Below are 121,896 nucleotides of genomic sequence, written 5' to 3'. Positions count from 1 at the left end.
TTTAATCTATTCTCCCATATATCATCTTATTATTTCTTCTGAAAAACTGTTGATGTTAATGTTATAGGAAACAATTCTCTTTATATCTCTGTATATTTGCTTCAATATTGTATTTAATAACAATTCATTGTCATTTTGTTTCACTTTTTATATTTCCTCTTATCCTAAGGGTTAAGCCTGCTTTAGCTTTAATTGCAGAGCTCATAAACATCTCAAAAACTAAGACGCTCATACGCTTGGCATGCCCTATGAAAAATAAATGTAAAAACTGATTTTGTTATAGGATGAGGAAGCACATAGTTTATTACTGCATAAAGAGTTAAACACGAGCACACACATGCTCTCCCTGCGCTAAAGTGATCCATTCGTGGGACTCTTCTTCAGTGTGGGAGGCGGTGCGCTCGACTCGGACCTGCAACCCTCTCCCCTCCCTCCTCTTTGCCTCACTCCTTGCTTTCCCTCCATCACTTGTAGCAGGGCAGGCGGTGTGAGAGCATACTCCTCCTCCCCACTGGGTACCGGCCGGCCCCTCCACTGTGGCAGCAGGGCTACTGCAGCGCAGCGCGCCGGAGCGGAGCCGGAGGAGAGGGTAGAAGCGAACAGGAGAAACGAAGGAGAAAGACAGAAAGACCGTGTCGCCAACGACTGATAGGATTATAATCTATAGCATCCCGTAGCTTCAACATGTTTTTGGGGTACAAAAGAGTATTTGGGATTACTGCGCTGCTCGCCTGGCTGCTGCTCGGCTCCTGTGGGACAGGTAGAGAAGGTAAGGGGCTCTGCGCGCTGTATGCGAGACAGCTGACTGTTGAGTGCGCTGTTAGTGTTGTTAAAATCGACAAAACATGGGTTGTTTTTGCCCTAGATCGGACGTTTCTAATGAGTTGGGTTATACTATATTTGGCAGGTTTGTGAGATTTGGCTGTTGACCGTGAAAGAAAAATAACTAAGTTTTATTATATCCCCCCTATAGTACCTAATGGCAGAATGGACAATGGTCAATCATGATAAGTACTCTTTTCACAATGATGACTCCAAATAACTGAAATCTTGTATTTCTATAAAGATAATCTAAACTCTGATAACAAATGCTTCCTTTAAGGATTTATTTTGTTATCATTGCTAAATCTAATTATTTTCATGATTGTTCAATTATTTATGCAATTTATAAAATGTTGATTAAGACCCAAAGCTTTAAAGTTTATTACATTCATGTGAATTAGAGAAAAGTAGCAAAGCCTCACATTGGGGGAGCTGCCACTTTGTTAATTCAAATTGAAAATGACTCATGTTGATGAAAACAGTTCATCAAATGATTTAATTGGCTAATTGTTTGCATTTCTAGCCTATTCGTCAGAAAATCATAACATCTGCCTGCATTATTTAAGAGTTCTCACTTATTTTTTTTGTTAAAGCAGCTGATCTGTGCTTTGACATGTTTCTCCAGTTTGGAAAGAAGTACTGTGGCTCCTTCAGTTTATTCTGTGCATTTTGTGAATCAAACCGTTTGCTGGGTCTGATCTGACCACTGGGGTGGGGGGGCTTGTGGTTGAAAGCTCATATCTTCTGGGGATTTACAGCTGTCAAGTTTTAAGAGACAGCAAGTCCCACAATTGTTGTTCTTATTTCAGCTATTCCTGCATTTAATCTTTCCTCATGAGAGAATGATAGGAACGACTGTGTTTTTTTTGTGGATGTACTGAGCTGCACAGGAGGAGGATGTGAATTCTTTGACTCCAGTTTTATACTTGACACGTTTCAGAAAAAGACCCTAGAAAGTGGGTCTTGGGTAAAGATGATTTCAGAAGTGAAGGCATAAAAAGAGCTGCTGATTTCATGTCTGCTGGAGAAAACAGATGCGAAGGAATGTGGCAATTCACCTTGCAACAAGTGTCAGATAGCTATACATCTTATTCCCCACCATTAACTCTGCATATGAGCTGTTATTCTCTTGGGATGTTTTAATGAATAGTTTCAGTCGCTGCACTCTTGAAGTAGCACCCCTATGAAATCCGATGAACCTTCCCCTCACTGTAATTATATCGCATTCTCTTTGAATGATGTTTTAAATAGGGGCAGCTTTTAATGTGACATTCCTGTGGGCAGATCGACAAAAAAAACCCCACTAATGAGCCTTTTCACACACAGGTTCGTGCTGGGTGTGGAGAGGTGAGAATAGGGATGTATGCATTAATGGGCATTGTGGCTTCTCGACTGTATTGATCGTGTGTAAAAAGGGCTATTGACAGTTTTGAAAGAAATGGACCCAAATCTGTATGTAATTGGTTCATTGTGTGTTGGCTCGGAGCCTTAGACACAGCAATTTCCAAGAGACAAATCGGAAAAGCTGAGATTTTACTGCATCACTTCACTGTCTATCAGCCAGATCCTTTATCATCCACTTAATTACCTGTCTTCGGTCAAGATTATGCCTCCTAAGCAATAAGCAGGTTACAGCTCAGTAAAGAAATATCATATCATCTATCAAGTTTATACATGAAGGACAGGAGGTTTCTGTCATCGTCACATTATTCTTCCTCAGTGATACTCTCTCTGTCTTTCTCTGTTAATATTAATGTCTCACTCACTCACTCACTCACTCACTCACTCACTCACTCACTCACTCACTCACTCACTCACTCACTCACTCACTCACTCTCTCATACACACATACACACACACACACACACACACACACACACACACACACACACACACACCGTAGTTATCATCAGAAGTTAATAGTTGAACAGCTTTTGATACCTGACAGCTGACAATTTCAGTTAATTTATCAATCTGTCTACTGACAACCTTTAAGCCAACCTCATTCAACAATTCTGAGTGGAGGTCAGAGAGGACACTGTTTTGTTCTTGTGTTACCACTATTATTGACAAGTTTTTGTCAGTGCCTTCCAAGTCTCTTGCACCTCTTAAGTTTTAGTGAAGTTCCATCCATCATCCATCTTCTCCCGCTTTTCCGTCAGGGTCGCGGAGGTAACAGCTCCAGCAGAGAGCCCCAAACTTTCCTTTCCCTGGCCACATCAACCAGCTCTGACTGGGGGATTCCAAGGCGCTCCCAGGCCAGCGAAGAGATATAATCCCTCCACCTGGTCCTAGGTCTACCCCTCGGTCTCTTCCCAGCTGGACGTGCCTAGAACACCTCCCTAGGGAGGCGCCCAGGTGGCATCCTCACTAGGTGCCCGAACCACCTCAACTGGCTCCTTTCAACGCGAAGGAGCAGCGGTTCTACTCCGAGTCCCTCCCGGATGACTGAACTTCTCACCTTATCCCTAAGGGAGATGCCAGCCACCCTGCGGATAAATCCCATTTCGGCCGCTTGTATCCGCGATCTCGTTCTTTCGGTCATGACCCATCCTTCATGACCATAGGTGAGGGTAGGAACGAAGATGGCCCGGTAGACAGAGAGCTTTGCCTTCTGGCTCAGCTCTCTTTTCGTCATAACGGTGCGGTAAAGCGACTGCAGTACCGCTCCCGCTGCTCCGATTCTCCGGCCCATCTCACGCTACATTGTTCCCTCACTCGAGAACAAGACCCCGAGATACTTGAACTCCTTCACTTGGGGTAAGACTTCATTCCCTACCTGGAGTGGACAATCCATCGGTTTCCTGCTGAGAACCATGGCCTCAGATTTGGAGGTGCTGATCCTCATCCCAGCCGCTTCACACTCGGCCGCGAACCGATCCAGTGAGTGCTGAAGGTCACAGACCGATGAAGCCATTAGGACCACATCATCTGCAAAAAGCAGTGGTGCAATACTTAGCCCACTGAACTGCAAACCCCCTCCCCCACGACTACGCCTCGAAATCCTTTCCATGAATATCACCAACAGGATTGGTGACAAAGCGCAGCCCTGGCGGAGGCCAACCCTCACCGGAAATCGGTCCGACGTGCTACCGAGGACCCGGACACAGCTCTCGCTTTGAGAGTACAGAGATTGGATGGCCCTGAGCAGAGACCCCCTCCCCCCATACTCCCGCAGCACCTCCCACAGTATCTCCCTGGGAACCCAGTCATACGCCTTCTCCAAATCCACAAAGCACATGTAGACCAGATGAGCGTACTCCCAGGCCCCGTCCAGGATCCTTGCGAGAGTGAAAAGCTGGTCCGTCGTTCCACGACCAGGACGAAATCCGCATTGTTCCTCTCAATCTGAGGTTCAACAATCGGCCGGACCCTCCTTTCCAGCACCTTAGGGTAAACTTTCCCGGGGAGGCTGAGTAATGTGATGCCTCTGTAATTGGCACACACCCTCTGATCCCCCTTTTTAAAGAGAGGAACCACCACCCCGGTCTGCCACTCCTTCGGTACTGTTTCCGACTTCCACGCAATGTTGATGAGACGTGTCAACCATGACAGTCCCTCAACACCCAGAGCCTTCAGCATTTCTGGGCGGATCTCATCCACCCCCGGGGCTTTGCCACTGTGGAGCTGTTTAACTACCTCAGTGACTTCCCCCCGTGAGATTGGAATTGATCCCCCTTCATACTCCAGCTCCGCCTCTAACATAGAGTGCGGAGTTGTCGGATTCAGGAGTTCCTCAAAGTGTTCCTTCCACCGCCCTAACACACTATCAGTTGAGGTCAACAGCGCCCCATCCTTACTGTACACAGCTTGGATGGTACCATGCTTCCCCATCCTGAGGTGTCGGACGGTTTTCCAGAACAACTTTGGTGCCGACCGAAAGTTCTTCTCCATGGCTTCTCCGAACTTCTCCCACACCCGCTGCTTTGCCTCGGCCACGGCTGAGGCTGCTGCCCTTCGGGCCTGTCGATACCTTGCAACTGCGTCACGAGTACCCATGGATAACATATCCCGGAAGGCCTCCTTCTTCAGTCGGACGGCTTCCCTGACCACCGGTGTCCACCACGAGGTTCGAGGGTTACCGCCCCTTGAGGCACCTAAGACCTTGAGACCACAGCTCCCTGCCGCAGCTTCGGCAATAGAGGCTTTGAACACCGCCCACTCTGGTTCAATGTCCCCAGCCTCCACAGGGATGCCTGAAAAGCTCCGCCGGAGGTGTGAGTTGAAGGCCTCCTGGACATGGGACTCCTCCAGACGTTCCCAGTTCACCCGCACTACACGTTTGGGCTTACCAGGTCTGTCCAGAGGCTTCCCCCGCCACTCGACCCAACTCACCACCAGATGGTGATCAGTTGACAACTCCGCCCCTCTCTTCACCCGAGTGTCCAAAACATGCGGCCTCAGGTCCGATGATACGATAACAAAATCGATCATGGACCTTCTGCCTAGGGTACTCTGGTACCACGTACACTTATGAGCATCCTTATGTTTGAACATGGTGTTTGTTATGGCCAATCCATGACTAGCACAGAAGTCCAGTAGCAAACCACCACTCCGGTTCAGATCAGGGGGGCCGTTCCTCCCAATCACGCCCCTCCAAGTGTCTCCATCATTGCCCACGTGTGCGTTGAAGTCTCCCAGCAAGACTAAGGAGTCCCCTTCAGGAGCCCCATACAGGACTTCTTTCAGGGTCTCCAAGAAGGCCGAATACTCTGAACTGCTGTTTGGTGCATAAGCACACACAATAGTCAGAGTTTCCCCCCCCATGACCCGCAGGCGTAGGGAGGCGACCCTCTCGTCCACTGGGGTAAACTCCAACAAAGCGGCACTCAACCGGGGGCTTGTGAGTATCCCCACACCCGCTCGGCGCCTCACACCTTGGGCAACTCCGGAGAAGAATAGAGTCCAACCCTTATCCAGAAGTAAGGTTCCAGAGCCGACGCTGTGCGTAGAGGTGAGCCCCACCAGATCCAACTGGTAACGCTCCACCTCCCGCACAAGCTCCGGCTCCTTCCCCCCCAGAGAGGTGACATTCCACGTCCCCAAAGCCAACTTCTGTCGAGTCTGGTCCGTCGAGACCCTCTGCTTTCACTGCCACCCTTTTGGCAGCGCACCCGACCCCATCGTTGTTTCCCGTAGGTGGTGGGCCCGCGGGACGGAGAAGCGGCGGTGTTGCCCACGTTGCTTTTTCGGGCTGTGCCCGGCCGGGCTCCGTGGCAAGCCCGGCCACCAGACGCTCGCTGACGAGTCCTCCTTCTGGGCCTGGCTCCAGAAGGGGACCCCGGGCTTCCTCCGGGCCGGGTATGCTCGCTTCCAATTGTGTTATTCATGGAGTCTTTTTGAACCAATCTTAGTCTGGCCCCTTACCTGAGACCAATTTGCCATGCGAGACCCTACCAGGAACACAAGGTTCCAGACAACACAGCCCCCAGGTTCATCGGGGCACACAAACCTCTCCACCACGATAAGGTGCTGGTTCTGAAGTTTGGGAAACTAAAACGTTAAAAAGGTTAAAGGAAATCAATTCTTCATGGTTAAAAGAATCCAGGGATGGAAGTAGGTCCTGGATATCATGTGATCTGAATGCCTTTCACTTTGACCTCTTTCTAAGTAGTTTTGTGATGGTATAGTGAGAAAGTAATTGTAACAAGAAAGTAACAAGTCTTTTTAAGCATTTGAGCAAATGACTTATGCTCTCATTATTTTCATGGGAATTGTCAATTATTCAACATCATTCAATCATCTTTTCCATCAGCATTTCTATGAATGACAATGTCTCTCGATAGCATCCTTCTTTCTCCCTTCAACTTCACCTTCATTCATAAAATTAAACTGGATTTTGTCTTCCATACCCTCATATTGTCATCCTTAGTTTTGTTTCATTTTGCAGTAAGCTTAGTCCCCACTTCACCACCAACTTACAGACAGACTTAATTCTTTAGCATTTCTCTAAATCCCAATTTGAACTCTGTCTCCGTTTTGAATATTGCACCAGTGGAAGCGAGAGGTTGTTCAGGGTCGTTTCATCTCAGATCTATGAGACCGTAGGAGGGTGGTGAGCACTGGGGTTCTGTTATTTTCTCAGACTGCTAGAAATTCATCTCCTCCAGACCACCAAGACACAGTAAAAGTTGATAAAAAATAGTCTGCGAGAGAAGTTGATTTGAATTTTAAGCCTAGCTCTCTGTTTCATATGCAAACAGCCCTGTCTCATCAGAATGTATTACTTTCCAATGAGCTGGTGGTATGCATTGAGAGAACATAAACCTCAGAATAAAATCAATTTAGTGTGAATGTGTGAGACATTTTCTCTGTGAAACCCTGCTGTCCTTTATGCTTCATGACACGCAGGAGTCTTGAGAAACACTGTGAGGATAGAGCAAAGTAGTGGAGGATAAATTGTACCTTACTTTTTTGTTATGGGGTCATTTATGAAAATGTGTTTAGTAGAAGTGGAGTCATGAAGAGGTTTTGATTAAGTCAAGGCTATAAAAAGGTGGCAGTGGCTAGGGGTGTGAGCCTGGAGCTGCCAGTCATGAATCTAGATTTATTAATCCAGGGACATGTAGTTAAGCGATAAAAGTGACAGAGAGCTGCAGTTCATCCATCTGCCTTTGTGACCTGAGGGATTTTGTGTTTGCCCAAGGCTTACTCCTCAGTGTATGCCTGCCTCCCTTAAAACAGAGCCATTCATCAGACGACCCTGTCATTATCTCAGACTTTTGTTATTGGTCCAAGAAGCAGCCACTTTCTGCTGAGCTCACTATTCTCTGTCACTCTCTGAGGCAGGAGGAAAGTAAAGGCATCAGCTTTTAGCAAACACAAGCTGTGTTAATGATTGACTTGTTTATGTACCGTTAATCATCACTTTTTCTGACAGCCTACCGGGAATTGACATGGCCAAAAAAATGCAGTGACAATTATAAAGATTCAAAGGCTTTATTGTAATATGCACATTAGCTACAGTATAGATATGGCAATGAAATTATGAGACTTAAGTCCCAGGCTCCTCCAACAATGCAACATAATATATAAATAAAACCAATACAAATAATGAAAGAAATAGCGCAATAGAAATAAAATAGTGCAGATGATTAGTGGCCATAGGTAATTTCCATCCATTCATCCATCCATCTTCTCCCGCTTATCCGTCAGGGTCGCGGAGGTAACAGCTCCAGCAGAGAGCCCCAAACTTCTCTTTCCCTGGCCACATCAGCCAGCTCTGACTGGGGGATTCCAAGGCGCTCCCAGGCCAGCGAAGAGATATAATCCCTCCACCTGGTCCTAGGTCTACCCCTCGGTCTCTTCCCAGCTGGACGTGCCTGGAACACCTCCCTAGGGAGGCGCCCAGGTGGAATCCTCACTAGGTGCCCGAACCACCTCAACTGGCTCCTTTCAACGCGAAGGAGCAGCGGTTCTACTCTGAGTCCCTCCCGGATGACTGAACTTCTCACCTTATCCCTAAGGGAGATGCCAGCCACCCTGCGGAGAAATCCCATTTCGGCCGCTTGTATCCACGATCTCGTTCTTTCGGTCATGACCCATCCTTCATGACCATAGGTGAGGGTAGGAACGAAGATGGCCCGGTAGACAGAGAGCTTTGCCTTCTGGCTCAGCTCTCTTTTCGTCACAACGGTGCGGTAAAGTGACTGCAGTACTGCTCCTGCTGCTCCGATTCTCCGGCACATTTCACACTCCATTGTTCCCTCACTCGAGAACAAGACCTCGAGATACTTGAACTCCTTCACTTGGGGTAAGGCTTCATTCCCTACCTGGAGTGGACAGTCCATCGGTTTCCTGCTGAGAACCATGGCCTCAGATTTGGAGGTGCTGATCCTCATCCCAGTCGCTTTACACTCGGCTGCGAACCGATCCAGTGAGTGCTGAAGGTCACAGACCGATGAAGCCATTGGGACCACATCATCTGCAAAAAGCAGTGATGCAATCCTTAGCCCACCGAACTGCAAACCCCCTCCCCCACGACTAAGCCACAAAATCCTGTCCATGAATATCACAAACAGGATTGGTGACAAAGCGCAGCCCTGGCGTAGGCCAACCCTCACCGGAAATCGGTCCGACGTTCTACCGAGGACCCGGACACAGCTCTCGCTTTGGGAGTACAGAGATTGGATGGCCCTGAGTAGAGACCTCCTCACCCCATACTCCCGCAGCACCTCCCACAGTATCTCCCTGAGAAGCCGGTCATACGCCTTCTCCAAATCCACAAAGCACATGTAGACCAGATGAGCGTACTCCCAGGCCCCCTACAGGATCCTTGCAAGAGTAAAAAGCTGCTCCGTCGTTCCACGACCAGGACGAAATCCGCATTGTTCCTCCTCAATCTGAGGTTCAACAATCGACTGGACCCTCCTTTCCAGCACCTTGGAGTAAACTTTCCGGGGGAGGCTGAGTAATGTGATGCCTCTGTAATTGGCACACACCCTCTGATCCCCCTTTTTAAAAAGGGGACCACCACCCTGGTCTGCCACTCCTTCGGTACTGTTTCCGACTTCCACGCAATGTTATTGAGACGTGTCAACCATGACAGTCCCTCAACACCCAGAGCCTTCAGCATTTCTGGGCGGATCTCATCCACCCCCGGGCTTTGCCACTGTGGAGTTGTTTGACTACATCAGTGACTTCCCCCTGTGAGATTGGAGTTGATCCCCCTTCATACTCCAGCTCCACCTCTAACATAGAGGAAATTTCTCTCAGGAAAAAGCCCTATGCTGTAAGACTAAAATATCAGTGGTGGAGGAAGTATTGAGTGTTGTCAGTGATACATTATTTTATGTTGAAAAGGATTTATTGCATCAACGTTGTCTTGATTTCAAACCAACAATCATTTTCTAAATGTGTGTTTTTGCTAGTTCCGGTTAGTAGGTTGTAAGCAGACGTAGGCCTAAATAATGGAGGGGCTGTCGGTGTGATGGAGGGCAGTTGTCTTTAAATCTGAAGGTTGAGGGTTCGATTCCAGCCCCTGCAGCAACATGTCTCTGTATTCTTGGGTAATATACGGAGTGTCTTGGGGGGTGAAAGCGGGGGGGTGACACAGGGAAAGAGAACATTCTCGACACACTGTTCATTGACTGGAGGTTACTTCCCTTTGTGGGGCCTAATGGCTTTTTTCTTGATTCCGAAAAATAACCAAACACAATGAAAGAGAAAAATATAAAAAGAGGCCTGAAGGGTCTTTGTAGATATATACACCAACACACACTTATGGGTCCTTACAGTGATTGAGTGGGATTATTAATGATGAGTCCAAAAACTGCTTTAGGGAAATTCCTTCATATTATGAAGTGGGCGACTGCGAGGACGTGCGGCAGTCTTTCAACCAGAAGGTTCTGGGTTCGATCCCAATCCAAGCAGTCATGTTGATATATACTTGGGCAAGATACAAACAACGGAGTTTCTCCTGATGGCATGGCCAGCAGTGTATGAAAATTAGTTCCCTAGAGCACGGTGTACTACTCTGTATGAATGGGTGAATGACTTGTAGTACGTAAAGCGATTTGAGGGGTCGGAAAGACTGGATTATACACTGTCTGGCCAAAAAAAAGGTCACACACTCTAATATTTTGTTGGACCGCCTTTAGCTTTGATTAGGGCACACATTCGCTGTGGCATCGTTTCCACAAGCTTCTGGAATGTCACAACATTTATTTCTGTCCAGAGTTGCATTAATCCCTAGCAAACTGAAGCAGTTTGTTCCGATTAGCCTCACCGAGTTCCCTTTGCATTGTGCGTGTGGAAATACTCTTACTTTCACTATTAAACATAGCCGTTAGTTCTGGTGTTTTTCTACGATTTGATTTCACCAAACGTTTAAGTGATCGCCGTTCACGATGACTTTCAGACCACATTCCTTCCTGGAAGATGACGTTTCCCCACTGTCCTTCCAGTTTTTATAATGCGTTGGACAGTTCTTAACCCGATTTTAATAGTTTCAGTAATCTCCTTAGATCAGTGGTTCCCAAAGTGTGGGTCGCGCCCCCTAGGGGGTCGCGGAGGTATTGCAGGGGGGTCGCGGGGGAGGGGTACGGTTTGCGTGAACTGCAGAACCGCGTCTGTTGTTAAGGTGGCACGTAATACAGTTGTTTAGTCTACATGCCACCATGAGCCTATACCACCTTAACTAACGGACCACTCACCCTGGGGTGCGTTTCCCAAAAACTTTTTGATAACAGTAGCCATGCGTGAGTCTGAGAACTGAACATTTTAAAATGGAAAAGTTTTTAACAGCGGGTCCAATCAAGCGTAAGCCTACTTTACAGTACGAGCCATCAAGCACTCCGACTCAGAAAAAGACGAGGAGATATGACGAGGTGTACATCGGGCTGGGCTTCACTAGTACGCTGGTAGGTGGTGAGGAAAGACCGCAGTGTGTTCTATGTTTAAGAGTGCTAGCCGCTGACAGTCTAAAACCCAGCAAGCTTAAACGTCCCCTGGAGACCACACACCGTGAGCATAAAGACAAGCCGGCTGATTTCTTTCAGAGAAAATTAAATAACTGTCGTATCCAACAGACTAGTTTCGTAAAATCTGCGTCTGTCCCTGCCAATGCTCAGCTTGCCTCCTATAAAGTGGCCTACCGTGTCGCACAGTGCAAAAAAACCACACTCAATAGCTGAGGAACTGATACTGCCCTGTGCTATCGATATGGTTGCCACTATGATTGACGAGGCAACAGCAAACAAGTTAAAAGTGATTCCTCTCTCTAACAACACTGTTGGGAGACGCATACGTCATGTGACATAGCGGAGCAGGTCAACGATATGGTGCGTGCAAGCACCCGGTTTGCTCTGCAGGTGGATGAAGCCACCGACAGCAACAAGGACTGTTTATTAATCACATACGTCCGATTCATTGCTGCAGGGGACATGAAAGAGGACCTGTTGTTCTGCAAAAAACTTAAAACGCGAGCCACTGCTGATGAACTTTTCAAAGTAATTGACACTTACTTGCAAGAGGCCAATCTGAAGTGGGAGGGTTGTGTTGGGGTGTGTACAGATGGGGCTCAGGCAATGGCTGGGAAGCACAACGGGCTCCAAGCGCTCATAAAGCGTGTGTCGCCCAACGTTCATTGGACTCACTGTATGATCCATCGAGAAGCGTTGGCTTCTAAACAGCTGAGTCCCGAATTGAACGAGGTGATGACGGACGTCATTGCCACAATGAACTACATCAAAACGCGCCCTGTTAACCCTCGTCTTGTGTTAGTTCCCTGTTACCATCTCTTATGTTAACGGGTCGGTTTTGACCCGTGTTTTAATTTAGTTGTAAAATACACTAAAAACAATGATCTATCATCCAATTTGTTTCTCATCCCTTGGTTACCTTGTTAGGCTTCCTTATGCATAAAAATATTGGTTTTAATATTTTTGGTGTGGGCCCCTGGACCTTTTTTTTGTCAGTATACCCCTCGATTTCAATAACAAAAACATGTAAAATGAACCTCAAGAGAATCATATAAATAAATAAAAGGTTGTTATGTCACCTGACTATTACTGAGGGGATTTAGAACACATCTCTTAAATAAATTAGTTTTATTTATTTTTTCATTTTAATATTATTAACTATAGTAACATCTATGGTGTTACGGGTCAGTTTCGACCCGTATATATTTACTTCAAGAAAAAGGCAAAAAAGTCTCTTTTTTCAGCAATAAAACTTTAGTACAAACACAAAATGAAAAGCAGAACAAATATATATATATAACAAAATATAGATTTTCAAGGTCAAACAAACAACAACCAATCAAGCAAATCAAACCAATAGAAATCAATTACTAGTTCCAACACTAATAAAAATAAAAATCAGAGTAAAAGTCTCTGTGTGCAAGAACATGCATGTGTATGTGTGTGTGTGTGGCAAAAAGTGACACACAGGTGGCCTGAGTGGGGTTGTGATTGTGGCTGTTGTGGATGATGTTGAGGCAGGGCTGTCTGAGGAGGATGCTGGTGTGGACGGAGTTCTAGGTGAGCTCTGCAGCTGTCTGACCAAGGTTGCAGCATCTGGGTCTCGGGGCACCCGTTCCCTTCGCTCAATGTGTGGCTTGACAAGGGAATTTCCCAGCTCCTCAAGAAACATTCTCCGCTTGTTTTTTTTTGGTTGAGTTCCATCCTTGGTGGATGTGGGTCCACAACCAAATGCATTACATGCAGACACATCAAGGATGTTGTAAAACACAACCATTGGCCATCTCCTGGTCATTCGCTGGGTTGAACATCAGTGGAAGGAGCTGCACCCATCTCTCCCAGACATCCCTGATGGGGGCAAGCTTGTCAGATCTTGCTCTGGTATCTCTGTTGTCAAATCTGAGGACTCTTGATATCATGTGAAAGGTCTGAAGTGACATTGTTGCCCGGAAAATATTTCTGCCTGTCGATGCGTCCCACAGACTATCAGTGGCCTCATTGCAGGATCTGTAGCCTACACTCCAGCAAGAAGAAGAACACCAATATAAGCATCCAGGTATTCCTCATCAATGTCTTTCCACATGCTGCCATGGACTTTTTTCCCTTCAAGGTTTGTCATAGCAATGATGACTCTTTTTAGTGACAATGGCATAAATAGCTCAAAACATGTCTTGATGTCGCTGACTCTCATCACAGCAAACCTTGTGATTCCAGGGGTCATTTTGATGACATTTGCAGCAGCTGCCCTGCCATGTACATCAGGAGGTACTGAGCTCCAACAGATCTTACCATTTGTGGACTTGAATCTTTCAGCGGGAGCAGCTTCAGCACCGGTGACCTCCTCATCAGACTCATCAGATGTGTCTGTGTCTTCTGGATCATACTCCACATTGTCTTCCTCCTCAGAAACCTGCTCATCCGAATAACTATGCTGCTCTGTGTCCTCTCCCTCATTTTCACCAAAAATATTATCCAGAACTTGGCTCACTGAAAATCTTCTTCTCATTTTTGCATGCTACAAATTGGAGATGTGCACTCTGCAAGTCACCAATTCTATACTGAATTGGCCTCACATGTCTGGACATGCCAGTCTTTGTTTGTTTTGTTTTTGTGCAGGTATACTGGAAAACAAGGCAAAATGAGAATCCCCTAAAGCTCACATGATTGGGAGAGGAGCTGGCTGTCAGTGTGTTGGCTGACAGTGAACTTGTGATTTCAGTTTTGGCTCTAATTATTGCTTTATAATCTTATTTTTATAACTGGGTCGAAACCGACCCTAACAACACAAAGGTATCAATTTCAACTAGAGCATTTTATAATTTAGTGAAAACAATTTTTTTTGTTTTATTTTGTTGAAATAGAGGTTCCTGACAAAGTCATAAAGCCTTGATGCAATAAACAAATTTATATGGTTATTTTATGCATTTAAAACCTCAAAACGGGTCGGTGCCGACCCTAACACAAGACGAAGGTTAAGGCCCGACTTTTCTCTGCGCTATGCGAGGAAATGGGATCCAATCACACAGCTGTTTTGTTTCACAGCGAAGCGCGATGGTTGTCACGTGGGAAGGTTCTGTCCAGGGTATTTGAGCTGCGGGAGGAAATTTGGATTTTTTTGGAGGAGGAGGGTCATGACCTCGCGGTTAATTACAGTGATGAAAATTTTCTTACGAAAGTTGCCTACCTCAGTGACATGTTCCAGAAATTAAATGAACTAAATCTGCAGATGCAAGGAACCAACACCCACCTTCCGCATCTTGCAGATAAAATAAAATCATTTTCAAGGAAATTGGAAATGTGGGAGCGGAAAATTGGGGAGGGAAACATAGACTCATTTCAGAACCTTCATGCTTTTCTTGAATCCAACAACATTCAGAACACAATCGTGCCTTGTATGAGAGCACACATCTCTGCCCTACAACAACATTTTCAGAGGTATTTTTCAGTGAAGGATTCAGCACAATATGACTGGATCCTAGACCCCTTCACTGCAGCCGCACCTACTGACTTCAGCACTGCTGAAGAGGAGCAGTTCATTGATATCACATCAGACTCCACACTGAAACTGCAGTTTCAGGCCAAGTTACTGACTGCATTTTGGATTGGGGTGGAGGAGGACTACCCACTATTGGGTGGAAAGGCAATGGCAGTATTACTCCCTTTTGCCACGTCTTATCTTTGTGAGGTGGGCTTTTCTGCAGTGGCCTCCATAAAGACCAAATACAGGTCAAAGCTGGACATTGAGAATGAACTGAGGGTGGCCATCTCACAGTTGCCACCACGATTTGAAAAGATCTGCAGTTCAAAGCAAGCCCACACTAGTCACTGGGATGTATGAAATATTTTATGAAAAAACAAATCTGGGGTATTTTTTCAAATTCAGTGCAGATGTTAAAAAGATGAAATAGGTTCAAATTTGTACAATTTAAAAGTAAATGTAAGTTACTTTTTTGTTATTTTGTCAAGAAGAGAAGTTGCAGTTGCAAAGTTGTTGAAACAGTGCTGTTGCACACAAAACACATGAATAAATGTTATTTTGAAGTGTCTTGTAATGGTGATTATGCCCTTATTGTTTATTTGTACTGTTTGCGTGAATTTCAAAATACATTTTCAAGAAACTAAAAGTTTCGGTGTTTAGGGGGGGCTCCAAAATATGTTTAGGTCTTAAAGGGGGTCCCAGCAGAAAAAGTTTGGGAACCACTGCCTTAGATGTTTTCTCTGCTTGATGCATGCCAATAGTTTGACCCTTCTGAAACAGATTAACATCTTTTCCATGACCACAGGATATGTCTTTTGACATGACTGTTTAACCAATGAGAAGTTACTCACTGCATCAGTTAGGGTTAAATAACTTGTTGCCAGCTGAAACATAATCACCCATGCAGTAATTATCCAATGGGAGGCTCTTACCTATTTGAGTAGTTAAGTCTAGGTGGTGATCTTTTTCTTGGCCGGGCAGTGTATAAAGACAGTCCATTTACCATCAAACCCTTTTGAAATGTTCAAATGAAGGTCATATGACATAAAGTTTTACATAAGTAAAAACAAACCAATTAAATGTATTCCTTTTTTAAATGCTTCCCAAGTTCTTAGACAGGCCATATTTCTCCTTAAGAACAAAGAAAGCCTGCATTGATTATTATGCAATATCCAACTGGTTTTGAAAAGTGGTATACCAAAAGGTTTTAGGAAAGTTACGTTCATAATCAGGGACAGCATTTGTTAGAGTGGAGAAAGCTGAGCTTAAACAACATTTTTGAAGTAAAACAGAGAGAGTATATAAAGGGCTAATATTTATGTTAGTGTGATAACAAAAGGAGAAAAAGAAATGGGCACAAAAAGACGTGGAGGAGTTTGGATTAGTGTCCTGTGTGGACATTCATTGTAGTTTAAGCCAAGCAGTGACACTCCCAACTCCTTCTCTCATTTCACCCATCAGTGGGTTTTCTTTTTCTTTTTCTTTTGGATGTGTGTGATGTCAGATTAATTTGCCAGACTCCCCGCTCACCTTCACACAGCTGCAGCTCTGCAGTGAACAGAAACACGAGTTGCAGCAATAAGGTCCTGTTCTTCTGTATCAGGATCTCCCTTTCCTGCCAGCGGGGTCATTATTATTGAATGCTTTTCAATGCAGTTACCTTTTTCTTTGAAGAAAGCCCTGCTGCTCTTTTAATAATGGTCAAGTGCTGTGTTTGAAGATCTTTTCATTTTCACCATTACAGCAGAACATTTTAATGGACGTCATGTGTAAAAGACTTTGTCACATTTTTTGCCACTTAATGTTTTTACACATTTTCTGGGATTGAGATTCAAATCATGGAGCGTATTGTAAAGAATAATAGTTTTTTAAATGTATCTTTTTCATAATCGTTTTTTGGGGTTAATATGACTAGTTTAATCATCCAGCCCGGCGATGTGTAGTTTCTATCAACAAGGTCTCTTAACCTCAAATTGCATAAATAAGACCCGAGTTGAAATTACCTTGAATTGAATTTACTTGTAAAGTATTATGTATACTATAACTGCAAGCATTGTGCTACTTAAAGTGCTTTTCCTATTGCATATCTCCGCATACTGCCTCATTGCCACTCCCCTTCCAATCCATTATACTGCAAATTACCATCACATTAGTCATAAAGTTAATAATAACCCAACCTGCTACTTTGACCTGCCTCCATTCCGATTTAATGACAGGTTTTATATTTGTTGGTTGTTGGTTTGAAGTGGAGTGGCACAGTGGGAGCAGGATATGTACATGCTTCTTAAAAATTATAACCATCATTTAATCTTGTGCTGACTCTGTTCTGAACTCCTGTCTTTGTGAAATAGTTTTAGTGTATGTAACGACGCTAAACTTCGCCTCACCCCAAACCAAAGACCATCAAGTTAATACTTCTGGATGAGAGTTGCTGAAGAGGCCTTGGGGAGATGAGTCATTTTTTTAGTTGAAGGATCTCACCCGAGGAAACTCTAACCTTGCTCACGGATCAGAAAATACAAGTGCTGCAGAGTCAGTATTTCAATGTAAAAAACCTTACGTCGGTACACAAAACATATTATTTTAAAACATTGAATCAGTGTTTAGGTTCTTTCATTAGCCTACTGATGGCATACTTATTCATTCAACAGCAGGACAAACATCCTCAGTTGTGCAGTTGTTTTTAGAAGTCACATAATGAGTACTATTAAAATCACCTGTGTGCAACACCTGGGTTAATTAGTAGAAACCGATTGCACCTGCATTTGGTGAGTCGGACAAAAACCTTCACCACGAAGGCCCAATTATAAACCACACTCTACCCACTCCCACTCTGTGACAGAGTGAACTCCATCTGTAGTGACACTCGCAGCTTAACGAGGCTCCCTTCTTTCAGGTGGAGGGTGTAAAAGCAGCGGCAATCTTTGGGATGATCTCAAATCAAATCAGCATCACTTGGACAAAAAATAAAATAACAACTAAAATAAAACTCCAAAAATCATGAATGGCGTTTCTTTTTGCAAATCCCTTTTGGTTTTAAAATATGTTTATAAGCTGCTTGGTTTTTGCAACAATCCCTGAAAATATACAATACTTTAGTTCACTAGTTAACCGTTTTCTACATTAGACATGGGTATATATTCCTAAGTAAAAAAAAACACGAGTTAACATGTAGTTGTTAACATCTGAATGACAATATTTAATGTCTATCTTGTTTGACGCAGTTTACCAGTAGCCTAAATTTTGCAGGAGCTGTTTGTAAACATGACGGACACACAGAGTTTTGTCCATTCAGGTAATGCAGCAGGGGAAGTCAGACACTTCAAGCAACTCAAGGAAAAGGTCATTTAGAAAGCCCACCCTTTTATAGTTACTTTATGGTGTTATGGTGTTACTCTATGGTCCAACCCAGTTACAAACAGATTACCAGGAATATCGGGTTCGTATTGTTATATGTGTGAAGTACATAACAAACTCATAGTTTAACATGCTTTGTTTGTTGCTTAATGTTTTTATTCAGCTACTTAAATACATCCTCTGTTGAAACCACAAAGGCTTAAACCAGTTTAAAGATGTAGAAGGGAAATGTCTCAAAAGTATCCAAAATCAAATGTTATTAAGCAGCTTAATCACAGTTCATAAGAGTACTCTTTTCAATTACTGAAGGTGGAAATATCATTATTTGGTTATAATGCCAAAACATATCCACAGAGGAGATTGGGAAAAATGGAAAGGTCAAAAAACACTAAAACAACAAACATATTGCTGATGGCTGCTTCTTCCGCACAAACAGTTGATGACAAAAGTGCATAAAAAGTATTTGTTTTAATGCCACTATGTGTTTTCCTCCAGGGTAAGCAAAGCCTAACTGCTGGAGGCAAACGAGAAAGAAAGAAGTGCATAATAATTGGATTATGTTTTTTTTTTTAACAGAATGGCTTAATGTCCTCTCATTGAAGTAAAGAATGCCTCCAATTTTTTGTTTTAAAATGCAAATATGATCCATTAAGATGCCCGTCACACTCCCAACATTTACCCTGGGTCCATTAGTGAAAGTGATGTAACCGGAAGCAATTTTTCCAAATCTCCATAAACTGAAATGTTTTATTTTAGGGATTTTTGAATCTTATTTTCATTACTGATGAGTTTCACATTCATTTTTTGTTGCTTGTCTCAGCACTCAGCATTGTGTACTAATGTCATGAAGGTTAACCTCACATAATCCAGATAAATGCTTTAATTGCGGCTTTTTGCAGTTGAGCTTTCTTATGATAATTTGATTATGCTGACTAGGTCTGCCTCACATGGAGCCACATATTAATGCAGTCAGCATGGAAAAAAATGACAGCATCGTTTTCAGTAGGTCCATCATTCAGGTAATGTGACTTTCTACCAAGGCTTAGATGGGAAGAGTCAGCAGGATATCAGGTCTGCCTTGAGTGTCACCAACAGACAAGGGAAATGCAGGACATTAAGATCAACTATTTATCTCATTGTTAACAGTCAGCCTGGTAGCAGAGCATCTCAAGGTGTCAGGCTCCAGTCTGCAGGACTCACATCAATCTCAACCAAACTTTACCAGACTCAACAAATTACTTTTGTGAGCTTTTTAGTTTATGGTATTGTTTTATTAAAGCACACTATCACACCTTGTATTATGCAGGAAAAACCTTGTCTGTAGGCACCTCCTTGGTTAAGAGTGAGATGTTTGTAAAGACAAAAACAAACAAGCACAGCTGTTTACCACTAGGGTATTGCTCTTAAATCCTGCCTGCTCTGAGAGAGAGACATCATGCTGATCAACAAGTCAACACTGAGTGTGTGGCACACTTTCATTCAGCTCTGAACTCTTTTACCTTTAGTTTGTTGCAATGATGGATGGTTCTCATCAGTATTGAGCATCTCTAGATCTGTTGCTGTCTCACTTCACTGAAATAGTAAACTGGATGATATACTGCAGATAGGCTTTCTGTCTCTGCTTCTGTCTCTCTTGCTCCTGGAACACTGTGCCTCAAAACAAAACACACCAGCCAGATCCCATCGAACACTTGACAACCCTCCTTAAATGTTTTAGGAGACACCCAATGTTCATATTTACTCTCCTGGGGTCACCATTCCTCCGTATTTCTCACATTTTATGAAATATATTCATACCTCTTTTTTGATATGACAACCCGTTTCTGTTACTGTACAGTGTGTGTTTCCACCCCTGAGTGAGTGAATGAGAGACTGAGAGAAATACAAGTGGTAAAAGAAAACAATCCTCAAATTTACGATTACTTGGAAAGAAGAATTCCGGTTTCAGAGGGAAATGTTTTAAATTGGCCAAGTCCATTTTTCTATCAAGCACAGACATCACACTAACGCTAATGACATTCGAGAGTTCAGGTGCGTGCACTCCCCAAGGGAAAGGACCAACCAAATCTGTACAAGAATATTGGATTATGCCAGAGATTCACACAAATGTTCCCCAGAGGGATTAATGAATCTGTAATCATTCATCAAAAGTCACAAGAATGCAGGAAATAGTCTCTAAAAACTCCCATTTCTCTGGGGGATGAACTCCACACCACCTGCCGTGGTTTCAAAATCCTCTTTATTTCTTAAAAGTGTCAAGATTGGCAAATATGTCTCAGTGTTGTTACCTGACTCGCATCAGTTGATGCTTCAAAAAAACTAAAGAACAAGCGGAGTTACAGTGGCTGAGACTTGCTGATTGAGGGAGGGAAAAACAATGCTGCATTTTGACATACTAAGTTTCCACTGATTCAGTCGTTATTGCAATTGTATTCATTCAGTTGTCAGTCTTTCTGTCTTGCTACTGTCAAGGATTTTGTTAAGAAACCACCTTTTTTTAAAGTTCTGTGTATCAGTGTCTGAGTTTTACCTTCAATTTCTTCTAATCTGTATATGTGCTTTACCGGTAACCTTTTTAAATGTCGCTACTCCTACGAGGAAAATCTGCCTCGCCTGTTGAAACACCTCTGCTTCTCCTAACCAGCTTTTCTTGCCAAGGCCGTGCTCTCACGACAATATACCACTGAGGTTTTACAATGCTCAGTTCACCCCTCTACAATATTTCTACTGTATTTTGCAGCCTGTGCTCTGCTATATTCAATGGCTTTCTCTGTGCTTCAGGTACTAGATGGAAACAAAGGTGTAATGTTACTTAAACATCTGATAAGGTTCTCTTTAATATGTTCAGGAGTAATAACTTTGATAACATTTAAAAAATGTTCATGCAAATATATCAGATCATGTGTTGTTCAGCCTCAAATATGGGCATGTCTGTTTTTTTTTGTTGTTGTTTTAAATCATATTAAACTCAATATCTTTGTGTTGTAGACAAACAAAACCCCATCCTAACCATACCACTAAAAGCGACACATTTCCAGCAGATATTTCTCTCTGAAGATGCTGCATTTACCTGAACTTGAATGAACTGACAAACTCCTGAAGTGTGTGCACAGTGGAGAGGAGTTACACTGGGAAGTCTTAGGTGGATATGACAGGCTATTCAAAACTGTCAACAGCTTGTTATTTTTTAGTGCCACGTAATGAAAATCCCTCTGTGCTCGAAATGAAGTACAACAATGTTGACGAAGTAATCTCATCTGAAGCCTTGTTGTCAGAGGAGGGAGACCGACCTGGCACTTCTGAATGGGTTGTGAATAATTTGAACTGGCTCTCTTCCCCGTTGGGGAAAACATCATCCTTTGAAAAGTAGAGATTTTAGATTACTCTTGCCAGTAATCATGGAAAGTGAACATATGATAATTAGTTTCCCCATGAATAATTTACAAATCAAGTCGCCGCTCCTGTTTCATAACTGCTTTTGTCAGCTGCAAAACAACATCCCTCAAAGTAGTTTCTTTCTCATCAGCAGACTGGCTGACACACAGATTCAATCTGTGTCTGCCACTGGGCAAGTGGCCCTCCAGTTATTGTTAACAGCATATAGTAAACTGTATGGTTCCTTCTCTGTATTTCTGCAGTTTTCCATGTACTATTTGGAAGCGACCCTTACAACATAATGTAAAGCTACACATTAGCAAAGGCATATCACTCTGATAATCAGGAAAGTGTGTTTGTGTCTGTGAAAAAAGGGACATGTATTTAAATATTAGAGAGAGAAACAAATGTAGCTGAAAGGCACTTAAAGGTCAATTCAAGCAAGTCAGATACAAATGAAGTTTAAAATGTGTCGTGTTTACCATATTATGATGATGATGATGATGACGATGATGATGAAAACAGGCAACCAATTTACACTCTTTTTTCCTTTTCTTATACTGTATGTCAGTGCTTGCAATTTGCTGTCAGGAAATTCCATGTGTCCCCAAGGAAGGATTGTTTCCCATGGCGTTGTTTTGTTTCTGCATCACTATTCCTAGTCATATACTTACTCTTAATAGGTCATTAATTCAGGGTCAATTTGTTCTCTACTTATACTTCCAAATCTTCATTTGTACACTTGTAAAGATCAAAGTAATCAGGCTTGATAAGGTCGCCACTGACCTTGCTCTCACGCTGAAGAACACTTTCTTTATGTTTCTGCTCTGTGATGCATTATCAGCTCGAACCTATGTTTATCTGTCATATATACTATATAAACTTATACTAAGTTTTTATTATAAGAAACCTTCCTTCAGTCAGTGTTAAAATGACGGATAACTTGCTGTAACAAATTGATCCATACGTTTGATGAAACATTGTCTTTTCTGCTTTGTGATTGGTTAACAGAGGTATGTGACAGCCCGCTGGTGGCCAATCTGCCGCCGTCATCATTCAGAAGCTCCTCCCAGCTAACCAGCAGCCATGGGCCGGTGTTTGCAAAGGTCAACAGGAGAGAAGGTGAGGAATCATTCATTGTTATGTACAGCAGGAAGTGTATTCATTGTCATAAATAATGCCTGAGATAATTCAGGCATTGACCATGGCATGTACTGTACTTGGTGCACTTCAGTTCCTTTTCTCTTAGAGGTTTCGGAAATGTATGATCAAAAAGTGCTGAGAACAAGAAGGCTACTGTTCAGGGTGCAAGCAATCCGTAAAAACTATAGCTTTGTGCAGTTTAAAACTTTGTGCAAAGTCTTTGACATCAGCTGTCAAGATCTATTCAGTCTAGTAAAATGTTGGTAGCTGATAGAGAAAATGCAAAGCCCATTAAATGAATCTCCCGCTTTTCACGGAAAGGTGTTCAGTACAGTTCCGTGGGCTGCAGTGATGCATTTCCACCTCAGTGCAGGGGACAGTCTCTGCAGGACGCACAGCACCAAACATCAAAGCCAGACCTCAAATGGATTCACAGTCTGAGAGATACCTCTGTGGAGGCAAAGTGTAGGTAGAAGGAAGGAGGGATGAATACGAAGATAGGACTCCAGTTACTGCCAACAATCTGTAACGTGTATATAAAAACTCAATGGAATTATATTACGAGTACATCAAATAGCCCCGCAGGACCACCTCCTCACAGAAAGTGTATCAATCAAAGTTGTCATTCTCCCAACACAATGAAAGTCCAAGAGGGAGTGCTTTACTGGATGCTGATGCAGGGTTTTTGGAGGGGATACCATGGCTGTGTTTAGAGCTTTTGGGAGAGAATGGTTCACTGATTTCTCCATTTACAGAGCTCAGATGCTGACTGTGTTGCCAGAATAGAGAATCATGTTTTGTCTTTTACTTGTATATTAGGTATAAGTTTACCAATTTGAAGACAAATTGAAGCTAAACCAGCAGGGGTGTCATTGTGAAGGCTGCAACATTTTTTTCTTCTGTAAACACATTCCAACACATTATAGGAAATTGATAAGAGGGAAATGGTTGAGCTCATTTCCTGGGTCTGTAGGCACTGCTGATACATAAAGCCAATCATACAGCTGGACCTTTTCCAACATCCCCCCCCCCCCCAACACAGTCTGAGACAACTGAATCGGAGTCCAACAACAGTACCATAATCCGACTGAACACTCCTTGACGAACAACAAGTGGCTGCTTGTGGCAGAGCGAAGTCACTCCAGTTGCACATTTTATTAATGTATGTTTGGTTTAAATGAACGTAAAGACAGAACACTCCTAATCTAAAATAACACCTGCAGGTTGCCACTTAGTTCATTAAAAATGTACAGTTACATTTTTGTCATTCTGCAGAGCAGCTTTTGACTTTAAGTGTTAGAGATTTGAGAATGGTTCTAAACTATTAAACTTAAGTCAAATATTTAGGCATATCTGTACATTATGTGCACGTTATATTGGTTATGTATGTTATAGATATTGTTTTGGTTGCTGGCCACTAGAATAAAGTATCAGCATATGGTGTGTCTTTGTACAGTGTATGATTTGTTTGCTGGGACCAGATGCATGCCATCTTTGCATGTGTTTGTGGGACTGATTGTGTGTTCCATTGTGCGGTCATTTATTCCCAGAGCTGCCTCCACTTACTTACACAACGCAGGGGCAACAGCAACAGAGGTAAGCAAAAAGTCCTGCAGAGACATTTACTCCTACATCTCCCAGGTGAATAACCAAGTGCAAAGTGGACAATTAGCATGCCATGAGGTGGAAGAGTGACAAGAGATAGGAGCTATGATACAGTGCTCTGCAGGGTTCCTCTAACAGATGGCTCTGGTTTAGAGGCTAAGGAGGCGTACGATCAAAGCTGTTCATTATGTTCAGGAGACTTTTTGTAACCAACGTGGAAAAGAAACTGTATGGCTAGTCCAAGCTGAGCATTACATAAGAATAACAGGTCAGCTAATGTTGACCCATGTGACTTCCATCTGCAGGCTTTTACATCACATAAATGCCATAGTGGATATTCAAGGCAAAAATAAACTGTGCATTCAGAGGGAGGATTAAAAGAAAAAGAAAATTCTCAAGACTTGAAGAGATAAGGGAGATACAGGGAGCTCATTTACAGGCACACGTGTGCCACAGAGTCCAGACACCAACATTTCAGTATAGTACAAATACACAGAACTCTTGCTGACTGCAAAGTCGTAATTAGTAATGTCTGGCTTGGTTGGTCAAGGCATGATTGTAATGGATGTTCATTTATATCCAAAAGTCTTTCACTCCAGCTTTAACTGTTCCTTTCCTTACAGTGGCAAGCTGTTTTCCAAAAATAAAATAGGTTAATTGATTAGCTGCAAGTGCTGTTTATACAAGCTGATCAGTGCCTCTGCAAGCCTTCAGTATTTTTGCACCATGGAATCTTCCTTCTTGATGTTTCACAAGGCAAAACAGAAGTGGTAGGACTGAGATGGGTGAAAGACGGCCTATTCAATACGCAAAAGGAGAAAGCAGTTGCAGGTAGCACTGGAAATATTTGTGCTGCAGTTTCTTTTAAAGTCTCCACTTTGGGTTTGAATGTCTGCACCTGTGGCAATGTGCTCTGTGCAAAGACACTTGATGTATTCGTGATGCACCTGATGATCAAATGTAGAATAAATCAATAAGCAATCTAATCTTTGCCTGTTTTGGAAATGAAGAAAGGAAAGCATTTCCCACATGGTTGATCCTAATTGGCTGCATGCGTATGTGCAAATGTCACCATTCATAAATGAGTAACAACTCAGCAATGAATCTGACAATAAGTAGGGGCCTTTACAGTGGATTGACTGCATGTGGACTTGTTGGAAGTTTTACTCTCCCTGGTTTGGTCAATCAATTTGCTGCTCAAGTGTTCCCATCTTTACACATTCTTTCTGTGTTTGTCTCACCGTTCCCCACGTTTCACTGTCTCCTTTTCTTTCTTAACCCTTCCCTGCCGAATCCTGCCTTGTCACTCTCTTGTTGAACTCTTGTAGAGTACCATTTTAACTGCCAAGAAAACATTGAGATAACTTCATTCCATATTATAGCCAAATGTTAACGATAGCATTTAACATTTACAGGCAAATGTTAATGGCAGTATTTAACATCCAAACGGCCCCATTTTTTTCCAGCAGGCCATACTGATAATTGCACATTAGAACCACTGTAATTAGGCTGAAATAGGGTGGGACACTTCATCAATCCCCAGTAATCTTTCTCTGGAAGAACTCATTTAGATTTGAACAGGAGATTTGAACATTAGCAGGGGGTGACAGGTTAAATTAAATATGTGGATGGGAACAATAACACGAGGCATTGATCTTTGTGTAACGTTTATGTGCCACCTCTGCAGGTGTCCATTTAATACTGCTCTTAAATACCACTGTTGCTCCGCGCCAATCCTCCTAATCGGAAATAGTTACTCTCCTAGTAAATCTAATTATATGCACACATTTTGCTTCATCCGTGACAAAACGCCACTAACTGCCACTCATCTTATTTTATATAGCTTCTACATCCCTCACCCAATTAACACCTGAGTCAATTCGAGTCACACAGTAAGAGGCCTTTTCCTGTGTTAGCCACATAAAGAACATTTTACTGCCAGAGAAGCAGGTGTAACACGTCATGCTCACCTTTTCTTTACATATGATTATTTTGGGAGACACAAGTTCTCCATTTTCCAATCGTTTAACTAAAATGGCTTATTGATTTGTTCTCCTTTATAAACTCCATGTTAGTTTTAGTCCCATTACTTGCAATCATGTATCTTTGTTTTCCAACTGCCTACCACATTTCTTTAAAATCCCCAAAGGCACTGTCTCCAGGGTGTGGACTTAATTATATGTCTGCATCAAGAACACTAACACTGTTTTCATTGCTGTATCTGTTTCAGAATCTTTACAAGGGACCTTATCCTAAAGATATGTTTCAATGGCCTGCTAACAAAAATCTTCCTGTTTTATTTCACACTTTGTTGTTTTGCTCCCCCATATCAGGTAATATGGCTTTGTTTTTGTCTGGTGCTGAGTCATTCTCTGTAAACAGCAGCATATTATTTCCCAGGTTGTCAGAAAATCCCCTTAACCTCCACCTTAAATCCATTGCAGCTCTATGACTCTCCAATTGGTTTAAGACAGTCTGAAATCCCCCCAGGTCCACATACATATAATTAGACATTTTGACCTGGTAGTACTGTCTGTCTCTCTGCTTGGCTGTGTCGTACCTCTTGAAACTCTCTTGCTTTAGGGGATTCTTATTCTTCTGTAATGGCATGTATCCTTTTCCCCCCCATCTGTCCTGTTTTGGTTCTGAGCTTTTTTCACCCATTACTAGGTGGAATAGTACATCAGTTCTAACCAAACATTGCTTTTATTTAGTGGTACTACACATCCACTTCCTCACGTGAAGCCATTGCCCTGTCATGAGTTTTTACAGCCTCTATTTCCCACGTGAATGCAATCCACCCACTCAGTGGAGATTGCAATTACAACCAAACTGATATAAATAATGTGCCCTGTGTTGTGTTCTACTGTTTTATTAGAGAGACAAGGGCTGAAGTTAATTTTCTTTGCAGAGATGGCTTTGGGGACAGCTGAGAAAGTGGTGTTTCAGGAGCTGTCTTGGTGTCTCTCTGTGGTCCAGCCTCCATTACTTACAGATCAGTCTGTTTTTGGTTTTTTTGTGATCAAATGTTTTTATTCAGAATAATCACACAGGCTGGCAGAGCACCATCACATGAGCGCTCTTTCAAATTACAAACTATATGCTGAGACAAAAAGAGGTGTTCCAGGACCAAAAAACACACAGGGAGGGAAGAAGGAAAGGGGAGGGAGACATAATAAAACACAACAGTAAGAATGATGTCTGCAGCTTACTAATAAGACATATAGAAACAGACATACACAAGTACACACATAAACAAACAAACAAACAAATAACATTGACGGAGGAACAGACATATAATAAGACATAAGGGACCAACCATATGTGCAAATAGAAGTAAGAAGGCTATAGCACACATCTACAGCATATTTTCAAAGACTGCAATGTTGAGCCAAGTGCCCAAAGTCTTTTCTGATGCTCCATTTATACGAGCTGTAGAAATCTCCATATATATGACATCCAAAAAGGAAAGGGTCCATGTTCGAATAGACAAGTCATGAGGTGGTTTCCAACGGGTTGCAATCATTCTCTTAGCGGCTGTAAGTCCGGCAAATGTAGCACGCTTTTGAATTTTAGAGAGCTGAAGCACTGACAAATCATTTAGAATCGAGACACTGATAGTTACAGGTACTGTAGAAAAGGTTATGGACTTTAAGGTTTACAAGTGGTTTTCCCTGTTTATTTAATGCACTTCCTGAGTTCAGCCTAATGACTCTTATTTTGACATGGTAGTTTCAGGATGGGACATCACGTATTCCTCCATCATTGTTAGTTCAGATGCCATGATTCAGAGTTACCTGACTTCAGAAAGTTTCCTTCATCCAAAGTAATCCTGGTGTTTGTGTGCATAAATGACCAACGTAAGTGACCAAATATTGTAGTTTTGGTTGAGTCAAGTGAATATTGATGCATATTTTGGTGTATTTTGTATTATCCTGTAGTTATTTGGTAGATTGTGTCAAACCTGCCTAGCTCACATGCTGCCAATGTAATGCTAGTTTAACTACCTCAGATGTGTATAAGTGATAAGTATAGTGCTGCTCAGTGTGGTGTGAATTGTGTAGTAATGCCACAGACAGCAGTTGATTTATTGTACTTTATTTCCTTTGTTTACAATCACGCAAACATGCGAACAAACCTGTGCCTATGAATATACTGAAGTTTAATAGAAGAAAGTCAAGTTTAATCCACCCGTCTGGCGTCATCCTTTCCAACCAAACTCCCCCCCATTCAACATCTTCAGGGCTTAAGTAGTGCTCTGGCCGGCACTCCTTGATTGTGTTCGATGGAAACTGAACGGCGCAACCTATCAGTTTAATATACAGTCCAACCACCTGCTATCTCCCCTACAGGTACAGTATCATTAATCAAGGCAGATAACTTGGATGCAATATTGTTCCAAAACTGACAAACAGGAGAGCTTTCCCAGAACATGTGAAGATATGTACCTTGAGCTTTTAGTGGACAGAAAGTGCATAATGGACTGGTAATTACTTTCATGTGATGCATTTTCACAGGCGTGAGATATGTCCTATGAATGAAATTGTAGTGAATCTGCTGATGGTCTGGATTGCGTGATATTTCTGGAATGTTAGACCATACATCATGCCAGTCGAGATCAATGTCCAGGTCTGGGCAATCGCGTTCCCAGATCCTCTCAATAGGAAGGCTGAAGCGGCCAGGTATCACCAAAAACTGATAAAGCTTGGATACCATACCGCTGGTTTTTTGCTGCATTGTAAATAATTTCCGGATAGGATGGATGGGCAAAGATCTCTGCCAGGGGGACACCATATGCCTTGAGTGCTGATCTTAATTGAAGGTAAAAGAAAAATGAGGAACGTGGTAGACTGAATGAATTTTGTAAGTCGGAAAAAGGTAACAAGCCAGTCACGCTAAAAATGTCTTTTAGATAATGAACCCCCCTCTGTTCCCAATGTGGCGCTGTTATAGGCCTCCCACCAATCAGGAGTGCTTTATTGTTGAATAGTGGAGAAAGTGTATGCCAATTGCATGGTATATGGCAATATGTTTCAACCAATCTCAAGTTTTGATAAGATGAGAGATAATGGGGCCAAAGCGCAGCTGGCACTGTTTATTAGAGATATTGGCAAAAAGAACGTCATGGAGTGACCATGGTTCTGTCATAGCACTTTCTAAAGCACGGCAGCACACAGAGGTATCTGGGTCGAACCATGTAAGGAGAGGCCTTAACGCAAAGGACCAAAAATAAAGTTTGAAATTGGGAACTGAAAGACCACCATCCTCTTTCCTCCTCTGCAGAGTAGACTTTTTAAGTCTCGGCCGTTTGCCATTCCAAATAAATTTAGATACTGCTGATAGACTAGACGGGATGTACCCAAAAAGTGAATGTAAGGAGCATTTATGGGTACAAGTTGGGAACCGGCCTACTTTACATATTTCAAGGGTGCTGAATCCAAAAAAACCGGTACCCGAGCGAAATTTTGAGTTTTTGACCTTCTAATTTGCATATCAAAATGGCCGCCAAACTCCCTATCTTGCTCAGTCGTTGGACCATTTTCCCCAAGTTTTTTTGTAAGTAGGCAATCAAAGATGATGAATTAAGTGTCTAGATCTATAGTCTGGGGTCAGAGCAAGGATATAGTGGAGGCTCAGTGCCTTTTTTATGTATATATATATGCAAAATACCAACTTTTAAGGTGAAATTAAGCATTATTTGTGTCATTTTTTAAGGCCGACATAAATATTCAGTCAATATCACTCTTAAATGTTCCCAGTGTATATATGATATGTGATGTATTCCATATTACATAATAACTAAGAAAAACACCATTGCAAGTTGTCTGAGAATTCATTTTTTTATGCAAACAAAGCATAATGCTCTTAATTCAAACATCGAAAAACCCAAGTGAATAGGGAAAAAAAAAACATGAAACTTCCCTTGAACAGTTCTACAGATCACATCTTGTTTCTGTATATTTTCTTTCATGTTTCTAGCTGAATTGCTTTGCTTTCATCTGTCTTCTGTAAGTTCCATAGGTCACTTGTTTTGGTAAATTGTTTTTATACCTTTCTAGTTTGCTTGTGTGCCATTTGTCTTTGGAATTTCATTTTGATTAGTATTTCTTTCTGCAGTCCTTTTCCAAGTTCTTTGGTTACCCATTGCCTTGGTATGCTTGAGGACTACAACTCCACATTTAAACAAGGACATTGGTCATCACTCTGACATGTACACATTGCAGTGCATAACAGCCCCGATTTTCGGCATTTGCACTGGCGTGTTGTGCATTGTTTTTTACAGGCACACCTGATCATTTCCAGGCAACTTTCAGGTATTGGGTTCTGTGACATAAGAATGGGCTGTAGTCCTGAATCACCATCTTTCCATCCCATGTCCAAGGGTGAAGGAAGCTCAGGTGTGGCATAGTGAGCATTTCTCCAAACCATTGCCTGGTAGTGTACTCTCAGCAGATGGAAGTGGAGCGCATCGCTTGTAGGCGGCATTGCTTCTGGTTTACCTGTCCTGGAGAAAAGTATATGCCTTGCTGCATCAACAGAGTCTGTTTTATGCACATCATATATTCTGCAGACAAAAGCCTCTGAAGATCTTTGAGTCTCCTCCGTGAGATCACCAATTCCGAGGTTGCTGAGCAATTGATGGTGCATTTTCCAGACTTTCCATGATGTACTTTTGGTGTGACTTGCAATGTATGATGTGGTATCACAACCAGTTAGTGCATGAAATGCTACAAGGCTTGGTGCTGAATCCTTTGGCAGTTTGTTAAAAACAGCATCAATTGGTATATATTGTGGCTTCCTTGTGGTACCAGACAACAGCCAGAGTTTTTTACATGCTACGTGTGGGAAATGGGAAACGAGAATCACAAGTACATCAGTGTCTCTAGATGACACGACTACTGTGTCTGACTGGCAGTGCACTGCATGTAATACCAATCGGGTATCTGCCTCTTCGTGTGTGGCTCTCAGATGAGTCAGGTTGGTTGTTGCTTTTGATGACCTAACCTCCGTCTCTTCGTCTCTGAACCCACCAGCAACTACTATCTCTTTATCATCCGGTGCCTGAGCACATAGTTCTTCAGAGAGTAGATTGGCAAGATCAGCTTTGTTGTCAGGGAGGGACAGGAAATTGGTCCAGTTTTTTGGAAGAGGCACATCACGACCCTCAACAAGTCGTCTGATTGGTTGAGCTGCTTTTGTGCGTCGTGTCCTGGTAGCACCCTTGATGGTCTCTTCTCTGTATCTGTCAAACACAACGTCTATCCTTTTATAGTAACATCCTGCTTTCAACACTGCTCTGACAAATGTGTCGGCCAGATCCCCAAATGTTACTGCTTTGTCTGGCTTTCCAAGGGCAACCACAAGTGCCTGTCCATCTATGATGAGACAAGATGACATGTCGGGAAGTTCAATAGCCTCAGGACAGACTATGTCTTCAGTTAACTTATTTACTAATACAGACTTGTTTCCAGTGCGAAGTGTCCCATTCATTTCAGCAAGGGATATGGGAACTGGCAGAAGCTCGTGTTTTAGGACAGCTGGTAAGTCAACTGGACGACCTGCCTCATAGGCCGTAACAAGGCGTTTGAGAATGTTTCGGTCAGCCTTTATGACAGTTCTGTTGTCTTTGATTTTAGGATTTTTGGCCACTTCATACAGAGATGCAAATGTTTTAGCTTTGCTCTTATGTAGGGTTGCATGGATTGGGACCTCTGGTTTATCTTTGTCCTCAGGAACAATCATCCTTTTCTCAATGAATGAATTCACTTTTTCTTGTCCTAGGTCTTTGGCAGAAAGTAATGAGCTTTGGATAGCCTCTGTGGCAACGTCTTTCGTGGCGAGATTTTGCAATGAGCCTGAGGAGACTGAATCAAACACCTTGAACCCTTTGAAGACTAAAACCAATGCCATTTCGTCTCTGTTGTCTCTCTTTTCACGGGATTTGGTAGCTTCATTGTGGACGTAGGTTTTCTCAGGTGTGTTGCTGAACATCAAATGTGTCTCTTCTGCTACATGGGACCTCATGTTGTAGGAGAGTGTCCATCTGGAAAGGGCTGAAGGTGTCTTAGTAATGCCAATGATCCCCCCTCCTTTTTTCCCTGTTCCGTTGATCCACTCCATTGCTTGGTCTGGATCGACCTGGTTGAATCGTTGATCGGACCGCTTCACAACAAAGTTGCCTCTTTGGAACTCAGATAGTACAGGTTCTGGGAGTTGGTGCATCTCAGCAATATACACTGGCCCCCATCTTGCATAGTTCAGGTGGTCATATCGCATGAAGTACGGCAACATCCAGCTGAAGGAGTGAAGATGAAGCTCCCAGAGTCCATCACGCTGAGCTCGTGTAAACTGCAACAGTGTTGAGACCATATCCATGTAGTTCCACCAGAAGACAAAGTTGACATCTTCAGATTTACTTGCGATGAAATCTTTGAGGAGACTGTCAAACTGTTCCTGCTTCAGATATGTTATCAACTGAGGAATCATTTCAGGATTTTCATCAGCAGCCATAGCAGAGATCTCATCATGGCATTCCTTGTTTGATTCTGCAGCAAACGCGAGGAATGTTGGCAACAAAAGCTGCCATAGGGCCTGCAAGGTCAGTTTGTGAGCTCTCATACCCTTGTTGTATGCTTTCCCTGACATGACAAGCATGACAGCACCCTCCCCCAGCAATCCACTCTCCAGCCACACTTCAGCTAGACCAGACCCAGCCATGTGATCTCCGATAGTCTTTAGGAAGTTCATTGCAATATGAAGTCCACCAAGCCGAGGGATTAACTTGCCCTGATATTCCTCAACACACCACTTCAGTTCCATGAGCTTGCAGTAAAGAGCTTGGTCCACTGTTATGACTGTATGCTCCTGGCCAAAATGTGATGATATTGCCATGCACCTCTTCACAACTGTATTGAGCGTATCATACTCATGAGCTGGAGCAAGGACTATTGGCAAATATCCTACTGCTGTCTGCTCTGGTTCCTTTGACGAGACTGACTGATTGAAAACGGTCCAAGAAGGTTTGGGTTCAGAATCCTGACGTCGCAGGAAGAAAGCCATGTCTGTTGCTTGTGCTTGTTTCACACACTCACTGTCTCCTTTAGGTCTGGTAAACCAGGTCTTGTTAACATGTGATGTGAATACTGGCTTGCTTGTGGCAGAATGTACATTGACGTGGTGCAGGTTCTCCAGGACATCTGGCACAACCAGTGTACGGCTAGTGGAGGGCTTCAGCATGTCAAGTTCTATATCTTTTTTTCCCCGTTGCCAGGCTGCCATTTGGGTTGCATGAAAGGTGTTCTTTCCATCTAAGGACTCATCAAGGATGTCAATGTTGTCAGCAGTGAAGTGGATGAATCGATTTGCTACCATGTTTGGTGGAATAATGGCACCGGTTGCTGGGTCCATAGATTTTAAGGTACTCTCAGCTAAGGCATTGTCTACCTTCATCACCTGCTCATAGTTCAAACAGTGGCCGGCCTTGTTGAATAACTCTACCAGCTGTTTTGATCGTGTAGCCTGATGTAGTGTAGTAGCCAGTCCGATATGTTTAGGTGTCCATTTTCTGCCGCGACTGACACAGTAGATCAGGTCCTGTGCTATGCTCAGCACTTTTCTACGGAGAAGGTCTTCATTCTTTTCAGAATTGTCATTTTCAAATGCCTCTTGACCACCAACGATTAGTCTCAGTAGCATATATAAACTATCTGGGACACATGCAATAGCGTCATCCTCACTTACAGAGAAACCTTTATGGCCTGGGGTTTCTATCAACTCTTGATGAATTTTCAGCGCTACATGTACAAGTGATAAGAAACTGTCATCTGTAGGCACATACTGAGGCAATGTTTTCTCACTCTCATCCTCATCCATCATTTCCAACACTGCTGTATTTGCCACCGTATTTGCGTACTTTGTCGGAATTAGTATGGTTTTTCGCTCGGATGGACACCTATCAAGAGGTTGAAAAAAGTTGAAGATGTCACCCAGCTGTGACTGCAACTTTTCACGAAATGTTGCCCTTCTACTGCAGTAAGAGAGTGGAATTGTGGTTGATGATTTTTCACTGAGTACCTTATACCGTTCCCAGACATCATCGAGAAGAAGTACATGTCCTTTATCTGCTGCCCCTTGCAGCTCTTTGCATAGCCATGTCATCGCAAGGTCTGGGTAGTCTGAGTTTCCAGAGTGTTCTTGTATTGCCTGCTTTGTCTTGTCCGTAGATCTGATGAATGCTCTTAAACATGGTAAGTGATATTTTGCCTCAGCTGCAATTAGATCAATCACTCCAGCCAGCCGAACATAAATGTTATGGTCTAAAGAAGAAGCTTGAATAATTTGATCACTCAGTTTTGTTGTCATTACTGATCTCAATGGTTTCTTCAAAACATCTGTTTGGCAGAACAGGCATAAACTCCAATCTACTGGATCCATTTGCATTCGCAGTGAACGCCTGCTACTGCAAGGCTGTGCTTCTGCCGTTTGTCTGCTGCTACCTGCACGTTCAGAGTCATGTGCTTGTGCTGTTTGTCTGCTGTTACCTGCAAGTTCAGAGGCATGTTCTTGTGCAGTTTGTCTGCTGCTACCTGCATGTTCAGAACCCACTGTCTTTTGCAAACGTTCTAATTTGCTTTTATCAGTGAAGTGGGAATAGCACATTTTATGCCATACAACACTCTGGGCTGCAGTGGAGTCCAATACATCTTCAACACGATCAATCAAAACACTGTTCTTTGAGTCATTTAGATTTCTCCTGGTTCTGGCAGCATGCCTAGCTTTTGCCAATCCTTGGTCAGATGCATTACTAAGACTCCCCTTGTTGCTTAAACAAAAAAGGCAGACATCTTCTGTTCCCAGGTTTGTTATTGGATCCATTTGAAGCTGAAAAGCAAAATCAAAGAAAAATAACTTTAAATTTACTTTAGAAGATCTAAATTAAAATGTTAAAGAAAATGTGTTCTCTTAAAGACAATAAAAGTCACAGCTTACACTCCCAATGCTTCAGACATGTGAAAGCCTCCTTTTGAATGGCTCCATCCCAGCTGTAGATTGGAAAATGAAGAAATGTTACATAGGGCTGGGACGATATGCTTTTCTCCCGATTCGATTCTTCTACGATTTTTTTGGATGGCGATTCGATTTAAATTACGATTCTACGATATTGCCGATTCTCTCGATTTTTAGTCTGCATTTTTAACATTTATCTGCACACAAATACTGTAGGAGCCAAATTAACATACTCCATTATAAAGTGAACTTAAACCCTTTTCAAAACCTGTACTCTCTGTATGTAAAAAAGGCGAACAAATGCACATTGCACAATAAAGAAGAAAAAGATCTATTTAAAAATCGTCAAAAAAGATATCGTGATGTATATGTGAATCGATTTTTTCTCCCACCCCTAATGTTACATGAATGTTTCATAACTGGTATGGCCCTTTGAGGATATACCACCTCTGTTGACACATGTATTTTTGATAATTCCTCCCCCCAAATCTAGCCCTGTCACAGCAGTCACTCCCCAGCATCCATTGCCCTATGATAGCTTGTTAGCTAGCTAGCTAGCTAGAAAGTAGGGGGATTTATGCTGCCACAGGGCTATGTTTGGGTTGGAATTATAAGAAATAAACTTGTATCAACAGAGGTGGTCATCTTTAGGGCACAACTGGAAGAAAAAAAAACTAGCTAGCTGTTTTTTTCCCCTCCAAAACTGTTAGCTAACTGTTAGCTAGTTTTCTCCCAGTTGCTAGCCATCTCAATATCATTGAAATACACAATTTTGACCCACTATGGTTGAAAAAGTATCATTTTGGATAAATAGGGTTAACAAGCTCAATCAATAACTAAGGAATATTGACATTTTTTGTCTAAAAAAATCAAAAAGCAGGAAACTTACCAAAGCGTGTGAAACTGTTACGATCCTCTTTGCTGTTAATTCACCTCAGGCAAAGGGTCCTCAGCGATGGGACTGACCATGCTATGTACTGATCTAAATATTCAACTTGGTACGTTTCATGGTGGTCTCTTTTTGAATATTTTTCCCTATTCACCTGGGTTTTTCCCGTCTTAGAATTTAGAGAACAAATGCTTAATTTGCAAAAAAAAAACAAAAAAAAAACATGAAATCTCAGACAACTTGCAATGGATTTTTTTCTTTGTTATCATATAATATGGTGTACATCATATGTCATATCAACAGGGAAAATTTCAGAGTAACTTTTATTTAATATTTATGTCGGCCTTAAAAAATGACACAAATAATGCTTAATTTCACCTTAAAAGTTGGTATTTTGCATATATATATACATAAAAAAGGCACTGAGCCTCCACTATATCCTTGTTTGACCCTTGACTATCGATCTAGAAACTTAATTTCCTCATCTTGATTGCCTACTTACAAAAAAAACTAGGAGGAAATGGTCCAATAACTGTGCAAGATGGGCAATTTGGCGGCCATTTTAATATGCAAATTAGAAGGTCAAAACCTCAAAATTTCACCCGGGTACCGGTTTTTTTGGACTCAGCACCCTTGAAATATGTAAGGTAGGCCGGTTCCCGACTTGTACCCATAAATGCTCCTTACTTCTTATAAAAGGCCTTTTTTCTGAAATCCGTCTAGACTATGACTCTAAAGCATAGAGCTCACAAAATTAATCCTGGGTAAAACGTTCATTTTAACCACAGAGATACGGGCTTGAATAGACATGGGGAGACTCATCCATTTTTCCATATCTTTCAATATGTTGTTCAGAGCAACAGAATAATTATGCTTAATAATCTGGTTTAAACAAGGAAAAACCTCAGTACCTAAGTATTTCAACTGTTTAACAATGGGGATGTTAGCAGGGATGATTGAATTGCAAGCAGAATCGTTTAGATGGAGTAATGCAGACTTAGACCAGTTAATTTTGAAGCCTGATAGGCTTCCATATTCCCCGCATAAGGATAAAAGGTGAGGGAGAGACTGAGAGGCGTTTTCTAAAAAGACCATAACATCATCCGCAAACAATGAGAGGTGATGCTGCGTATTTCGAATGCGTATTGGTGACACCACAGAGGACTGGCGAATGGCTTGAGCCAGAGGCTCAAGAGAAAGGACAAATAATTAGGGATGCACCGAAAATTCGGCCACCGAAAATTTTCGGCCGAAAACAGAAAATGCACTTTTGGGCCATTTTCGGCCGAAAATTTTCGGTGACGGAAAACACTTTTGTCACCGAAACAACAAGGCCGAAACAGAATGTTGTGATGATGACGCAAGCAAAAAACCGCGAACAGCACTCGGGCCAACATGTCTGCGGTGTGGACGCAATTCACTGTGTCTGAAAAAGAACAACGAATAGCAATTTGCAATACGTGTAAAGCCGAAATTTCTAGAGGGGGTATATCTGCAAAGAGTTTTTCCACGTCGGGTTTAATTCATCATCTTAAATCAAAACATCCCGATCACTATTCTGAATTTGAGAAAAACGCGGCACAGAAAAGGAAAGCCATTCCGAGCACACCGACTCCGTCTGTGGCAGACGTTTTTGAAAAGGCCAAAAAGTTTCCCAGTGATGGTGCCAAGGCTAAGGGCATTACACAAAAAATGATGGAATTCATTGCCTTAGATGATCAGCCGTTCTCTGTTGTAGAGGACGTGGGATTTCGTAGGCTGATAGAGCACATTAAGCCCCGTTATGCCATACCGAGCAGACGACATTTCTCAGACGTATGTTTACCTGAGCTGTTCAATGTTGTTGCAACTCACGTCCATGAGCTTATGGCATCTGATATTTCAGCAATCAGTTTCACGACCGATATATGGAGCTCAGACGTCAGCATCACGAGTATGCTCAGTCTAACTGCACAGTGGATCGACACAGATTTCAAGCTGCAAAAGATTCTGCTTAATTCACAAGAGTTTCGAGGATCACATACAGCAGCAGCCATTTCTGATGCATTCGCCAATATGTTCGACACCTGGCATATCGACCGATCTAAAGTGCATGCCATAGTCAGTGACAACGCAAGAAATATGACAAAAGCGATAGAAGAAAGTCAGCTGAAAGGAATACGGTGCATGGCCCACACACTACATCTGGCTGTGAATGAGGGAGTGTTGTCTCAGCGGAGCGTAAAAGACGTATTGGCTATAGGCAGAAGAATTGTTGGCCACTTTAAACATTCTCAGCTGGCCTATTCCCGCTTGCAGTCTATGCAAGATCAGTTAGGAACAACAAAAAAACGGTTCCAACAAGACGTGAGTACACGGTGGAACAGCACATATTACATGCTCGAAAGCCTCTTTGCGCAAAAGCGTGTCTTGGCTGCATACAGCGCAGATCACGAGCTCCCCGCGACATTCACTTCACACCAGTGGGTCTTAATAGAGAACATTCTCTCTCTTCTTGCCCCCTTTGAGCAGCTAACTAAAGAGATCAGCTCCTCTGATGCATGTGCAGCAGACGTTATTCCTTTAATTGCAGCGCTAAAGCGTCTTCTAAGCAAAGAGGTTGAGACGGACCACGGAGTGAAAACAATGAAAAGTACACTCTTAGAGTCTGTCAGCACACGTTTCACTGAGATCTATTCGGATCCTCTGCACTTCATTGCGACTGTACTTGATCCGCATTATAAAGATCATTACTTTGATGTGGGAACGAGGCAGCGCGCACGAGAAATGATCCAAGCCGCGATGGATGCGGAGAACCCGCTTGGAGACGGAGAAGCGCACAGCGCAGAAGAAGGAGAGCAGAGCGCAGAAAAAAGGACTCGTCTCTCTGCACCAGATGAGAGGCATGCACCCTCATTGTCTGATATGTTCAATGAGATCCTGCAAGAGAGTGCCCCAAATAATAGGTAGGGTATTATTTTCTTATATACTTATACTTACTATATATGTGATTATCAGATGATTTTATTTTTCTGCTAGATATTTTTTTGTTGCTATTTGAGAATAATGTTTATTTATGCACTGGCCCTATTTATCTTTCTCAAATGTCAGGCAGATGACAAGCTCAACCGCTCAACAGTTAGATGGTTATCTGTCTGAAGTCACCATCCCCAGAAGTGGTAACCCTCTTGCCCACTGGAAAAATAACCAAGGCCGCTTCCCTGACCTGGCAAAGATGGCACGCAAGTACTTGTCTGCTCCGTGCACAAGCGTTGACAGCGAGAGACTGTTCAGTGCTGCAGCTCATGTTCTCGATGAGAAGAGGAACAGACTTCACTGTGATAAAGCAGAGAAGCTACTCTTCATCAAGAAAAACCTGCCAGTTTACCTCAAGAAGTAGAATGGGCTTGTGTCAAGTGTTTAAATATTTGTTTTCCACTTCTACATTTGTTGTTGTTAAAGGCCTAAGTTTAACATATGGGCTATGGCAATCTTTGTTTTGATATACTATTATGTTGTAGGCCTACAGAGAAAATTGGCTATTGTTATCTTTCAGCAGTTGCACTTGTTCTGAATGCACTTTGTTTTTTTATGAGAGAACATATTTAATTTTACAATATTTCAGCAGGCCAGTCAGTTTACAGGCCTGTACATTATTATTTCATGTAGGCTACACATGTGTGGTCAAGTTAAACATTTAATTTTATTTTATATTGTGCATAATGTCAGTTCTAAATAAATATTTTCATAATTTCGTGATTTATTTATTCTTTGAATTGCAACGCCTTGATTTTTAGTAAGGTTAGCACACAGTCATAGCCATAAATGCAATGGTACTAATAATTGGAATAATAATTTATTTCGGTGTTTCGGTTTTCGGCCTTGGTTTCCTCATTTTCGGTTTTCGGTTTCGGCCAAGAATTTTCATTTCGGTGCATCCCTACAAATAATGCAGGACTCCGGGGGCAACCTTGGCGTGAAGATCTAGAAACGGGAAATAAAGAGGAGAAGGTGCGTCCTGTTAAGACTCGGGCTGAAGGGTTAGAATACATAACTTAAATCATGCCAATGAAAGTGTTACCAAAGCTCATCACCTCTAAGACTGAACATAGGAATGACCACTCAAGTCTGTCAAAAGCTTTCATCGCGTCAAGAGAAAGGAGTGACACGGGTGTCTTAATGTCTTCTGCAGCATCAACAATGTGGAGAAGGCGCCTAACATTATCTGCTGCCAATCTTGTTTTTATGAATCCTGTTTGGTCAGAATTTATTCATTTTGACATATGTGACTCCAAACGACGGGCTAGGAGCTTAGCAAGGATTTTTAAATCAGAGTTTAACAGGCTAAGGGGACGATAGCTAGAGCACTCTGTAGGAGATCCTTAAACTTTTTCAAGAGTAAGGATATCAAGGCAGTGTTAACATCCCTTGAAAATTCACCCTTCTCAATTGAGAAGTTCACCATGTCAAGCAGGAATGGACCCAACTGTTCCCAAAAAGTAACATAAAATTCAGGGGGGATCCCATCAAAACCTGGTGACTTTCCCTTTCACATACTCTGTACTGCCATTCTTAATTCTTCTATAGTGATCACATTGTCTAAGTCAGCTGATTCCTCTACTGATAATTGAGGCAAGTCAAGCTGATTTAACCATCTGTCACAGTGTGTTTTATCTAAAGTAACCTCTGATTCATACAAATTAGCATAAAATGTCTGAAAGGATTTATTTATTTCAACAGGGTCAGTTCTGATATTGCCATCTGAAGATTTAATGGCAGGGATGTCTGAAAAATGGTCACTGGACCTGATTCTCATGGCAAGAAGATGACTAGGTCTAGCGCCCTGGAAATAATAACGCTGTCTCGTTCTATGAATTAGAAATTCAGATTTCCGTTTCAGAATGTTGTTTATTTCTTTCTTGACTAGTGACCGTTCTAAAGCTATTTGATCAGTAAAACTTGTTTGCATCAATGAGTCTAATCTGGTGAATTCAGCTTCGAGGTTTTGCAGTTGGAGTGACCTAGCTTGGTTTGCATTTGAGCAGAATAGTATGGTATTGCTCCTAATAAAACCTTTTATCGCGTCCCACAAGATCCTTGGATCTTCTACAGAGCCAACATTAATTCCTGCAAATATCTGGAATTCTGCAATAAACTGTGCGACATAGGATTCATTATTCAATAAAGAGGAATGGAAACGCCATCTAACAGCACGTTGAGACAGTCGGCCTAGGGTGGTGGAGCAGGGGACCCCTTTATGGTCAGATAGTGCCATTGGGAGTAGCACCGCTTTATCAATTGAGTTAAATAAATGAGGGGATGCAAAAAGAAAATCTATTCTAGAAAAAGATTTGTGTCTACCTGAGAAAAAGGAGTAATCCTTACAGGTGGGGTTAACTGCACGCCAAATATCTATAAGCCCCAAGCTGTTGGCCCATGATTTCAGAGCATTTGTGGACTGAGCCTGCTCCCCTGTGGCCTTTGCGTTCGACCGATCAATCTGTGGGTCCCAAACAGCATTGAAATCCGCACCAACAATAAAAGAGTAGTCTGTTAACTCCAACATTTGATTGGTGAGCGTATTATAGAAGTTGGCATCAAAAACATTAGGCGCATAAGCCGACACTAGAGCAATTTTCCTAGTATTGAATTCTATCGTGGAGATCACAATCCTGCCTGTATCATCCGACCAAGAGGACAGAACTTTAAGTGGGAGATTCGTTTGACAACAATGGCTACTCCTTTTGTTTTTGTGCTCGCTGAGGAAGATGCAATTGTGTGATAGAATCTATTGGCTAAACGGCAGGTGTCAGCCTGTAGCAAATGCGTCTCCTGTAATAATGCAATGTCAACGTTTCTCTTTTTTAGTAAGCCCAGAGAGCTGGCTCGTTTATGAGGGGCATTCAGTCCACCACAATTCCAAATTAAAAATGAAAGATCACCCATTATCAAAAAGGCTGCGCTCCAAATGAAAGTGTATGTGGAGAAGTATAGTGCTACCGCTCTTCACTTCGTTAACTCCTAACAATAGTGCATCCAAAGTTAAGTCCCTCACGAATCAAAACACGTAAGACAGAGAACAACAACAGACGAGACAGTGATACGGAGGGAAAGCGGGTGAAGGGGGGGAAACATAGCCAAAGGGCTAACACTCAAAGTAGGTCTGTGATCCAGAATGGATATGGGGCAGCAAAAAGGGACACGTAGCCCACAAGTACCTGGTTGCAACGGCAACTGGTTCCACATTAAATAACTTAAAAATAAAGCACATTTCTCGTGAAAAACAAAAAGCACAAAATCGCAGGCAGTAAAGGCCTGGTTAACCTAGCTACTATGCCTAGTTAACCTTACCTAGGCTAGGCTATAGAAAGCAGTTCGATATGGCATTCAGTCTCTGTAATCATAGCAGATAACCGTGTAATAACACTAGAACAAGGATATTAAGACAAACCGAAGGTCCATGGTCAACAGGCAGAAGCTTTATTCCTGCTCTTCCTCCAAGGCATTTCCGCAGTAGAATCCGATGCGTCGGTCATCTCTGTTGCAGCAGGTGGATGAAAGGCAACTCGGTTCACGAAGTCCTCAGCATCCTCAGCGGAGGTGAATGCTCTATACTGGGCGCCTTCCTTTATCTTCAGGGTTGCCGGATAGAGCAGGAAAAAATCAAGCGCCTTATCTCGTGCTGAATCCATAGCTTGATGAAATGCTGGGCGACGTTTGACCGTGAGGTTGCTGTAATCCGGGGAGAAGCGAATTTTCCGACCATCGATGATGAGAGGAGATTTCCGCGCAGCCTGTAAAATCGCCTCCCTGGTTGTGTAGCGAAGCATGTTGAAAATCAGTGTACGATTAGTAGTGGCATTCTTCTTTGATCCAGGCCTATCACTGTAGATTCGGTGAGCTCTCATAATATCGATCTGAACCTCTGCCAGTTGTGGGAACCACTCAGACAAGGAGCGCGAAAGGTATTGAACAGCATTAGAGCCTTCTAGCCCCTCTTTCAAACCAATGACACGAATATTGCACCTTCGGTTTCTGTCCTTCATATCAGCTAGCTTCGCCTCCAGCTCTTGAAAAGCGTGGCCATGACTATCAAGTACGCTTGAGTTGCTCTCCACGGTAGTTTTTAGGTTGTCCACATCAGACCTGATAGAGCCAAGGCTTGCAGTAAGAGATGCTAGCTGTGTTTGAATAGCAGTTAGCTTCTCGTTGTTGCCGATCCCCACCTGTTGAATCCGAGCAAGACGCGGCTCGAAGTAGCTTCGCTGCTTCTCCAGCAATGCCTCGGCAATGGCATCAGTATTGTTGCGTTGAGGTCTGCCTTTGCTTGCCATTCTGCTTTAACTGACTTTATCGAACATAAAATGGTAAAATGTCGAAGTTGGAACCAAATAAAACAACTATTTGAAACGGTTGGGCTAGGAGCTAAACTTTAAGCCACCATCTCTGTCCAGCTGATCACGTGACTCAGAGCAGTCTGTGGTTATATATAACAGGATTGGATTGCCCCAGCATTTCATAAAATTATCTAAATTTGTAAACTCCAGCCTAAATTACTAGCTGGTGAAACTAAACAGGGTTGCACCATTAAAACATATTGTCTCAAGACTTTAAAGTAACGTATTTGTTACTGCGAAATTTGAAGTACAACAAAACTGATCGGCTATGTAAGCAGGGATTCATTGTACTGTAGTGTTGAAGATACTACAAGATGAGCCCATGTTATCCTACCCCTTGTTTAACATCCTAAACAAGTCGTTCATTAGCAAGCTAGTACTAGTTCTGTCATTTAGTACAGTTAGCACAGTTAGCTTACAAACAGTGACATCTTGCAGCAGGCGTAACCAATGTCTGTGGCACAATCTGTTATGTTGTACAAGGCTAATGCATGCAATTCCCCTTTGTACCTACCATAACAAGGTTAATTTTGAACTTACTAACAGCTGGCACAACAGGCTCTAGGGTTGAATGGCATGATCTATGCATAAGTCTTTCACAAAATGTCTTGTTAGGTTTTTTCCAAGTTGTCAGTAAAACTAGAAATTTTTTTTTTAAAAAGCACCTAACTATTTTGTGGGGTGCAATCCAATGATAAATCGACAAAGTTTAATTCTCCAATTAAAACACATTTACCATACCTTAAACAGTAGGCTAAATATAAACCTGTGAAAGGGCCCAATGTTCGAACGCGCTAACCCTTGAAGCACTGTAGTCATGGGTGCCGCCAGGTGGGGGAAGGTTAGGACGATTCTAAGGGCCCAGCACTGACAGGGGCCCTTTGAGGGCTATCAATATTATTTTAATAGTATTGTCTTGTTTAAGTTTTTGAAATGAAATAAATCATTTGATCTGTTAAAATATATAGATATGTTCCATATATCATGGCATTTTCATTTTAAGGCAACAGTCTATTCAGTGTAATTCAGACAGTTGTGGATTTTTTTTTTTTTGGGGGGGGCCCTAAATTGAAATCTTTCATGGGGCCCAAGATTTCTGGCAGCGCCCCTGACTGTAGTCACAGCACCATGTAAAAAAAGAGAACAATAGAGTTGCAGAGGTACATGAATGCATTCAGTTCCAAAATTCAAGATTACCGTCATTGAAGAATGACCCGTGAAAGCCTAATTCACAATATATGACTGACTTCTTTTTTATGCAAATTCTGCAGATGGGTTAACATGCTGAACCCTAAACTGTTATTTTATTCCAGGATGGTTACATGCTCACTTCATGTTTTAACCTGTGATACTGTTAAAGGACAGGTAAGGACTCCAAGAAATGCCATGAGTTTTCAGTGACATATTCAGTGACATTTAGGCTCTACATTTAAAATAATCCCATTGGCAAAAGAAGGTTTTGCTAGATTTTGATTTACAATGAAGATTAGGCCCTGGGATGGAGCTATTTCCTGTAGTAAATCAGGGGCACCTGTGAAATACTGGCCTCAGAAGAGCACAAACCGGCTGCTGTGGGATCTGAACTTGTTCTCTGTGAATTTCTGTTGATTCTCCCACTCATAATAAAAAAGTCATAATCCACCCCTGACACCACACATCTCTGGCCTGTATCCTAACATAGCGCCAGAAGGAAGCATCAAAAATAACTTTCCCTTTGAAGCTTTAATACTAGCCCGAATAAATCCACGTATGATCTGCACCAATGACGCGTATTTACTTATTTGGAGCAATGCGCTGTTGGAAAACATCAGTAAATGAGAACATGGACATCAAAATCTGCCATGTATGCTCAGAATATAAGTACAGGACTGACCTTTTAAGTAGAAAAAACAGTTTGCTAATTGGCAACTGCATGAATATATTTTAATAATGAAACAATCTGCACTCAATACTACTTTTAGCTAGGTTGATTATAAAATCAGTTTTTCTTATTAGCAACCACGTTGTAAAAAAAAATCAAATTAATTTTAGCTGCACAGTCTCTTATCGACAAGCACACACTAAGGATCACCAGGTCCCACTCGTGAGAGAGAATATTTTCCACCTTGATTCCAGACTATTTTATTTATAAAATGAAAAGGCTTGTGTTTATGTTGAGAACATTTATCTGTTTTGTTGAATGAGAGAAACAGTTACAGAATAAAAACCCTTCTACAGTGTTTGAAGGGCATGAATTTGGGGCAACTGCCTCTCTCAAATTCATCTGTTCATCTCTTGTTCCAAAAATATTGAAATAAATTTAAACATGTAGTGATGTTCCTATTCAAGGAACTCAGTGGCCCTTCCAAGAAAAAAATATTGCAGTTAGCAAGTTGAAAGACTCTTTGGACATTTATCACGTGTGGGAAGAAGCATTATTCACACAGAAATGTTTCTTTAGATTGTTTACCTTCCAGCATATTATCCTCCGACCCTGGCTGCTGATTGGAGTGTTTGGTCTTCAGATGTGGTCGACCTCAAAGGTCACAGTCGCCGAACTGGTTAATTCACGGTGGTACTGGGCCAATTTGACTATCCTGCAGAGCAGCAATGCAAATGCTTTTGACCTGTTTCACTGTTAATTACCTTTCTGAATTTTGAAAAAAAAACTTTAGTGTTAATAAGTAAAGCATGTGGATTTCCTGGATGGGAACTGACAGGCTTGCACGAGAGACACTATTGTTTAGAAGATCAAACGTGTGGCGTGACTAACATGAAGGATTTAGTGAATCATTTTCTCTTCACCAAAGTCATTCTGCTTTCCATTTTGGGCTTTTTTACTGATGAGATATCTACTTCTCTCCCTCTTTCCTAAACTCCCTCTCTTCCTTTTTCCTCCTTTGCAATCGTGTACTGTCGATGTCAGAATATCTGTCTTCTCTCTTTCAGTCACTCTTGTCTGTGTTCTTCACTTCTTCCCTCTCCACTCCAGCCTTAATGAGTAAAGGTCATGTGTCTGCTTTCTCCTGTTGTGCTGTCAGTATTCATGTCTGTTACTTTGATACTTATTAGCTCTGGCCTTTAGTTGCTGCCCTAATGAGCCAAAATCACAACACTAACTGCTTTGCTGCAATACCACAAAATAAATGATGCCAGTTTAAAGTTCACAACAACATGAACTTGACACAGTTGTGTAAAAACTGTTTTATTTACCAAATACAACATGAAACTACTGTAAGTTCTAGAAACTCCTTTACTCAATTAATCCCTAAATTATATTGTTTCTCAAACTTTTGCTTTCAACTGGACGTGGAATATGTGAAACTAGGAAAATAGATGTGGACTTAAAATGCATACATTATAGATGTATAAGTACTCAATGAATGCAAACACTATTGTCCAACAAGACTAAAACGCCATACTGTAGCTTCGATTGAGAATATAATACTGATTATAGACAGAGTATTTATTTTATATAGATAATACTTTCCTCTTTAATTGGCTCATCAACAACGTTTCAAAGTTTGGGCTTTAGTTTATTCTTGCCCACTGGACTTTTTTTTTTACAAGGACACACAACTGGACTGAGACATTGTTAAAGCAACAAATGGGGCGATATTTCATTATGACCCACATTAAAGACTTTCTTCTTCAGTAGCACATTATGTGTAACTAATGAGGTTCATGCTCTGTTGTGTTATGACCATTTGCTATTTCACAATTAAGTAGCTTTTTAATAGATGTAATGTGATGTCCAGTGCAGGCTGTGTCTAAAGTGTTTTGGTATTGATTTGTGGTGGCCTCGAGTCAGCATGACATCATCTTGGCACAATCTTGAATGCTCTTTAGGCTGGCTGTTTTATTAAGTGTGTGTGTGTGTGTGTGTGTGTGTGTGTGTGTGTGTGTGTGTGTGTGTGTGTGTGTGTGTGTGTGTGTGTGTGTGTGTGTGTGTGTGTGTGTGTGTGTGTGTGTGTGTGTGTGTGTGTGTGTGTGTGTGTGTGTGTGTGTGTGTGTGTGTGTGTGTGTGTGTGTGTGTGTGTGTGTGTGTGTGTGTCAAACACACACACACACACAATCAAGGGATGCCAGAAGTGTCCAAAAACAAAAAGAATTCAGCTGAATACATTTTACCAAAGTCTCTGAAAAGGCATTTTGTCAGTTAATGGCAATTTGGCATGCTGACTTGTCAGAGAGACACGAGCAGTAGTATCCTACGAAAGAGTTTGGTGTTGGTTTCACCATCCATCCTCCCTTACCTCCTCTCACAGAGACTTTGTTGTTCCATATTTACATCACCTCACACCTCATTTGCTCTGGTCAAGATTGACCTAACACCTATGAACCTCCCTCTGGTGATCCAGCTTACCAATGGTGGATAATGGCCTGCTGAGCTCATTAGGAGGGTAGGGCGATAGCGCCTTAAATCTATCATCCAGATGACAATTATAAGGGCCATTTACATGCTGAAAACTTTTAAAACGAGTAAAGGGTTAGCTACTGTTTTTAAGGCATATTTATCACTCTGCCTTTCTTCCTCTGCCATTTCTCTTTCTCATGCAATGAAACAGACTGCACATCTGTCTTTTCTTCTGGATTTCTCCTTAAGTTTCAGTTATCAGAACAAAGCCAATTTGTTACTTGCTGGTCATGTTTTAGTTGCTAAGCCATCTGTTTTTAATTCTACGCAAGAGTGAAAGAATATAAAAACATCCAGGAATATATCAGTGTTTCATTTGAATGTCTTAAAGTGAGCGAACAATTGAATAGAACACTGTATAGTGAATATTAATAATACTAGTAATATAAATCTTTCCAGCACAAACACAACTATCAATTTGTATAAATTAATATTTAGAAATGAACGTACACACAGTGGAAGTTCAACATATTGTCTGTTTAATACAGTGGTCTCAAAATATAATTATTGTCATAATTATTATATTTTTACATTATTTATCCATAAAGGTTTGCAATTGTGATGACAGACATGCTTCAGGGTTTTACAGATCTGAAGTGACTTGCGTGTTTTGTACTACAATATGAGCACACTGTAGTTAATCTCATACACCCCTGGATGTCATCTCCAGCTGCTGCAACATCTGTCTCTAGGACAGAAAGGGGGCATGTTGCCATGAAAAACATAGGCGGGATGTCAGTCCTGCAAGTGATGCTTGACAGGACAACAGCTTTAGCTCTGGACATTAGGCCATATCAATGTTGATGTGATTTCTCAGCATATTCCGCTCAGCACCATAGCACTGTCAACATGCTAGACTCATAAAAACCACAGGAGGTACATTCAATGGCAAAACACATCTTGACACTTCACTTCACAGAGTCATCAGTTTTATTTAAATACCACGCTGTGGCTGCACGGTATAATCCAGTTTTCTCAAAGTGTTTTTGACTCAAATATATCCCACTTAATGTCTTTGATTATAAGGATTTCATATTTACCATCATGAAACCAGGGGACGTGTTAAATATATTGCAGGGTTTTAAATGTTGTGAGCGGATAAGTGGTCTTAAATGAAAGCCCGAAATGGGATAAACTATTTATCTAATTCAACCTAAAAGCAGGGATTCCTCTTAATGTGCTCTCTCAAGTACGGTTTCCCTAATCTTTGACATTCCTGTCATTTGCAAACTCCTAACCACTAATCTATGGACATTATGGAAACACTTAAACAAGCAGTACATATTTATATCCAAACTGTAGGTTTATTATTGGCAAATTTTAAAATCGCAGCAATGATTGTTTTCTTTCATTGATTCATGGATGTAAACTACATTAAAATTCATCCATCCATCCCTCCACCTCTCATCCTTAACATACTCTTGTCTCTGCCTGTGTGCAGGAGCTGGAGGTTGGTCCCCTCTCCTCTCGGACAGATACCAGTGGTTGGAGGTGGATCTAGGGGAGGCGAACCCGGATCACCGCTGTTGCTACGCAGGGACGCTACGGCAGCTCTGATTGGCTTACGTTTTACCTGTTAATGTTCAGCGACACAGGACACAACTGGAGACAACACCGACAGGAAGACAGCCTTGGGGTAACTCTACATTTTATAAGAAACTTAACACTACTCCGATTCAATTCTTTATTGGGGGAAATATTGTTGATTACTGTTTGTCAAAGATTGCTGTAATGTTCTACGCTAGAACAAACAATGGCAGTGAACTGATCCAGGCAGATATCAAACTTCAACAACATAATTCCCCTGAAACAGGGCTGTCTATACTGTGCAGGGCTATTGTGAAGCTGAAAGTAAAGTAAGTAGATAAACAAAAGTATATATATTGCTTTGACTCCCACCTTCTCCTCACATCCCAGAGGTAGTTTATGATACTAATAAAAATCTGATTGACACAAAGAGTTTAGAGTCAGTGACAGGTTTCTCAAAATGTGTTAAATAAAGCACAGCATGTGTTTCAGCTGAAAGAATGTGTTTAGTCAAAGCGTATATCGAAGAGAAATGCTGGTAAAAATAGTGATATTGCTCCAGACAGCAGATAATTAAGGTGTCACATGCTCCAAACAACCTGCTTGTCCGATAGTTAAACAGTATCTGAAAAAAACAATCTACTAAACTTTTCTGACTTCAGAGATGGGAGCAACGAAACAATTGCTGACACTTTTCCAGTGAACAAACAGAAGTTCACCAGAAACATTATTAAAAAATGGGGGCAACATCCGACATCCAAACAATTGTTGTTTGTTTGTTATTGAAAGCTGGAAAAAGTTCTAACTAAAAATAAACCCTTAGAAATTCTAATATGATTTAAGAAATGGTCATTTGTAGTTGTTCGCATTTAAATTCAATTGCACAATTTATTACACATTATGTCTTTGCTGTTAAGACAGATTTGGAGGTGGTGCAGCTCAAAACTCAGGTTCATTGAAGTTAAAATAAATTTGCCCTCATATCATAGGCATAATTTACATGATCTGTGGGGACGGGTACTGCCTGCAGCGGCAAGCCGGCTCACCAGGAGTCTTTCACACTATTAATAATGTATGGAACAATAAAAGGAACCTGGGCAGGGCTCTGTTGACTGTATGCGCCTGCTGTCAAACAGTTGAACCTCTGTTGACGGGAGGCTGGTGCTGTTGTGAGAAGACTGCGTGGCATATACAAAGTCATGACTTTGATTCCTGCAGAGGCGAAGGTGTCCCTCAGTCTCCTCGCGAGACGCTGATGGCACACTTGCCAGTCTTGAAAAGGCTGTATGCCCAGAGTCTGAAATGTAAATGTGAACGAGGAAGCTGACATGCATGTGGTGACTAAAATATTCTGTGCAGATGATGTTCAAGCTCATGTATCAAGTCCCATCTGCAGCCTGGGGGGGGGGGGGGTGTCTGCTGTTCTTTCCCCTTCTTTTATGTTTGCATTCAGTATGTTTTCCAGTTTTTCCTTTTCGCTCTCAAAATCCTTATTTTCCAGCATTTTATAGCATATTTTAAGCTATTATTTCCGTTCCACATGTCAATAGAGAGAGAGGTTACCAGACTGCAGAATGACTGATCACCAGCAAACAAACTACTGTATGTCAGAATGACAGGAAGCCATGCTGCCCTCCGCTGATTCAACATCATTAGATGTGATTCGGAGGCAGCCAAGCATCTCCTCTATCTTTTATGGAAGACAGTGCAGGTTTCTTGTTAGAGCAGCCCAGAGAACAGCTTTTGATTCAGATTTGACAGCATGCAAGTTTCTTACAGGGAAGGATACAACCTCTCTGAAGCCTGGGAGTCATCACTTTGAAAAAAAAGAAGAGAAACAGGGTGTGAATTCTTGCAGCTTAGACAGTTGTTGGTTTGACACTCAGCCTGATAGGTGATAAACCCAGATCAGCTCTTCCAGTGTTATTTAAGTGAGGCCAGCTTAGTGTGTCGGTTCAGGAGGAGATTTGACTGAAAAAACGGTTGTATCAGTTGCAGCTACTCACTGAATTCTCAGCTTTGATTTCCTTTGCTCTCCAGTGTTGGAAAATCCTCAGAAGATTTACTTAATCTCACTTGTGAGGTACATTTAATGAGTAATTGCTGCAACTATTCACTAATCCACTACAATGACATTTCATGATTTCACATCCTCCAAGAAGTTTCAACTACTGGCCTGATTTTTATAAAACTTAGTGGTAGTATGAAACATGGGCCAAGGAAGAGCCCATTACATTTTGGAGTGGATTTGAATCACAGGCCAAAGTGTTGTATATAGAACCCTTAACTTTGCGAGACAAGGCATTTGGTCTTGGAGTTCTGTGCTCCAAGAATGCCCCTCTAGTTAATTATTTATTTGACGGCTTATGCTTATCGGTACCTTTGTGAAATGTTTCCAGTGTTGTGAAGTCATTGATTTAATCAAGTAGTGTACTTTAGCTTAATGATGTATTCTTGCTTTAGTAAAATGCATTATGTTCTTTTACTTAGGGACAATATTTGTTGCTTTTGTTTGTATTTAAGCATTGTTACAGTGCACTCTCACAGAACAGGTGTACTTCATCTACTCCTCTTCCCTTATTATTTTCCTGCCCTCCCTCCTTCTCCTCTTCATCTGACCCTCTACCTTTCCCTCTATCCTTGACTAAGGTCTTGTCAGTAGCTTCTCATATTTCAAAACTTGGTCAGGCAAGTAAATGAGATGCCACTCTCCTCAGCCTCCTCAGCAGGAAATAGAGCCGTTTGTTGAGCTTACTGTAACGCTTCGCTGCCTGGCTGGCTCAGCCCTTCAAAGCACTGAAGATGGCACCGAGATCACAATTATACAGCACGAGGGAGGCCGATTTCACTCACACAGCCACACTCTGCAGACACACTCTCAAGTAGGGAGGACAGAAGCATTTACACTTGAATGCAGGTTGTTTCTTTCCTTACATATGGCATGTGTCGCTCTCTGTGTGTGCTGTTTGACTGTCAAGTAGAGAATCCCCTTGAATTCCCACAGGAAGCTAGTTGGGAAAGTAAAGGCTATTAGTCTTTTAGGGAAGGCTTGGTACAGAGACAGAATGTGTCCCAGAGTTATTGATTACTGGACAGAAAAAGGGAGAGACATTATCAGCAGATCAATCCCTGCAAGCTCTAAGTCTGAAAATGCACAAAGACTGTCTCAGCATCAGGCGGGAGAAGTTTTCTGCACTAGTGAATATTATCCCTTTAAAAATATTATTTCATCACGTACATGTTTCCATCTACATTTTATACTTTTGCAACAAGAACGTTTGAAAATTATTGCTCTTAGGATGGCTGCACAACTTCGAAAGTGATTACATTCTCTTAGTAAACCTTATACATTTGATCATGAGCATCAACGCACAAAAAAAAGATCCTCTATTCCTATCTTATTACTGTTACTGAACATGGTTTGCCTTCAGATTTCGCTGCAGCAGCAATCAGAGACAGTTGCATGAAAAATTCAAGCTAACTTGTTTGTTCTCTCAGGCTTTTCCAGGTAACAGTAATGCAGACACTGTGGTCCAGTACAAACTCAATCAGGCGGTGATAGCTCGCTACCTCCGCCTGATTCCTCTGGACTGGAACCCCACTGGGAGGATTGGACTCAGAATGGAGATATACGGGTGTCGTTATAGTAAGTGTACCCCATGTATTGACTTTTTGGGTCATTTTGGCTTGTGTTTATCCTTGAAGAAATATATAAATGTGCCCTTCTGTGCTAGATTTTTAAATTTCATAATCTGGCCTATGAACATAAGAGCTATTATTCCATTTACACTAGAAACATTCATTAAGACCAAGACTGTGAAGAATCTAGAACATATACTGGGTACAAGTGGTCCATAATGTGCAGGGCTCTTTCATCCCACTTGATAACACACCATTCTGCAAGTTTACTTTTTTATTTCTTCATTATAACATCTGTTTTTAATTAGAGCTATGAGCTTTGATGAAAACACTAAGGAAATTGGTAATCTTGGTATATTTTGATATTGAAGATTCCTTCCAATTCTGCTTTCCCAACAGTAAAATGTAATTACTCTAGCTGGTCTTTTTTGCTGCTCTGTCTTCAGTAGCAGACGCGAGACCATATGGTTTTCCCTCAAAGGGATTTGTACATACTGTAAAGGAGCCAACGGTTTTCTCGGTCATTAAAGATATTTGTTCAGGAAGTCAGTACCTTCAAACAATAAAAATACAATCATCAACCTGGAAATAAAGGCTGTTGTTTGTGAGTTCACAGTCACCCTGTAGTCTTGTTTTGTCAGTCCCAATCTCAAAGACATTCAGTTTTTAAATTATATGAAACATAGAAAAACAGGAATATCCTATTACAGAGCCTGATAACAATAAACAAAACTACTTTTTGAGTCTAACTTTTTCGTTATGAAGATTTTGCTCACCGCTGTTTGGCACTCTGTTTTGAAACTCATCTCTATCTCAACCTAAAGCTTACTGTTGCATAGCATTTTATATAAATTATTCAAATGTGGTGACTGTCATCATGGAGAAAATAGTTTTCTGGAGAAACTTACTGTGGTAGGAACACAGAAGTGGTTTTCAGTACTTTGCTATTAGTTTCTGTCTATTTCTGTCTATCTTTGTCATTCTGTAGCTTCTGACGTGGCCTACTTTGACGGCAGCAGCAGCCTGCTCTACAGACGCAGCGTGAGGCCGAGCTGGACGGGGATGGAGGTCGTCTCTCTGAAGTTCAAAACCCTGACGAATTCTGGGACGCTGCTTCATGCAGAGGGACAGAGAGATCACAGCCTCACTCTGGTGCTGGAGAAGGGACGACTGCTGCTCTATCATCAACAAGGTATTGACATCATTCTTCCAATATTTATATAATACAATTATCTTGAAGCAGCAAAGAGATAAGCCAAGAGGCAACACAACAACTATTTGATTTAAATTAATTTAAAGGAAACAAGGAATTCAAAAATGGCAAGAGAGATGGCATTACAAGCTATTAGAGCATAACATTTTTGTATAGGTACATATAATTACATCATTCATTACCTGAGTGTTTGTATATCTCTTATGCTCAGACAAGCCTCATAATACACCATCAGCCAAAGTGTAGTTCTATAATCTTCTTAAAAATACTTTATTTCTAAATAAAAGCAAAAACAAAATCTAAAAATAGATTGCAAAAACAAAATCAACTTTTTGTTAGATTAAACAAGTATTTGGATAGATATATAATGACTATTTTATGAATCAAGTTCTGCTAGTTTTGATTTTTAACATCCTCTATGATCCTTGACAATTTACATCAAAAACTAAGAGTGAATACAGTTACAATTTTAAGAAATTGCCGTATTCAACCTTCCCACTTGAATTGAAAGCCTGTACTGTAAGGTTGATGAAACTTTGGATATTTGAATTTAATATGACTGCTTTTCCGGCAAACTCTGCAGCCTCATCTATCTATTCATCCACTGTTCATTGCTCTGAGTAAATGTCAGCTAAACGCCTAAACCGTACAGTGTAATTATGCACTGTATTCTCTCAGGCTCCACAGCATCCACCAACCCGCCTCTATTTGAGGAAAGTAATATCTTTTGTCCCCATAATAAAATGGAGGGAACTTCGAGTCTGTCTCCGTCCATCTGCTGGATTGCTTGATTGTTTGTCAAATGTGATTTCTAAGATAGCGCTGATCCAATTGTGTAAAAAACTCTGGGGATTTATGCTTCTTTCTGCTTATATGCTGATGAGCTCAGAACAGTGTTTACTTGTTTATCCATATGTCGCAAGCAATATCTCAGACAAAACTAATCAGATTTTGAATAAACTTGGGGAATTGGTGTAGTTTGCTGTAGCAGGCGTGCAGTTACAGGTCAATGAGTGTGGAGGAGGGCTGCATCATCTGTTGGGGAAACTCTCACTCTTAGTTTCTCCCTGAATCTTTCCTTACTCTTCCTCTATCGACTGTCTCTCTTTCTCGCTTCAATTCTCTCTCAGCTTGACATCCGCTCTCATGCTCTCTCTCTCTCTTTTAATCTGATGATGGATGTAAGCAACATGTGTTAATGATGGACTCTGTGGTGCACAGTGGGCTAGCACAGTACAACACGATCCATGGCCTCTAACTGCACATAACGCAGCACTGTGGAGGCTATGGGAGGTAATGAGTGCTTGAGTGTGTGCGTTGGTGTAAATGAGGTTAACTCTTAGGTGTTGTCAGACTGCCAGACCTTCATATCATCACCATACGGCATCAAGCATGCCATCTGCCTACTGGAGTACTCTGCTGCTCTGCTTACCAAACATTGCTTTCTTTTCTGCATTTACGGTTGAAGGTCTATTGAAAAGATAACATCCTGGTAATATGCTGAGACTTTCTCAAGAAAAAAAGTTATTTTTTTACTCTTCATTTTGTTTCATTTCAAACTCTGAACATTTGTTAATTCAAGGATAGTTTTTTTTCAATTCTGACTTCAAGCAATATTTGTAGAATAGAAGTATGGAACACAGACTATAGCCATATTTAAGGTGCTAAACTAAGTGTAGAATTGTGTGCGTTTGGTTTCAGGATTGTTTACGGGCATTTGGCTATAACATTGGTGGTATACTGTAGGCACACTGTTGATTTCCATTCTGTCCTTCTGATTTTGGAGTTGAGCCTCTATATTCCATGTCTAATTAGGTCACCATAAAGGCAGGCTATTTATCGACTTATTATCAATCTTTATTTTAGTTTTAGTTTTCTTAATTATGGCTGGCATATTGTTACTTTTATTTTAGGAAACATTTTAATCAGGAGAAACAAGTGAATACAAAAACTCATAATGTTTTTAGGATATTTGATAATTAAGTCTAGACAGAAAGTCCTGACAATTCTGCAGAGACTGGGCAGTGGTGGGGTGGTGGAAGGGTGTGCCTAACAGTGTCATAGAAGCACAAATGGCAAAGAGAGGAAAATATCTCTAAATAAGCAGCAGCAAATGGATAGGCAACAAATGTGAGTGTGTTGCTGTGATGTTTGATAGACCTGAGCTGATTAAAAAAAACTGATAGCAGGATTGAGAGACTCAAACACTCAAACATTTTGAATATTCATGTAAATGAATTGCCTTTCTGACTTTAATTGTAGCTAAGTCTTCATTAGTGAGGATAGAAAATCAACAAGTTATGGACAATGACATAACCAAATGTCTCTGTGTGACATGGACAAAGGATGTTACAGTGGTCGGATCCTTAGTGATTATAGTAATATCATTGAAGCATGAAATGGGCGACATTGCTAACATTCAATTTATAAAAACATTTCCAGATTGGAGATCTTATATACAGGTAGCTATAGTTACATGATTGTTTACTGATGATGTTTGAAGAAGACCTCCTAAATACATACAACAGTCAGGTATGGAGTAGATTAATAGCGAGAATGACAGTTTTCTGTATTCAGCCATAGTTTGTGTTTTAATGTTTCCTCCCATCCTCTACACTTGCCTTAAACTTACCTCTCTCGCTCTCACTCTCACTCTCACTCTACATCCCTACAATAAAACTAGAATATTGTTAAACTCCCCATAGGTGGGAAGGGTATTAATTCCCTGGAGGGTGGGTCTGTCTATCTGTCAGAGAGAGAGAGAGAGAGAGAGAGAGAGAGAGAGAGAGAGAGAGAGAGAGAGAGAGAAGAGAGAGAGAGGTGTTATCTACAAAAGCCATCAGTCTGACTGAGTGACGGCTGTCACATTTCCCTGAGAGTCAACAAACTGCTCAAAGAACTCCTGCTAGCCGGGATTGAAAACAAACACTGCTCCTTTTTGTAATGGAGCAGAGATTAGATTGAGCTATGATAATCCAGTGATACAGCCAATAGTGAAAAAAACAACCTTCAATCACAGCGCTGTCACTGCACACTTCTCTTTTTGGCTCTTGTTATTAATTCCCTGCCTAGCTCCCCCGTTCCCTTTCCCTTTCCCTTTCCCTTTCCTCCTTTTCTATTTTCCTCTCTCTCCGTTGTTATTTATCACCGCCTTTCTCATATGTCGACCCAATTCGGCCCCCGCTATATTTTTTGCAGGCGATTATTTGCCTTTTTCAATTGCATGCTCTTTGTCTTTCTCTCTCTTTCCCTCTCTTTTACACCCCTCCCCCCTGCCTGACACTCTCCCAGGAGTTTGCTGTCTACAGACAGTGTAATTTAGATCAATAGCTTGGAGCATCCACCATGAGCCCCAGCATACTCCTCCACAGTCCGTTGTTGGCTCAAGAGAAGAGAAGAGGGGCTCAAACTAGGGGGGCAGCGATAAAACCTGAAGATTTAGATGCATTATATCCATAGTTCCAGAGTGTGAGTGCTACTCCCTGGGGCTCTTCATACTTTATCTCTCCAATTTGGCAACCTGATCCTGTTGGCCTAGCACCACGCTTTAACAGTGATGCATGTTGCATCATGAAATGAACAAGCTGGCTAAGACACAGAGGAGCTAAAGACGGCTAATGATGGCTAGCATTGAGTATCAGGGGACACAAACAAAAGGAATTGACCAGTGCAGATGTTTAGCAAGTGTAACTCCCATTAGCATAAGTTAATGATGTATAAAACAGAAAGAAAGCCATAAATGCAGTATAGCAAACATATGAATACAACACTGCAGCATGTTAGACCCTCTCTGTCTGTCACTGGCTGTCCAAGCAGTTGGAATACATTGGCTGGCTCATTAAGATTTATGTCCGCTATACAAAACCATCCTATTTTCTCTCTGCTTTACATTCATCAAAATGTCAGTGTGCACTAATGCAGCCAACTGCTTCATAATTCTGTCACCGGGTAGCTGTAACACACAGCAGTAAATACACTGAGGGCTGCTGTGTCCTGCTCCAGTGCGCTCTGGAGGAGGCGGTGTTAAGTATAGCTGACTAAATTAGGATGGCATCAGAAAGGCGTGCAGGGCATGTTAAGCTGAATCCTGTCTGTTCACTACTGTATATAGGGCATGCTGTGGCTTTACATGAATAACCTCTTAATAGGTGTTACGTAAAAGGTAACAAGGCCCACATACAACACAGACAATCCAAATGACAAAAACAATGATGACATGTATGTATAAAAAATAAGGACCCAGAAGCATGTCAAAAATCATCCAGGTGTTGCCAAACAATAATAACGCGAGCAACAGGCAGGACTACAGCAAGGTGTTTTCTGATAGTAATGGTTGTTTTTGGCATCAGCTGACGTTGACCTAACTTCTTGATGAGGATTTATATTATTGGACATGTTTCAGATTTTACAGTTAATGAAACATGGAAGGTTTTTCTAGTCACACAAAGCAAACATACTACAATCAGATGTTTCCCCCTCTGCAAAGTCCTGGTGAAAAGAGATGAATCTCCCTAGACAAAGTGTATCAGTTGGCAGGGAAAATGCGAAACAATGAATCGTGGCGATTACTGTTGCATTGGCTTACTCCACTCCACTTTTTTGTAGTGATATACTGTGAGCCTCCAGGAGTTTCTGTTTGTAACCAGCCTTATAATAGTTTCTGTCTGCAGCCTCTGTATTTTCACAGGAGCATGAAATTGTAAAGATAGCCATGGGACTCTTACTGTAACACTTCTATGCTGAATAATATGTTGCTTACTGCTGATTGTTTCTCTTTGGCACAGCAATACACTTTGCAGCTAAAAAATAAAGATGATAAGCCACACACATAGCTGAGTGGAAGATGAGAGAATGAGGTTTTTGTGCCTTTTTATATGGAGGAAGAGGAGGGATAACTTTTTTTTTTTTTTTAAACCTGTAGCTGCTTCTTGTTTAAATGTTTCTTCCTGTTTTTATACATTTTGTATCAAGTTTAGAATTATAGGAATGGTTGTTTTAGTCTTGTTCTTTTTTTCCATATTACCTTTGACTGTTTATAAAAGTGTCACATGTGATTTGATGGTAAAACACATAAAATATCATGCCAATAAAGCCCCAATGAAATTAATTGAATTTATTTGAAGAGTGTTACTTGGCTTAGTAATAACATTGCTCCCATTAATATCCCTGTGCTAATGTTATGTTTAGAGTCACAGCTGTATTTTTAACAGTAGCACAAGGTGACGCTGCTGCTAAAACAATTATGACAGTCCGTCTCCTGATACGGTCTGTCATGGCCACCCTTCATAAACAGATTTACAGCTCGAGCAACGATCTGTAATGGAGCAGCAGACAGGATATGATAAGGTGATATTGCCTCAGGGAGCTGTCTCGAATGGTAGACTGCCGGAAAGTGAAAAGTGGTGTTCAGCGCAGACACCTCAGCTTAAAGACAGGAACATTCAATATTAGTCTTCTCAGTATGGGCAAACCCAGCAGGTGTTGTAATGGTGCTTCTTCTTGGCTTTGTTTGGTGCTTTAAGAGTTAACTACAACAGTTTTCCCACTGAGAGTTTTGTATTGATCCCCACCTCTATTTCCACTTAATGAAGCTGTAACCAAATATGCCGCCTCATCAAATTGCATTCGAAGTTAATAATTGGAAATGCAGTTATCAGCTCTCATAATTTGCTTTGGTTAGCTTAAACACTGGAAGCAAGGAAATGCTCCATCTAATGTTTTCATTGTGCCCTAATATGGGAATACAATGCAGTCTACATACAATATATATAACATACTGTATAACTTCGATTTTAAAAGCTAAGAACAACATAAAAGGCAGATATTACAGTGAAGATTAGGTAATAAAATATATAACATTACAATTAAAGTGATAGCACAAATGTAAGTGAAGGATAAAAAACCTACATATATTTAGGGGAATGTGCTTGTTTACAGTTGTTGGTTCAATTTTAAAGCCTGCTTATAAAATATTTGTAGCGCTTTATTTTCCTCACACTGCCTGTGCATAAATGACCACTTTTCACTCCGTCTGAAAACGCTCTGAAGAGCCCATGCCCCCACCTTTGCAAAAGCGCACTCTGCTCTGATTGGTTAGCTGGCCCCCTGAAAAATACTGAAAAAATGGCATCGCTTGTTGTGCCGTACCAGTTTATTACAAATAAATAATGATAGATTATCAGTCATCATTTCAAAGTGACACAGAGACATCGGATTAACCTTCAGCAGTGTTTGAATGACCTTGAACACAACTTTGATCACAAACAGCAAAGACTGTTTATAGCTATGGCTCTGTAAAGTGAAGCATTTTTCTTGCTCTTTCTTGGCTGCTAGTTCAGTGAGTTTTGTTCATATAGTGATGAGACTTATACCAATGGAATCCGTGGAATCTCAGGCTTCATATGATATGTTTGGGCAGATAGCATGAAGTAAACAAATCGCCGTAGCTCACGCGGTGCTATTTAGCATTAGCTCGTTTTCGTTCACTGCTGATTTAGACGCTTGGTGTTGGAATTATGTTTCGTTTTGGTAAAAATGGTTAATATGGTCTGGTGGCTGAGTTTCTACCCGTTAGGTGGGTATGCCGCATTAACAGGTTGTTAAATGTTAACATGCCCTGACGTTAACGTTGCTGCGTCTGGGTTTAAGAGGTTAACGTGTTGTGATGAAAATCCATCGCCGTATTTCTGCACAGTTCAGGTAAAGTTGGTGGGCATACAGCCTGAAAGCTTGGTAGCATAGTGTTTATAGCGTTAGCTTGCTGCTTTGCCGAGACAAGCAGTGTGCTGGCGTCTCAACTCCCACAACAGCTCCACAATTGATCTGCGTCTGAAAAGCGGGTCTTCTAGTCACTGGATTTCGTTCTGCCTGGTTTTGTCAAAAATTCTATGGGCGGTTACAAATCAAGTGGGCGTAGCCAGGAATAATAATTAGGTTTTGCTACGACACACTGACGGAGACTTCAGATTGGTCCATATCTTCCGCCTATTTTCTTTCATTGGCTATTGCATACAGCAGACAAGTTCCATAGTTTTCAAACCTGCAACTAGGCAGCATTGCTGGCAACATTAGAAATCAACCCTGCTATCACAGTTCCAATGATACCTGAAACTGCAATGCTGCAAGTGTTGAAACGTTAAAGTTGCCTTCAGTTTCAAAACCTAGCTAGCAACTTCAAATATACAAAATAATAAAACAATAAATGTGGTTCTTAGTCGTTTGTTTGGTTTATGAGTGTAGGGTTGGTTGAGAACAAAGCTTTTCCTGTGTCCATGTATCTACTTATCTGACTATCTACCTTTTTATTTACCTGTCAAATGTATCTACCCTTATTAAAAATGTGCTCTAAAACAAATTACTCTGTGTATCTTACTCCTTCTGCTGTATCTCCCTCTGTCAGCACTCTTTTCTCTCCCACAAAGTTAGACCTGCTGATGTTAGGGCTGTCATTAATTATGTCCTGCTGTTATTTTGCAATCTCATCATCGAACGTGCTCCTCTCTGCCGGCATACAAATATGTGCGCTCTCTAATGAGTGAAGTTGACCTCAGTGCCCCGCTTCCTGTTAGAAACAAAGATTAAAATATTCCACTGTAACTGCAAAACATCCACACATTTTGTTTTGATAAATCACAAATGAACCTTCCTTTAGGATTTCCTACTGCCAGAAAAGTATGTTTGTCCTTGTAAAAATTCCATTAAGGAGGAGGAGACAGTCTGCTGACCTTAAAGGTTTTTTTTTTTAGAAAGTACACCTCAGGAAAAAAATCTAAGTTCCTCAGCAGGAAAGGCACCTAAGAGGATTTCTGCGTATTTCTCCCAGCTATACCACCAAGAAAACACAATTGATTGTTTCACACCATCACCTCTGCAGGTGTGAGTTCTTCCTCCGGAGGGAAGCTTCTTGTTTCTGTGGGTAGTCTGCTGGACGACCAGCACTGGCACTATGTGAAGATGGAGCGCCTCAGCACTCACCTCAACCTCACCGTGGACAAGAACACTCGTCAGGTTCACATACCAGCTGAACTCAGCCACTGGGACATTCATCAGGTAAGATAAACTTTCAAGCTACCCTGTTTGGTTTTACATGGGACGTCTACTGCAATCTCCTTGTTAAAGTTCCTGTTTTTTTTTTTTTACATATCCACCCATACTGACCACCTCACTGCCAGGTCTCCAAATTATTTTACACTTTATTTAAAACTTATCTCATACATAAAAAACTAAATGATTCTGGGAAAAATAAATGTCCTTATAAACATAACTGACAATGTACTTTTATTTCCTGGTAATGTAATCTTTTGGAGACCAGGATGCAAAAGCGTGTTTTAGACTGGTAGCCTAATCTATATTAGGACGATGTTTCATGTATCAGACAAAATAAAATGTAGTTTTGTCCAATATGGCAGCTTGAACTCATTTTTGATGCATTGCCGAGGATACAGGAGCTAGCAGAGTCTATGAATAATAATATTTATTATTCCCCAATCAGAATTTAAATAACCTTTGAATTTGGCATGGGTCAGTGAAAACTTCTACATTGTTTTTTATTAGATTCCATGTGTTGTTTCTTCTCCAGCTAAGTCTGGGAGCTGTCCAGAGCCATGGCCTGCAGAAACCCATCCTGTCCAACAGGAACTTCAATGGCTGCCTGGAGAACTTTCTCTACAACGACCTCAACCTGATACACCTGGCTAAGAAGAACAACCACCAGTTCTCTGTGCTGGTAAGTTACTGGTTCAGCATCTTTGGAACATCACTAAGGAAATCTACCGGTCAACTTTATCAAAAGGCCACAAATATAAATGTGGATGTAGATTAGAGAACGGTAAGTGTAAGTAATCAAGAAGCCCTGATAAACAAAATATTTAATTTCTGGTTACAGATAAAGCTCTGTGAAAGTCTGTTTGTATTCAGCAGTTTGAATGAATTTTAATTTGGATTATTGGTCAACTTTGAATTCACAAGGTAACTGGGTGATACAACGGCCTTCTGAAAATTCTAGATATCTCTCTAGGACTTATGGGTACTGTAGTGCTGAGGGAGTGAGTGATACGCCCTTCTACTTCTATGTTTCTATGTTCTATTTCCATATTTATACAACCATGACATTTATTTATAATTAATCATCATTTTAACATCACTGTTTATTCTTCCATCATTTTTTTGCCAACTGTTGCTCAGATAATACAGTAGGATGTTGTTTTATCGAGCAGTGTTTGGGGGGAAATGTAGAGCCTATTCAAATTCTGAATGAAATTAAGTGAAAAAAGTTGAATTCCCTTCAGACGTTTTGTGCTCTTCCTCCCACGGTTTTTCTCCTTTTCCCGTTTCTGCATCAATGTCATTATTATGCTAACGGCCACTGTTAGGATTACTGTCGTCATTATCGTTATTTTCATCATCTGCATCATCATCCTTCTCATTTTCACACCCTTCATCACGTCATTAGCATCATCATAATCTCCTTCATTATCATCTCCAATGTCATCACTTACACATTTGTTTGAGTTACTAAGCCCTAAGCAAAGAAAGAAATGACTGAAGAATAAGAGTACAGACTGCGATTAGGTGGATACTAAACCAGGAAGGAACGGATGTGGAGAATGAAAATGAGGAAATGGGAGGGAAGATGATGAATGGAGGAGGAAAAGAGAAAAACTGGAACCTTTTAGTGCTGAGGAAATTAATTTCCACGTTATGCTAATGTGATTTAATTTACAATTTGTACCTTACATTGTGCAGTGTAGGAGATTTCCCCCGCTACATTATGCTAACCATATCATACATCCTTTGTGCTGACTTTCTTAATTCCCTTTATAGGTTTTTTTGGTAATGTTTTATGGAAATGTAAATCAGGCTTATGCCTTTGAACTTTTTGGATCAAACTTTTCTGAAAAAGTTCTTGCATTGTATTTTTTTCAATTTCCCGATGTCACGCTGGCATTAAGAGAGGTGAAAATTGGTGGAAGTGGGTGCAAAGCTGCCTGACACAGTTGCTTCTGGTTTTATCGCTTATTTTAGCTGCTCAGCTAATATCATTATGTTAATACAGATGTCCTTTTCAGAAAGCTGCTGAGGAGACCTCAGTGACATCGAGTCAAACCGAGTCAGCCTTTGCAAACAATGAATATTCATGACTTTCTTGTTCATAATCCTCTCTCTCTCTCTCTCTCTCTCTCTCTCTCTCTCTCTCTCTCTCTCTCTCTCTCTCTCTCTCTCTCTCTCTCTCTCTCTCTCTTTCGTCCCTCCTCTTCCTCAGGGCAATGTGACCTTTTCTTGTGCTGAGCAAGTGTCAGTCGCTGTGACGTTCACCGACTCCGAAAGCTTCATGCAGGTGCCCGGACTGACATCGTGGTCATCAGGGGTTTTCTCTGTGGCCCTGCAGTTTCGCACATGGAACAAGGCAGGGCTTCTCTTGGCCTTTGACCTCTCGCAGCAGAAGGGCACAGTTTGGCTGTACCTAAGTGAGGCCAGACTTCGCCTACAGATCAATAAAGCCGGCAGGGTCCAGCTTGAGCTCAGCGCAGGTCAGTTCAATCAGGATTCTGATGAGTTGCACATAGAGGTGTGTCTCTGGTGCCTGTGTTGTTTGGTTGTATTACAGAGATTTCATGACATGTTCTCATCGCTCAGATGTATTCAATATGCATACAACAGCCTTCAACATTCAGCATAATTCTTCCCTTTTTCTAGTCTTGTTTATTTGCAAGATGTTCCAATACAGTTTGTACTGATAGGCACATGGTGCAAGGGTGATGAACACATTGAATAAGAAGTTAACTGACACTTAAAAATAAATCATATTGTAGGTATTTTGTTCTGATGGGTGCCTATTCTATTAATATGGTGTGTATTGTTGTTGACACTGTAAATCATTTGTTCTGTCTTACTTAAATGGCAGGGTTTCAACATTAAAAGTGCTGAACGGAGTCTTCTTTACATGTATTCCTTGGCATAAAAAGCAGTTTCTTAGCCATTTTATGTTATGCTTCATTTTGCCCTTTACGTTCTGCGATATAAAAAATATTAAGCGTGAAGGTTTTGTTCTTTGTAAAACAATAAGTCCACAGGGCTAACACTTTCTCATAGTCTTGCTCAGCTGACAGGTTTCGTCTTGGTAAATATGTAGTAAAGTATGGAGCTTTGGTCAAATGATAACAGGTGGTTAAATAGAGTGTGGGGGGGAGTCGTAACTTCTGTCAAAACAGTCTACAGACAAGACTGTATGATTATTTTAGGAGTTCCTGAAAGCTAATGAGGCTTTTTCTGTTAAAATCAAGATGTTACTTCTGGCTCATTAAATGTTAAAATGTCACATTTCTCCAGACAAGTCATTATAACCTTAACTTGAAAAGCCTATAACACTGTTACTTAGTTCATAGTTTTATCACAACTTTAAACAGTCAAACCCAAACAGCAAGGGGAAAAATCAATCGAATGAATTATGAAACAATGAAGTTTTATGGATCGAATAGCATTTCCCTTTATGTGTGTGCATAAAGGCTCAGGACTAAATGATGGTCAGTGGCATTCAGTGGAGGTAAACTCAGAGCAAGATCTTCTGAGCATCACAGTGGACAAAAACGAAGGAGCCACCGCTCACACCAACATCCCACTTCCTCTAACCGCAGATAGTCAACTCTTCTTCGGTGGTAAGTAAACAAAAACATACATCATCTGCGCTCTCTCCATCTGTTTGAAAACAACTTTAACTGCAGGTACTGTATAGCTGAGGAGGCTGTTTATCTTTCCTACTTTTCTGTTGTCGAGTATCTAAAATTGTTACTCACAAACTGCTTACATGGATATTTAGGACTGGTTAAAATTCATGGAGCCACTCAGGTAATTATCATTGGCAGATCTACTTTTTTTAACTGCATCCTCAAAGGGATGAAGCCATAAGTAGGCTTTCTCTCCCTCTTCATCACTTTCTCATCTTTTCTTTCACTTTGTTTAAAGGTATCTTCCTTTTAAATAATCTTTCTCCTCTCCTTTTCCTTGCCTCTTTCCTAGTTTCCTTTTTGATCTTCTTTCCTTCCTCTATTCATTTCTCACTCTCCCGCCCCCTTCACTTTTAATTCATCTCTTTTCGTCTTTGCAGTGCCTACATATGCTCTCCCCTCTAATTATTCCATAAATACTCTTGTACAAGCAAATATAGGAATATGCTGTAGATACGCAGGATTTAAGATTACATAACACAAATTCCAAATGATTGAAAAAGTAAAGATTTAAGGGGATTTTGAATCCTTAAAAGTAAACACTGTTTGTGAAAACTTCTGTGAGTCATTTCTGTAGTCACGAGGAGAACGGCTCCTACAAAACATACTTTTGTGATCCTAAAATTCAAAAGTGACAATAAACAGTGACTCATCTTTCCTCCCTCCTCTGCTGGGGGGTGTTGAACTCTGTGCACGACGGCTGACTGTAATTAGAGTAACACAGAGTCTGGAGCAGGAACGCTGTGTTGGGCCATAGATCGTTACTATTCAGGGTGAACCTCAAGCTGATGGAAACTGATGGAAAAGACATGGACCTCATTCACATGCATTCATAAGAAGTCACCAAAGAAATCCACCGTAGTTCTGCCTATTATAAGAGCTTGCGTGAGGGTAAACAGAGAATCAAACATATCGGTCATCCGATACGCAGACAGGTGGAGTACAAAATCACTAGGGAACTTAAGAGTTGGTGAAGAAGAACTACACTCTGCAGTGATTATGAAAATATAGGCATGTTGTGCACTTTTAATCTGAAAACGCAACTCTGCTGATGAAGAAGAAAAAGAGACGTTTTCTTTTCTATAGAACAATCAAACAACCAAATACAATTATGGTTCAGCATGCATGGTAGAACTAAGTACTCAGTACTCTTTCACTTAGGTAAAAGTATAAATCAAACTGTATCTAAAGTACTAGAAGTACTCATCAGGCATTTTAGAATAATGTTTTGTTTTATAATATTGTATTATCATTTCTTTTTTTGTGTGTGTACATAGCTTTAATGCACAGCTGGTAAAGGTGGAGCCTTTTAACCCCATTATACACTGCTAGGAACCCTTCCATGTTGCCTCTGAGTTGCAGTGGAATGGAAGTATGAAGAAGCAGAAACAGAAATGACTGACGTATCTGACCGCAATCACAAAATAATTCGGAGGGGAATCTATCTGCTGTATGATTATCCTTTTTTAAACAATATGAGTATCTTGGCAACCAATACTGTGCTTTATAACCTTTTTCGACATTAATTTTGAACTTGTGCTTTTGCTGAGAAATGCAGAAAATATCCTTCACAGCCTGGCTGTCAAGAAGGATTAAACACTGGGAGTGAGAAAAGTCATAACCATTTTTAACACTTTTTAGAGCAAGTTTTGACCCCCTATAGAATATACTGGTGAAAATGTAACAATAACACATTCGCACATGAATTTAGACATATATTATATTGATAATATGGTTTATATGTCCATGTGAAAAGTACCCATGATCAGTGTTATTATCTGTGGAAAGGGGGAGAGTGGGGTTGTCAATTATATTTACATTCAATTGCTGTGGACCAACCAATAAGTGAGGGTTGTATGTTTCCCTCCCCAGGTTGCAGCAGCAGTCAGGAGTGTAGGAACCCCTTCAAAGTGTTTCAGGGCTGTATGCGTCTGCTGACTCTGGATAACAAACCTGTTGACCTGATCAAAGTGCAACAAAGGATGCTGGGAAACTACAGCCACTTGCAGATTGATATGTGCGGCATCATCGACAGGTTAGTCTCTGAGAGAACCAGCTAAATGTTTTTTTGCCAACGCATTGTAAACCCAAAAATAATGCTAATACTTACAAGTAATGTCAATGAATGCAAAGCCAGAGATACAATATTTCGCTGTACCTTAGAGATAGAATCGGAGGATGAAACCCTCTTTATTAGTCACATCCATGCACACAGCAGAGCACACACAGTGAAATTGGTCCTCTGCATTTAACCCATCCTAGTACTAGGAGCAGTGGGCAGCTATTGTGCAGCGCCCGGGGAGCAATGGGGAGGGGGGATTGGAGGTCTTTATTGTTATTATTGTAAATATTTTTCTCTCTTTTTGCACTATTTTATTTATCTTATTTGCACCATGTATGTTGAGTTGTTGGAGGAGCATGGGACATAAGATTTTCATTGCCAACATATACGTTGTATATGCTGTGCATATGACCAATAAAACCTTGAAACCTTGAGGTGTCCGTTGCCTTGCTCAAGGGCACCACAGCAGGGCATAGGAGGTGAACTGGGACCTCTCCAAGTAGCAGTCCACTTTCCATATTTTTTCAAGTCTGTCCCTGGACTTGAACCGGCGACCCTACGATTCCCAGTCTAAGCCCCTACTAACTGAGCCACTGCTGGACAGAACTCTATTGAACTAATTTGGCTGCTGCAGTTTATCCTCCTTCAATCTCACATACACCCTTTTTCTGCCATAATAAACGATTTACTAAAAACGTATTGAAAGGATATATTCTAAAAGCATTCGTAAAGATTTCCTTGCTGCTAAGTAACTGCTGTTTCAGGACCTTGGAGAGCGCTGCAGCAGCATGCAGTTTTTTGTTTCTGAGTTTACTGCATTTGCAGGAACATTTGTAAACATTTTCATATAGACGTCTTTAAGTGTGGTTTATAATGGGTGAGTTTTTATGGCCAGCATTCACATTCCTAACAATTCTCAGTGTTTACTCAGATATACGTGTAATGCACATTCAATTCTACAGACTGACTGCTTAGGTGCTAAGGTGAATGGAAGGTGAATACGAAATACTGCTGTAAGAGGTGCCATGTTGCTTTATAATTACTGATACAAGAAAAATTTGTCATATTAAATATACCATCTGGCAGTCTGCTGACTGGGGCTTTTTACGAGAGGAAAAAGTTCTGGAGGGGGGGTTTTCTTATAGCTCGCTTTTTTACTTACACACACAATTATGCAAATATCTAAATCCGAACAATATCTCTTGGGTGGCGAAAAAATTGGTTTGTATCATGGAATGAAAAGGAAATCCCTCCTGGAGGCACACACAAAATCAGGGTTTGAAAAATATGCACTAGCAACCATTTATCCATCTAAAACTCTCATCCTTGGCCACTTCAAACACTAGGCTATACCTAACTGCCTTACACCCTGAAGAGAGACTGAAATACTTACTGGAAGTGCTGCTTAGTGGATTAATTAGCACTTAGAGGAAAATGTATTACTTCCCCTTGTTCACCTAAGGTGATTATCAAAGACAACATGGGAATGATATACCTCCTAAGTTATCATGGAGAGAATATTGTAAGTATACCACAACAGGGTATGGCTATACAGTCAAGGATTGGGCTTCAGGTCATACTGGGTTACTTTGTTTTCTGGGTTTCAATAAATCCTTTGTTTGACATGTATGTGTCAGGGGCAGTGGTTGTGTTCACAGTGGTTTCCAGGTCAGAGCACAAAACCAGTTTATTTCAACCCCGTCTTTTGGCAAAAATGTTATGAATGGCCAGGCTTAAAGAGCCAGGCCAAAAATCTTGCATCATCTAGAGAGGGACGTATTCATGGAGCCCTTGTGCAAAGAATGAAAAACGAGAAAGTAGTTGCTTGACTGATTTTAGTTTTGGAAAATTAAAAAAGTAGTTTGACAAAGTGCCAAAGTCTGACATAAAAAAAAAGTATCTAGGTAGGGGGTTTGAACAAGCACTTTATTTGAAGCATACTGACACCTTTAGGGCACACTTGCTTTCATACGCTCTGAAGTCTCTGAACTGAGTGCTCCCTGCTGCTGACCTCTTTCTTCACTGCGCGGGTTTGTGGAGCAAGAGAGATGAAGCTGTCAGAAGGGAGTAATTCTGACCCTTTTGTTACTGTCAGGTTTTTGACAACTTAATAATACACTTGTCGAAACACACATAAAAAGAAGCACAGGTCACAACCAGGTCCACTCCTCTAGTTTTGTTTGGCTGTCTGTGTATTAGTCTCTGTCAGCAAGGAACGTTACGACATGGCTGTGGCTCACTGTGACCAGGGTCTCACACACATACACACACATCCTCAAGTGTTCCCCTATGTGTGTGTGTTCGATGTGGCAGTTTATCCATCAGGTCAGAGCAGACTGAAAGCATTAAGTTTAGCCTAAGGCAGTATTACAACCGGGGGAGATAGGATGCAAGCCCTGTGATACATATTAGCACACTGTTACACAGCCCTGGAAACTTAAAGATAAGCTACAAAGTCGCTCAGTTGATCCAGGAGTGATGTGATCTGCGCTGTGGTGCAGTAAGCTGTCACAGTTCATCGCAAATATTAAGTCAGACAAGGAGACCTCCAGAGATTTATAAAGGACAAATTGTTTGAGATTTAAACTTTTTAGCCTTGAAAAGATTAATAGTATATTTAGTTACAAGCTACATCGTAGTTCAACGTTTGACCTGCGCTCCTGTTTTCTGATCCTCTCTGTCATTTTTCTCTCTCTGTGTTCCTGTTTGAGGCAGCATGGTTACACTGCTGACAGCAAACTGGGTTTTGACACAATGACAGAAAAACTCCACCAACGCTGCAGGAAAAAGAGTTGCCTACTGTGACCACAGATGTTTTTTGGCAAGCAAAGTGGAATCCTCCCAACTGTAACAGAGGGCAGTGGGAGTCTAGGCAAAGTGGATGTTGAAAAAACCCAGCAAACGGAGAGCATGCACAGTTTATTGTGAAAGAAAATGGTTCTTACATCAAGACAAAAGGTCTGTGGTCTTCAACACATTTACAGAGGACCTTAGGTTTAATATTAAAAACAAATGTTCATGATTAGGCAATTTTGATGAGAGCAAATGTTGAAAATACTCATCCTATGATAAATCTCTAAGATTGTATAGGTGAAAAACACTTTAGGGGAAAAACAGCACACAGGTACAACTTAGAGCTTTATAAAACTCCTTAAATTATTATTGGCAACAAAGCATAATTGTATTTCCCCCAAAAAATTTACATTATGTCATTAGTATTTAAAACACTTTGGCTGCTCTGTAAGCTTTAGAGAAGAACCACTGTTACAGTCATCTTTAATGCCATGGTTCTAAGCAGCATCAACTTTTATCCCTGCAGTGTTAAACAGCTTCTCCTCTGCTCTGTCTCGTTCCAGTCCACTGACTTCATTTCCTCAGGTTCACTGTCCGTATCTAGTCACTGCTTCCATCTTGCTGATTCTCACTTCATTTTTCCTTACGTCCATCACCCTAATCCTCTGTATCTCGCCTCTTTCTCCCTATCTTCTCCCCCCTGCCATTTTGAGGCATCCATGCTTTCAAATTTGTAAATCAGATACCTGTCCATGCTCAAGGTTTTTTTTTTTTTTTTTTCTAAGCTGTTATATAGTCTCTTGAACTTGTACTTAGTTTGGGCTCTTGTGAGATGTAGAACTTGAAATTCTATATATATTGGTTAGGGTTGGGTATAGATTTGTACGTATGATGGTAATGCATCAAGCTTATAATGTTACTCACAGGTAAAAGTTCATCATCGATTAATTGATTACCTTTGTGTCTTACAAACAAAGTGCCCAACCCTTATCTGTTTACAGACTGCATAAGTACAGTTTAAGTGGTTAAACTTTTCATTTCAGTACCAGATTATAGGTCATTTTATCGCTCTGTCTTAAACAAAATATGCTGCCTTCTCTTCCAAGCTTTGCAGATAAAATCTGCCACAAAAAAATAAACATGTTCCTCATTCTGTGTATTCACATCCACTATCGAAAATAAGTTTTGGATAGGATGTTGTGACAACAAATATTTAATTCAGCGTCCATACACTGTAACTGGTAAACATTGCAAAAAGTGTTTTGTTTATTTCTTATTTTACTTAGGGTGGGACTAAACTCACCAATATAGAAGCTCTGCTGTTTCTTAGCAAGTTATGATCTCTGAGAATCTGAGTTTAGACTCTGTATTTTCCATGGGTGTGCAATTTATTATTCCATGCTGGCTCACCCAATTATATTTAATGTATTTATCCAAAAGTCAAACTCTGCTGGAATTGTACATTAATGTGAGATTGTAAAGATTGAATCACCGTTAATGCAGTGCTCCTGTGTGTTGTTCATTCTGCATATGCCAACCGTATACAAATTAGCTTATTAACTGCAGTTGATTAAATTGCACCTGGTCCCAGCTTAATATACAATAAATTAAACAATTTTGCAGCTGACTCGCTTATGTAATACTGTAGGCCTGCAAATGACCTCCCCTCACCTCTAATAGCACCACTTCCACCACAAACACATCTTCATCCTGTGGAAGCACTACAGACACCACTCACTGCCTTCTCTAGATGGATAGTCACATATATGGAAACTCAAAACTTAGCCAGAAAATCAAAACTATCATGGTATAGGAAACGTAGATGATCAATATAGGAATGAGTGATGTGAAAATCTTTATTGATTCCACTTTGTGATTGTGTAAATGGTAAAAGTTTGGTCTGAAGCTGTTAGGAATAATGTGCTGTGTGCAACTTCATTAGATGGGAGACTGAGGAACAGAATATGTCTCCTTTGTCTTGAAAAAAGGTATAAATAAATAATAAAAAGCCTTTGTTCTATGAAAGATGGGTTTGGTGGGAGTCTGAGAGTTTCGTCTCTAGCTGATGCAATGTTAGTTAACAATACTAACAAAGGCATGTTTCATTGTCAGCTCTTCCTCAGAACATCCACCTGCGCTCCACTCGACATGAGAATAAAGAAGTTTTCGTTTATAAAGATTGAAACTTTTGTTTTAAGACTGCTTTCATTTAGATCCCCCCCACGCACCTGCTCATCAGAACTGGCAGGTGTACTGTATGCCTGTTGTTGATTATTGTACCAACATCCTTGAAAAACTTTTCTGAGAACTTTTTCAGACACTTTGTATCTGTGTTTTTGTCTCTGTCTGTCTCGCAGGTGCTCTCCCAGTCACTGCGAACACGGAAGCAGATGCACTCAGTCATGGAGCACCTTCCACTGTAACTGCTCCAACAACGGCTACCGAGGAGCCACCTGCCACAGCTGTAAGTATCCAGCACCAGGGCATCTGTAGGTTTTTAAAAAAAAGAAGCTAACATCAAATGGAAGAACATCATGAATGTTCGGGTTAATGAGGATTAATACAGGATTCCAGACATGATTTCATTGCTTCTGCTTTAATAACTGGAGGAACCCATGTGTCCTAACACTTAATTTGTTTTGTGTTTTTTTTTTTCTACTTGTTTCAGAACTTTTAAAATTAGCTGTGTTCAGTTGGGAATAGACTAAACAGATTGTCCACCATTTATAATTACATTTCTATTTCATTTTAAAGTGTTAAAAGTTCTTATTTTTGGTGTTCTGACACCTGCAGACGGCCCACTATCTCTTACTTTAATAAATGTGTGTTCATATTTGTGTGATAGATATGTGTGTGCAACAGTCTTAAGGGACGTGAAAAGTGACCTGCTTTCCTGTTAAATATTTTTATCTGCATCATTTTGTCCAAGAACAAAGACACATACAATAAAAAATGTCAAAAACAAGATCAAAATAAAATGGAATAACATCTGTGGCGCTCTCTGATGTTTCACAGAAATTCTCTGTAAAAAACTTTTGCAGAAAAAACATCTGATTTGAGGAAAAGTGATATTGAGATATGATATTTTTCTGCTAAACTGTAACTGCTTTAGTTTTATACAATACACAACACAATGCTTTACAATACTCATTTGTAGGCTTTAGATACTCCAAGTTCCAATCAAACTTAACTTGATTTTAGTTCAAAATCATCAAAGAAAAACTAACTGCATTAGCTTCTTTGTCAAACGTTTACATTGCCTGTTGGCCTGTGGGGACACATTGCTCATGATGCCTTTCAACATAAACAGCTTGAAACATAATTCAAAACTAAAGTGTCACATTATCCACTGAGAGGCAGCTGAAGAAAGAACAAACGCATCCTGCTGCAGATGAAAGCCACAATTTTATCCTATTTCAAAAGACACCGAACAACCACTGAGTCAGAGAAGGTGGTGTGAACTTTTTTCTACTTTCATCCATGAGGTTTCTGTGAAGTCCCTGTAAATAAGTTATTTTACAGCTTCTCCTCCCTTCTGTGCTGCTTTTTTCACAGCTTCTTAGGGTTCATTCTGATTCCTGTAGAATATAATGGGACCGTTAAATGTTTGAATGTCATGTTGTTTGGGGTAAAATAGTGAAATGGTTTACCTTGTTCATATATTAGTGTTATATTAACTTAATACTAGTTGTGAAGGCAGATTTCCTCTGACTATCTAAAAAAAGATGCAAACCGCTGATACAAAAAAGTACATTTGTTTACTGAAACAATTGTGTTTACCTATTATTGATGACAATGTCTAGTAAAACAAACTAAAGACATTATTCTTCAGCATTAGCCACATATACCTCTTTTAAATAACACAAGATAAAGTCACTATGAAATGACGCATAAACTAAGTTGCATCCAGTTTGCAAAGAAATCAAATTCTGGACTTTTTGTTCCTCAATGTTTTTATTTAATATTTGGGGGGAAACAAACCCTCGGATTCCTACTTGAACGAGTTATTAAGATTGTAGAGCTTATTATATTCAGTCACAATCAACACTATAATTATTTCAATACAATTGAAATAGAATAAAATGCTTTTTGTTAGGCCCAGAACAAACTGCTAAATTGTTTAAATCTTTTCCTGGGGGTCGTAATGATCGATGGAAAAGACAGAAGAGAGATGAAACAAAAAAAAAAACGAGTACTGGAAGAGAGAGGCAAAGAGAAAGAGCGTTAAAGAGAGTGTTAGCGGATGGGAAAAAAAGTGGAAGACTAGCATGAGAGAAAATGGGAGTGAGCCCTAAGACAAATTCTTCTTTCTACATAAATGGATTTAAATGTATTGCCTGTAGTGTTTTAGGTGAGTCAAATTAGAAATTAAAGAGATTCTGTCTTTGATTACACCGCCAAGCATTGATTGAATCCTCTACGCGCTGGTGCTGTGCTCAGCTCCGGGCAACCACAGGTGCATACACACACACACACACACATACACACACACACACACACACATATACACATTTACACACACAGCTCACCTCCGGATGACTGTAATCGGCTCGAAACCTTTTCTAAAGCTTTCTGTATAAAGGGAATGACTGTTGAAAAGTCTGACTGACATGAACAAAAGAAAAAATTGGGAAACTTTCTTCCACTGTTTAAAAATGTACTCCTATGGCTTCTTTCCCCGGCACTATATTGTTAAGCGTGTGTTAGTCTGTGTTTAGTTCAGCTGTTGCGGGATTCATTTTCATTTTCACCACTCGAGGCAAACGTAAGGCAGAGCATTGTTGGCCACATCTAACTGTAATAATTGCCAATAAATATCTAATTCTTTGTTTTTGGTCTCTCGAAATGAGATGAAGCCAGCAATGTAGACCGATAGTAGTGATAAACCCTGTTTTAAGGAGTTGATTGCAGCAATGTTTCATCACAAATCCCATTGTAAAAAAACATATTATTGGTGATATCCTTTTATTGCATTTTCTATCACAGCGAAATATGAACAGTCATGTGAGGCGTACAAACACAAAGGCAACACATCAGGATATTATCAAATAGATGTGGATGGCAGTGGACCAGTCAAACCCCAGCTCATCTACTGTAACATGACAGGTAACACACATACACACAAATACACACATACACGCACATTTAATCACCTGTGTGTGAGCCTTTACACCATGAAAGCGTCAATGTACTTGTGTATTTATTAAATTCTCTTTTCCTCTAATTTGTTTTTTTTGTCCCTCCCCCAGAAGACATGGCATGGATGGTGATCCAGCACAATAACTCAGAGCTGACCAGAGTGCATTTGTTCCCAGAAAAAAAGCAACATGTATCCCACTTTGATTATGCTTCTGAAGAGGAGCAGTTAGCAGCAATCACCAGCCAATCAGAACACTGCGAGCAGGAGCTGTCCTACCTCTGCAGGAAGTCCCGCCTCCTTAACACGCCAGGTAAGACTTAATGTGCTTCCCAATTCAGGTGGTATCCGAGAAACGTATAAGATGTATTAAAGAACAGGATCAAAGTGGTAAGAGGATATTGTTAATCTCTGATTTTTTTAGGTTGTTTAATAACACCAGGATTTCGGAAGTTGTTCATGAGCTACTTTTGTTTGTTTAAATTTTTTTGCAAAGCTTTCTTTTAAAAAAACAGGCCGAATGAAACACAATAGGATGTATTGTTATGAAAGCAGCGATGAGTGACAAGTCTACAGTTAGTGGGATTCATTGTCTTATCTGGAAAAAAATGATGTCTCATTTATGGTTTATATTTGTGTGTGTGTGTTTCAGAGGGTGCTCCGTTCAGCTGGTGGGTGGGGGGTCTGGGTACAGGTCAGGTCCAGATGCATTGGGGCGGGGCTCTGCCCGGCAGTCGGCAGTGTGCCTGTGGCCTGCAAGAAAACTGTCTGGATTCAAATCACTTCTGCAACTGTGACGCTGACTACGACCAATGGTACTGCACTTTATCATATTCTTGTGTCCTGAGCCATAATCCATTCTATACCAGTAAAGGACTGTCAAAATAACGTCAAATATATGGCATAAGGATTGGACCGTTTCATTTTCAATATTAAGTACAAAGTATAGCATGATAAGGTGTCATTATATTGTGTAAGAAAATCAATGCAGGAAACCTATAATATAAAGTATTCGTGATAAGGTTAGGATTAAGGTTTTCTTATATACAAAAGAAGATGGAGGCAAAGAACAATGAACCATGAGGCAATGTAAAGTTTTTCCAATATCTGTTTTGGTACATCTGAGAAAACAATTGTTCACCAAAGAAAATACTGGAGGCTGTTCAATCAATACCATGTTTGGATTAGCTTCACAAACTCATAATGCAGATTTTATTTTGACTGTTGCTGTTGATTTGTAGCATTGTTTTGTATGAAAACGTATTGTCTATTAAAACAATGATTTATTTAAGCCAGCAATAGTATTTCAATTTTCTTTTAAAATAAAATATCAAACTGAAATACATTACTTCACATTCAATTTGTCCTGCTCTCCTGCTCGAAAAGAGCTGTGAGACATCAAGGAGGAATCCCAAAATATTTGAACATTCCTCTATGTTTTATTCATCTCTGTATTTAAAATCCTTTTATCCATGCTGTTAGCAATCCTCTATTTAGGTCACCTTTCCCAATCCTGTTCTGTCGTGAGACCAATCTTCCCATACTGTATCCTCTCCTACTGTCTGCATAGCCAAAGGGTCCTTATATCTATTATCTGGCTGCCAACATTTGTGAAAAACTTTCTGACCTCATTTATTTTTTAACTATTTTCCCTGAAATCAATATCTCATCACCTACATCAGCGCTGTGTGAATACAATCTTTGTTGAAAGGATTGAACAGCATCACACCTGACTGATAGAATTTAAAACGCCAACAGACTCGCCCTTTGTCTGAAATGCTTTTCATCATTTCAACATACCTTTACACCCCCAAGAACAAATTAGGCTAATACAGAGATTGATTATTACTTTATTCTGTGTCGTCTGTCTGTTTGATGATGCATTGTCAGTCACCTCTCTTGTGTTAATATTGAATTCACCTCCTTCTACTTTCTTATTCGTTACAACGTCATTCTCCCACTTTAATCACTAATAACCTCCTCCGCGTCTTCCTCTCTGTCCCTTTCCCTTTTCCTCCTCCCTTTCATCATATTTTTCACCCTTTTTAATGTTCATGTTCCTTTTTTCTCTTGTTCCCCTTTCCTTTTCTTTCTTTATCTTCTCCTTTCCTGCTTCGTGCATCATCTCTGGCTCTTATTTATTCTCTGCACCCTCCCCTCCATCCACTCTTGTTCTCACCCTTTTTTATTCCTTCTCCTGCTCCTGTTTTTTTCTCTTTCTCCTCCTCTCCCTTTTCTTCTTCTTGTCCTCCTACATATTCCACTTCCTCTTATCCTGTCCTCCTTTCACTCCCTTTTGGTCTCCCTCCTTGTTCTTCATCCTCTAATATGTCTTTTCTCCTCTTCCTCCTCCTCCTTATCATGCAGGGCTAATGACTCGGGTCTGCTCACCCATAAGGAGACCCTCCCAGTCAGGTCTTTGGTGCTGGGTGACATCCGGCGACCCGGGTCAGAGGCCGCCTACAGGGTGGGACCCCTCCGTTGTCATGGAGACAGTGAGTCCTTTTCAGTAGCTTGTAACAGCTTTCATTTATGTTGACATTTTGTTTTTCTTCACACTTATTGGATTATGTGTAAGTACACATATTGATTGTTTTCTTTAACAGTGTTTTCACATTTTATTTATAATTAGGCTCTGTTAACTATGCGATAAACTAAACCAAAGGTAAACCCGCGATCCTAACATCATCCTGCCATTTGATTTCCCCAATGAAAAAATGACTGCTGCAAATTACACCATCTAATTAGCAGTGGAGCACCTAAAAGATGACTCCCCTTATGCTCTTTAATAACAACTTGTAATGAAAAGCTATTTAATAAACTAATCTAAGTGATGTATTTTTTTATCATGTTTTAATTGCTTTTAATTTCAGATTTAAGTTTAATGAGTAAATTGATGAATGCCGTGCCAGATAAATCAACATAATGAGAAAGTGTAGCTCGAGTAATGCCACGGTTCTCGGCTAATTAGCGGAACAGTTGGTGCATTTGTTTACTAGACAATTTTCATTAAAGAGCCATCATAATGAGATTCCTCATTTTAAGCTTTGTTTCATAGTGATTTATCCAGGATTCTGCAAAAGATAGTTCTACATCCCTTTTATATTGGATAAAATCAGAAAGCATATGAAATATTCAAGCACTTAGTTTGTGTTTCAGAGAACTTCTGGAATGCTGCATTTTTCGACAAGGAGACCTCTTACCTTCACTTTCCCACCTTCCATGGAGAGCTGAATGCTGACATCTCCTTCCTGTTTAAAACAACATCGTCCTCTGGCGTCTTTCTGGAAAATTTGGGCATCAAGGACTTCATCCGGATTGAACTCAGCTGTGAGTGACAACTGAATAATGTTGTGCTTTTTTATTTAAAAAATGTTTTTCGGTTTAGTTGTAAAGATTTGGAAGTGGGAGACTATGAAAAAGGACGTGATGAATCAAAAACATAGTGATGTTCAAGTTATCTTCAAGAGTTTTTTTCATGGAAAATCTGACACCTGAGAGAGCTCTCCTTTTAATATTGACAATGGAGTTTCTCTTACCTTCAAAAATATTATTTTCTTCACCTGACAAGATGTTTTTGTACCATTAACTTAATTAAGTGAATAAATTACTTACCATGACCTTTCCCTCAATCTTACCAAGCCTTAACCATATAGAAATATTTTAAAACAACTTTTTATTTGTATCACTTTTGGATGCCACTGTTAAATGATATCCTGCTGCTAAACAAAGCTTACACTTTGGGTTCTGAATCGTTAATTGTTCTGCTGCGGATACAGATGTCTTTTATGTGAGTTTGTTTGTTGTAAGTAGAAGAAGAATTCTGGAGGGGAAATCTAAGAAACAAATGTTACTGTATTGGTTACATTCGACAGGTGACCTGAAAACTTAAAACTAAATATCTCTCATTAACACACACACACACACACACACACAACGGAAAATGGTACCCCTCCTCCTTGGGGAAACCCCAGCATTGTTACAGTAAAGCGCATCTCTTTTCTCAGTTCAGCGTCATTTCTGCCTTCATTATGACAGCTGGAGTTGGGATGACTCTGTATCATCATTACTGCTGTTAACACAACTGGAGTTAGGCCAAAGAGCAGCCTCTAAATGCCTCTGGGCTTTTTTTATCAAATTGTTACGCGATCCCACAGCAGTGCTTTTCCTCCACTGTCAGCGTCACCCATGAGGGATGATGATGTGAGTGCCACCACTCTGCTAACTTCACCCCTCAATGTGGAGCAGAGGCACGCTGGCAGTGTAATGATGGATGAACGTACTCCACGTGGCCTTCAGCTCACCTCTGTTTATTATAGGTTACGTTTTTTAACCTAATAGAGCTGTGAAGATTAATGACTACAGCATGCTAACCTACATTATGTCTGGAGTCTCCGTCCCGCTGGGATGGCACACTGTCAGCGCATATCTTAACAAGATAAGATGTATTGTATAAGATGTATTGTTAAGATGTCTAAATTGAAACCACAAATGGCAGGCTTCTGGAGGCTCTAGAGGAAAGGGCATCCCTATAGTCGTTATAATTTATTGAAATATTTTTAGCGATATGTCCAAAGTTTGTTAAGATATTTAAAATCTCAGATACCGTTGCCTATCGGTCTGAAACCACTTAGCTTCCGGGGGTAACACACAATATCTCTGGGGTTCCAGTGGAGCCAGCATATATTCAGGCCAATAAATAAATGCATACATCTCTTTATAGAGATTAAGAGTCTGGAACAAATTTCTTCACCAACCAACTGAAAGTGCCATCCCTAGAAAAGGAGCTGGACTGATGAAGGTAATAGCTTCTGATACGGTTGATGTAACGCAGCTGTGCATGATCTCTGACTGGTGCCGAGACTTTGGTCACTTGCATACAGAAACTAACAGATGCGAGTCTGTGGCTGCAGACTTTAATTTCTGCCTTGGGCTGAGCTCTGAATAATCTCAGATCTGTCTCCAGCCTTCTGTCGACCCTGCCAGCAGATGGACGGGCGGGAAGTCACTTCACACTTATGCCAACAAATGATGGTAGAGGGACACAATGGTCTATTGGTTCATTGTAAGATGGCACAGTCTGAACCCAAATTGGGTAACATGCTTTTACAATGAACAAAGTGAGAGGAAGTCCCTATTTTTTAAAATCTGAATCTGTCAGATTCTTACAGCAACATAAATTTGGTTCAAAACTACATTGAATTTCTTGAAAGAAAAAAAGAATCCTTAAAACTTGTTTTGTTATGTTTGGTAGGATATTTCTTTGAGCAAAGAAATAATGAAAAACTCTTCTTACTTCGCCTAACTGGTTACCCGTCTAGGAATAATTTAAAGTAAAGGGACTAAATACTCCTGCTGTAGACTCTTCCTCATTGGTTGGCTAGATTTTACACACTTTAATTAGAACATCAGAAACATTAAAGAACTAAAATGCTGGATCTTAAATATTGTTTGGATATATTGAGTGTGCAAATTCCTTTTTTTAATCACCCATAATAGCATTTAAATATAACTCAACTTACTCAACATGCCAAAGCTTTGAAAGTGTCTAGTTGCGTAAAGTGTGTTTCTCTCTGTTCATGATGGAGCTGCGTGTCTGAAAATGACATAAGGGATTTGCAATGTCTCGTTATTCAGAGGACACAATTATCTCAAAGTGTCAGGAAAGGTTTGTTAATCAGCTTGTCAGAATTTGGTGTGAACAAGTCAAACACACTATGCTGGTGTGACATTTACCCAGGCATCCACATGCTTCTGTGTTCAACCATCTCAAGCTTGTTTTCTTTCTGCTACTTTATCTGATCTAATGCTCTTACCCCTGCCTTCCTTCTCCAGCTGCCTCTGAGGTCGTCTTCTCCTTTGACGTGGGAAACGGGCCGCTGGAAGTGCGAGTGAAGGCAAGCGTGCCGTTAAATGACAACCGGTGGCATACTGTGAGAGCAGACCGAAATGTGAAGGAAGCCTCATTACTTGTCGACGGGTTCCCTGCCGCCACACAGGAAGCTCCTGCTGATGGACACATTCATCTGCAGCTCAACAGCCAGTTATTCATAGGTGAGAGGAAAGAGTGTGAATTTCTATGTTTCTAAATGCCATACAAATGTTGGAGATCAAAATAAAAGAACTTAAAACGATTGGATTTGAGTTTTGGGTGAAAAGCACTCTAGGTTCATTTGAAGGCATAATAAGGATTAAGATGAGACACTTGATAGAGAGTTGTTTATGGTGTAAGAACGTTGACCTCATTAGCAGCTGCGTGCTGGTGGTAATTGCTGTCACGTCTTATCCTTTCTTATCTCGGACTGTGGATCCAGCAACATTGCACACAGAATTTGCAATTTATGAGTGGAAGGAACCAGAGGTGGGACCAAGTCACTGTTTGGCAAGTCCCAAGTAAGTCCCAAGTCTCAGCAGTCAAGTCCAAGTCAAGTCCCAAGTAAAGACAGAGAAGGGCAAGTCGAGTCCAAGTCCAAGTAACACCAAAGCCAAGTCGAGTCCAAGTCCAAGTCCCAAGCTTCTTCGAGTCCTGAACAAGTCATCATGTACTCTTCACTTAATAATGCCATTATCAGACTAACGATCACACAATTTCAACATATCAACCTAATCTTCAGTATTTTTTTATACATACAGATTAAACTATGCATATATTTTATATATCTGTATATACGCATGCGCCCAAAGACCTTCAAAGTATTGTGTGTGAATGGTGGGTTAGAAATGTATGAGCACGGAAGGCACCACTGTCATCCTAAAGTTGGTAAAGCGCCTTGACTAGTGAGGCATGGACTGTGTGGATGCATGTAACTGGCATTGATGCTTCAGTGGATGCCAGTTACAGTAGGTCAACATTTTTGCTTAAATCACAAAGAAACCTAATATTTCAATAAAACAATGTTTAATCTGCATAACAATTAAGCAGCATGACTACACACAATGAAAGGTGCTGGGGGTAGGCGCTTGAGAGACAGACAGACAGAGAGAGAGACAGAGTACACCTCCCTAATCTTAGTTATTTGTGTACATACCTGCAAACTCAGAAGGGCTGAAAAAGGTGACAAACTAAACCGTTGTAGGGGGGTCTGGGGTCTGGGGTCTGGGGGCATCCCCCCCCCACCCCCCCAGCCTTTGTACACGTTGCCTAGCAACGTCGCACATGCGCATTATATCCTGCTCCGCTCCGAGTTATAGTAGTAGGCTATTCATGGGAAACGCATGAACAGCACGTTAAGATCTCGGCCAAGTCGTCATTAAAAGCAGTTCTTCATTATTTAAGTTAAGCGGCGGTAACGCCGGTGTTAAACAAGGTGTTAAACACGGTGTTAAACAAGGTGTTAAACACGGTGTTAAACAAGGTGTTAAACAAGGTGTTAAACACGCAAATGCCGGTTGGTGTGCGTACGGTACTGAGTGTTTATCGGTCCACGGCCGTAATGAACGTGTCGCATTGGTCCATATGTAATGCGCACGTTCTGTTGTTCCCATTGGCATAGAGCTATTGAACATTAATTTTAACAAAGGATACGGATAACATATCGCCCACGGCAGTTTTGTCATTGTATGTATAGCCTATATTTGTATTACGCTATCATCATTCAACATGTAGAATGAACGTGTAATCTATAGAGTCGATTTACATAGATAATTCACAACCATGAACCTAATCTGGATCTTAAACCTGCCAATTGCAACTGAGAGAGACGCAGACCAGACGGACAGCTCTCGACTAGGCTTCCCTTCCGTGGCACAATTGCATCTTTTCCGTAGATGAAATCCGGGGAAATCGTGAATATTAATGAGGGGAAACCCGGGGATTATCCAATCACGCTGGTTAGGTCCCTGATCCAATCCAAAAAGGCCAAAATCCACCACATGATTGCATTGCTCGCACTTGCCTGCCGGCTCTCTCACTTTGCGGTCTTTGGGGCTTCGCAGGTTCGCATTGCAGGGAAGGATGTCCATGATCAGGAAATTTAGCTTTTGACTCGAGGCATGTCAAGTCATTACAAGTAAAAGAGGCAAAGTCCGAGTCAAGTCTCGAGTTAATAGTATTCAAGTCCAAGTCGAGTCGCAAGTCATGCCGAATTTGATCAAGTCAAGTCTGAAGTCATTAAAATCATGACTCGAGTCTGACTCGAGTCCAAGTCATGTGACTCGAGTCCACATGTCTGGAAGGAACTTAGTGATTAGTAGTTTTGTCTCGGCAACTCATCCTGAAGTAGGCAGCTTCTGTGGACTGTACTTTACTAAGAAAGTCTTGCGATTTCTGCCCACGTCGCTTTTTTGTTCATAATAGGCAGAAGAATGGGAAAAAAGTTTTGTTTTGCACCACAGGTGTCCCACACGAGCAGCTGTTGGAGCTAAGGAAAACCAGCAGCAACTTGTATCTAATAAAGGTTAAAAAATCATCCTCAGAGTCCTTTATAATCCAGCTGGCCTGTGGTGAGCTGAGAGTGGTGAGACGTTTAAACAAATGCTGCTGATTCTACCTGGTGGACTAAAAAGCATCGGTGCTGCACTGGAAAAGGAAATGATGAGTCCAAGCTTTCTTAATATTGAACAATGAATACCGTTGATGAATAAATGTAGCCTCTGCATGAAGCCAAATTTGCCTGCTGATTGAAGAATTGTATGAAAACCGTTGCATTGAAACATGGAAAACAATATAAAGGTATTTTATTTCAATTGCAACTCTGAATATTTTCCTACTTCTCTACCCTGTTTGAGACACTGATCCCCAAGTCCATTTACTTACTTAATATGTTATTATTTCTAAAAGATGTCACATATGTACTACTAACATTTTAAGGCTCAGTCATTTTCTAAAATAGCTGTATTTTTTAGACAGAAAACCATGAAAAACTAGTACATTTGTTTTGACTATTTGAGCAACACAACTGTGAATAAACTACAGTGGCAGTGTCCATTTTAAATCATAAAATGTGTGCAACAGAATGGCTCACCAATGTGTTTTCTGACAGCAGGGAAATGTACAAGTGTCTAAATGGCACAAACATAATAGACCACATTAGACTTATAAAACAAATGCTATATTTGTTAGGAACATCTTTTTTTAAAATTGATTCTTTGACACTATAAAAACAACATTGACCATCACTAAACATGAACATTTCATCTAAAACAATTCCAGAGAACACCGCAATCCCTGAATGCGGATTCAAAAAGTGAAGTTCAGAAGTTGGAGCTCTTTACTTTGTCTCTTCCACAGACTTTCATAATTCCTTTTAACCTCTTGTTCCTTCCTGTCAAACTGTGGATGAGGACAAAGGGATTTTCTTGGTTTTGTGAGGCCTTATTTTCCCGCAAATATTTTGGACATTTGTAAACACGCATTCTGAAGAGTGAATCAACCAACAAACAGTGGTAGGATTAGAGAGACAGTGAGGTTGTTCTCCTTTTATGGGCATTACTTGTCCTGGTTGGTGTTTTCAGGGGTATTAACATCCTGAAGGATTTTGAAATAGACTGCTTTCGGAGAGGGGGTTTGTGTTTGACACATACTTGAGTTACAGATCAGCAATATGCATGTGGTGTCTCGACTCTCTTGTTTTAGGAAATGATCCCAAATTTTTGATTGTTAATCTATAATGTGAGCAGCCTCCTTTTCATGAAATCATAATTCACAGCACTGCAAAGACATCTTTATCGCTTTGTGTCCCATTTTTTATATCGAACAATTGCCTTGTTTTACTTATTAGGACAGGCTATTTGTTAGTTTGAATTAATTAGCCGTAATATTGCCTCGGGTGAATTTATATCACACAGAGTTATTGTGGTTCAACTTCATTTATTGCCAAAGGAAGGAATTCATTTTGTTAAAACAATGTTACACACACTGAGTTGTAGTTAGAATAGTACTTGTATTAAATGATTGTATTGCCTTGTTGTCTGTGTTGCTGTGTTGCTTAAATTTCTGGGTGACTAAATGTTGTGTTGGTTATTTGCGATCTGACTTGGACCACGATAACCAGCTGTTGATTGGGAGATGCCAGTGTCTGGAAATGCATGGAAAATATTTAATAACAAGCAAAAAAAAAACAATACCATTACGATAAAATTGAGGGTTTTCCTCTACCTCAGTTTATCACTGGATTAATGCTCAGTCGCCGTTTTTAGCATGTATCTAAAATCAAGAACACCAACACTGATACACTCCGAACTGGTGCATGCTGGGTCTGGCTCAAAGATAAATAGGTTAAATATAAATGATCACTCTAATGAAGTTTGCTGTGCATTTATTACACATTGAGCAAAATAAAATGATTAAACATTTCCTACTCGAGTTCTCTCTTAATGAGCTGTCTTTTATATCTGTTGCTGCAGAAGGAGCCTACAGCCTCACAGGTTAGAGATTAAGTGGTGTGAAAAGCATCTTCGAATGAGCATGTGAAGCTTTCCAGACTCCAACTGCGACAGTAATGCCCTGCCAGATCCTTTCTGCAGGAACAATAACAACTGTCATTTGTGGATATAAAATAAGACGTTGAATGCTTTGAACTCCCGGAGAGATGTCATTTTGCGGTTGCTATATTAACATATTAGTTGTCAGGTGAAACGAGGACGAGTTTGTTCTTTTGCATGTTGGTGGAAAGCATAGATGTCAGCCACGCAGTTAGCCAATACAGTGCTACAGACAGAGTCAGTGTGTTAATGTCTCAGTGCCTTGGAGAGTAGACAGGCCTTGTTGTGCTGCAGTAGCAAAATGTGCCTGTCAATCATAATACTCTAAATGATAACGTACATGCAGCACATGACATGAACCAATGAAGCTTCTGCACCTCGGAAGAGATGTTTATTTGCAGAAGATTAAACGAGTCTCATCATTTCACACAGGTGTAAGTATTCCTACATTATTGCATTACAAATATTTCAATACAGTTGTCTCTCTTGCATTTTGACTCTTTGATGTCCAACCATCGATTTAATTAGTCATTGAGTTGGGTCATCTTTTTCAAAGTTTCCGAAAGGTTAGAAAAGACTGATTGGCAGGGCTTCGGATCAGAAGGGGAATTATAGGTGGCTCAATCTGTAATAAAAGGACTTGGTGGAGATACTGTATGTTTTGTTATTGTAACCATAGATTTGGGTTGGCTTGATGATAAAAGACACATGCATGGATCATTTTGAAAATGTTAGGATTGGGCACGTTCAAAGCTCTAGTTTGGCTGTTTAGTGTCCGTCAAATCTGGGGCAACTCACATGTGTGTGAGTACTAGTGTATCATTTGTATTGTGTTTGTTTGGTTTTCCAGGAGGCACTGCATCCCGACAGAAAGGCTTTCTGGGCTGCATCCGCTCTTTGCAGCTGAACGGTGTCACTCTGGATCTGGAGGAGAGGGCAAAGATCACCCCAGGGGTCCGACCTGGATGCCCGGGCCACTGCAGCAGTTACGGCTCGCTTTGCCAGAACCAGGGTCGCTGTGTGGAGAGAGACAATGGTTTCTCTTGCAACTGTGACCAGTCGGCGTACACTGGAGCCTTCTGTCATAAAGGTACATACATTAAAAAACACACAGACTTCCTGCTGTCAGAACTTTTTGTGAGCAGTTTCCCTTTCAAGCTACTGTAATAGTATTACAAACATTCATCATAGGTAAAGATAACATAATTTCAGACCTTAAAAGTTTCACTAGATATTTTAAGATGTAGCACTCTCCAGACCGATCCAATTATATATGATGGTCAGAGTGACACATCTTTCATTTTAAAGCAATCTTGCTTCCAACTGCAAATTCTTGCATACATTTTTTTGTCACTGGAGTTGCCTTGACAATTTAATTTCCTTGTGCATAAGAGGTGATAGCCACGAAGTTCATTATATTTTTGAGTCTACAGAGGGCAGACTGAGTTGAGTGCTATGAAACTGCTCCAGAAATGCATTGGGTAAAACAATAAAAAATAAATGTAAAACTTTGTTGTCCTGAAGTGAATAAAGTTTTGAAGTATGTGTAAGCCAACAGAGAACTATTTCACAGGCTTACATGACACTCTTTTTATGACTGCTGCTTTAAAGACACATAGAGATAAGACTTAGGCTTTCTGTAGACAATCCTTCAGTCAGCAGACATTAGACTGACCCTGACTTTTAATCACTGTCTGCACAGCTTCCTCTCCACGCTCGTTGTGAGTGAGACATAATGAGTCTGTTCTTTCCTGGAGGTTAAGCATAAAGATTGTCTAAAAAGGACTCTTCTATCCCACCATGACGCTGTGATGCATCAAGGGCCTGTTGAACAGTGTTGAAAGTCAACATATATAACCTCAATCAGTACTATAGAAGAGAACTACGTTTAAAGGAAGGTTTTTGGGAGAATATACTTATTTGCTTTCTTTCTGAGTGGAAGAGAGAAGATGGATTCCACATGCATGTTTATCAACCTAAATGGCAGTAGTGAGCCAAGGAATAGTCTGGCACACAACACTATTTTCCTTATAGGCGGATGTAGTTGTTTGGACAGAGCCAGACTTACAACGTCATTTACTCCCCCCCCCAAAAGTGTCAACTATTCCTTTAAATCAGAATTAACTGAAATTCTATGACAGCCACTTTACCAGTTAAAGCGAAAAACTAGGAGAAGAGATCAGCTGTTGGTTTTTAAAATAAAAGCCTATTGCTTCAATTTGGGTGTGCTTAAAGCTGTACAGTAGTAGGTGTGAAGGAAGCAAGCTACACACAAATATTAATGAAATAAACAATATTCCAACTTTAAATACTTTTTCCCAGAACATTAAACACATACAACTTATATTAAACTTACACACTCTGGAAAACATGTGTCTTACATCTAAAACCCCTACATGTATGGCAGTCATTACATTCCTTGTCTGTTGAATTCCAACACAGAGAAATATTGTCAGTAGTTTATAGAATAATATAAATAAATAAATATTTTACTGAAACACATACAGTATCTATAAATAGTCAAATCAGAGAAACTGATAATGTTGCAGTGGTCTCTTCATTTATTCAAGAACTTACTTTATTGTTCTCCAGTTTGACCTTTAATCCCAGTATGTGACAAGCAGTGTCCACCTACAGATGCAATAAAGAGAGACAAAACTTTGGCAACAAAGCCCAATTCAGAAAGTCATTTATTATGTTCATTGGTCATCTTCAGAGGTATCGGCCAGCTTTCAGTCATCAACCTCCCTCACCTACAACCTGAAGGATCCCCGTGAACTGAATAGGAACAGCAGTGCCTGGCCTTCCTCCATCTACTCTGATGTGACGTTGAGAGGGGAAAACATCTCCCTGAGCTTCAGGACCGCTCAGAGTCCTGCCCTGCTGCTCTACATCAACTCTTTCTATAAAGAGTACCTGGCACTGCTCATCAACAATCATGGTGAGGAGGACCTTTGTTTCCTTCTTTCCTTTTGGTTTGACCCAATTTGATTCTGTAACCTCTTTTTATATCTTATCCTTCGTGCATTGGCTTGACTTCATCTGTCCTGTCCTTTCTGTTTCTTTCTACCCCCTGCTTTCAGTTTCTTATAAGCTGCTGCCTCCTTTTCCATGCATCAGGGTGTTTGATATGTACAGTGTCAGGTCGAAAGGAATGCTTTTGGTGAAGTTACTATTAAATTATAGTTCCACTTGCAGCAGGGGTCCTCCTTCAATTGTTCATTTGCAATTATTTATTGTGTTAGAATTTTCATCACTGGCTTTACTATAGAGGGGGGTGGAATAGGATTTGTCATTATCCGGTGTATTCAATTAGTAAGTATGGCTTAAATAAGAATCATTCTTTTCTCTAGCTCCAGGTTAAGCTTAGGTGTTTGAGATTTATTTTCTTAAAATGAACACAATCCATTGTGTACCAAACAGAAACCTTTGTTGAACATATAAGGTGGCATCTGTTCAAATATTAGGTTAGATGTTCTTTAAAAAGGCATCTTTTATCTTTAAGATACAAACAGTATAGCAGGTTTTAAAGTGTTGATCATGTCATCATCAGGCGTATGCACACTTGACAAAGTGTTTAATTAAATCCCAGAGTTTTTTTTGGATGCCCCACAAAGACATTTCTCATGTTTCTTATATAGCTGCTGCAGAAAAAAGAGACTAAGCCGCTGCACACAAAAAATCGTTTTACTATCTTAGTGACTCGCTTAAAGCCTGAAGTTCTCTTTGCCCTTTGCAAGATTGTTTTTATTATCAAGATTTGCTCTTATGATACTGTAGGGGATGTGCTCCCTATTAGTCTGTGAAAAGAGGTAACAAAGTGAGTCATAATTAGGAAATCTTTAAAAAATAATTGAATATCTGCTCATCTGTAATTTCTGCAGATTCTCAAAGCATTCACATTATATCAGTGGTGTGGAATTGATGAATTGGAAGACTATTAAAAAAAGGGGACATTTTAATTTAATATCACAGAGCGTTATTCATAGTTTTATTCCTCAAAAGTATTTAATGTGTTTTATCTTCTTAATTCAGCAGCTGGTATGCAAAAAGAAAGCTTTTTTTTCAACGATTGAAAATATGTCTTCTAAGCCAAGAAAAAGGACATTTTGGAGGCTTAAGTGCTTATTAATTATCAAAGAGTTACAATGTGTCTCAGGTCTTTACCTTTAGACCTTGTTTTAACATCAGCAACATTGTTAAACATTTATAAAGTAAAGTCTTATCGCTCTTCAAGAAGGCAATTTATTTTTTAATAAAGAGGCAGCTTGAGTAAAAAAGAAAACACTTTGATGCTTGTACGTTATTATCTTTGATTCTGAATTTGTATAAGATTGCATTTTTGTGCTGTGTTTTCAAAGATGAGCTGGAAGTGTGGTACAAGTTAAACAGTGGCCGAGATGTGCAGGTGCTGGGGAGCAGAGTCACGGACTTGGCTGATGGACATCTGCACACGGTGATCATCAGGAGACAGGCAGACATCGTCTCTGTGCAGGTATACACAATTACTGCAACAAATAATTAACACTGTGAACATGAATTTCAACTGCAATATTTAAAATATCTCACACTGACATCAACATTGGGTAATATATGAAATGAGCCCCTGCACACACTGCGTTAAACACCTTATGACTGCAAAGGAACACTAACTGGAGCTGACGCTGGTTGTTATATTATTATTTTAAACACTTGTTTTGAGACACTGTGCTGCATTCTGCCACTGCAGATTAATAAAGTAGTCCAGTTTACTTATGCTCAAAATATGACCCAACTGAGACAATGCTCATTAACAGGAATTATTGGGCATAGGTGCATCCTAAACTAAAGTCACAATCTGACATAAAAATGAAAGTAATGATGTAGTAAGCAGGATTGGCTTTGAATTCACATTAAAGCTCCCTGTATGAAAAAAAAATCTCATTTTAAATGTCAAATATTCAACTGTGTTCTGTAAACAAAGCATGAGTAAATTACCATCGGTTCTCAAAATACACAAACCAGCAGCCAGCTTTTTTATTGACATGATGATGAGCATCAGCAAGCAATAATCTTCTTTTTGTTTTATTAAAAAGGAGGAAAAAAATATAACTTCAAATATTAAATCTCAAAATCGCCAAAATCATCTATAAATGGTCTTTTTCCTCTCTATTTTCAAGCTTTTTTCAATGTTCTTCTTTTGTGTGGCTCACCTTCAATATTAGCAGATGTCTTATTGATAAATGATTCACTCAAGCACAATCTCTTTGTTTGCGAACAATACATCACAAGCTCTTTTATTAAGAGTGTCTCTCTCTGAGGCATTTATCACCTCACAACCTGCTCCACTTCTCTGCTCAGTTACTGTGAACCACTGCATCTCATGGGTCCATTGGTGTCCAGATTTTTAGGTTGAATGTCATTTAAATATTCAGGTCAGACTAGAGGTTCAGCCTCCAACTAGCTTTCCATGTTTCATGTTATTTAAACTCTTTAAACACAAGAGAAAGGTCTGATAGATTGCATGCCTTGTGTATTAAGTCCTTTCGGCAGCAGCCTTGGTTTATTTCCTGTTTTTTTTGGCTGCATGTGATCATTTGTTAGCCCTGCCTTGTCTCTCTCCAACCTATAAATACAAGTTAGACATGAAATGCTTGAGAAACTGATTTAAAAAAGAAAGAAATATAGTTTTTAACCTATCTCTGTTTGATTTCTTCCTTCAAAGCTTTTACATTCAAAGATGTGACATACATTATCTTTCAGGTCGATCAGAATACCAGAGAGGATTTCAACTTGACATCTGATGTGGAATTCAACAGTGTCAAATCACTCATTCTTGGCAAAGTGCAGGGTAAGTGAGGCTCCAGCACTTATACAGACTCATTTGAATAACAGCACTGACATGTTTGGACCCATGCGACAAAACACTGCTGTTTTCTATTCATCATGTTGGGTTCAGGGGAAGTAGCCGTCTGAACAGCAGCTGCAGTGCTTTTATAACAATCTATATTAAAATGTTCGTGAAGAGAGCACTTTACAGTGGAGATAAAAAATAAAACCTTGGAAACGTAATTAAAGGTGGAGCCATCCACTTATTAGAAGCATTTCACTGGTAGGTAAGGTTTTAGTGGAAACGGCATTGTTTTTTCACTAATGCAGAACAATAGTACACATTTGTGAACTTGTATCTGTGTTTCTGAAGCTTTGAGTAATAGTCTTTGTGTCTCTCTAGCTGAGCCCGGGCTTCAGACAGCTTTAATGGAAATAACTTTAGAAAAGGTCCTTCACTTTGTATGGTAATGTGGAGAGATTGAAAAGAACAAATTACTTTGAAGATTGGAGTCAGCACCCTGCGATACAGCATAACAACCAATAAGTCTCGGCTGCCCTGGATTGGGTCAGACCGAACCAGGAAGTCAGACAGTACAGTTCAGTCAGACAGAATATTTTAATTTCACATCACTCCTGTCATCCTCTACATGACTGACCCACCACCCTCTTAAAGGGGAAACTTTGTACCAGAGTTGTGATGCCTTTAGGTTATGTCTGCATTTGTATAGCTCCATATAAGACAAACATACTACCAGAAACATGCGGAGCAGAGTTTCTGAATTCCGAGTTCAGAATTACAAACAATTTCAAATGAACATCACTAAATGTTATTAATTTAAGGTACAACAACCAGGGATTTGTTTAAAATTAAATTGGCTGTGTAAGATCTAAGTCTCCTGACTTCAACGTCCTTCACGTTGTGTTCATTCCACAATAATTGTGGAGAAAACAGAATAAGCCCAAGCTGATGAACCTCTTCTCTTGGTTTTCGTCATTACCCTAACCCATACATTTTACATTTGAGGAGATTTCACTGAAGCGGTACAGTACCTCTTAACACACAACTATGAACCCTGCCTAACTCGTATAATATGGCTGACATTAGCTCTTTAATAAAGCTTACAACTTATCAACTTTTCAAAGTGTTAGTAAATTTTCTTACAAAACCAGAATGAACTAATTGTTTAAAGCACATGCCACATAAATGTATCATTACTGGTTCGATTCCAGCCGGGAGCCTTTTGCATTTTGAAATACGTTGCACACCCCACTTTTTTCTTCTTTCCTGTCTTTTATCTATCAATTGTATAATAAAGTTGTAATTCTGAAAGTAACATGAACAAAAATATCCTCCTACATGTAGGTGTGCTTACCTTGGTGATGTGTTGAAGGTTAGACATTCGTTGCCTCCAAGTGTTTCTACACCAATAACTTAGCATTGACTAACATTCACTACTTCACAATAGTATAAGGCTATATAGGATTTAAAGATTAAACATCTTGTAATCAATCAAGTCATGCATTCATCCATTTTCTAATCCACCTATCATGTCAAAGGGTCCTTGGTGATGGAAAGGATAGAGGCTGGACAGGTTGCCAATCACATATCCAACTGGCTGTAAATAAATGTCTGATTTTACTTAAGATAAGGGTGGTTTTTGCCCTTATCTTAAGTAAAATACAGTTTTTAAATTGTATTGCATTTTTCAAATAACCTAAGAAACTGAAATCAAGAAAAAGCCAAATCAATATGTTGTAAAAAGTAGAATGTATAGAAATATAATGAATATCCAACCTACGTTTGGGAGGATGAACTTCAATACTAATATATATTTTTTCTGAACAAGTATATAAAACCAGAGTGTTCAGTTTGACCTTTTAATAGGGTTTTTTATCAATGAAAAATTCAAACCATGTGTCTGCTCTTCCCAAACAACCGTTGCCCATGTTAGAAACAGCAAATTGATGCTGGTGCTGTTTTTATGTTCAGCCCCTTAAATAAGTTTTGTTCTTGGCCCAGGCCGTGTGAGTGTGCGACCCAGCCTTGCCTCTTCTGAGCCAGAGGACTCCGGCAGTCATATCAGTATCAGAGAGGCAGCGAGATAGTTGATATACTGTCACTTCCTGCCAGCGCTGTCATCCATCAGCCTGACTAATGGAGCAGGGAAGAATGGAGAGACTGAGCAGCTCACAGAAAAAGAGAGAGAGAGGGAGAGATGGGGGATGAAGGGAATGGAAGGGAGGGATGGTGATACAGAGAGAGGTGGAGGTAAAGGGCAGAGCTGGATGGAGGTGGACAGAAATCGTCAGTTTCGTGGATACAAGGCCAAGGCTGTCAGTGTGGGATTTGACTGCTCGCACAAACATCCGAATCCTTCTCAGTGAAGGCACAGAGTCAGCTCAGCACTTTTAACCCAAATACCACCATTGTTACTTGTGTATGTATTTTTCAAAAACCTTTGTCTCAAGAGAAATGCTATATGTTACCTTTCAGTTTTTGTTTTGACAATATTTTGGGTTTTTTCTCTTGACATGTTTGATAAATTATAGAACTTTAACATTTAACCAGGGCTGGGAGATGTGTTAAAATGTCCAAAGATTCCCAATCTAGCCAGTGATTTCAGATCTGTTGGTGTGTATTTGTTACTTATCAATGCTTGCAGCTGAAAGGAGAGCTCGGGTAGCTGAGCGTAGTGGAGAAGATTGTGTGTCTTCCTTAACATTGGGGAGAAAATATAAGTATGCCATCCGAGACTATTGAATGCTACTGCTCTTACTTAAATTAGTTGTGTTATTACCTTTTTTCTCAGATAAATGTGTTGCCCTTCATCTTGCAGGCTGCTCAATAGATATACACATGTCATGAGCTTTATAATTATAAGTTAAATAATGTCCTGATGCTCAGAGGATCACATTTTATTTCAAACGTAATCAAAGCTGGATCAAACTTACAGCTGATAAACAGCCATCTCCAGCCAGGCCGCTCTGCGGTGTCCCGTTCATGTGGTGAAAAGTTGCTTCACGATGGTAATAACTTTGATTGGTGACAATGATGTGTTGGGTAATCAAATTGCACAGCAGGAATAATTGAAGTTCACACTGACAGTTATAGCTACTGAAGAATTTATGTCGCACCTGCTGTCACAAATAATGATGTTGTAAACACATAAGCTACAAGTGAGATGCTGCCGCCGTTTCTTAAGTCTGTGTATTTTCATTCACGTTTATTTTACTAGTTTTGTTCTGACATCTAAGAGGCTATCTGGTTAGTTTCTAGACTACATCACACAAGCTAAACCTCACATGTTCCAACATCCGGTAAGTATATCCAGTATGTAAATCAAACTAATGCCAAATATTTATTGAACTTTGCTGAGGACATTACTGCTCCACTGTCCACAGTTGAAACTCCAACAATAAGTGGCATGTCCGTCCAGATACAATTTTCCTATTGTATTCAGTGCCAGTTATAAATGCAGATACAGGCCTTGTACTGTTGAATACAGAAAATAGTGTGTTTAATTGTGGATGAATGAGTGTGTCCAGAATCAAAGTCAATGTTTCTTTTTAATTTTTACACACCAGCATCTAAAGGAATGATGTGTTTGCGTTGTCCCATACGTATGTTACATTTTTTGGAGCTCAATATCTCAGAGGCAGTGAACATGAACTGTTTTGAACCTCTACAAAGTGTCCTAACCCTACTGCGTGTAGCATGCATGAATTAAGTATGAATAATTGTTTTCAGAAATGTGACTTTTAATATTCAAACGCATTTTTATTCAGTATCATCCACTATCAGTGTTAAATTTAGGAAATAATATCTAGTAGCTCCAAAATGAACAGCAAAATGATTAGAGTAGATACAATTCATCATCCCAACCGTGGCGACATCAAGATGAATCACTGCTGTGTTTCAAATGTGTAATTGGAACTTGCCGATAACAAATGTGTCTTCTTTCGTCTCTGTGTTTCTCTCTGTGTTCAGAGTCCGCTGAGATGGATGAAGAGCTGGCCGGCTTGGCCTCTCTCGGTTTCAGCGGCTGCCTGTCAGGTGTTTTCTTGAACTCCATCAGTCCTCTGAAAGCCGCCCTGCTGCACCCTGACAGCCCTGTTATTGTCAGCGGCCCACTGGCCCAGTCCAGCTGCGCTTCCTCATCGACAGCCAATCCTTACGCGGCAGAAACCACACATTCCTTATCAGGTACAAGCGGATGACTCAGCCATTAATGTCATTACTATACATTATATATATCTTTAGGGAGGCACCCCACCCGTCTCCCTAGACTTCAATAGTATTCTTAGGGCTGTTCATTAGACTTGCATGGGCTCGTTAACCATCCTCCTCCGTTAGCAGAGTGATGGCACTACGTCAGATGAGATAATTCAGACAGCTGTAGGGAAGTCCTTTAAAGATGTTCTGAGGCTTTCAACAAACACTGACTGCACTGACTGATGACTATCTCTCCCCACACACTCCTTTACCGCAGCTTTTCCTTCATTTTTGCAAAACTTGGTGATCTTTGCTCTACATTCTTTTTCCTCTGTAGGGTTATTAACTCACCTTTTCTCGACTCCTTTCTTTCAGACCAGCCAAATTCAGTGGATCCAGGTCAGCCTTTAGTCAATGCCATGAGGAGTGACTCAGCTCTAATCGGAGGTAATGCATTCTTCTGAACAGGACTAAAAGTTACGGTTGGCAAAATATTATATTTGGAGATCTCTCATTGTAAAGAGGAATGGGAAGGATAGAAGTTTTTTGAAAGGATGCGAGGGAGGAGGATATAATAATGATCTAGGTAGCAGAGAAGAAGGAAGCAACAGTGAGGAGAAATAATGCATTGGTTGTTTTAATAAGAAGATTTTGGGTCTGAATTCACGCGGCGCATGAAGACTTTGCTGACAAAAAGGTATTAGACTCGCACCGAATCACTTTGATGCAGCGCTCAAATAATTCAAGAAGTGTTTTATGTCTTAACTTCAGTTTCCTTTAGGAATAAAACCGAAAGCTCGAGTGACATAAAGTTGAGTTTGTTTATACTTAAATCACAATTTAGGAAAACTTTTACAGAATACATACAAACTAATCCTCTGGGGGAGAAAAGTCACTGACAAAGTAACATCCTGTTTTCAAAGCAATGGCAGTATCTGTTGACAATTGCTTCTGTGCTATTTTAGATTTAGATGGTATAACAGGAGGGTATAGAGTGACACAACCAACAAAGACCCACAACAATACACTCTAAGTTATTCCTGGAAGCATTATTTAACACATAATAAAGAATGGAAGTTGTCTGAGTTAATTACACAGGGTTTTATCAGTTAATTATTTTAAAAAGCAAAGATTTATTTCCTGAGTGAAACAGATCATTCAATTTGAATTGTGTCAAACAAGTTACAGTTTATCACGTCACCCTTGTGTTTTTGCATGAGACAATAGACAAGGGATACTTTTTAAAACAGATATGAGAATGTTATAAATCATATCATATATGTTGCATTCTGGAAAAAAATAAATAAGCAGTTATTCCAAAATCGACCATTCCTTGAAGAAAAAGGTGTTGCTGGTTTGTTGGATTCTGAATCCGAAGTATTTCTGATTTTGTTTTTAGGGGTGATTGGAGTGATGATTTTCGTCAGCGTTGTCGCATTGGCAATATTAGCTAGAATCATCTGCAGCAGGAAAGAGACGTATAGAAACCAGGAAGTGAAAGCAGCACAGCCTGAAGAAGGTCAGGAGCTCCCCTTCAGCAGCCAGGCGGACTCTGAGCGCTCCGGCTGAAAACCAAAAGGAGTATTTTATTTAGCAGGAACCCGAGCCTCACACTGAGCTGTCAGGACAGAGCAGGACCATTCACCAAGAGCTCAGAGCTTTATCAGACACTCAGCCCGGAGCTTCTGGTGGACCCATAAGATGTGAGGTGAAGAAACATTTTATGATTGTCTTACAGTAAGTTCTTATCTGCTGTCATTTTGAGTATGTAAATATTTATAAATGTAAATGGTCATTTGTGTGCTTAAATTTATGTTATTTGCCTTATTGAAAAAAGAACTGTATTAAAGAGGAAGCAGAATTGATGTGTTGATCGAAACACGATTGTTCCAGTAATATTCTGAACTTGGTGTTAATCTTTTTAAAGCACTTTTTCTATGAGGATGATAAACCTTGCTTTAAATTTCAGATGTCAAAGCCATACAGTATGTGTGAAAATATGGGAAGAATATTCTGAGAATTGACAAAGCACAGTCCAAATCAACTAAAATGAATCTGAAATAAGTGAACATAATTCAAACCACTGCTGTATATACAAAATGAGTGTCATATTCCACATTTTCCCTTTAGTTCGTCAGAAAGTTTCTTAGTTACTCGTTGTGCTTTTTCTTTATATCATGAAACCAAATAAAATCTTTACGAAATGGCAGGATTATTTTTCTGTTTCACTTTTTCTGGCTGTATCAACAATTTTTGAAACTAAGACTTAAAGCTCCAACTGTCTGTCACTTTGTTCACTCTGCAGAATTCTAATTGGAAATAGAAAGGAAAGAAGCTGACAATAAGATCTAAATAAATAAATGAAAACCAGCATCAAATATTAATACAATACTTTAAATCATTGGTTGTTTCTTCTTTTTTTGCAATGTTGAAAATACATTTCCCCCTTTTAGAATGTTTTCATCCTCCAAGAGTGTACCGCATTACTGCTGGGTAAAGGATCTATTTGTTCATTGTTTGTCTCTCTCTCTCACACAGCGCTGTCTTCAATTGTTACCGTGATTTCTTTTATACCAACAAAGGCCTAAAATATCACCTCTTAATAAAAAAAAACTGACTCCATTTACACATTCACAAGATATCCTATCTGTCACATACTGTCTGTGAATCTACAGGCATGCAGTTTGCTCTTCAAGTTTAATGTCAACATTATCAAAGTTTTTAGTCATCTTTTTTCTAGTTTAGAAATCCCTGCTTTCCTAATACTCAAACCATATCAAACATATTTTAACAAACTACAATAACTGTTTAATTGAATGAGAGAAACAACAATTAGATTTTAATCAAATCTATTTACTTAATTGATGTTTGTGATTCTTTACACAGTTTCGGTTCCTCACATTTACAAATAATACCCAAAGTATGATTTAGGATTGAGGACAGTTTTTTGGACAAATTTACAATTTAAAATAAGGGTATGGTGTTTACATTGACAAAATACCTTCCACTTAAGTGACATATCTGACCCATCTTGACAACTGCATTAAGACGACGAAAGTCATTCATCAAATCACAGAATATTAGCACCAGTAAGTAATTACAGCCTCAGTCAATGGACAGGAACAAGACAAGTTTTTTTTTCTGAATAAGTCCTACGCCATTTCTTGGCTGGCAGTGGATTAGTTTGTGCTGAGCCTGCAGAAAATAAACTGCGGTAACAACAGTAATGTAACAACGCTGTATTTGTGAATAATTGTAATTTTAGTGACTTTGAGTGAAACCAATCTAGCTTTTTCTCTGTTACAATGGTTCAGTTTTAAATGAAAACTCCTGCTCCATGATAATAAAATGGCTTTTTTTTAAATACTGAGGTGTTTCATTTTCTAGATTTAAAAAAACTAAATTGAAGGAATTAATGGTTTTATTTTGTGGTTGCAATTTATAAAAAAGTATTTGCTCTGAACTCTTGATGGGCATGTGGCAGGTCGTGCAATCTTAATCGTCGTAATGGCCAAAAAGCTGCATTGATTTACGATAAAATAATTTTGGGCATATTTAATAACAAAATCCCCCAAAATTAGATGACCAACATTTTACTTTCTTTCTTTGTTTACTGTTGCATTTTTCACTAGTGTGAGATCAGTTGTGTCATAGCAGCAGCTTGAATCATGTTATTATTTTCTATTAGAGACATGTTTCCCTGCAAACGCACTTGTCATTTTAGATTCTGCCACTAGCTCCTGACCCTCACTATACCTTTCCCCAGCCATTCCTCTGATTACCCTGCCCACTTACTCACCTGTTCCCATTTCCCTCATCAGCTCTGCAGTATAAAGGATTGTAGTTTTCTTCCCGGTTCCAACTGAGAGAAATAGATGATATGTGCAGTGCAAACCCTCCTTTTAACTGGATACTTAAACTACTCCCTCTCCATCTCTTAGTCTTTGATCCGATTTAAGTGACGTGCAGCTTTTATCTGCATTACTCTGCTTGTGAAAGCAATAATGAATGACAGAGCCACCGGTAAAAAGTATCATTACCAGTCAGAATAGCTTCTTGAGTTCTCTATAAGTCCTGGTTTTGTTTTTAAAATCAAAATGTACAAAATATAGGTTTTTATATATTTTGGCCTGGTGGATTCACCTGTAATCGTTGGAGTGCCTTATTGTAAACGTTCATGGATTGCATGCAAATTAAAATACTGTTATAATGGAAAAACTCTACAGTAGCAGAATTTGCGTTGGAAAAACTGTTTTTAGAGGCGGCTTTTTGTTTTCCTGTTAAATGAAGCTGAAACACTTTTCCTGTCTAGAGTAAATTCAATTTACATGCATACACACACAGATAGTTTTCTTTCTAAACTTTTCAGGGTAGGCTTCTCTTTATGCACTGCATGACATTATTGATGAGTATTAATATGCTTCTATCTGCAGAGTAGAGATAAGATGGCTGACTAAGTCCTATTTGAAACATCTAAAGTCACTTTTAGAAGGGCATAAACCAAACGGAGCCAAACATAATCAAGTCATTAAGTCAGGTTAGGGTTACTTAGATCCCACCCATATGCCTTGTAATCGAGAATAGTTCAGCAAGCGCGTGGTTTTCACAATTCCTCATAATTTGCTATGTGCATAAAATTGCAATCCATCAAACATCTGATGACACATTTCTTGTACAATCCACAAGTTTGAGCTTCATGGTGGCAACATAGTATTATTAGAAAGTATCCTTTTGGAAAAATGCACACAATCCTATCAGTGTTTCTGAGATATTTCCTGGGCTAAAGGAGTGGATTGAATAGCGTTGCTAAAATAAAAGTCTCAATGTTTTACTTACTGTTTGCTAAATTTACATTGACCTTACATTCAATGCGAGCAATGGGGGTTAAAATAATGTCCTTCTAGTTGCAAAGTAAATTTACAAATTCTGTGAACTCTCCTCTCAAATATTTGTTCAGCAGGCGATGGTCAATAGCTCATGTAGCGTCACAATGCTGAAAGCTAAGTCAGGTTATGTGGGAAATAGTTTTTCAGAAGAGCTTTAGAATCCTGATTGTTGACACTATACCACAGTACCCTACTCTGACCACATTTTAGTATTATTCAGGAAGCTACAGAATGATATAATAGACAAACATAAGAAACCCTTAAAACAAAGATACAGTACAGGGTTGGACCCTGATAACTAGCAACCTTGCCTTTGCTCAGAGGAAAGAACATTTGTTTTTTGTTGTAACAGCCCTTTCTTTGTTGAGCCTTTTAATTCTGAATCAACATGTTGCAGTTACTTTGAGCCATGTTTCAATATCTGTTGTTGGTCAACAACCTCACTTGAATTAGAAAGAGAAGCACTGGCTTGAGGCGGACTTGAAAGAAGGCTATTACAGGTGCTGGACAATCACACAGGTGTTTTCCCTTGTTCTGATTAGACCTGTACTTCAGTCCTGATTACAGGTCTAACGAGCTCAAGTGAAAGCACCTGTGTGGATGAAATACTGCATACTGTCAGGCTTTAGAGCTTTTTCTACACCCCGACTATTCAGTCCGCCTGATCTTCCTCTGTCAGTTGGGTTTGTAATTGAACATTCTGTTTCAACCCGAGCAGTTTAACTGGCATTTGTATACAAACAGATATTAACAGAGACTTCAGCTTCTAGTCAAATACTGTTGTTTTTATCATAGTGCAATTGTTTCACTTTATTGCTAACAGAGCTAGCCAATGTATGTGTTGTCTGAGGCTATCACAGCTTTTTATTAACTTTTGGGCTTCATTCTTTTCACTTTTAATTTTGTGGACCTTGTTTACTAGATTAATAACTTGATCAATCAATGGAGCCTTGTATTACTACACTGGTAGCTTTATATTTTACATATGGATATATAAACAATGTGAAAAATAATTATTTTTATTTAGTTTTTTTCATCAAACATTAGGATGAGGACCAACTGAGGAAATAGTCATGTTGACGACAAGCTGTAAATCCAACCAGGTCTTTGGGTGGACTTAAAGTTTTAATAGAGCTGTTTCTGCTCTTTAATTACTTTTAATCCTCCCAGACTAACCTCCAAAATGAAATTTTGGATGCACCGTCCCAAGAGAATTTTGCTCTTGCTCTGACTTTAAATAAGGGAATTATAACACCAAAGAATGTAATCATATTCTGTGTTTTTCAGTATTTGACTTTCACTCTTTTAATACATTTTTGTAAACTCAGCTCTTGCAAAAGTCACTTTGAAGGAAGTATTCACACATTTGAATTGGGAGCTGTGCTGACTTCTTATCATGATATAAAAAGCATGTGACTTGAGTCATTGAATGGATTAATGATTTTGATAGATGCTTTAAAATTGAGGTTTTTCTCTCAATTGTTTGACTTGTAATTTCTGATATAGCATTACACTTCATAAGAAACCAGTTGGACCTGTGCACCACAGTTGCACTCTATGTAGGCATACTTTATCTTGTGCTTTGGTAGATTGTATGTAGAGGATATATGGGCAGATCAGAGCTGGCTTAAGGGGATCTCCCTGACTCATTACCACTGATGCAACACACCTGTGAGAGACAGCAGCTGGGAGGTTTTGTACCACATCAAAAATGATCTTGCTGATGTGAACTGGGTAAGTTATTTACTTCAACAGTTAGTAACTTTTTTTTGATAAAACTGAGATGAACTACCTCTGAGTTAAACAAATGCCCACAGTCTCAAAATATAATCATACAAATGAATAATGCTCCTAACATTATATTGCTTTACAAAACAAATGAAATGCTTTGTCCCTGAACGTTTTATTTTGGAATTTGGACGGCATTTGATCAGATACATTAATAAACGTTATTCCATCATTGTGTTAATGAAAAACAATGAGCTAGTCTCTTATACAGCCTACATCTATAAATTAAACCCCGTTCTTGACAGTGAGAGGATTTTGGTTTAGTTCTTTTAAGTTTGAAACATAGACCTATGTGTATTTAATGTGTATCATGGCTTGTTTTTTTAACCTTTAACTGCAGTAATTTTAAAGCGCAAAGTTATTTTCCATTTGATCAAACAAGATATTCCTTTTTCAGCTCCACTGGAAGCAGCAATCGATATGCCCATCACAGATCCAACAGAGTTTATTTCAGAAATGGCTGTCATTTTTAAATGATGTAGTAATTGCTTACATACTTCATAATTGCCTTAATACCAGGAGGATTTCTGCTTGTCTCTAATGTTACGTGTGGGCAAATTTATTACACGGCTCGCCGCAATGATAATTCCATTTAACACACTCCTCACTCAAGGTTGATATCAAGCATTATGAATAAATGGGCTGTTATCTGAATGAAGAGAGTTGATTGATGATTCTTTGCAGAGATGAAACAGCATCTATTACTGGTAAGAACAGAGGCGGGCGGAGAGCGTGATGACTCTCTGCTGCTGTTTCCTGCTGCATTCAGGTGGTGGGCTGTATAATTACAAGCAGCATTCTGCCTGATTAGTGATCTGATGAGACTGCAGCGCTGCAAGCAGAAACAGCACCACCACCCACCTGATTTAAAAACGACATGGCAGACCTCTGATGTCAGTTCATATTCATCATAATCGGTCTGGAAAATGTATCCAGCATAGCAATGTGGCTTTGAAGGTGGCAAAAGATTGTGTCCAGTTCAACATTACATGAGAAAGCAGTTCTAACAAAAACAACTTCCCTTTTTATGATCACTATTCAATGTGCTGAGTACAGTATAGCCTTGAGTATATGTTTACGTCACAAACATAGGGTCATCTTTAATGTTTACTTGGCAACAATAATTCACATGTTGTTTTTTTCCCTCATTTACTTTTTAAACTTGTTAAACTGTTTCGGGACATGACATTTATTCTTCTAATGCCAAAATAAAATAGTAAGATGTCACCTGCATTTGGTTTAATGCAGTGGTTCATTCCTTCGTCCAATGTAGCAATGGGAATGTGTTGATGTCTTGGCTTGTGCACGGGGTGAACAGACTGTCAGCAAAAGACAAATTAAGGTGTCCTGCCCAAAAGGTGAGGAGGGCTGTGTGTTGTGATATGGTATGTCTAAGCTCTTATTCACCGCCATATTGGCACACATACATTCAGGTTGTACACAAGACCATTGGGCTGGCCTGGCAGATACAGAAGCTTATTTAAGTAGTAAAAACAATGAAATACCTCACTGTTATCATTTCAATTATGTATTTCAACACAAAACACCGTATAACAAACACCTCACCCTTTCCTGATCAAGAAGTAATAATACTTTTTTTTTTTGGTATAGAGAGTCAGGGACAACTGGAGGTTACTCTGAAGGTGGTAGCGGGGTGTTAAGATGGCCACTCTTGTAATTCCCTCCTTTCTGCTTCCACAAGGGGATTTAATATTCTTCCTGATACATATCAATTATCACCACCAAGCCACCTTGGTGCTTCATGTTCAATAAAAAATGAATTTCTCTTAAACATTTTTCAACATCACCTTTGTCCTTATGGTACTGACAGATATGTATGAGGAAGATGATGTACAGGTTCAAAGTTAGATTAAAAAAACTTGTGGGTTTTTGACGCCGCAATATCTACAATACAAAGACTATTCGTCAGGAACATTGTTACATTTCGTCCCTACCTTGCCAGCATTCAACCCTTTAGTGATCAGACAAGAATACGGACATAGATCACTGTGATTTGCTGCTCTGGTGGACAAAGAGTCTCTAAAAGACTCATGTTTTATTGATATGATGCACACAAACAGTTTGAGTTCATCTCTAAATTCTACTACCCATCCCATTGTAATTTAAGTTGCAGCAGCAACCTGTCTAGGTGAAAGACACAAAGTAGATGCAGGATTTTTTTTTATTCATCACGCCAAACAGCTTACCCTAAAAACTGGTCATTTGCACTTTGATTGATTTCACCGTAGTAATGTCCTTAGTCTTACCAACAAAGTGCTTTTCTTTGCAATTTGACATCTATGGATCCTAAACATTTCTTGTTTAGGTTTTGCTTCAAACTCATCATAATCGTCACCTACACTGTGATTTTCCCCCCGCACAGCATTAGATTTGTAGGCAAAGCTCGACTCAAATGACATACAGTATTTATACCCTTCCATACATGCAACATCCAGCCTCTAGTGCTGTGCGTTAAATTCCCTCTACTCTCCCGTGTAATTATGCAGTCTTTGCTCCTGTAATACATCAGTAATGCTTTTATGGCCCAAGGTCAGAGCAGAGGGGGCTTAAAGCCAACCCTGAGACAGTTTAATATTCTCCAATGCTTTGCTCTCTCTGAGACACTGACATATTTCAGCAAATCAAGAAAGGCACCCTCTTTTAGAATCTTTCTTTTTCTTTTTCTGACAATTGTGAGGAACAGGGTGAACGTATAGCGAGTGATATTGTGTGTAAACCAGTAACCAGTAAAATCCACACCACCAGATGTCATAAAAAGGCAGGGCAGATGCACAGGGGCACCATTTGTTTAAGGAAGCAACATTTTTAAAAATCAAAAGTTTTCAAAAGTAAGGTGTTACTTACTGATAAGAGCATTTCTGAAACTAGTTACCACATTCCATTGTTGTGCTTATCGGGGGCTTAGAGCCTTGATGCAATTTATCCATGGGTGATTCTGCCTCTCACTCCTTTTCACTTCCAACTAATCACCTAATCGTTCAGCCTTGTTCCATCTCAAAATCCAGATGAATTCCTGTTTGCACTGCTTTTCAATCACAACTAAATAATCTGTTAAGCCTCATTTTGCCCGAAAAAGATGTTTAGAATGCCGCGGCTTGGCGTGTCATCCAACTTCAACTTGAAAGGAAAGTTGTTTTGGCTTTGGGCTTTTTGTTCAGCCTTGAATGCACACCCTGAATAAAAAGCGTGTTGCCACGCCTCTAACACCTTCCTCTGTGATGTGTGGCCTTGCTGTAGTTTCAATTTGTTGTTTGCAGCTGCAGTCTCCAGGGTTTCTTACCTGAGTTGGCTCAGTAATGTGCTCCTCAGGTATTTGATTGGTTTAGGACAGGTACTAAAGGGACAGATGAACAGGAGTTTTTTATAGATATTTTAATTTCATATTTTGACTGGGGCAATTACTTTCGTGAATGGACCTTACACTTAACCAGTAGAATAAAGTGGACACGTTTTGTAATGGTCTTGCCCACTTTTCTTCTTACTTTCTGGTTGGACTGTAACTTTTCTCTTTAGTTGTATATAAGATAGGGCTAAACAATTGCTCTTCTTGAAAAGGTTTAGCAAATAGCCAATGACTTAAGCTACATTTCACTACACTATAACCAACAGTATTATCATTATCAAACAACACATTAAATAGATATGACAGCCCACATTGTATCCTTTAAAGGGAAAAAGAAAGCGTTCAATAAAACTGTCACGAGGCAAAAAACAAAACAAGAGGCAACCTCTGTACAACAATAAAATAAGAAGAGCTTGTATGAGAAACTGTCCCTGTGATATGCAAACTTGACAATGCCCCTTGGGTATTTCTTTCAAAATATCTGATTCATAGGTCTCATGAAGTGTAGGCTGTTAAACAGGAGGTTAAAAGATATTACAAGTTTGTATTCCTTTTTTAATGATCGTGTGTTTCTCATTAGTTTAGGTGAGAAGATACACCTTGATGAGACACAGTTTAAGCCAGCAAATTAATTTACACCCTAGTTTGTCTTTTGTGAAGCTTTGGTATCAACTTTTGACTGACACCTTTCGAAATGAGTCAGGCAACCTGATATAACATAAATTCCTGCTAGCTGTTAATCCGATGCACACTTTGTATTTACTATTGCAGCCACTTGAGAAAGAGAAAAATAGATCAGGGAAACTCTCAAGGCAGCCAGTAGAAAAAATAAGTTGGTTTTTTTCACCTTGACTGTTTCTCACGGGCAGTCTCACGAGGGAGGGAAGGGTCATAGGTTGTGTTCTGCCTCAGAGCACTCACTTAAACTTCATTATGCAAATGTTCTCAATTTTTCTGATTCTAATTCCTCACCCTCGATCTCCCCACTGAATCCAGAGACGAATCATTAAAGGTTTGCATAAGAGCATCTATGTGAGACAAATCTGCATGTCCATCAATCTCTGAACACTCTTGTGTGCTATTCATCCCAACATGCACACACCTTTTAATCAATATAAGGTAAAAACTGATATTACATGTTCTGCAAATCAGTTATCTTTCCTTGACCTCAGAACGTTTTTCATAGAGGTCAAGTAACATTGGTAAAGAATAGGCAAAGATTTATTTTGACTTTTCGACTGCATCTGATTTACAACAATCAATATTACTTCTTGATCAGGAAAGGGTGAGGTGTTTGTTATACGGTGTTTTGTGTTGAAATACATAATTGAAATGATAACAGTGAGGTATTTCATTGTTTTTACTACTTAAATAAGCTTCTGTATCTGCCAGGCCAGCCCAATGGTCTTGTGTACAACCTGAATGTATGTGCCAATATGGCAGTGAATAAGAGCTTAGACATACCATATCACAACACACAGCCCTCCTCACCTTTTGGGCAGGACACCTTAATTTGTTGCTGTTTGACAACTTTTGCTGACAGTCTGTTCACCCCTTGCACAAGCCAAGACATCAACACATTCCCATTGCTACATTGGACGATGGAATGAACCACTGCATTAAACCAAATGCAGGTGACATCTTACTATTTTATTTTGGCATTAGAAGAATAAATGTCATGTCCCGAAACAGTTTAACAAGTTTAGTTCCTAGGGGAGTATGTTTTCTGCCATATTTCCCTCTGAAAGTTAATCCAGTAGAAGTATTCATGGTTAATTACAGTTCATGAATTGAAGTAAGAAGTTTCTTTCCAGCACTTTACAGGGGAAAAAATAAGGACAACTTAATAGTATATCACCAAAAAAAGTGTCTTGTGTTATTATACACACTTACAGATTGGATGCCCGATTGTTTAAGCATTGTCTGACAAATGAATTTGTTGGTACTAGTATTGCCATTTCATTATACCTATTATCATATACAATACATCACAGTTTAAAAGCAGTTTATTCTAGCCAGCCCATTGGTGTGAGTTAAATATAAGGAATACAGAAACAATTGTTTCTCAGGGCCCGCACCTGTCCGCCACAGCAAACATAAAGCTTTCCTGCAGTTTACCAGTTATCAGAGCACAGAGACTATCGGGTCAAATTAATTATATCCAGAGAGGCGTGAATCGCCCTTCAAGTGTCTCTGCTACTGGAGAGAGCATGTTACTCTTCTCAACCTTGTTGTTTGTCTGTATATGATGTGATTGGTGTACAAATGGTAGAAAATCTTCAGTTTCTTAAGAAAAAAAAGTAAGTTGGTACAGACAAAGTAAAATGGGGGATAACTACAGCTTTTGGAAAACATAAAGATCAAAAAAACCCTTCAGTTTCAACAACCTAAGGACGAATAAAAAGCACTTGTACTGTCTTCTATTTGATGAACGGCGGGTGGGTCAATGGAAAATATTGTAGACAAATAGAGGAAAATAACAACAGAGGTTTTTGCAGTGAGGACTGTAGGAATAAGTCCCTGCAGGGTGGTTTGGGTGTAAAGGGCTGAAGGGGAAGACAGGCTCCAACGTGAAACCTTTGAGAAATGTTTTTGTTTCTCAACATGAGAGTGCAGTATGAGACTCAGAACTCATGGATTCAAAACAGTCTTGATTGTTGTTATTTGAGGTTTTGAACCAGTGCACCTCTACCATTGACCCCATTTAACTTATTGACAGTAAATTAAACAGAATGAATAGGACAATGAAGCTGCACATTGCTCTAATATTACCTGTACAATTCGACATTATATACATTTCTCACTAGAGGGCTTTTCACTGTGGGGTAAATAGGACCCAAGTGCAGTAAAAATAATCCAAATAGCTCTCAGCAAAAAGCGAGCTTTAATTCAAAAAGCTGATGACAATGAAAAAAACAAGAATGAACTTAACTTTAACAAACAAGGGGAGCATGAGGAAGGACAAACATGAAGACGGCATGACATCAGGAACAAACTCTGGGGAAAGACGACGAACCGACAAGGAGTAAAAGGCAAGACAAATACACACAAGGATAATCACAGGACAATGCACAGCTGGGGAGGGGAGGAGAAACACAGGGGCAGCAGGTGAACACAATGAGACTATCAGACACAGGAGGGCAAACACAGGAAGTAAGACCAGACAAGACACAAGAAGGAAGATACATTTCAAAATAAAACTAACAAAACACTATAACCATGACAGGGCTGTGGCCGGACAAAACATAAAGATTATCATCTGAAATAAGATTACTGACCTCAAAATGTTTTGCTTCTCTTCCCAGAAGTTTAAAACCACTATGAGCAGAAGTTGAACATTTTCAACTTTGTTCAAGGTCATTTTTAGTAGGTTACTGTACTGTCCTTTTTCAGAACAACAAACTGGTGTTTATCTTCTGCATTAGCAGATTTACATGTAACATTGGAAATATATTGAGCATATCACACAAGTAAGCCTCTTTAAGGCTTTTGTCAACAAACTGGAGAATATGGCTGCATCCTGCGAATTACTCAGAGACAGATAAAAATACAAAAGCCAGACAGATTTATTATAGATTGTGCTGTCAAATACTGAGCCACATATATAAATGAAATAGCCCTACAGCTGGCAAACAGGGATGATTGATAGAAAACATACTAACAAAAAGCAGGCAAAAAGATGGGCAGGTAAAAAATGCACACATAAAGAGTCATAAATAAACACACACACACACACACACACACACACACACACACACACACACACACACACACACACACACACACACACACACACACACACACACACATTCTCATGAGATGTACGCCCCTGTCACTGGTGTCGATATGGCTTTTCTACCGACTGCCTGAATGAACAATGACTGGGCTGAGACAGTATTCCGGAAATCTATAGATACCTATAGACCTCATCTGCCGCATTGTCTTCACACACAGTCCATCCATCTTCCCTGCTGAAGATTTTAGATGTTTTTCTCTGAGAGTCTAATAATGACTGCTTGGAAAACAGAGACAAGTGTAATTTCAATGCTGTTTTGCTCTGAAAAAAGTATATGGCGATGAAGCCTCTCAACTCCCTGTATTCACCTAGATTACAAAGTTACCTGTTCCAAAAGAAAACCCGTGGAAAAACTATTATTATTCATTTTCTATTATTATTACAATACAATTTGAAAAGGTTTCTGAGGATAATCGAAACAAAACAAAAATGTATGCAGTATTTGAGTCACCAAATGATGAAAGAAGTTCACATAAGGATAAGAACTGTTAAAGATCCATTTTATGTCTAGAGATTTTTTTGGTCCAGATCACATCTGCAATGTGAAATACAGTTCACTTTTGATTGTGGCTTCATTAATGGATGGCAACCAGGAGAAACGGACACGGAGTAAAAAAAAAAGCCTCATAGGTCATGTGATGCACACCAGAATGTCAGTATCCTCCTCAAAGGCTGCTTTTAATGGCAACAAGACACTCTATGTGGGCCACGACATAAAACAGTGATGAGTCTCAGCAGGTACAGTATCTACCACCGAATCCACCATGTTGAGATATAACTCAACTCTTTTCATGGTGCAATGTGTTCAAGTCCGCAGGTGATGAAAGATCTAAACAGTATTCTTGGTGTGCAGCACAGCAGAGTATCTCTAGTGTGCTTTCTTTGAAATCCTGTTGCAAATTGAGGAAAAACTAAGATTTGTGTCAGTTAGTTGGATTTTGTTTTATAAAAAAAAAAGAGCTATTTTTATGCATAACCATCCTTTTCAAGATCAGTTGACATGTTACTCTCATTATTGTGGTGGTAGATCAAAAGCAGGATAGAAAAATGAAAACATTGATCTGAAAAAATATGATCTACAGAAATAAGCAAACTTTTGTCCAACAATAAATTAAATTTAGTTTGGGAAAAGTTGGTAGTTTCAATTCAGAATTTGACCTGGGTCTCTTTTTTTGGCTACGGTACAAGCTTTATAGTCCTCATTAAAGCATAACTTCTACTGGTTGGTGTGAGAACCTGCACGGTGGAGGCCGGATCTTAGCTTACATGACATGAACCTTACTGATGAGGCTCATACTGTAAGTTGCAGGTTAACAGATACAGCTGGTGCTGTCACAAAGGTAGCACATGAGTTTCTACAGACCCTCTCCAGAGCAACATTAGAGATGACGGTGACAAGAAGTGCAGTGCATCGGGACTTACATGTTCCAAATGAGGAAGTGCACAAATAATTGCAAAAACTGAGTGATGAAAGACATTTACAAATTAAATGCAGCCCCTTATGTGGTGGTAATATATTTCTGCAAGAGCATGCGCTGGAGAATTGAACAGGTGCTGCATATTTGTTTGTCACTGTCTCACTAAACATTTAATCTAAAATGTTTATCTTATTTAGTAAAAGAGGTGCAGAAAAATCCAGGTTGTTGCAGAACTGCCGTTGATGTTGTATGGTTTTCTTTGGTGTAAGATCGTTAGCTGAACTTTTTCTATGGGATTCCCCAAGGTGCTAATCTGTTCCTAACATTATGCACTTTTGTTTTGTTAACAAGATTACCAATCTGTGCATTTTCTGTAGTTTTGTGCATTTTAAGGCCTTTTTCTTTTGTTATTGTAAGAAAAGTTTTGGGAGGATATTCTGCACATGGCAGTCGATATTCATAGAGTAGAGTAGCATACAGCTAAGTTTTAAATGTGTGACAAACAAAAGCAGGAAACACCGGTCCTATTAGTTGTGTGTTCGTTACAGCACAGCAATATATTTTAACTAAAGACATATGTCACATTAGCAGCTATTACACTAAGAGATAAAAAGGTACACAGTGTTAGTTAAGGTTTTATACAAATTGTGATGCCAGGCTGTTCTCAAAATGGAAAATCATTTGTGACATGTGATAAGCTCTGACAGTAACAAGGCTAACTTGCTTTAGTGGGCTTGCACAGGGTGAATCACTGGAGGACTGGGTGTCAGTTAGGTGTCAGCTCTTGCCAAAAAGCTTCTAAAACAACAGGTGGATTTGGTCGTTGCAGACGGCTCCTGTCCCCCAGAGGAAGGTTTTTGGAACAGGTGGTTGCCTGGGTGGAAAAAGGTTGATGGCAGTCCTTGCTGCCCTTTTCTTGCCGCATGTGGCATTATACTCGTCAATGAAAAGCTGCTGACAGCTTATGACCTGCTCAGCAGTGCAGACACTCTGCAGCTCAGCGCCAGGGCCAGAGGTGGCCTGCTGATTGATAGGACTTGAGGGTATCTGAGCATCTCCACTAATTATGATAAATGCCTCGATGTCTGCTGGATCACAAACTGCAGATGCGTGAAATTAACTTTAATTACTCCGTTTGTACAGTTCAGTTGTTTTTGTTTTGTTTTGCTCTGATAGACCACTGACTGAGCTACTGTGTGGATGAGCTGTGGGAGAAGTGCTTAGATATTGTACTTAAGTAAAATTAGAAGTACCAGAGTGTAGGAATACTCTTACAAGTAAAAGTCCTGCAATCAAAATATTACTCAAGCAAAAGTAGAAAAGTATTGGAATCAAAATACACTTCAGTAGAGTCCTTGAGTGTACTTACTTCCCACCTCTGTTTAGATGCAAACAACAGGCCTGTTGATAATCAATAAAAAGCCATGCATATCTAATTATATAGCTTATACATCTCACATCAAGATCAAAGCATCTTTGGACTCGATGATGTTTTGATCATTGTTATAGAGTTTTGAAGTTTGAACTTCCCTGTGCAGAATAACGATGTGCAAATTCTTGACATGCTGAAAGGGGGAACGTTCCTCTCAACAACAGTTGGGAGTCTGAGCCGGAATGTGTGACGTAATAATATACTAATAATATCAAACATCAATGTCATCCATAGCTTTATGAAAAACTGTTGTAAAGCTATGGATGACAAGACATCACCGTGTGCTGCAGGCAGTACCAAAACTTGAGACTAACCAAAAATGGGCAAAGAGTTTCGCAAAAGTCTGTGACAGCAACCACCTGTCAGTCAAAATTACCACGCCCTGTATTATGGAAAACGTGTGCATTTAGTCATTGGTACTGTTATTGTTTTAAGGTTTGTATATTCTTGGATCATGTGTGTAGTGGATCTTTACTTGTTTGAACGTGTCATCTTCTCTGTAAAGTGTCTTCCTCCATCTATTGTTGATGCAGATGATACATTAAAGCTAACAAAGCCACCCATGTTTCTTAATCAAAGGTTTAAATTACTTGTGGCGAGAAGGTTCAGTTAACTGGCTCATCTAAGTATGAAAAGATATTTTTACTACTGACAACTGTCCTACTTTAAAAATGTCAACCCTGATGTAAAGCTGATAGAAACTCAATTTTAAAGCTGCATTAAACAGCATCCTTTCTTGCCGGCTGGCTCAAAGTTGCATCTCCCCTAATGTATTCATGGATCCCATGCAATATTGATGAGCTACTCTTACATACACCAGGTTTATCATAATGTTGAGCAACTTTTCAAATACCTGCTCTATTTTTTGAGATTCTAGCTTTACACAGGTTGAGATGGCCAAAGCAAATATTTTGTAACCTAGACCACATCCTTTTGTTTTGCTTTTGTTTTCTTTCTCGAAGCTGCAATAGAAATCATTGAAGCCAGCTTAAATTTGCATTTTGCAAGAAAAATAAAGATGCTCAATAGCCACTCATTATAATTCAGTTATGTCCTATCCCAAGGTGACTCTGGTCCATAGCAAATTGCAGGACATTTGCCATGTAGCTGGGGCACAGTTGTGTATGTGTGTGTGGGTGCTGTTTAACAACCCAAAAGCAGAGTTTATGCTTCAAAACAACAACAAAGCAATGCATCTATATAGTCAAACCTGTTTATTCATTGTTGTTCAACTATTCTGTTCATGCATTACTCTCAATGTATGTTTTATGTCTATGCTATTTTTTTTATTTTTAATGTCCTTTACTGGTATCTGTATTCTATGTGCTATACACTTTCTGTGCCATGTCGACTGTGAAGCACTTTGAACTGCATTTATTGTATGAAAGGTGCTATGCAAATAAAGACTATTATTATTATAATTATTATATTACATTTACATCTGAAATATAATCATTAAGGCTTAGATAAAAGTCTAAATTTCAAAAATACATGTTAATGGCAAGGATAAAATTAAGTTAATTTCTCTATCCTTTTCATCTCACTATAAAGCTGACTATGGTCACTATTTATCACCATCCAAATTACTGTCTACATGGGTTATGTATAGCAGTGCAGTTCCAGTTTCAGAATTTATGTCCTTCACTGCTTGAATTTTATATATATATGCATATTTCCGGGGGTTATGTTGCACCGCTTTATGGGAGGAGAGGTGCATTGTGGGAAGGTGTACCAATGTTTACCAATGTGCTCAAAGCAGAGTCCCATGGAAAAGAAGCAGCTCTAAGTAAGTAATCTACGGTGATGGATAACGCTCTCTTGGTTAATGTTTCGGAAAAATTGCTTCAAGGCAACGGTGTGGACCATTTGAAGTTAATATAAGGATTTTTTGACAGTTAATGAAGTTGAAGGCCTTTTTTTAGAGGGTTATTTGTATGGTAGATCAGGTGAGTGTCAGTCATCTGGGCTGTGTAGAATAGACTGATGTGCTTCCCATATTTTGCTATGTTTAAATATTGTTTCAGTCACATAGTTTGAGTCACAGTGTACCCAGAACATTTCTGCAGAGGCACACAGGAGGACATTTTCTTAACTTTATATTCATTATGATCAAGCACATGATACACAACTTTTTTTTTATCCCTCCCATTCCAACTGAAATCATAATTGAATTAATACATATTTATAGCTATATATGAATTTGAATTTATGCTAACCTTTAGGGAATGCTGCAGTTGGTACTCATGTATGTGTTTCATTGATGTTCTCATTAAGTTTTCAATATTGACATTTAGTGAACGTCTCATTGCTTTGGATTCATTTTTGTTGTAAATCCCCACTTTGTTATTTCCCTATAGATTTCCCTAACTTTACATACATTATATAATACAAATTAGTATTCTGTACAAATAAGACTCACACTTATATTATTTTAGTCCCTGCAGGGAGACGGTCGATTGCTTGACTATTGAATGAATTTACATCCACATGGAGCTCAAATATTTTTCCCAATATGCATCTGATAGGGATTTAAATCAAAGCGTAATGGCATTTCTTAATCTCCTAGAGCTTAGTAGATGTACACACTACTTGAAAGAAACATGCATTCGGCCAAATTATCCACAAAATTGGGTTTTTTGCATGCAAGGTATAAGGTATAACATATTTTGTTAATAGAGGTGAAAGAATTTCAAACATAAATTTGTGGTAGTTATAATATAAACAGAATCATTTAAAAACAGGTGTGTTAAAAAGTCGGTCAACATTTTATCAACCTGGTGTTTGTGACATGAATTATTGTGTTGTCCACTTGTCCTCAGTATGTCCTTGTGATTCACAGCACCATCGTACAAGATAAGAAATGACCCCCGAAGAAAACGGATAAACTATCGCTGTGGGCAGGCAGATTAATCAGTGTCTTCCTCAGGAGGTTCCGATAAGCAAAACAGAGTTTAGCTACAATTGTCTGAACACCGACAGTGAACAATTACGAGCTCAAATATTTGCATAATTGAACAACAACAATGTCCTTTAAATTCCCTGCATGGATTTCTTTGACTCTTTAACTGTATCAATAGCTTTCAAAAGTGGACATTTTGCATCACCATGTTTCTACAGTAGTCAAGAACAGACAGTGGCTCTAGAGAAGAACCTTACTAACCTGAAGGTTTTGTGGATTCTCCAAAAAGCTTGGAAAATGAAGGGGAGGGCAAAGGATTTTTAGTTTATTGTTATGGGTAATTTCAATGCTCAATGCCACTTAATCCTATGTACTCACTGGACATTTAAAGGGGACAGATTATGTTAGAACTCAGCCGTGCTTGTGCACATACATTTGGGATCTGGAGTGCCTACCAGTTTACTTATGAAAATAAGAAAAACCTGTCCGTTTTTGTGGACTGCCTAGTTCAGAGGCAATTTCTTTTCACCAATGGCAGACATCATTGTGGTGAAAAATGGTTGATTCCATAAAAAGACGTGTTAAATTGAGGTCAACAAAAACAACGCTGCTCTTAGTTTCAGGGGTTATTACAAAAATCAATGTATATTATCTTCCATTTCTGGTAATAGATCCTCCTAGACTCTGGCCCTTTAAGTATAGCACTTGGGTAAAGTAGAAAATCAGACTCCCCACTCTCATTTTATCTATAGCGCACACATACACAATACAAGTTTAGTTTCATCCCTCTTAGGGAGTAATTAGAGGTTGTCTCGTCCATCTGGGAGCCTTCTCACCAAACCCCATTACACACACCCACTCTGCAGCAAGAGACAGCACAGCACTGGATTCTGAATGAGTCACCAAAGTGTTCTAAGGGAAACTCAGCAACATGAGATCCAAACAGGAGATCTCAGGAGAAAAGGTCAGCTCATCCTCCAAGACTGCTCAATTTTTCCCACTACCCAAAAAAAGGTCAAGTTCTCAGAGCGAGCTTAGGGAGGGGAACAACACATTATAACAACACCTATTGTGCTGTACAGGGGAAGCTCCAAATATCTGATCATTAAAAAAAAGAAGCCCATAGAGAAACTAGAGGTAATTAAATCGCACCAGAATACTATTTCCTTTTTTTGTCCAATGGAAGACAAGGCTTGCCAAGACTTAGCAAATTGCAATGAACCAACCTTTTTCGTTAAAGTTAAGCTTGAATAAATTGATACTAAATGGATCTGGGCATAGAACCACACTAACGTCTATTTGTATTATACGTTTCGCTGTTCATATTACGTGAGCAGTGACTTGAAAAGTCAAGAACGGAGATAAAAAATGTCTCGAATCTCTTTCCCAGTTACAACATCTCTAGGCACACATATCAATACCCCATTCAATTTGATATTTTAGGGGTTTATAAGTTACGTTAATTCATGGCAACCTGAACTACATCTATTCACATCACATCATGTGCATTGGTAGAAAAACAGAACAACTACTGTTCCAAGAGACTCAAGGGTCTAAAATTGGTAACGAAGATCCCATGTCATCAAATTCTTACTTCCCATCTTCCGTAGATAGCTTCTTTGACCAATCTTACCGTTGAGCAAAACACAGAATTAAATATCTCTTCCTTTTTGGGCTGTTTCTTAAGGGACCTACTTTTTACTCTGTTGTAATGTTGCATGGAGCAGGGGAGAGAGAGGAAACCCAATATTTCTGTTTCTCTCCCTGCATACATAAACATAAATACATAAAAATAAAACAATGATAAAAACACTTTAATAACATAAAGATATAGCAATATTTACATTGAATATGGGTGAAGTATAGGTATAACTGTAGAATAAAAATATAATCAATTAAAACATGTGCAGTTACTGGTGACTGGAGGTGCAGCTGTTGGTGTACAGGGAGAAGAGCAGAGGGGAAGAACGCTGACTTGAGGAGAGTCAATGCTGATTGTCAGGGGTTCGGAGACCTGTTTCCACAGCCTCACTGCTGGACAGGAAATCTCTGATCCCCTTGCATGTGGAGTCGGGCACCTGCGGCTGGGAGAGCTTGTCCTGCAGCAGAGGTCGGTATGACAGTATTGAAAGCTAAGCTGAAGTCAACAAAGAAGATCCTGCCGTAGGTTGCTGCAGTGTCCAGGTGTTGAAAGAGGAAGTGAAGAGTCATGTTGACAGCATAGTCTACCGGCCTGTTGGGTCTGTAGGCGAACTGCAGGGGGTCCAGGAGGGGGTCCATGATGGTTTTGAAATGGGACTAGCGCTCAAAGGACTTCATAACCACAGAGGTCAGGGCAACGGGTCTGTAGTCATTTAATCCTGTGATCTTTGTTTCCTCAGAACCGGGATGATGGTGGACGACCATTCAACTCATTATTTTTCCTGGTTGAAAATTACATGGATTACAAATAACAGTGCCTGACTTTTTGTTGAATCTAGTGTACATTTAAACATTTGATGTTTACATTGGTTACAAAAAATACACTTGGCTTAAGAGTGCATGACCATCGGTATTCTTCCAACAGAAACTTCACAGGGCCTTGACATTTTGAGTTAAATGAAAAATAAAATATTCATAAATTGTGGCAAAGTTCCTTGGCGTCTATCCTGATAGAAAATTGCAAACCCTTCCCTGGTGGGCAAAACCTGCTTGCCACCTGTCCTAGACATTTTGACCAGCTATTTGATTTCCTTCTAATAATGCATTCACCTTCTATTTCCAGATATTTTTAGCCAGAAGCCAGGAAAATACAGAGATAGAGGCCCCCTGACGATTTGGGTGCTTTGGGGTGCTTTACGCCATGGAAGTTTAATTCCATCATACAGAGTTTCAGGTGTTGCTGGATAGACAGAAAAGATCACCAGTCGGTATGTACTGTAGTTTAGTTTAAATGGAGATGTGCCAGACACTATCACATTAATATTCTTGAAACTTTTTCTGGTTCCTCCAAACAGCACACCAATTACTCTCCACCATACAAACCAAATGACAGTGTTTGAGATGCTCTGTAAAACCGCTTATGAATTCATGTACTAGTTGCTGTGAAACCATCCAGGAAAAGTTTGCCAACTCAAATGTTTTCAATGAATGTCAGTGAGAAAGTGTTATGAAGTAGTAGCTCAAGGCTGCAATGGACAGCGGTGGGATAGCAGATGTATGTTTTCCCTGATGTACAGAATATCAGAATCACCCATACAGCATGATAATTCTGTGAACTCTCTCTCGCTCTGCAGCTTTCTCTCCCTGATCTCCAGTCCTTGAGTGTGGTCAACGATACAGTAAATTGTTCTAAAAGTGAACATGACTGAAATATGGATTTAACATGAATCTTGTGTTGTTCTAATGAGATGTCGAGAGGGGCAGCGAATCAAAAAGAAGAGCAGAACGATTGACAGGTTTTCATCAGACTGTTTTGGAAAATGTTTATAATTAATTCTTCTGAGACTTCTGCCGACCATCATCTTGACCAACGGTAAAATAAAGAGATATTTGGACTGAATGCAGATCCAACATACATTATGCTGCTGGAGAGCATGTGCTTTTACAACAAGCTGATGTGCATACACAGAAAATAAGGTTTAACTTTTGATTGAAAATGTTGCTTTTTAGCCATACATTGATTACTGAACAGGCCTAGCAGGCCCAAAGTGTCAAGGGCCCCCCTCTGGCTTTCCAAAAAGAGAGCTTATTTTTAATTCCCTGACCAGACCTTAACCAAACAGATGGCATGAGAAAAAGTTCATTAGGCTTGTTTTGGGAGACAGTGAGAAATACTGACGACACACACACACACACACACACATTCATTTTTTGTAAATACATGTCACAATACATACAGTGATTTTGTGTTTGTATAAGTCATACTTGCCACAAGAAAAGGCCAGAAAGTAATTTATTTAAGATGGTGTAATCTCCACCTTGGTTTTCTTTTTTCTTAATTGGTTTGACCAACTTTTGAGGATGGTGGGTTTTTCTTTTCATTTTTTTGCGAAAGTGTTTTACTCCCTCACTTCGACTTAACATGAATAACAAAAAGGTGGCCAGGAATAAACAAGAAGCTGACTTCTGTTAATAGATGTTAGGTCATTAAACCCTGAACCATCATAAATGGCTTCCTGTTGAGATGTAGGGGTCAATGGAAAATATTAGACTGTAGATTTATCTCTGATACCTTTTTTCTACATCCATGACTTGACATGGATGATAGGTGGGACATTTCCTATTGAATGCTCAGTATACGGGAATGAATGAAGACTCTCAGATCAAATGGTACCTTGCACAAAGATATTCTCTCAGTAGGAAATCTGTAATTGCCAAATGACATCCTGCTGAGAATCTGTAGGGATCCTGGCTAGCTGAGTTTGACATTCTTTGAAAGCTTTCTAACCTCAGGCACAGTTTGGCTAAACAAAGCAGTGTGTTATGCTAAAGCCCCCTGTTACTCTTGTTACTCTGCTTCTCTTTAATTAAACAACAGCAGTCACAAACCCGGATTATAAGAACTGAAGCCAAGTGTCTGTGTATCCTCTGTCTCTTTTCCTCTGTCTCTTCTTTCTCACTCAAGAGTAAACAGGATCCCGGTTGAAAATGCTGTTCTGACAGAATAAGTGCTGATACTGTGGATGTGAGAGGTCAGCAGTATAGAGGAGCATAGGAGGATTTCAGGGGCGTCTGCCTGTCATAGTGATTTTCTTTGACATGGGATCTTATTCTTTAGGGAGACCAAGACAGACTCCTGGGCAGACAGGATGCACAGGAGCAGATCCACAGACAAGAGTGCAAGACAGGCAAGAAATACAGGCTTATGAAAACAATAGAAAGTCATGCATGTGAAAACACAGAAAGACAGCAGCCAAAAAGAAATGCAAGCATTCCATCAAATTGGTTCATTCATCAAAAAAATTTGTGAAACTGAGGACAGTTTTTTTTGGATGACGATGAAAATATTTCCTTCTGTTGTGCCTTAATGCAGAAGGTAAGAGATGATGATGAATGGACCATCAGTTTGAGAAAAAGACAGGTCTCTGAAAACACAAATATAGACAGGTACTTTATAATGATTGGATGCAGCATTCATCAATATCAAAATACAGACAATGTTAACAGCTCTTTTATGAGAAGAAATGAGGAAGCTGTGCTGGTTGTCTATTCAGATGTACTAAGTTATCTGCAGAATGTTCTTCTAACAAATAACAGCATTGGATTTTCGTTCACATGGTTGACTTTTTTTGTTTAAAGTAACTTCCGTAAAAAACATGTGGCTGTTCTTTACTGTATTTTATCAGATTACCGTACACAGTATGCTGTCATATATATTCTGAATGTGTTCAGATAACAGGTATCAGGTACTTTTCTCTATATCATTTACCAAGGCAAACAGTAAGTCTAGGTTGAGGAATGATCTGATAGATATGGCGCCGTATGAAACTGTGGTGAAATCTTGTTTAAAGGGACACTCGCGAAATTCTTTTAATAAAAACTAAACAGGAAAACCTGCAGTGTAGGTGTGTACGGCAATGGTTATGCAGGATGTCACATGCAAGTGACAATTCTCTCCAATGGTGTTTCAATTAAACCTTGTAGCATTGGCTCAGCTTGCATGAAATCCCCACCAAGGTGATACTAAAACAAGAAGTTACCAGGTACAATCCACAACTTATGGAAATCACAATACACTGCACCTTACACTGGAGCACAGCAAAAGTTATTGATGTTGACCCTGCAGACAGAAGTGTACATTGTTCTAGGACATTGTTTTGCAAGTAAGGAGCAAATAAATTACCTTTAAAGAAGTTTATTTTGCTACAGAGTCTTGAAAAGATCCAACTGTCCGTATGTTTGTCACTGTGCCAACTGTCACAA

At 40.0% G+C, this 121,896-nt stretch overlaps 1 protein-coding gene and 1 pseudogene across 3 annotated transcripts; one reads left to right on the top strand and one right to left on the bottom strand.

Annotated features, from left to right (window-relative positions):
* The first annotated feature begins 584 nt into the window (after positions 1-584).
* LOC134870201 (contactin-associated protein-like 4) lies at positions 585-98,884 on the top strand (annotated as a pseudogene).
* On the bottom strand, positions 29,588-36,302 carry LOC134870119 (uncharacterized). 3 transcript variants are annotated; one of them, XM_063892149.1, is made up of 3 exons: positions 35,191-36,302; positions 34,276-35,082; positions 29,588-34,153 (listed from the first exon to the last, which is right to left on the bottom strand). In XM_063892149.1, the coding sequence occupies exons 2-3, from the start codon at positions 34,311-34,313 to the stop codon at positions 30,367-30,369; spliced, it is 3,825 nt and encodes a 1,274-aa protein (XP_063748219.1). In that variant the 5' UTR covers positions 34,314-35,082; positions 35,191-36,302; the 3' UTR covers positions 29,588-30,366. The 3 variants fall into 3 exon arrangements, with proteins under 3 accessions (XP_063748219.1, XP_063748218.1, XP_063748217.1); XM_063892148.1 differs by having other exon boundaries at positions 29,588-35,082; positions 35,191-35,243; positions 36,098-36,302; XM_063892147.1 differs by having other exon boundaries at positions 29,588-35,082.
* Positions 98,885-121,896: the final 23,012 nt, after the last annotated feature.

This window comes from Eleginops maclovinus, chromosome 9 (genome assembly GCF_036324505.1).
Source record: "Eleginops maclovinus isolate JMC-PN-2008 ecotype Puerto Natales chromosome 9, JC_Emac_rtc_rv5, whole genome shotgun sequence".
Classification (NCBI taxonomy): Eukaryota; Metazoa; Chordata; class Actinopteri; order Perciformes; family Eleginopidae; genus Eleginops; species Eleginops maclovinus.
Note: the sequence above shows the minus strand (reverse complement) of the source record. Positions and strands in the feature narration are given on the sequence as shown.

What these genes read in the sequence shown, in the direction of transcription:
- LOC134870119 (XM_063892147.1), bottom strand. Translation starts at nt 35,076, where the DNA reads ATGGATCCAATAACAAACCTGGGAACAGAAGATGTCTGCCTTTTTTGT.